Source organism: Schistocerca piceifrons, chromosome 9 (assembly GCF_021461385.2).
Source record: "Schistocerca piceifrons isolate TAMUIC-IGC-003096 chromosome 9, iqSchPice1.1, whole genome shotgun sequence".
Taxonomy (NCBI): Eukaryota; Metazoa; Arthropoda; class Insecta; order Orthoptera; family Acrididae; genus Schistocerca; species Schistocerca piceifrons.
Window position 1 is genome coordinate 218,882,608 of NC_060146.1, and position 144,179 is coordinate 219,026,786.

Sequence of the window (144,179 nt, forward strand, 5' to 3'; positions counted from 1 at the left end):
TGCATTCAGTGGTATATGTGGATACTGTCAGCAAACTGTTGTAATTATCAATGACAATGAAGTAAGCAATAATCTTATTTCCTATCATTATTTTCCATTGGTGTGTCAGTGAGAAAAGGTTTCGCAAAGCTTTGAAATTATGTTGTAAGTTACCAAGTGCTCCCATTCTCAAATACTCGATGAATATAATGCAGGTAATTTGTGAGCTGTCACTTAATGCTGCCTGAAAGCTATAGTTACAGTTTATAAATTTAATATGTAACTTACTGTGTTAAACCTTTAATGTAAGTTTGTAACTCTCAATGAGTAGAGTATGACAGTATTTTTAACTTTTAAATTTGGCCAATAATTATATGAAACACTGAAAATCAAATTTTTGTTTCTCCTTGAAGCTGTTAGATAGGCAATCTGCAACTGGCGGTTGCTGACTATTAACACAGGTAATTCCGCCTTATGAGTTACAAGGTTGCAGTTGCAGCTGTCAAATAAGAGGCTATATGCTACTGGTACTTCAGTAGCAGAGTTGGGATGAGTTATCAGTGTACATCCCCATTCCATGAAGATATGAATGAAAGGCCACTTGATTTTAATAGCAGATGGTATCTCATAAGAGTTATCTCACTGTTTATGTAATGTCATAAAGGACAGGTAACAGATAAGGTAATTATGTAGATAATGACTATAAGTAGTGAAGTACTGAGTTATGCTGTGCAGTCTGCAGGCATTACACTAGTATTACTGCTTACTAACCCAGGAACAGCAAGATGACTAACAGGATGGAATACTTAACTTTCTTCAATGGACAGAAGATGCCCATTCTAGGGCTTGGAACAGCACAGGTAACATTTTATTACATGTCTACAGCTGGATTCTTGTAATCTCCCAAGCACTTTGTGTCCTTTTCATTATTTACTGAAAAGTCAGAAACTTCTCGATCTGGAATTAGTGGGAATACAGATGGAGAATCTACCAAGAAATTTTTAAGAGAAAAGATATTTGTTTTTGTTTATTCAGCAGTCATTTGCTGTAATAGTATTGATATATATTGCATAATTAATATATATGGTATCTTTACTTGCAGGTCTCATTGTGACTATATAATTTGATTCATTGTTATCAAACACTGGAAAATATAGAATGGAATAATGATAATGTTATGAAACGAATAGATTGCTACTCACCATATAGCAGCAATGCTGAGTCACAGATAGGCACAACAGAAAGATTGTCAAAGGAGTAAGGTTTCGGCCAAAAAGGTCTCCTGTTTGTGTGTGTGTGTGTGTGTGTGAGAGAGAGAGAGAGAGAGAGAGAGAGAGAGAGAGAGAGAGAAGGCCAAAAGCTTACTTGTTTGACGGTCTTTTTTGTTGTGTCTATCTGCAACTCATTTATTGTTATCTGTTTCCAATAAGAGTCAGACATAACACTTCATAATTTATAAAACTGAGTAATACTTTTCAATTTGGAACATCCTAGGTCGGACACCAACAATATGAAAAGGGTAGAGTGCTACTTGCCACATACAAAAGGCAGACACACACATTGAAAAATGGCTGCTACATGTCATTAACTATCCCTGATTAACGTCGTCATGAGAATCTGCTGCTCACATTCACACAATTAACATCTCTGTAGTAACATATATTTAACTTCTTTGAACCAAACCGTGGAGAACTTCCATTCCAGTCACGTATTTTGGTCAATTTAAGGAATGTTTGTGTTATGTATCTGGAAACTAACAGTAGTAATGTAAAGTGGGAACTAAAACTACTGCGGGGATGGTATTTTTTCAGACACTTGAATAATCTGCCACAGTCATAATACTGATTAGTAGGGTATTGTAAGGGCCTGCCTGTGAATATGAATATGATTTGAGAACTGAATGTCATAGTCAGTGACAATAAACGTGAAAATCTATTTTGCAGTTGTGTTGTGTATAGTATTGGACAGTTTGCCATAAAAACGGTTGTCAGCAAACAGCTGAGCCTCCTTCGATGAATGAGACACCGAGAGCTAACCAGAAATTGTAAGAAGTTCAAGTTGGACAAATTCGTATGCTTACTAGCTCTGCAGTTGATGAAGTGGTTGAAAGAATGAATGGTGAGACAAAAGAAAATATTCAGAAGAGTAAGGGGGAGAAAAATTAAATTTAACAGCGGACTGGAGTTTGATAACAGGAAAAGGAAAAATAGTAGATGGACATGGACTGGTGGAAGGGAATGAAAGAGGAAACAGCCCAGTAGAATTTTGCACAGAGCAGGATTTAATTGTTACTAAGTCTTGATTTAAGTGTCATTAAAGAACAGTGGAAGAGATCTGGGGACATTGTAGGGTTTCATATCTTTATCTATATAAAAATGAATGTTCATCTGTCTGTTCGTCTTTTATGCACCCCTGTACCATTCACCCAAGTGTGGTGAAACTTCAATGAGTTGTTTGTGATTGGGGGGGGGGGGGGGGGGAGAGAAACTTACCCCACAAAGCCATAGTGGTGGAAGTGAAAAGGAGATGATATAGCAGCATGGCTCAGGAAAATCTGGAGCTATTCCAACAGAATTTTATATATACGTGACTCATTATTTGTGTAAAAATGCTATGGGTGTAGTATACACCTGCCACCCTTACGGGAGGGTGTGGGAGTGAAAAGCCATGATATGTAAAAATATTTGATAACAACGGATATTACGGATATTATTATTGAATACGCAGTTTTCAGAGTTGGGGTAGAGATGAGAGGGGGGGTGACATGTAAAGGTGTTCAAACTTAATGTGCTGATGTTCCTTTCCTGTTTTTAGTTGGCTTAGAATATGTTAAAAGTGTGAAAAGCAATGGACTTCTTACTCGAGCCGTTCAAAGTGTCAGCCAGGTCATGAGAATCGGTACTGAAGTGAGCCAATAATTTTTTGATTGTATATAGACAAGGGCTAAGCTACGAGCAAAATGATAATTATTTAATGGTAAAGCAGAGATTTAAAAACCAAATTTAAAACTGCAAAACATTTTCATGGGTGACTGTGGAATCTACCTGCAAGGCATAGTTTAATAACTGCAGATTAAAACTAAAAGTATTGCTAAAAGGTAGGAAATTAAGGAGATGGGGCCTGGAAAAATTGGTGAAACCAGAGATTGGAGAGAACTGAGAATTTCCAAGCAAGCATTAAACAATGTTTGACTGAAACAGGGGAAAGGAATAAAATAGAAAATGAATGGACAGTTTTGAGAGATGATACAGTAAAGACTTTAGATGATAAAATAGACAAAAGGAATGTTTGCTGATGATATTGTAGTGTACTAGAAAGCATTGTCATTGTGTGACTGTAGGGGGATACAGGATGACTTGGACAGAATTTCTATTTGGTGTGATGAATGGAAGCTTGTTTTAAATGTACAAAACGTAAGCTAATGCAGATGAGGAGGAAAAACAATTGTGTAACGTTGGAATATTCTACTGATTGTGTGCTGCTCGATACAGTCACAACCATGAAAAGTCTGGGCATAACACTGAAAAATGACATGAAATGGAATGAGCACATAAGTACAGCACTAGGGAAGATTTATGGTGGACTTTGGTTTATTAGGAGAATTTTAGGAAAGTGTAGCTTATTTTTAAATGAATTGTCATATAGAACAATAGTGTGATACATTTTTGAGTATTGCTTGCGTGTTTGAGCTTCTCATCAAGTCAGATTTAAGGAAGACTTCAAACCACTTTTGAGGCGTGCTACGGTTCACTACTAGCAAGTTCAATCAACATGTGAGTATTATGTATATGCTTTGTGAACTCAAATGGGATCCACTGAAAGGAAAATAGCATTTATTTCACAAAACACTATTGAGGAAATTTATAGAGAACTGGCATTTGCTGCAGACTGCAGAACGATTCTACTGCCACCAATGTGCATCTCGTGTAGGGACCTTGAATATATGATAAGAGAAATTAGAACTTGTACAGAGGCGTATAGGCAGTTGTTTCCCTTTTCTCTGTTTGCGAACGGAATAGGAAAGGAAGTCATTAGTGGTGGTACAAGGTACCCTCTGCCATGTGCTGTATGGTGGTTTTCTAAGTATGTATTTATGTACATGAAGGCCCAGCATAACATACAGCTGCTGTTCCTGGATGTGCTAGTCAAATGGAGACTGACTGGCACACTAGGATGTAACATTTACCATAAACTGATGAGTACAGATCTATATTTACATGGCCCCAGCTCTCATGCACCTGACTATGAGAAGGCTGCCTCACTACTCTAGTACTTGGGGCTCTTGAATTCTGTGACCAAGAGAGCTTAGCAGCTGAGTTGGAGCACCTACAGAGAGTTTTCCGGAAGAACGGTTACAACCACTTACAGAGAAAGCAGAGAAACTTGCTCCCGTGGCACTTATTGCTTGCTTATGCTAGTGACATATCAGTAAAATTGGAAGAATATTTTGAAAATATATAGCAGACCGTGTGTTTTGCCCACTGCCCATGACAAAAGCCTTGTTGGGGTATGTTAAAGCCATCTCAGGACTCTGGAAACCGGATGTATGTATGTAGTTCACACCATCTGGACTGTACAAGAAAGACTGTGAAATACAGGCATCACATAGATATGAAACAACTGACAGTCAGAATTGTATCTCCAAAGGATAAAGCGTGAATTATGACAGCACTAAGTTTGTAAAACAGGCCAAAATATTCTGAAATTGTATTTTGAAAGACCCTCTAGAGGCCCAGCTATGTAATGAGCTGATAAATAAAGACTGTGGTTTTCAACTCCACCTCCAATGACCTCACTGTTGATGTATGTTAAATATCAATAATATTTTATGTTTCTAACTATGTAAGAGTTAGTACCCAGCCTCTATTGTGCTCAAAACACAACAGTCTGTGGGGAGATTCATTTATGGCATGCCAACTGAAGGGCTGAGATCGCACCACATGGATGTGCCGCCTCTGTACTGGCAGTGTCCCAATCCCCTCGTTGGTAGCACAGAGACCGAGGACCGTGTTTTGTGTCCCAGTAGCACAGCCCCCCGTCCAACTCGCCATTGGAGCCATGACCAGCTGCAGTTTGACTGTGGGAGGGAGGGGTATACAAGATGGTTCCCAGTTGAAGATAACCAGTAATCGGGACCACCTGAGAACCGTAATAATCAGTTTACTGAAATATTACACCATTTGAATTGTGTCACCCAGTTAATACCCAAGTAAACCTCAAAAAAATCAGTTTAGGTTCCAAATGTGGGAACTCATGAGACACTACTAACCCTATGACATATATTACAAGATAGACTAAGTAAAGAGAAAAACTATTTTTACTGCATTTGTAGATGTAGATAAAGTTTTGATAATGTTGACTTGAATATGCTCTCTGAAATTCCAAAGGCAGTAGGGGCAAAATACTGTGAGCAAAGTGTTATTTACAACTTGCACAGAAACCAGTCAGCGGCCATAAGAGTCAAACATGCATGAAAGGGGAGCAGCGGTTAAGATGTAAGACACGGTTGTAGACTGTAACTGATATTATTCAACCTGCACATTGAGCATGTGGTAAAGGAAACAAAAGTAAAATTTGGTAAGGGAATTAAATTTCAAGGAAAGATTTGTCAGTTTTGACAGACTAAAAGCTATCATTGCAAATATATGGAAAAGTGGAGTCATAACAGCAGATTGGAAAACTGCTTTGATTCACCCTCTACACAAAAAGGCCAACTAGACCAGTCCCAACAACTATCGAGGCATTTCATTCCTACCAGTCGCTTCCAAAGTGCTCTCACATACTCTTCTCACCAGATTAGAACAACAGACAGAACATATGATCGGTGAATATCGGGCAAGCTTCTGCCCACATCGATCCTGCGCAGAACAGATCTGGAACCTGAAGCTGATACTGTGACACCGTCAGTCGAACCGCACACTAGTCAGCTTCGTAGATTTCAAGAAAGCATACGACTCAATTCATCACACCAGTGCACTTCGTGAATATGGTGTAGATAACAAAACTATTTCATTAATTGAGCAGACTTTAACAGACACAACCTCATAAGGAAAATTCATGGAAGAAATTTCTGAACCTTTTCAAATTAGGACAGGAGTGAGACAGGGTGATAGGTCGTCCCCACTCCTCTTTAACCTCATACTGGACAAGATTATCAAGACATGGGAGAAAGAAATACCTGGAATAAATATGGGAACAAAGGACAAATGAATCAACATAAAGTGCCTTGCTTTTGCTGATAACCTAACAATAATTACGCGGACTCGTGAGGAAGCCAAACATGCCATCGAGAAACTTCATGAGGTTGCATCAAAACCAGACTCCAAATTTCTTACAAGAAAACACAATTCATGGACTCCAAAAGTTCAAATCTGAAACCACTTTCAACAAAATATGGTGGCATCAAAAAAGTTAAGTACTTCAGTTATTTGGGTGAAATGATTAGCAACACTGGCAACAAAAAAGTAGCTCACAAAACACGAGCAGAAAAATTACATGAAGCTTATACAATGACCTGGAACACATACAATAAGAAATCACTATCCACCCAAGCCAAACTTCACCACTATCATACAGTCACTCTTCCAGAAGCACTTTATGCAACTGAAACATCATCATTAACCATCAGCATCAAGGATATTGAGAAAATGGAAAGGCAAATACTCAGGAAAATATTTGGACTCAAGATTCAAGATGGTATCTGGATGTGCAAAAGCTTTGAAGAACTGTACTCAAAGACTGAATGTTTCATGTCAGTTGCACAGAATAGACAACTGAAATTCTATGGACATTTAGCAAGAATGGATGCTTCTAGAATGACCAAGAAAATCTTTCTTATCATCAATGCAACTCGCCAAACCAGGGCACGCTGGCTAACAGAAACCCAAAATGACACAGAACTCAGTATTGACCCACTAAAAACCACACAGACTGTGTACAGACAGAAAATCAACTCTCATAAGTTCACAACTAAAAACCAGATGGAAAAGAATCTGAAATGGAAAAACACATGGACACAAGAAAGAAGACAGGCCCATAATGAAAGGAAGAGGTGGTTTTGGCAAGAAAAGAAGAACAAGAAAGCTAAGAAGACCAGTGCTAACTAATGGTTGTGCGTGCTCCTTAGAGGGCAAAATGAATAAATAATAATAATAATATTTCAAGGAAAAGGATCAAAAGCTTCAAGGTTTGAAGATGACACTGTAACTCTGTCGTAGACAGCAAAGTACTTAGAGAATCAGATGAATAGAATGGGGAATGCCTTGAATATCAACAAAAGTAAAACAGTGGTAGTGGAATGTAGTTCAATTAAATCAAGTGATGCTGAGGGACTTAGGTTAGGGAATGAGGGACTGGCAGTAGTAGAAATTGTTGTAATTTGGAAAGTAGACTAACCGTCCATGGCAGAAATAACAAGGATGTAAATTGCAGACTAAAAACAGAAAGAAAAGTGTGAATGCCCAATATTGGTTTTAGTGTTAGGAAGTCTTTCCTGAAGGTATTTGTCTGGAGTGTAGTCATGTATGGAAGTGAAACACGGGTGACGAGCAGTTCAGATAAGAAGAGAATAGAAGCCTTTGAAATGGGGTGCTACAGAAGAATACTGAACGTTGGATGGGTAAATCGTAACTAATGAGGAGGTACTGAATAGAATTGGGGAGGAAAGAAATTTGTGGTATAACTTGTCTAAAAGTTGGGATAGTTGATAGGACTCATTCAGAAACATCAAGGGAGTGCCAGTTTAGTACTAGAGGGAAGTATAGGGGGTAAAAATGTAGAAGGAAACCAATGCTGAAACACAGTAAGCATGTTGAAATGGATGTGTGTTACAGTAGGTATGGAGAGAGGAAAAAGCTTGCAAAGGATAGAGTAGCATGGGGTGCTGCGACAAACCAGTCTTGGGACTGAAAACCACACCAACAACATTAACCTCATGTACAAATTTTTGATCACCCTGAAAAAGTACTACATTTTTACTTCTTCCCTTGACAAAAGATGATGTGTTTCTAAACAATGAGCATTTATGTCCCCATAGAGCCGACTTATTCCAGATAAGTAATGGGTACATAAACTGTACATGGAGTGACCAAAACTTGTGCAACTGGGCAAAGATTAAATATTTAAGGACAATAAATGTCGGCCCAAGAGCAAATTTTTCTGCCCCTGTCAGTTGTCTACACAATTGTGTTTTCTTCTCGATGCCTTTGGCATGAACTTAAGAAAAAGAACTGGGGTTTGTGAATACTTAATTTTTTTAGCAAGGAAGACAGAGAGAGAGAGAGAGAGAGAGAGAGAGAGAGAGAGAGAGAGAGAGAGAGAGAGAGAGCGTTTAATGCCATCAATTTGTTTGAGAAATAAATTCATCCTCTCTGGTTTTTTAATGGAGTTTATTTTTGCCACATTACCTGCCTATTAATTTTAAGAAATGTGATTCAATATTGCACAACTGTAGCAGTAATCTCCCTACTCGACAGAGTTTGCAATATATTCCAGCAGTTGATTACTTATACTTCTAATAATGTTATCATGAAGATGCTGGAGTACCAAATAAGAGCTATCAGATTATCTAGACTAAAATACCAAAGATACCTATTGGCTGACTGTTAAGTAGCTGGGTTCATTGTAAACATGCCTCTATTCTTGCAGATGTAGATAATGGTCATTATCTGATAATGATGAGTGTGGTCTTGTACATATTAAGATAAGGATAGAAGATGAAAAGCAGCACTCTAGAATAACTAAAACAGCAGCCTTCCTGTTAGTTTCACTGTATTGCACATAGTACATGTAAGCAAAGATATTATGTAGCGGTATTATACTAGTTCACTGTGGATACTGTGTATGAAGTGTAAAATTTCTTGGGTTCAGCTAGATAACAAATTAAAAGGAGTCAACATATGGCTGAACTTATTGAGAAGCACAGTTCAGCCTGTTAGAAACACTCTCATTTTGTTGACCTAAAGGCAAGAATGTTGGCTTAGTTTGCATATTTTTAGTCCTTGTTGTCTTATGGAATTACCCTCTGAGGCACTGCACATAAAGTAAATAAAGTGCCTGTTCAACATTCTTGATATGCATATTGAAAAGTAATGCCTCCAAATTTTTGTGTAAAAAGTCTTTAAGATTTTTAAATAAAACAAACTTTATTAACACTTCTTTATTCTTCATGTATATTTATTTCTCAAAAAAGTCGCACTAGTGACTAACACATTTCACCCAACAAGAGATCAATTTGTTGACACGATCACTGTAGAATGTTTGATTTTGGAGCCACTATCTCTACTTGCACCATTTCATCACTATCAAAATGAAGTCCTCAAAACAGTTTCTTAAGTTTTGGAAACAGACAAAAATGTGATGGGCCCAAGTCAGGACTGTACGGAGGATGACTGATGATTGTGAACGTAAGGTGTTGGATTGGTGCATATGTCACAGTGCTTGCATGTGGTCCGGCATTGTCATGATAAAGGAGAGAGTGCTCCATGTCTCACAAACTCTTAAAATTAATGCTTTCAGTTTTCTGAAATTCTTGCAATTCATGGATATAGTTACACTTCATGCCACCATGTTACGTGCTACAATTTGGAGCCCCCTAGCAGCAAAGTGTTTCAGCTTGTGTCAGCAAAGCAGGAAAGTTAATTGAGTAATATGCCTGACACGTACTGCCTCAACCAATATTGAGAAAAGAATAAGAAATTCAGAGCCATTACTTTTCAGAAAGGTGTAATGAGTGAAAGTTCACAACATGTTAGATATTCGTGTGTGTGTGTGTGTGTGTGTGTGTGTGTGTGTGTGTGTGTGTGTGTTGGTTCGTTGCGAACATAATATGGCAATATTATGAAAATGATAGAGTGCTACTCACTATATAGCGGAGATGTTAAGTCACAGATAGGCACAACAAAAAGACTGTCAGACAACTAAGCTTTTGACCAAAAAGGCCTGCATTCTAGGATGCGCGCACCCCCCCCCCCCTCCCCCCCCCCCCCACACACACACAAACACACGATCTCTCTCTCTCTCTCTCTCTCTTTCTCTCTCTTTCTCTCTCTCGACCACTGTGTCTGGTGTGTTTTGTCTAGTTCGAAAAAGCTTACTTATTTGGCAGTCTTTCTGTTGTGGCTATCTGTGATGTAACATTCCCACTATATAGGGAGTAGGAATCTATCCTTTTCATAATATTGTCATTATTCCATCCTGAACATACTACAAAATAAAGAAAAATCCCCAAGTTTACAGTGAGATTGGAAAAAGGAAATAAAACTTCTTCCAGCCAAAACAACAAACAACAATTTGCCTTTTACATGCTGTCAGAAGTAAATAAATATGATAACAATCAGAAGCAAACAAAAAAATCAATAGAAAGCCAATGAAAGCATTATGGTCCTTAAAGCAAAAATGTATGAGATTCACTGGAAGTTTTGTCATTGATGTTCTCGTTATTGATGTTCTTATTGTTGATGTTCTCATTACTGATTTTGAAAAGTATTAAAGCATTTTAATTGGCTTCAGTTTAGCCACCCACATTAAACTGCTTATTTGTTGCGCAATAAAAATGTAGCTCTTGTGATGAAGTGATTCTCAGCTCAATAGGTAAAAATGTTTTCACAAAAGAGATGTGCCTGAAGGAATTAATATTGGATATGGGAACGGTAGAAAAATAAAGCAGTTAGAAAATAAGAAAAAAATTATATTAGAACATTTAAAGACTGATATATCACCTGTAATTAAAGAATGTTTTCCTATATGAAACTAATTACAAATAATTCACTAAAATAACTTTAGAAAATGTTAACTTGTAGTTTCAGATGTATGTCATATTTATGTTGATATTTTCAGATTACTCTGTCCATCTGTGTGTATTGGAATAAAATAAATGCCAATGCCTGCGACATGATACAATTGGTCTTTATTCAGTTGCACATAGATGGACATAATCCAAAACTAACAAACTTACTTTTATAAAATTAATTTACTTTTTCAGTAAACAGGATTGTTAGCTACAAACAAATTATCATTTTACTGTTTATGTTACAGGCACTGGGAGATGATGTAGAGAAGGCAATAGACAAAGCTCTAGAGATTGGGTACAGACACATAGATACAGCCCAGAGGTATAACAATGAAGCTCAAATTGGGAGGGCATTGAAGAAATGGCTTGATTCTGGAAAAATCAAGAGAGAAGATCTTTTTATTGTGACAAAGGTAACAAGTTTTCACTTTTGCTGTACTATAGACTTGGGAAACATTGTGTCAAGTTGCAAAAAGAAGCTTATTAAACTCAAAATAAGCAAGAAAAAAATAAAAGGCCATGAAAACAGTAAAAAGGTGATATGTTTCTTAGAAGCGCTGTAAGATCAAAGTGGAATGTTCTAGTTTGCTTTGTTTGATAGATTAATGAACCATAAAACAGCTAATATTAAGCTTAGTGGCAGTAAGTGGACATCAACATCACCGGATAATCAGTAAAAAGTATATGACTCAAGACATTTGTACTACAGATAAAGAATGTAAGCTTCTTAATCACATTACTTGAAATTAAAATTTTGAGCTATTGTCTCACTGACGAGTAAATATGAAAGCTGAGCTCAAGCATGCAATGTGGTTGATGTGTAAAGAAAATAGCTGGAATCAACTAGGTAAGGGGTATCAAGTGCCAGTATCAACAGCACACATTATGAAAAACTAGAAAACATTAGCTTATCAAAAGCTACAGCTGACTATTTTTTTCATTGTTATGAAAGAGAGTGATAGATGTCTGAATATACAAGATGGATATTGGTTCTTTGCATGCTCACATTAACTCCACAATTGAACATGAACCTAGCACAAACAAAGAAAATCCAGATGTTTCGAACTGTAGTCTTAGATCTACAAGTGAGAAAGCGAAGAACAGTGAGCGAGCACAAGTGAAGGATTCCTGTAGATTGAGATGTCTGGCATTTTTGAAATGCACCGGCATAAACGTAAAGTGAGAGAGGGAAACCATCACTGTGAACTAAGTCTTAAGACAAAGGAACTGAACACAAAATCATCAAATGATTGGGAAAAATTGAAAAGTGAATTTAAAGTAAATTAAATCAGAGAAAATGAACACGAAAAGTAAATGCGGGTCTACAAGAAAAATTATGCTGCATGAATCTTCTAATATTGAAGATGGTGAAGCTCTCTTACAAGACAAATCTAGCTGTGAAAGAAAAACATAAAAATTATGACTGTAAAAGAAGTGTAATTAAATTATTATATGCCTGTGGTGTTTATACGACAGAACATCAAAGTCCTATATCAGGGGCAAGTCGATGAGACAGAAGAAAAAAACAACAAAATTAAATTCATGTAACCAAGTCTGTTTTTTACACAGATCGAAAAAAAGTTTTGCATTACCCCGGTTCCCAGAACTTCTGAAGATAGACATTGATTGTGGATAATGTATCGCAGACACAGTACCTTTGACTGTTCAGAGATGTCATTAAACCCACCCAAAGATGTAAACAACCATGCATGAGCAGTGCCTCTTAAACGGAGAGGGTCCGACAGCCGATCAGTTCCAGTCATTCCACCAGGAAGGTGGTACACAGCTCATGTTGTCTGTAGTTCGACCATGCCTAGACGGTCAATACCGGGGTTCAACCGCTTCTGCATTGTTACTTTGTGCCAAAAGGGCTCTCAACAAGGGAAGTGTCCAGGTGTCTCGGAGTGAACCAAAGCAATGTTCTTCGGACATGGAGGAGATATAGAGACAGGAACTGTCAATGACATGCCTCACTCAGACCGCCCAAGGGCTACTACTGCAGTGGATGACTGCTACCTGTCGATTATGGCTCAGAGGAACCCTGACAGAAATGACACCATGTTGAATAATGCTTTTCGTGCAGACACAGGACATTGTGTTAAGATTCAAACTGAATGCATCAAGCTGCATGATGCGTAACTTCACTCTTTGCAACCACGACACCATGCAGCACGGTACACATGCCAAATGGACTGCTCAGGATTGGCATCACATTCTCTTCACTGATAAGTGTCGCATATGCCTTCAACCAGACAATCGTCAGAGATTTGTTTGGAGGCAGCCTGGTCAGCTGAACGCCTTAGACACACTGTCTAGCGATTGCAGCAAGGTGTAGGTTCCCTGCTGTTTTGGGGTGGCATTATGTGGGGCCGACATCCATTGCTGGTGATCATGGAAGGTGCTGTAATGGCTGCACTATACGTGAATGCCATTATCTGACCGATAGTGCAAACATATCGGCAGCATATTGGCAAGGCATTCATTTCCATGGATGACAATTTGCACCCCCATCATGCACATCATGTGAATGACTTTCTTCAAGGTAACAACATTGCTTGACTAGAGTGACCAGTATGTTCTCCAGACATGAACCCTATCGAACATGCCTGTGATAGATTGAAAAGGGCTGTTTATGGAAGACGTGACCCTCCAACCACTCTGAGGGATCTACGCCGAATCTCCATTGAGGAGTGGGACAATCTGGACCATCAGTGCCTTGATGAGCTTGTGGATAGTATGCCATGAAGAATACAGGCATGCATCAATGCAAGAGAGTGTGTTACTGGGTATTAGAGGTACCAGTGTGTACAGCAATCTGGACCACTACCTCTGAAGGTCTCACTGTATGGTGGTACAACATGCAATGTGTGATTTTCATGAGCAATAAAAAGGGCGGAAATGATGTTAATGTTGATAGCTATTCCAGTTTTCTGTACAGGTTCCGGAACTCTTGGAACTGAGGTGATGCAAAACCTTTTTTGATGTGTGTATTTTCTATGATTCTGTACAAGTAATTTTGCAACATTTGTATCCACAAATATATTAGAGGCCTATTCATCACAATTGCCTCATTACTGAGCATCATGACCCAATGAACAAAGTGTCTCCATCCTAGACAGTTAGCAGCTTCTCTTAGAGCCTGCTGAAAAGCTAGACCACAGATCTTCTTGATTTGATGAATCCACGTGTTTGCTGCTCTTCCTCTTAACCTCTTGCCCTCTATTGTCCACTCAAGGAGTATTTTCTCTAGGTTTCCTCCATCTCTTCTCACATTATGGCCAAAGAACTGGAATTTTTTTTGTTTGATGTGAGAAGAAAGGCATGTGGATATACTGAGTTGCTAAATAATGGACATATTTCTTCTTATTTCAGTCCATTTTATGCACATCATCCTGCGCCAGGACCAAAGCTCAAATGCATTGAGGTGGTGTTTGTCTCTGTCTTTAAAGGTCCATGTCTCATAACCATAAAAGAGGATGGAAAACAAAAGTGTTTCAACAAGCCACACATTTGTGGTGTCTGTTATTGCTCTGTTCTGCCAGATTTTGTTGAGTTACTTCATAGCCACAGTGAGATCCGTCTTCTTATCTCATCTTCACAGCATCCTGTGTCACAGATGGTTGACTCAAGATAGATGAAAAATGCACAACTTCCAGTTAAGGTCCAATCCATATGATAGATTAATGTCTTTTACTTTTGTTACTAGCTCAGCAGGTTCATCACCACTGCTGGCTAAAAGTACGGTGTCATCAGCAAACAGGGGGTTGTTAGTAGTTTTGCTGCCAATTGAGATCCCTTTAGTCCAACAATCAAGAGCATTCCCAATTACATGTTCTACATAGATATTGCACAGTTGGCAGAATGTAACACAACCCTGTCTGACACCTGATACATTGAAGAAATCAGATGTGCCATGAGGTGATTACTATATAGACTTCTGATCAGTGCTATCAAGTGTGTTGGGGCACCAAACTCTGCAATTACATGCCACAACTTTTCCCGTACAACACAGTCAAAGGTTTTCCTGTAGTGAAGGAAGCACATAAAGACAGGAACACAGAACTCTCACAATTTATTAATTATTTGTTGTGCATTGAGAAGCTGTTCACGAATTCCTTTTCCTTCCACAAAACCTGCTTGTTCTGTGGATATGCGAGGCTGCATGCAGGGCTTCAAATGCTGAGTCAAGACATAGAGAAAAATTTTGCTTGTGTGGGATGCAAGAGCAATGATTCAAGAATTGGAACAGTTCCTGATTGACCTTTTCTTGTGTCTGGGAAGAAGAGAGACTTCAGCCATTCTTGTGGGTGCTCCCCGGTTTTCCGTATCCTTGTACACATTGTATGCAGTGCTTCGATACCATCCTGTCCCATTTCCTTGGCCATCTTACCACATGCATCTACACCTACACATATTCTCTGCAAACCACTGTAAGGTACATGGCAGAGGTTACAGCTTGTTGTACCAGTTATTAGAGTTTGTTCCTGTTCCATTCACATATGGAGCATGGGAAAAATGATTCTTTGAAAGCCTCTGTGCATGCAGTATTATTCTAAGCTTATTCTCACAATTCCTATGTGAGTGATATGTTGTGTTGTTGTTGTGGTCTTCAGTCCTGAGACTGGTTTGATGCAGCTCTCCATGCTACTCTGTCCTGTGCAAGCTTCTTCATCTCCCAGTACTTACTGCAACCTACATCCTTCTGAATCTGCTTAGTGTATTCATCTCTTGCTCTCCCTCTACGATTCTACATATCACTGTAGAAAAAAATCGTGGAGTGATATGCAGAGGATTGTAATGTATACCTAGAATCTCCATTTAAAGCCAGTTCTTGAAACTTCGTTAATACACTTTCTCGGGATAGTTGACATCTGTCTTAAAGAGCCTTCCAGTTCAGCTCCTTCAGTATCTTTATGACATTCTCCCATGGAATAAACAAACCTGTTACCATTCCTGGTGACTTTCTCTGTGTACATTTGATATCCCTGTTAGTCCTATTTGGTATGGGTCACACAGACTTGAGCAGTATTCTAGAACTGGTCACAGGAGTGATTTGTAAGCACTCTCCATTGTAGACAGATTGCACTTCCCCAGTATTCTACCAATAAACCAAAGTCTACAACCTGCTTTACTCGTGACTGAACCCACATGGTCATTCCGTTTCATATTTCTACAGAGTATTATACCCAGGTGTATTTTGGTCAATTCCAATAGGGAATTACTGATATTATAGTCATAGGATACCATGTTTTTTCATTTTGTGAAATGCAAAATTTTACATTTCTGAATATTTGAAACAAGTTGCCAAGCTTTGCACAACTTTGAAATCTTATCAGGATCTGACTTAATATTTATGCATCTTCTTTTAGATAGTATTTCATTATTGGTAACTGCATCAGCTACATAAAGTTTCGGGTTACTATTAATACTGTCTGCAAGATCATTAATACACAACATTAACAGCAAGGGTCCCAACACAGTTCCGTGGTGTACACCCGAAGTTACTTCTACATCTGACAATGACTCTCCATCCGAGGTATCGTGTTCTGTTCTCCCTACCAAAAAGTCCTCAATCCAGTCACAAATTTCTCTTCATACCCCATATGATTGAACTTTTGACAATAAGCATGATGTGGTACTGAGTCAAATGGCTTTTGGAAATCAAGAGATACTGCATGTACCTGGCTGCCTTCGACAATAAGCATATGTGTGGTACTGAGTCAAATGTTTTTCAGAAATCAGTAAACACTTCATCCACACAGTTGCCTCGACCCAAAGGTTTCAATATGTCACGTGAGAAAAGTGCGAGTCGGGTTTCACACGATCGATGTTTTTGAAATTGATGCAGGATGGCATTGAGGAGGTCATTCTTTTCAAGATACTTCATTATGTTTGAGCTCAGAACATGTTCTAAGAGTCTGCAATAAATTGATGTCAGGGGTATTGGGCAATAGTTTTGTGGGTCACTTTTACCGTCCTTCTTGCAGACTGCTGCAGTCTGTGCCTTTTTCGAAGAATTGGACACGGTTTTTTGTTCGAGGGATCTATGACAGCTTATAGTGAGAAGAGGGACTAACTCAGCTGCAAATTCAGTGTAGAATCTGACAGGGACTCCTTCAGGGCCTGGAGCTGTGCTCAGTTTTAATGATTTTAGCTGTTTCTCAACACTAGTGACACTAATACTTATTTCATTAATCTTTTCACTGGTATGAGGATTAAATTGGGGCAATTATCCTTTTTAAAGGAACATTTTAAAATGGAGTCCAGCGTTTTAGCTTTTGCTTTACTACACTCAGTTTCAGTTCCTGTCTCATTCGCTACAGACTGGACACTAACTTTGGTGCCACTAACAGCCTTTACATATGACCAGATTTCTTTGGGCTCTGTGGGAGGTCATTTGACAATATTCTGCTGCAGCAGTCATTGAAGGCATCACACACTGCTCCCTTGATGGCCAAATGCATTTCATTCAGCATCTCTTTACCTGTAGCCTTATGCTCTGTTTTACACCTACTATGCACTAATCTCTGTTTCTCTAGAAGTTTCCTTGCAGTGACTGTATACCATGTAGTTTCCCTCCCATTGTGGACTGTTCTACTATGTACACATCAATCCAGTGCATGATCAACTATTCTCTTAAACTTGAGCTAGAGTTCTTCTATGTGCTCCTGACCTGTGCTGAAAGTTTCAAGGTCCTCATTCAGAAAAGATATTACTGATTTTTTTATCTACACACATCAAAAAAAAGTTTTGCATCACCCCAGTTCCCAGAACTGCTGGATATTGTATCACAGACACAGTCCCTTTGACTGTTCGCAGATGTCACTAAACCTGCCCAAAGCTGTAAACAACCATGCATGAGCAGCACCTAATAGACAAAGGTGGTCCGACAGCCGATCAGTTCCAGTCCTTCCACCAGGAAGGAGGTACATGGCTCATATTGTCTGTAGTTCAACCATGCCTAGACGGTCAATACTGTGGTTTGATCATGTCTGCATTGTTACTTTGTGCCAGGAAGGGCTCTCAACAAGGGAAGTGTTCAGGTGTCTCAGAGTGAACCGAAGTGATGTTGTTTGGACATGGAGGAGATACAGAGAGACAGGAGCTGTCGATGACATGCCTCGCTAAGGCCACCTGAGGGCTACTACTGCAGTTCCATTACCTATTGATTATGGCTCGGAGGAACCTTGACAGCAACGCCACCTTGTCGAATAATGCTTTTCGTGCAGTCACCGTACGTCATGTTATGGCTCAAACTGTGCGCAATAAGCTGCACGTTGCGCAACTTCACTCCCAGTGTCTGTGGCGAGGTCCGTCTTTGCAACCGTGACACCGTGCAGTGCGGTACAGATGGGCCCGACAACATGCCGAACAGACCGCTGAGGATTGGCATCGAGTACTCTTCATTGATGACTGTCGCATATGCCTTCAGCCAGACAATCATTGGAGACGTGTTTGGAGGCAACCTGGTCAGGCTGAACGCCTTAGACACACTGTCCAGTGACTGCAGCAAGGTAGAGGTTCCTGCTGTTTTCAGGTGGCATTATGTGGGGCCAACATACGTTGCTGGTGGTCATGGAAGGCACCGTAATGGCTGTACGATATGTGAATGCTGTCCTCCGACTGATAGTGCAACTGTATCAGCAGGATATTAGCAAGGCATTCGTCTTCGTGGATGACAATTCACACCCCCATTGTGCACACCTTGTGAATTACTTCCCTCAGGATAACAACATTGCTCAATTATAGTGGCCAGCATGTTCTCCAGACATGAGCCCTATCGAACATGCCTGGGATAGATTAAAAAGGGCTGTTTATGGATGACGTGAGCCACCAACCACTCTGAGGGATCTACGCCGAATCGCCATTGAGGAGTGGGACAATCTGGTCCAATAGTTCCTTGATGACCTTGGGAATAGTATGCCATGATGAATACAGGCAAGCATCAATGCAAGACAATATGCTGCTGGGTGTTAGAGGTACCAGTTTGTACAGCAATCTGGACCACCACCCTTGAAGGTCTCGCTGTATGGTGGTAAACATGCAATATGTGATTTTCATGAGCAATGAAAAGGGTGGAAATAATGTTTATGTTGAGCTCTATTCCAATTTGCTGTACAGGTTCTAGAACTCGTGGAACTGTGATGATTTAAATTTGTTATTGTATGTGTTCAGTTTACTGAAAATTTATATCTTTCTGCTTGTTTTAGTCACCTTTGTACTTTGGTATTCATTGTTGCCACAACTGCATCATGGCCACTGATACCAGTTTCGATGTGGACATCCTCAAAGAGGTCAGATCTATTTGTTGGAATTAGATCCAGTATGTTTCCTAGCTATCTGTTCTAGATATCTTTCAGAAAAGCCATTTAGTACTGTACCACATTATCTTGTATCATTTCCACCTCTAAAAAACTGTAATTTTCCCAATTAATTGTTGGAGGATTAAAGTCTCCACCAATGATTACAGTATGATTGGGAAACTTAACTTACATGTGAACTGAGGTTTTTTCTAAAGTTTCCAGTAACATCAGGAGACAAGTATGGTGGGTGATAAAAGGATCTAATTATCATTTTATGTCCTCACCTGATACGGAGTCTTGCCCAAACAACTTCACATGCAGCTTCAATTTCTATCTCAGTGGATTTGAGTTTCTTGTCTACTACAACAAATATACCACCTGCAGTTCCCATTTGTGTATCGTTTCAATATACACTTAAATTTTCCCCAAAAAGTTCACTGCTATCAATTTCAGGTTTCAACCAGCTTTCTGTACCTAGTATTATGTGAGCTTCACTGCTTTTCATGAGTAGTTCAAACTCTGGCACTTGCGAATGCTTCGGCAGTTTACCATTAGGATTTTAGTACTCTTACCTGTGGGAGGCACTTCTTTGAATCCCTCACTGATACTTCTGGATTTCCTGCAGATGTTGTTATCTGGATGGGATGGAAAGTTGCCTAATCTAAAAAGCTCTTGTGTGCTCCCCACACACAGTCAGCTACCTGAGTAGCAGCCTCTGATGTGTAGTGCACGCCTGATCCATTTAGGGGTACCATACAGTTCTCAAGTCCAGCAAGTCACAGCCCAACTTGTCACATAACCTTTGAAACCTCTGATCCAATCCTGATACTCGACTCAGAATCAAAGGAACATGATGAGTTCTGGGGACAGTGGTGCAGATTGTGAGCTTTGTTGAAACTCCATGTCTTCTTAACCTTCTCTGCCAAGTCCTGGAATGACCCAAGTATGACCCTGGGGCCCAGATGGCAGGCATCATTTGTTACAACATATGCTCCAATCTGCAGTTGGTTGCACCCAGTTTTTCCCTGTTGCTTGCTGCCATTTCCCTAAGAGGTACCATCATTCGCCATATTTTTGAACTGCCAATGATTAATAGACTCCCAGCCTTTTTCTGTTTGCCTTCTCTTCACATACTTTCCCCAAATCAGGTGAAGTGAGTACATTTTGTTGTGATACATTGTGAAGGGTAATAGAGGTGATCTACAAAGCTAGCATCCAGTATCCTTGAAATCAGTTTGTCATAGAATCTTAGTACATATTCTGACCTCAAACACAATGAGGCATCTCGAAGAGAATGACCTCCTCCATGGCAACCAGCATGGATTACAAAAACATTGATCATGTGAAACATAACTTGCACTTTTATCACATGATGCACTGAAAGCTTTGGCTGAAGGCAATCTGGCAGATGCAGTACCTTTTGTTTTCTGAAAAGCATTTGACTCAATATCACATCTACACATACTATGGAAAGTACAATCATATGGGGTATGAACTGAAGTTTGGGACTGGATTGAGGGCTTTTTGGTAGGGAGGGTGCAGCATGTTATCTTGCATTGTCATTGTCAAACGTAGAAGTAACCTCCAGCATGCCTCAGGGAAGTGTCTTGGGACGCTTGCTGTTCATATTGTATGTTAATGACCTTGCAACAATATTAATAGTAACATCAGGCTTTTTGCAGATGATGCAGTTGTCTATAATGAAGTACTATCTGAAAGAAGCTGAATAAATATTTGGTCAGATCTTGATACGATTTTAAAGTGGTTTAAAGTGTGACAACTTGCTTTAAATGTTCAGAAATGTAAAACTGCACACTTCACAAGATGAAAAAACACAGTGTCTTACAGGGACTGTATTATCAAAGAGTCACTGCTGGAATCAGCCAACTCAAACAAATACCAGGGGTAATACTTTGTAGGGACATGAAATGGAAAGATAACATAGGCTCAGTCATTCATAAAGCATGTGGTAGACTTTGGTTCAATGGTAGAATACCGGGGAAGTGTAATCAGTCTATAAAGAAGATTGCTTACAAATCACTCATGTGACTGGTTCTGGAATATTGCGTAAGTCTGTGGGACCTGTATCAAATATGACTAATGGGGAATACTGAACGTATACAGAGAAGGGCAGCATGAATGGTCACAGGCTTGTTTAATCTGTGGCAGAGTGTCACAGAGATACTTATTTAACTGAAATGACAGACTCTTGAAGACAGACGTAAATTGTCTCAAGAAAGTCTATTAACAAAGTTTCAAGAACTGGCTTTAAATGATTACTCTAGGGATATACTACAACCCCCTATCTATCACTCACACAGGGATTGTGGGGATAATATAGGAATAATTACTTCACATACAGAGGCACTCACACAACCATTCTTCCCGTGTTTCCTATGTGAATGGAATGGGTTGAAACCCTAATAACTGGTACAATGAGACATATGGTCTGCCATGCACCTCACCATGGTTTGCAGAGTATACTTGTAGATGTAGTAATACAGCAAGGATAATACTTTTACAGTTTCATGTGGTCATTGTATAGCCATTATACGTATAACAGAGAATGCAAAAAAATATGTATTTAAGGAGTGGGAGAGTAGCAAGTCGGCAGCTATTCCTACCTTGTTGCACTTCGGCTGCTGTCCAGAAAATACTTCCAGATGGTGTGATGGAGTACCTGTAAGCAAAACAAGATGTCTTTGTGAGCATTCCTACTTTAGCAACCATAGAAACTTCTTTCATTTTCCAGAACTACTTATAAAAGAACTTTCTTCTCTCTCAGCTGCCATCGACAGGAAACCGTGCAGAATGTGTGGAGAAGCACCTGAAGCAGTCACTGCATGACCTGCAGCTGGACTATGTCGACTTGTACCTTGTGCACCAACCAACTGGTTTCCAGGACGTGGACCCAAAGGATAACGGAGGCAAAATGTTGCTCGATGTGAACACAGACCATGTCAGCCTATGGAAGGTTAGTGTGTAAGCTGGTGTAAAAGGCGTCAAACGTTTTCACGGATATTCTGTAGACAGATGATTAACAGGAATGTTTGTTTTATTTTGGCTGTAACAATATGACTTCCTTAAAATACCTGACTATATAACTACAGACACCTAACAGTCTCATGGGTGGTAATTTAGCTCCTAAAACAGGTATCATATGTTGATTGAGAGTTGCTTAAAATGTCTATATGTAACAAGAGAATCATAACCAAATAGTCTGGTAATTTGATCTTTGATAACTCTCAGTTTACTTAGGAATCATGCAGAATAACACATATGTTGCCCTGTTTCTGTGACTGCTGTAATTTGTTGTGCTTCAGATGCTCCTTTTTTATAGACCATATTACAAATCTGTATAAACTTCACTATTTGCGTTCATCAGATATGATATTTAAGCATATGGTTTACTAGCCACCTCTCAAATTGCTAGTTCCAGCTATAGGCATTGTGAAATGATGATAATGATGATGACAACAATTCCAAAAAAAACTGTCTTGTAAAGCTATCCATTGTTTAATCCTCTTTCTGAGCTTATCATCTCTCATAATAGAGGGCTGGTGACTCAGTTTTTCAGGCTAGCGGATGGGAAATTGCAGTACAGAGAGTGGAAACCAACATTGTCGCTCGTTGCTATGGTCCTAGCTGATAGTTTGCATAGTGTTACCAACTCTGTGTGTATATAGTGTGTGTAGTGACTGGGAGTGAGATTTGAGTGAACAGTGTACTGCCAGACTTTTACGCAGCTAAATAACTTCTCTGCAAAACAGCATCATACACTAGGGAGAAACCAAACATGGTGCAACTATTTTCAGTGGGCGCTGATGACCACGCTGTTTAGCGCCCGAAAACCTCAAACCACACACACACACACACACACAACTATTTTCAGCAGACCATCCTTGTATTCGAGAGGGTGAAGGCCCAAATCTCATCCAGCTATCCTGATTTAGGTTTTCTACAGTTTACCTAGATAACGTCAGGCAAATGCCATGATGGTTCCTACTATAAGGCTGTGGCCAAATTCCTGTTCCACCTGTGTGAAACTAGGCACCTGTAACTATGTAAATGCCTGTATGTATGAATTTTGTTATTTTCATTGTTCTTAGGCAAATGTTAGTTCAATCAAGATCTTGTCCCATAGTTATGAACAAATGTGTTTGTGGAGTAATTATCAGAGTTAATACAGATGTGTACAACTGGTTGGTAAATGTACTCATATGGTTTGGTTAAAATCTCCAATGCTTTAAACTGATCTTTACAATGAGCTCAATTGCTGTTTTTGGTTATTGTTCTTATGGTCCTGTTCTGTAGTTTGAAAATTGTGTTCATACTTCATGTATTTGACCCTCATAAAAGAATTACATTGCTAATAATTGAGTGCATGCATATGAATAGTATGTAATTAAAAGACACTGTCTGTTACACACTAATGGCAGGACTCCAAGGGCATAACATGCTGATGACATTTGGCTGAAAGCATCATTAAGTGTCCACAACACTTGAACTGGTAACAACAATGTAAGGAAAAGATAGATTGGTACTTACCGTAAAGATGATACAGTAAGCTGCAAACAGGCACTCAACAAAGCACACCTCACGCAAACGTGACCGTCATCTCCAGGAGCTCAGACCAGACTGCAGTGTATGCAGATGCCATAAACATTTAATTTAGTCTCGTAATTTTCACTCTTGAAACTCAAATAATAGCATTTGTTTTCTTAATGTTCGTTTTAACTCTATTGCCGGTAGGCGATGGAGGCGCAGGTAGATGCAGGTCGGGCCCGATCTATCGGACTGTCCAACTTCAACGCGAGGCAGGTAAAGCGCGTGTGGCAGTCGGCACGCATCAGGCCAGCCAACCTGCAGGTGGAACTGCACGTCTACTTCCAGCAGGCCGAGCTGCGTGCGTTCTGCCGGGCCCTTGACGTCACCGTCTGTGCCTACATCCCACTGGGGGGGCCACACCGACAGCCTCCCAGCCACAATGCAAATGCTGCAGATGCTAACAAGTATGTACCTATTTCTTTTTTTTTTAACATATTTTATGACAATATCACATGATCCTTTTGTAACACCTTAACCAGTTTCAACAACTGTCTTCTTTAGGATGTGGAGACATTAAAAGAGCAGGCAAAGACCATTATATGCAGGGACAGTTTGAGAACATTTTTCTACACGAGTGACACGTCTGCAGTCCTTTGTGACCATTATCATTGAAGGTAAACTCTTCCAGGTTTTTAGGCTACATCACAATTCTTCTGTACTACCGATGTTTTGGCCTCTCTGCTGGGATCTTTTTCAGGATCTTGTCTTTGAGGTCAGCTGGCTGTGAACATCACAAGATTCCAGTAGAGAGCTAATCGTGTAATGCGGCCTAACAACCTGGAAGATTTAAACTTCAAGTGACATATTATTTGATGCCCCCTTTCCCCTCCCCCTTACATGAGACATAGGTTGCCTTCCCTTGGGCTTTTGGTAAGACTTTAAGCTAAATCTCGATAATGGAAATAGTTTGTTTTCCGCTTAAAGTATATTCTACATAGACAATCTTTTGTAACATAAATAAGTTTCTTAATCTTATTCCAGTGCTGAATATTAAAAGAAGAAACAATTTCCATTTGAGGCAACATATGAGATTTTTAAAAGTTTTTAGTGGAAGCAAAAGAAAGTAGATCTATTGCATTGTTTAACAAAATAAAAATGTGCTACATCTTAAACAGAGTGGAAACAATAAAAATATAAAATTTATGTTTTTGTCTGTTTAACAGTGGAACTTTACAAATTCTGTACTTTACAAATTGTTTCACTTTCTGTTGGAAAAAGTGGCAAAGAAGTACAAAAATTATCGCACAAAGGAATTATAGATATTGGCAACAGACACCATATTGATCCAGCAGCCGCTGTGAATTAAGACACAAAGGAATTGCAGACATAAGCTGTGAGTTCGCATTGACTGAAATCAATGGGAAAAGTTGAAAACTTGTGCCGGACCAGGATTCGATCTGGGTCTCCTGTTACTCTAGCTCGTCTCCTGTCAGACATGTCCAAAAGAGCAGACACACACTATATATACACACACTAAAGAGGCAAAGAAACTGGTACATCTGCCTAATATCATGTAAGACCCTCGCGAGCACACAGAAGTGCCACAACACGATGTGGCATGGACTCGACTAATGTCTGAAGTAGTACTGGAACTGACACCATGACTCCTGCAGGGCTGTCCATAAATCTGTAAGAGTATGAGCGGGTGGAGATCTCTTCTGAACAGCATGTGCCAAGGCATCCGAGATATGCTCAATAATGTTCATTTCTGGGGAGTGGCCAGTGTTTAAACATAGGAGGGTGTTCCTGGAGTCATTCTGTAGCAATTCTTGACATGTGGAGTGTCACATTGTCCTGCTGGAATTGCCCAAGTCTGTCAGAATGCACAATGGACATGAACAGATGCAGGTGATCAGACAGGATGCTGACTGTAACTCCAACTGACATGCCCAACTCTATCACAGAGACTCCACCAGCTTGAACAGTCCCCTGCTGACATGCAGAGACCACGGATTCATGACATTGTCTCTATACCCGTACACGTCCATCTGCTCGATGCAATTTGAAATGAGACTTGTTTGACCAGGCAATATGTTTCCAGTCATCAACAGTACAGTGTTGGTATCGAGGAGTCCAGGCGAGTCGTAAAGCTTTGTGTTGTGCAGTCATCAAGGGTATGCGAGTGGGCCTTCGGCTCCAAAAGTCCATATTGATACTGTTCGTTGAGTAGTTCACATGCTGACACTTGTTGATGGCCCAGCATTGAAATCTGCAGCAATCTGCAGAAGGGTTGCACTTCTGTCACGTCAGACAATTATTTTCAGTCATCGTTGGTCCCGTTCTCGCAGGATCTTTTTCTGGCAGCAGTGATGTGAGAGATTTGATGTTTTGCCAGATTCCTAATTTTCAATGTAGACTCGTGAAATGGTCATACATGAAAATCCCCACATAATCGCTGCCTCGGAGATGCTGTGTCCCATCGCTCGTGCGCTGACTGTAACACCACGTTCAAACTCACTTAAATCTTGATAATCTGCAGTCACAGCAGCAGTAACTGATCTAACAACAGCGCCAGACGTTCGTTGTCTTACATATGCTTTGCCGATCACAGTGCCATATTCTGCCTGTTTACGTATCTCTGTATTTGAATATGCGTGCCTGTACCAGTTTCTTTAGCGCTTCAGCGTATAAAAAAAGGTGGAACAGCCACTGATCTCTTCAGTGCAGAAGCACACCAGGTCAAACTCTTATGTGAATGGAAAATGGCGCAAGTAATGAGAACAATGGGCAAGGGGCACCTACAGTCGTTGTTGTTGTTGTTGTGGTCTTCAGTCCTGAGACTGGTTTGATGCAGCTCTCCATGCTACTCTATCCTGTGCAAGCTTTTTCATCTCCCAGTACCTACTGCAACCTACATCCTTCTGAATCTGCTTAGTGTATTCATCTCTTGGTCTCCCCCTAAGATTTTTACCCTCCACGCTGCCCTCCAATACTAAATTGGTGATCCCTTGATGCCTCAGAACATGTCCTACCAACCGATCCCTTCTTCTGGTCAAGTTGTGCCACAAACTTCTCTTCTCCCCAATCCTATGCAATACCTCCTCATTAGTTACGTGATGTACCCACCTAACCGTCAACATTCTTCTGTAGCACCACATTTCGAGAGCTTCTATTCTCTTCTTGTCCAAACTATTTATTGTCCATGTTTCACTTCCATACATGGCTACACTCCATACAAATACTTTCAGAAACGAGTTCCTGACACTTAAATCTGTACTCGATGTTAACAAATTTCTCTCCTTCAGAAACGCTTTCCTTGCCATTGCCAGTCTACATTTTATATCCTCTCTACTTCGACCATTATCAGTTATTTTGCTCCCCAAATAGCAAAACTCCTTTACTACTTTAAGTGCCTTATTTCCTAATCTAATTCCCTCAGCATCACCCGACTTAATTAGACTACATTCCATTATCCTTGTTTTGCTTTTGTTGATGTTCATCTTATATCCTCCTTTCAAGACACTGTCCATTCCGTTCAACTGCTCTTCCAAGTCCTTTGCTGTCTCTGACAGAATTACAATGTCATCGGCGAACCTCAAAGTTTTTATTTCTTCTCCATGAATTTTAATACCTACTCCGAATTTTTCTTTTGTTTCCTTTACTGCTCACTCAATATACAGATTGAATAACATCGGGGAGAGGCTACAACCCTGTCTTACTCCCTTCCCAACCACTACTTCCCTTTCATGTCCCTCGACTCTTATAACTGCCATCTGGTTTCTGTACAAATTGTAAATAGCCTTTCGCTCCCTGTATTTTACCCCTTCCACCTTTAGAATTTGAAAGAGAGTATTCCAGTCAACATTGTCAAAAGCTTTCTCTAAGTCTACAAATGCTAGAAACGTAGGTTTGCCTTTCCTTAATCTTTCTTCTAAGATAAGTCGTAAGGTCAGTACTGCCTCACGTGTTCCAGTGTTTCTACGGAATCCAAACTGATCTTCCCCGAGGTTGGCTTCTACTAGTTTTTCCATTCGTCTGTAAAGAATTCGTGTTAGTATTTTGCAGCTGTGACTTATTAAGCTGATAGTTCGGTAATTTTCACATCTGTCAACACCTGCTTTCTTTGGGATTGGAATTATTATATTCTTCTTGAAGTCTGAGGGTATTTCGCCTGTTTCATACATCTTGCTCACCAGATGGTAGAGTTTTGTCAGGACTGGCTCTCCCACAGTCGTAGTGCACTGATAAGTTGAGAATTTGGGTCTGACGGGAGGTGTGCTAGGGTAGTCTGTGCAGTTGCAATGGCCACTGTGTCTGGATGGCTCAGTGGTCAGAACATCTGCTAGTAAGCAGGAGACCCAGGTTAGAATTATGGTCCACCACAAATTTTCAACTTTCCCCATTGATTCCAACCAATGCCCACTCTCATCCGTCTGTAACTCCTTTGTGTGTTAATTCGTAGTGGCTGCTGGATCAGTGCGGTGTCTATTCTTGCAGATGTGTCCGAAAGACAGACACCACACATACACAAAAATTATCATCTAATTTTGTAATGACATGTTAAGCAGCAGACACTTTTTTACTGTGTAAGTTCTGTGTTACATGTGAAGAAACACACCAGTAAGATGTTAACTTGACAAAATCTGCAGTGAAAGTAGTTGAAAATTGTTAAATGTGACCAAAAGTGCTATGTGTGCAAGTGAAAAGGAAAACACGAATTTGCGTGTGACACAGAAGAGAAATAACCTCTTAATGAATTCTATGTGGACGACATATGGAATGTGTCCTTTAATATGTATTTGTGTACAGTAAATTGCATAACATGCTGAGGTAGTATAGCATTACTTGTTAAGGTACGCCACAGGTGAAATTTGAACCCAGTTACATGGGGACTTGATCAAAAAGTTTACATTTCATGTGCTTTTCTATCGACTACGTCACGATTTTGCACTGAAGTCATGAAAAATAAAATAACACACTTGATTGATCACATAGTCTCCAACAACAGTAGGCCTGTATATTTTTTCCTAACTCTGTACTAGGATTAGGTGACATAAAAAATAGAATTTAACATTATAGAGAGTTGCAACAACTCCTGAAACCCTCAGAAGAAAATCTGTATAACATATGGGGAAGGACTGGTGATATACAGTAGGTACATAAAGAAACCAATAGCAAATAATAAGAATGGAGGACCAAGGGAGAAGCTCTTCTAAGGAGTGTAGTCTTTCTCCTCTACAGTTCCATATACAATTGTATAACTGTTAGTTTACTCATCTTGAGTTGTAAGGATTAATCTGTAATAATTACTTGAGAGAAGGTGAACTTCTTAGCCAAAATTGAATGTAAATAACATTTATTGTCGAATGCTGGTTTCGGTAAGCGAGGTTACCATATACATGTCTGTGAAGACATTCATACATTGTGAAATTATACAGAGATAAAATTAAGTACACAAAGCAGATGCATTGTAATAGCAAAACCATATTACAACATATCTCAGTAAAAGGTTATTACAAGACTTAAATACCAGCTGTACAAGTACTCTTTCTGAAACGTTGCCAGGTATGTGAGGGATGAGATGAATGAGCATCGTCAAGTTGAGGTTAAAGTAACAGTGTACAGAGTAATACATCCCATACCACACCCTACTGTGTGCTTCACTGCAGACAGTGCACCACTAGACTGGTAGCTGGATTCCTGATACATGTCAATAACAGACTCCTGAACACCTTTTTTAAAATTATTGTAAAATAGTTTTTAAAACAGAAGCTAAAAATTACTCCTATTACATTTACTTGCATAAGTGCACCTATATAGAAGCTGCTTTACAACTAGGTGCAATTTCCACAAACTGATATACAATAAATTGCTATATGACAGTATTCTGTAATTTATAAAAATCTGCAGACATAATTGTAAAATTATTAAAGTTACAGGCAGGCTTCCACTGTGTTATTTTAATACCAGTCTATGCTGCAGATGAAAACCCAAGTAATTAACACATATGCAAATAGTAAAATAATTACAGTGATAGTGTATAACACAGTTAATTCACACAGTAACAACAGTTAGATGATGTTACCATGCATAGCAGAGTCACAGTCTGTGGCAACATTGTGTTCCAGAGATCTACTACTTAAAATGTATGGACTCATGACAATGATATTAATGGAAAGGCTAAAGTCAATGAGTTAATGTCACATTACACCAATATAAAAACATAAAAGACTTGAGGCAATGATAAGATTACATTCATGTGTGAGATGCATAATGCCCCACTAAATGGTTGTTTACTATATTATGTTAAGAGTATATTCCAATGCGCTGTATTTATCTTTATTGCCTGAAATTCCTATCATCATTCATTGTTCAGAGGAGAATGCAATGTCTGAATGATTTTGAGTGTGGAAGGATATGTGGCCTGATGTTTTCATATGTAAGGGTACCACTGTACCTTATTAGAGCAAGTTATCTTCGTAGGCCAACAAATGACCTGAAATCAGTAGCAGTGGAAACACGTCACTAAACTGCAAAGGTCACAGCCTGTAGAGATCAGCTGGACAGAAGCTACCACTGGGGGTTAAACAGCTCTCTGTGCAAAATTGACAATGAATGAAAGCATTCGCACATCTGAAGATGGTAACCATGTGTACTGAAACTGGTAATCAACAGTCAGGTTGTCTACAAGTGATCTTGGCTAAGAAGTTCACCTTTTCTCAAGTAATTACATTGTCACTTAGTACGGCTTGTACAGATTATCTTGTAATATCTATGCACAAATGGACAATAACTTACTAGTGTGTGTGTGTGTGTGTGTGTGTGTGTGTGTGTGTGTGTGTGTGTGTGTGTGAGAGTGAGTGAGTGAGTGATGTCTTTTTATATCTTTTTCACTTTCGAGATAGTTTTTTCCTTTGTGTATCAATTTGCCTAATTATAATTACTAAAGGAATCTATTCTGCATGTTGTGTTTAAAGTGCCTTCTTTTTCATTTGAATAATGAACTTTATTCACTGGAATTGTGATAACTTGATTACAATCTGCCTAAAAGGGTATAGGCCCAGTTAAAAGTGTTCATTAACTGGTGTAATTTTTTTTCTTTATATAGATTCAAGTCTCTGATGAGAGTTCAGTCAAAGTGGGCTTTTCACTTGACTAGTGGAATTGTAAAAGAATGTTCAAACAAAGTTTTTCAGTTTCCAGAAATTTGATCGAGGTACTCTTCAGTTTTCAAAACATCAAGTGGAGATTACCTTATACGCTGAGGCCTTGCTTGATGTTGTTTGCAGAAGTAGAGTAAAACCAGTTAAAGGTGTAGACACACAGAGCATGAGGGATGACCTTCATGCAAAAGCAATGCTTTCTATCTTGTCTGGTATGGAATTTGACAGCTGCAAACTATTGTGTCATGAGCTATAGCAAATAGTACTAGGCGCATTTGAAAAGTCCGTGCAAAGTCTGAGAGATGGCACCACCGGCATATATTGAGGTCATGTTTAGTTAGTAGCATCTTTGGAAAGAATGCACACCAAATTCCAGCCATATTGGTCTATCTCTTTGTGTTTGGCATTTGTGTGAGTCAAGGAAGTCAAGTGATTGTCAGAAAACGGACAAAAAAGAATTTCATGTGGTGATTAAACATTACTTTATGAAAGGCAAAATGCCTCAGGAGACTGAAGAGAAACTTGATAAACATTACAGCGACTCTGCACCTTCGATTAGAACACTTTATAAATGGTTTCAAAATTTTCGGAATGGCCAGATGGGCACAAGTGATGCTGAACGTTCTGAATGCCCTGTAGAGGTTATGACTCCAGAAATCATTGATAAAATCCATGATATGGTGATGGATGAGAGAAGAGTTAAGGTGTGTGAGATTGATAGTGCTGTGAGTGTATTGAATGAATGGGTACATAATATTTTGCATAAACATTTGGACTTGAGAAAGCTATCCGCAAGATGGGTTTTGCGATTGCTTATGCTTGACCAAAAACGGAATCGTGTGAAGTGTTGCAAGGATGGTTTGCAGCTGTTCAGGAAGAATACACAGGATTTGAAGTGTCGTTTCATCACTGTGGATGAAACATGGATACATTACTATACTCCTGAGACCAAACAACAATCTAAACAATGGGTTACCAAGGGATAATCTGCACCAAAAAAGGCGAAGACCATTCCTTCGGCCAGAAAGGTTATGGCGACTGTCTTTTGGGATTTGCAAGGGATAATCCTCATTGACTATCTGAAAAGGGTAAAACTATTACAGGTGAATAATATTCATCGTTATTGGACCATTTGAAAACCAAGCTGCAAGAAAAACGCCGGCGATTGGACCCCAAAAAAGTCCTTCTCCATCACGACAATGCACCAGCACACACCTCAGCAGTTGTGGTCGCAAAATTAATGGAAATAGGATTCCAACCCATTTCACATCCCCCCCTATTCTCCAGACTTGGCTCCCTTGGATTTCTATTTGTTCCCCAATTTGAAGAAATGGCTGGCGGGACAAAGGTTTTATTCAAACGAGAAGTTGATTGCAGCAACTTATAGCACTAATTTGCAGACTTGAACAATTCCTATTATTCGGAAGGGATCAACAGATTAGAACAGCATTGGATGAAGTATAGGAGTCTAAAAGGGGAGTATGTCAAAAAATAAAAAAGATTTACCCCAAACACGTAAGTAGTTTTTATTTTTGCACGGACTTTTCAAACTCCCCTCATATATGGAACTGTCTTAGGGTAATTCAAAGATAGCAATCTGAAATAAATAATGTTACATTGAAACAACAGTAATTCAATTATAAAACATTGTACTGTGATACTGTTGCACAATACATAAGTGGAGTTGAAGCATTAGCACAGTCTGTTGTAGCACAGTCTGTTGCAGACTAGACTGCCAGAGTCTTACGTGGAGTGCTAGCAAAATGTGGTTCATTTGTTACTGCTTGGGACTCCTGTGAGCAAAGTAAGCACACTTGAGATAATTTAACAGCAAGATTACAGAGAGAAGTGCGACATCTGTCACATGTTAAAGAAACAGCAAATGTTTTTGCTGCTGTTAAAGTTAATCACAAAAAGGATAAAAGTCAGTGTTTGCAAAGCAATTTAAGCAAAAACACTGTAAATGAGAAGACTGCTAAGTGCTTTTATTGTTATAAGAAAGATCATTTTAAGTCTGACTGCAAAAAAAGACTGTTTAAGTCAATAAACTAAACCTCAAGCTCTCAGTGCAGAAATTAGTAAGATTTTGGCAACCTCTACTAATTGTGATAATATTCGGTGTGCTAATAGTAAACTACACTCTGCCTGAACAGGCCATGAAGGCCCAATGGAGTGCTGCATCAAAATACATGACATTCCTAGAAGGAATGTGTTTCAACATTTAAAACAATAGGGAAGTTTGAAATTCACACCCAGACAGGAGATAATTCAGTGGCCTGTGCTGAAGGTATTGGATCAGTTAAGTTAAATGCAGTAGTAGTCTGTGTATGGGAACTCTGTACAATAGAGAATGCATTATATGTACCTAGTTTGAAGAAAAATCATTTTTCGGTGGAAACAGCAGATAGTAAAAGTTTAAAAATCATAGTTAACGACAAAATTGGGGTATGTAGTGAGAGATGCAGCAATTGGTATAAAGGCTGAAAATCAGCATTACAGAATCTTGTTTTCAATAGAAAGTGCTGAAAAGGCAAATTGTAAACTGTCTAAATTAGCTCTGTTACAGCATAAGAGGTTGGGACATGTAAACTTTCAATCATCTGAAGAAAATGGCTAACTATGGTTTGAGTCCAAATCTAAAATAATCGCCGGAAGTAAATTCTTTTGTGAAACCTGTCAGTATGGTAAACTGCATAGGAGGGGATTCAAATCAAATTTGCTAATGAATGCTTGTAGTCCAGAAGAATTTTTTTGTGCTGATATATGTGAAAAGATTCCAGATGTTGCTTCAGAGGTCTTAGTGTTTCTTTTGGAACTCATGTGGATCACCTCACACTTTTCATTATTTAGCGTCAATTGCCACCTGCCACACCATACAGCAATCTTTTCTAAATCGCTTTGCAACTGATACTGGTCTTCAGATGACCTTACTAGACGGTAAATTACAGCATCATCTGCAAACAACCTAAGAGAACTGCTCAGATTGTCACCCAGGTAATTTATATAGATCAGGAACAGCAGAGGTCCTAGGACGCTTCCCTGGGGAACACCTGATATAACTTCAGTTTTACTCGATGATTTGCCGTCTATTACTACGAACTGCGACCTTCCTGACAGGAAATCACGAATCCAGTCGCACAACTGAGACGATACCCCATAGGCCTGCAGCTTGATTAGAAGTCGCTTGTGAGGAACGGTGTCAAAAGCTTTCTGGAAATCTAGAAATATAGAATCAACTTGAGATCCCCTGTCGATAGTGGCCATTACTTCGTGCGAATAAAGAGCTAGCTGCGTTGCACAAGAATGATGTTTTCTGAAACCATGCTGATTACGTATCAATAGATTGTTCCCTTCAAGGTGATTAATAATGTTTGAATACAGTATATGCTCCAAAACCCTACTGCAAACCGACGTCAATGATATAGGTCTGTAGTTCGATGGTGGTACATGAAGGTACATGAGACAAAGGTATTAAATACAGTGGGAGTAGTCTTAAACCTAATGTACACTCAGATCCTGATATTAGTACTCGTCATTCAACAACAGGTTGTGTCAGTATATTAATCAGTAGACCAGTTACCTGGACATTGGCAGACAAAAATGTGTTGCCAGATTAACAATGGAATTGGAGGATGTTGCAGCATCTGATGGAGCTGTTGTAATAATTTGGCTTTGCACATTCTTGCAGCAGCTCAGTGTCAACATGAAACAACCAGCATAACTCTTTGTGGTCAACCAGGGTGCATTGCAATTGTTAAAAAATAATGAATGTCACAAAAGGACTAAACACATAGATAAAGTCTCATTATGCCTGTGAAGAGATAAATGATGATTCTATTCTTGTATCCTATGTCAAGTCAGAATATAAGGTGGAGCATTATTGTGATGCAATTTGCACAAGTGGTTTTGCCACAACTCTAGACATTTTCTTTGGAATGTTACACACAGGTGGCGCAAAACTTCCAGATAGTATTCCTTATTGACTGTACGGGCATATGACAGGAACTTATGATGCACTATCCTACTGTAATCGAAGGAAACAGCGAGGAGAACCTTCACATGTGATCAGACTTGTCAAATTTTTCTTTTGGTCTTGGCTTTTCAGGCAGTTTCCATTGGGACGATTGGGCCTCGGTTTCGATATCATACCCAAACACCCTCTTTCGTCACCTGTGAGCTCCTTCTTTAGAAGTTCTAGATTGTTGTCAGCTTCATTTATCAACTCTTGAACAATGTTTATATGATGTTGTTTTTGATCACAATTCAACAATTTTGGAACACACTTTGCTGTTACATATTTCTTGTCCCAAACATCTGAAAAAATTGTTTGAGCCAAAGGATACACTGACATCATCAACAACCTCTCTGATGATGATTCAGCAATTTTTCAGAACTATTTTCATTACTTCTTCCACATTGTCATCAGTAATTGATATGCTAAAGCATCCAGGGCAGTCATCATCCTCAATGTCTACTCAGTCCTCTTCGAAATGTTTATGCCACTCGTAAACTCTTACTTTACTCATAGTAGCAATACGAGAGAAGGAAAGTTGCTACTCACCATATAGCGGAGATGCTGAGCCGTGATAGGCACAATAAAAAGATTCACACAATCATAGCTTTCGGCCATTAAGGCCTTTGTCAGCAGTACACACATACACACACCCACTCACCCACTCACAACTTGCACGCACATCTGGAGTCCCAGAGAGCTGAAACTACACTGCGAGCAGCAGCACCAGTGCATGATGGGAGTGGCAACTGGGTGGGGGTAAGAAGGAGGCTGGGGAGGGGAGGGGGAGGGATAGTATGGTGGGAGTGGCAGACAGTGAAGTGTTGCAATTTAGACAGAGGGTAGGAGAGAAGGTGCGGAGGGGGGAGGGGGTAAGTAGCGGAAAGGAGAGGGGGGAAAAAAATTAAAAGACTAGGTGTGGCGGTGAAATGATGGCTGTGTAGTGCTGGAATGGGAACAGGGAGGGGGCTGGATGGGTGAGGACAGTGACTAACGAAGGTTGAGGCCAGGAGGGTTACGGGAACGGAGGCTGTATTTCAGGGAAAGTCCCCACCTGCGCAATTCAGAAAAGCTGGTGTTGGTGGGAAGGATCCATATGGCACAGGCTGTGAAGTAGTCATTGAAATGAGGGGTACCATGTTTGGCAGTGTGTTCAGCTACAGGGTGGTCCACTTGTTTTTTGGCCACAGTTTGTCGGTGGCCGTTCATGCGGACAGACAGCTTGTTGGTTGGCATGCCTACATAGAATGCAGCACAGTGGTTGCAGCTTAGCTTGTAGATCACACGACTGGTTTCACAGGGAGCCCTGTCTTTCATGTGATAGGTAATGTTAGTGATCGGACTGGAGTAGGTTGTGCCTATCCGCTATATGGTGAGTAGCAACTTTCCTTCTCTCGTATTGTTACATTCCATCCTGGATTTTCCATTGTTTGATTTACTCATAGTAGATTCACCAAAAGCCACAATCAACATTTTGAATGCAGTGTTGCACTTCATTTCTTTCTTCAAGCAAAATTTAATGCAAATTCTTTGCTGCTCAATCTTTTATGAAAGTAAAAATTCGCCAAGCACTCGAAAACACGTCTAATTTTTTTTTTTTTTTTTTTTTTTTTTTTTTTAATCGGTTGTATGAAACCTGTGAAAATAAAAAGTTCCCAGTTCCCATTATTTTTGATCACACCTTGTATAGTTCAGGAGATTTTATGTTTTATACACAGGAGTTTGATTCTTTAAAGAATTGATGGTGCGGGTTTATTGGTGCACCCTAATTGATCTTAGCTTATTCTTGTCCCCTGTTTGACATATACAATGTAACTACCACACCACCTCCACTGAATATCAGTTCTCCAAATTTACCTAGCAGAGTTTCGTGAGAACCACATCATCTTTCCTCCAGAGAGTTCCATTTAAGATACCTGAGCAGCTTTGTATAGGCTATATCCATCTGTTATGATTCTGGCTGCACATCTCTGATTTCTTCTGATGTCTGTTGCCATACCTATTTGATAAGGATACATAATACTGGAACAGCAGTCTAGAATTGGTCATACTAATTTCTTGTATGAATTTTTCCTGTGTAATTACTCCACACTCCCATAACCCTTCCACCAATACTGGTTCTCCCTTTTGCCATCCCCACTAAAACTTTTGTGTCAGTCCAATGTCATATAACTTTTTGTATTACTCCTGAATGTTTAAATGATGTTTCGTGCTCCAGACACGTATCACTCATCTTGTAATTCAGTGGTGTCGGGTTCATTCTTTTTGTCATGGTCACTTTCTGCTTTTCCTCCACATTTACAGAGAGCAACATTTCTTACTTACTCATTTACAGTTGGAGACAAAAGCTTGACTAGCATTAAGCAGTACAGTTATGATTTATTTTTAATGCAGCATACAGACAAAGTTTCTATGATGTCTTTGTCTCATGTTGACTAATTCCACATCACTGAAGGTTCACCTTTGTGATATGATCTACAGAACACAATGGATGGATGAATGAATGAATGAATGGGTCAATTAATCAAGCAACCAAATAAAATTTTGTCTAAGTTTATCAGTGTTTCCGTTGGTGTGTTCAGCTCACATCAGTCTAGAAATGTGTCCATTATTCAGGAACACACATTTTCAGTAACTTCCCAGAAAAATTGAAATTTTAGTTACCAACAAAGTACTAAGAGCTGCCTGAAGAATTTTTTGATGATAGTCTTGTTCTCCATTGATGAATTTGTTAGCAGAGCTGACTGGTTGCATTATTATTAACCACTGATAAGCGGAAACATTATTCCAAAAATAGAAAACAGTCACTGTTGCAAGTGTTTTATTAATAATGACACATTTTGTGTGGTTAGCTCATTCCCAGATTATCTGTAATTAGATCAACAATCCTGTTACAGAACAATTTATTCATGATCAGTGGAATAGCTTAGCTAAAAGTGAGATGTAAAGTGATTCACTAGCCTTGAACAGCAGGGACAGCATTAGTCATATTTAAAAGCCATTGGTATGATTGAGTTAAAGCAAAGGCCACAATCATCAAATATGAATCACTAGCAGTTTACTGAAATAGTTATTTTCTGTGTCACTAGTAGTTAATCTATTTGCAATTTTTAAGAATATTATATTCAGTTCCATCTTTTTGATTGGCTCTGAGCAGCATTTACTTTATTTCAGTCCCTTTTTCCTATCAGCGCTGCCACTCTGCACTTTCACTAAATTTTGTCCTCGAGCCAGCCTACTGCGCCTACTGTGCAGGCCACTCACTTCAGCATTCACTTTGTCTAGAGCAGTGTCGCTAACCAATTTGCTTACTGCATGTTACTGTGGTTTGGTGAGTTTCATTTTGATTCCTTATGCTGCATTCATGCATTTTACGCTTTTAGCCTGGAGGTTTTCACTTGCCATTTCAGGCTTTCCTTCATGTATATTTCATGACTGTGGCCTTCACTTTAATGCTACCACATCAGTGGCTTCTGAATACGACTAATTCGATCTCTGCTGTTTGAGGCAAAAGAAATACTTCACTTCTCACCTTTAATTTAGCTATCTCATTGATCGATTCTCGATAGGTTCGTGAGTAAAGTGTTATTAACAAGATTGGTATTACTAATGATAGATAATCTGAAGATGCACTAACTGGGCAAAATGCATCATTATTAATACTGCACTTGCAACAGGGACTGTTTTCTGTTTTTGGATAATTGAATCACTCTTGCTGCATCAGGCCAAAATGGAGTGGAGTAATGTGTTAAACATCATTAACACTGACCACTGCATGACTGAATGCTGTCAGGTGGTGTTGCAGGCAAGTGAGGTGGCACAGTGAGCAGAGACGATTGGGGAATCATTTTTGCCATGATACGGGCCGCAAATGGGGAGACCCGCTGACATAAGTGACTCTGACAGAGAGCAGGTTGTCATGGCCTGCAACTGTGAACAAGCTTCTCAGAAATGGTATAGCCAGTCTTCTATTTGTATGCTGCTTTCATGAGCATCTAAGAAAGTGCTTAAGGATGGCGAAACCGTGATGAGGTGATGAGGTGCTGGACATTGAAGCTTCATCGCAGAATGTGGAGGTCCGAGGCTTGCCTCTCTGTACAGCAGGACAGGTGGCAATCTGATGACGGAGTACAATGCTGGTGCTTCAGAGCACCAAGCACTGAGTGGGCATAATTGAGCTGGTTCTTCACAGAAGACGACACATACGTGATCCCGTGTTGACTTGACGATATTGTCAGTTAGAATTGAACTGTGCACGGTGTGATCGAGACTAGACTGTGTACTGATGCAAACTGCATCAGTCCTCAACTGTCAAACATTTCTGCATTTAGTAAAAGTTGCAAGACCCCCAACTGATATTCCTTAGTTATTCATTAATTTGCAACTCTCTGAATTGGTAGTCCAACAACTTGAAGATAAACGTACAATTTATTCTTCTCTTAATGTGCGGTGGCTCTGATCTGGACCATGTGTAACATTTTACTGATAAAATAAGGCCATTACAAACATCATCACTTTAGTTGACATTATTATTCATTAGACATTCAGGATGTAAATATGTTTGGAGCCATGTACGGTGCACAAGTCTCTTTGCTGTGCTTGAGATTTCAGCCACAATTATACCACTCCAGTCACTGCACAGAGCCCTAAAGGAACACCTCAGACAGACAAACAGAACAGCAACAAAATGTGATCAAAAGTAATATTGTTATCAAATAAAGATAACTTTAATTTTTGAGATGATGATTTTACCTAACTTCCGACCAAATCCCCACTAATGCTGAATTTATCGTGCTTGTTATTTATAGACAGTTACAGTATGGGGGTTGAGAGTTAACCGACTACCTTTAACCACAATTATTACAGGTAAAACCACTGAAAATCTAATACCCTCTCATCTGCTGCCTCTTATACAATAAGGTGACAAAAGTCATGGGATAGTGATTTGCATATACACGGATGGCAGTAGTATCGTGTACACAAGGTATAAAACAGCAGTGCATTGGTGGAGCTGTCATTTGTAATCAGGTGATTCATGTGAAAAGCTTTCTGACACTATAATGGCCACATGACAGAAATTGACGGATTTTGGATGCAGAATGGTAGTGGAGCTAGATGCATGGGACATTCCATTTCAGAAATCATTAAGGAATTCAATATTCAGCATGAAGAGAGTGCCAAGAATACCAAATTTCAGGCATTACACAGTGCTCGATGGTCTTCAATTAATGACCAAGGGCAATGGCATTTTGTAGGGTTGTCAGTGCATGAAATAACTGCAGAAATCAATATGAGATGTACGATGAACGCATCTGTCAAAACAGTGCAGTGAAATTTGGTGTTAATGGGCTATGGCAGCAGTGCCTTTGCTAACAGCACAACATCAGCTGCACCACCTCTCCTGGGCTCGTGACCATATTGGTTAGACTTTAGATCACTGGGAAATGATGGCCTGGTCAGATGAGTCCCAATTTTGGTTGGTAAGAGCTGATGATAGGGTTTGAGTGTGGTGCAAACCCCACGAAGCTGTGGATCCAGGTTGTCAACAAGCTGGTGGCAGCTCCATAATGGTGTGAGCTGCATTTACATGGAATGGACAGTGTCCTCTGGTCCAAATGAACTGATCATTGATGAGAAATGGTTATGTTCGGCCACTTGGAGATCATTTGCATCCATTCTTGGACTTCATGTTCCCAAATGATAATGGAATCTTTGTGGATGACAAAGTGTTACTGGTCCACAGTTGTTTTTTGGGTGACTGCACCACAGTTGTTCACAATTAATTTGTGGAACATTCTGGATAATTCAAGTGAATGATTTGGCCACCCAGATTGCCCACCATGAATCTCATCACACATTTATGGGACATAATCGAGAGGTCAGTTCGTGCACATAATCCTGCTCTTCGTGCACATAATCCTGCTCTGACAACACTTCCCCAATTATGGATGGCTGCAGAGGCAGCATTGCTCTATATTTCTGTAGGGGACTTATTATGACTTGTCAAGTCTATGACGTGTCGAGTTGCTGCACTACATCAGGCAAAAGGAGATCCGACACAATATTAGGAGGTTTCTCTTGACTTTCATTGCCTCATTGTAAACAGACATGGATCAGAATCACTTGCACAAGTATGATAAATAGTGTAAAACTAACTTTGATCCTCCACTTAACAACTATTAGACTACTATCAAATGGGTGTATACATGCTTCGTTTACATCATCAACTTTTTACATATATTTTCATTCTTTGCTTATATTAGATTATCGAGATACGCATGGTTACACAATATTAATTATGTAATAATTTGGTTCAGGTTAAGTTACATGTTACTCTGGTTCATGTAAAGCTAGATTCATATTAACAGCAAATAATTAAAGTAGACAGTAGGTCAAATTCTTTTCCAATGACCTCTCAGCACTAAAATTGTCCCTTTTTTCCCACCTTCAAACAGAATTACTATGAAAATTCTTGATTGTCTGGTAAGAGTTAGTTCAGGTATATCACACATCTGAATATCTCAGATAAACAGTCTACACTATAATAACCTATCAGTTCATATTTAATTTCTGTGGCTAATTCAATTTGTCAAACAATGGAAACTCCAGGTTGGAATGTCAACACTATTTGGAAAAGGATAGATTGTTACTCACCATGAAAGTGACACCTTGAGCTGCAGGTAGGCACAACAAAAAGACTCCGAGCTGCCGGAGATGGTGTCTGTGTATGTGTGAAATGTGCTTTCTTGTGTGAATGTGTTTTCTTTGCTGAAGAAGGCTTTGGCAAAAAGCTAAATGTGTAACAGTCTTTTTGCTGCGCCTGTCTGCAACTCAACATGTCATCTTTATATTGAGTGCAATCTATCCTTTACCTAATATGTCAATTACATTTTTTATATGCAGAAATTCATCTTAGCAAAAGTCAGTTAAAGTGATCATCTCCAGTGGTAGGAATCAGGAGACAAAGAATTCTAAATTTATTCAACAAATTGCATCAGATCTGCATGCTATTTGATAAGACAATTGTATGTCTTATCTGCAACAATGGTTAAAGCACCTCATGCTAATCCTATATAGGTAAGCAGGGGAAGATAGAAATCTCCCTGGATGTGTTTATCAAGTGAAACTTGCCATATAAAACTTAACATAATAACGTACAAACCCTAAAATAAAATTACACACAAATTTTGTTCTATTAGTATGTAATCCTAAAAATATTCTTTTGTTAGACCTTTACTAGTTTCAGAACAGTACTTAATGCCTAAACATTGTTTGGGCTGGATGTTGCTGCATTGTAACATAGCATTCAAAGTGGAGAGACTCAGGAATGGTTGGGGCTCCATTTATTGATATTGCTGACAACATTAATAATAATTCTGATAGACTATACTATCAGGGCCAATGACTACAAAACAGGTGTTCTTCACATTAAGGGATATCTTTGAGATTCCTTACCTCATCTTACAGTGCTAGCAACTACATACATTATTTCTCCATTGTGATTAAGAACATGTCACCATTTGTACCTGAATTCTGCATAATGCTCGTTAAGTACTATTTTTAATTTTTTTAAATTTTTTAAATTTAAATTTTTTAATTAGAATAGTGCGAAATGTGACCCACTCCCAAGTGCTCAATACTTTGGTAGAGCTTATATGGTATACATCTTATACCATAAATTTTGAAGAATGTGATTCTGGTTTTATGTTTCACTTTAATCTGTTAAGAATGATTGATGACTCTCCTACTTTGATGTCCTCTGTTGTTATTCCTATTCCTGTATCTAAGTCCTGATCTGTCATGTTCTTGACCTTTGCTTTCTCTGTTTCTTGTATTTGTATTGTCTTCTTTCGTTCCACATGGTCCACTATTGTGGTGACTATGTGAGACATTGTGTTGGTTACAGTTATTGCTGTCACTAATTGTGTGTGACCTTTCTTATTGTCTGTCAATGGTGTGTATCTGTTACAAATGTTGTAATAAGCTGTTAACTTCACCCCAGTCTTTTCCAAAGAGTTTGTCTGTTACCTTTCATGGTAAGTGGCTGATAATTACTTCTAACAAATGTTCCTTCCGTATGAGATCTTCTAAGTATTTTGCTTTATTAATATATCCTTCAAAGAAATCTCTGTAACCCTTCCGAGAATAATTCTGGTATGGTTTGGAATAGACATAGTCTCTTTTGCACATTATCATTGCAGTTTTTGGTCTAAAAGTGATTTCAGAATCTTGATAAGTTTTTAAAATCTTCTGATTGTAATATCTCCCACTGCACCATGTCTCCAATCATACGGCTTATTAAAAATCTTATTTTGTCATAATCTGTCCATGTTTCTGATGACATACCTTTAAAAGATGTCAGAAATGAAACTGGGTGCTTATCCCCTATTGGTATAAATTTTGGAAACTTTTTTTTTGTCGTTTACTTAGTACAGCAGTACAGTCACTGCACTTACTATCTTACTTTTTGCCCATAAATCTTCAATATCTCCCCTTATTTCTTGTTTTGTATCCTCTGGATTTTAGTTATGTGATACCTTGTTTGTAATATTTATGTAATTATCATTGTTATTAGTTATTGATCCTCTATCACCTTTGAGTGTGGTAACTGATGATGTGGATTTATTGTCAAAAGGGCCCTTAGGTTTTCATCTACTTTCTTATTTCATACTTCACATTATAACTTGGGCTTCTCCAGTCTAGATTCTATTTCATTAATAACTGGAGATAGCTCTTTGTCAGTCTTATTCATAAACTTTTGTAATATGTGTTAAGTTGCTAGTAATTCTCTCTCTAAAATTTCAATTCTTTGCATTAAATCATCTTGTTCAGACTTGATCTTATGTACTTAAATGTTTTATTTCACAGTCCAGCTTTTCTTCTATGATTCCTAGTCATTCATCTACTCCTGCAACGTGACTGAATCCTAGATTGACTTGTTTGTCTAAACTGTCCATTGTGCCAGTAAATTGTTAAGTGAAGTCATGTAGTTTGCTGTCCATGCCATATAATCTGTTCTCAACCTTTGTAAAATTATTGTTCATTTGCATGAATCTCTTATTCATTTGAGAAAATTGGCCTAATACCAATTGCATAAACCATTCTATGGTCATATTACCTTCTGTGCAAGCCATGTTACATAATCTATATGTAAATAAATCTGAAATCTAGAAGGGAGTACGGGTGTTACTGGGTACATATTGTTTGTGGGATCAAGTTTCACCTACATGGGGGATGCACATTGAAAAAGTCTGTAAGAAATTAAGCACTATGTGCTATTTAATGAGAATATTAGAGGGATGCTGCAACGAAGATTCTCTGAAAACTGTGCATTATGCCTATATATACTCACAACTGAAATATGGAATTATTTTCTGGGGAAACTCTTTTCTTAGCCAAAAGCTCTTTAGCCTACAAAAAAGAATTATAGGAATAATGGAAGGTGTAAAATGGAACAAAACCTGTAGACTACTCTTTAAAAAGATAGAAATCCTCCCACATCCATGTATGTATATGTATGAGATAACCGTGTTTGTGAAAAAATGTTCAATGGAAAATCCCACTCTCTCCCAGAAAAATGAAAATATCCACTCCTGTAACACCACGCAAAAAGGAGACACCACCATGAATAAAAAAGGAACCCTGTAGTATGAGAAAGTTATTTATTATAAACTTCCCCCACAAATTAAATCAATAAATGACCTGGTTCGAATCCTGCCTCGGGCATGGATGTGTGTGATGTTCTTATGTTAGTTAGGTTTAAGTAGTTCTAAGTTCTAGGGGACTGATGACCACAGATGTTAAGTCCCATAGTTCTCAGAGCCAATAAATGACCTGGCAAATTTCAAGTCAACTGCTAAGGCATATTTGACTCATCACTGCTTCTATAGCCTCCACGAGCTCCTTCAGAAAGTTCACTAACGATTTGTGTCTTTGCCTTAGTGACATATCATATAAATGTTACTAGAACTTTAATGATTTACCATGTAAATGTTGCTGTAATGCAAATGCTAATCTGCCAGTACAGTACGTGCTCTTTTTGCTTTAAAATATCTATTCTTTATTTTTGTACAATATTTTTTCTGTATATTGTAGCTGAGTGATCATTTAATGTAGAAATAACGAAATTAATGCAAATTTAACATATAGTTTGTTCCAAATTGAATTGTCCTACATCAGAATGTACTATTTGTGTATATATGATTACCAGGACCAATAAAACTGTACTCTACTCTACTCTACTCTTGCTTTCAAATTAATTGTGGCTGAAATTTCTGTACCGACTTTCTGTAATTCCTTGTATGTATCACAAATGCCATACTGGTCAGAAATCACTGTACTTCACACTGTAGACTCTAAATAAAAGTGCACCCACTGAATTTAAGTTGCAGCAGGTGTGTACGTGTCACATCATGTTGTTGACTGCCACTGCCATTATGTAGTGCAGCTGGGGCAGTCTGTTGCTAGAGCTGCCGTCTCGTAGTAATGTGCTGATTACCGAACCCCACTGAGGTGCTCGAGTTGCCGGATGTGATCATTGAGCTTGCTTTCTCATTGATTCATTAATTCTGAAATGTGATTATGCATACAGTTATTGCTGTGTCATCCAAGCAAGGTACACACAGGGCAAAACCACCACAAGCGCAAAGATGCGAGCTGGTGCCAGTGCCGTAGAGACTCGCCACTCGCGCGAGTTCCACCAGAGCCACGGGCGGCGCTGAGGACAAAGATAATGACTGTGCCTCATCCAATTGCCAGCCGAGTACAATCCGCAAATGACCGGACAACAATGGACAGAAACCTACTCGGAAGACAGGAGAGCAGCTCTCGTCCACTCGGTTACAGATCATCGTCCAGGGCTGACTTAGGCAGGGAACGTCATTAGTGGACTCTTATCAGTGAACAGACAGTCGTTGTAAATTGCATTTACTATGTACTGTGAAGTTTACCTACTGTTATTTGCATTTAGGCATTGAGGGCCTTTTTTGTGTTATATTATAAGCAGTGTTGTACACCTCAATATCCAACAAGTCACAAAAATAAGTAAACCCTTTTAACTCGTATGTGTGCTTTGTTACTAATTTGTTGGAGTGTTGTAGGACCTTCATTCTCCTATCCTTTTACCTGACCCTGGGGCATAGCTGTGTGACAGTGGCAGGGAGAAATTGTCATAGTGGTGTACTGCACCAGAAGCTGTTTCATGAACTTGTAAACTCGGCCTACCGTAACAACTGTGGCAACTCGGCCTCCACAGCAGGAACGACAAGACCTTTACAAAACTGGTGACGAGGGTTACAAAAGTTACGAGTGTAGCTCAGTACTTTCCAAATCTTGATTGATTGAATCAATTCCAATTTATTCTCATACCACACAAAATATCAACTATGTTGTTGATCAAACTGTAGAACCTCTTGTACTCCTCTAAAACCTATTGCCCAGTAAGACATATCACATTTTTCTGTACACAGGATTGATGGTTGTGTCCGATTATGCCATAACCTGGGCGAACAGCTGTTCGATATGTTGTATGCTCTGTGCCTTTTGTGGAGACCAGTGAGGGCAGTGTTACGTTACGGTGGACCTGTGGGGCCTGTGGTGGTAGTCCGAGGCACCAGGTCAGCTGTGGACTACGTGAACTTTGCTGAGGACCACCCCTTCATGCTCGACGTCTTCCTCGACAGTGATCAGATCTTCCGACAGGATAGCTGTTCCTATCAGAATGCAAATATCTTGTTACATTGGTTTGAGGAGCACAATAGTGAACTCTGATTAATATCTCGGCTATGAAATTTGCCTGTACTGAATCAAATGGAACACACACGCGACACTTTTGGGCATCGGCTCCATCTCTACAAAACACTGGCCCATAATTTAGAGGAATTGCATGACCTATGATAGACATTTTGTGCCACACACCACCACAAACCTACCAAAGATTTGTCAAATCCAAGAAATGCAAAATTGCTGGGGTATTGAATTCAAAAGCTGCACTAATTCACTAAGAAGCAGGCAGTCGTAATGATACGGCTCATTATTGTAGGCTGTGTTGCATAAAATGAGTGTTTTGTAATACCTGACTTTAGTGCACTGCTGTAAACATTTTTTTAAATTTTTGTTTTAATGAGGCTTGGCCATAATAGCCTAAGGATTATCCTATAGCCTTTAGTATGTATACATTCTGATATTTGTGGTAAGTTTTTTAAAGTGTAAATGATAAAACTGTAAAAAATTGTGTCTCTTTCCACATTTTTGAGGACTACCTCACATATGTTCTATGGAAGGAACCTTAGCATATTAATTTCTTTTGTGATTATGTGTAATAGAGGGAAACATTCCACATGGGAAAAATATATCTAAAAACAAAGATGATGTGACTTACCAAACGAAAGCGCTGGCAGGTCGATAGGCACACAAACAAAAACAAACATACACACAAAATTCTAGCTTTCACAACCAACGGTTGCTTCGTCAGGAAAGAGGGAAGGAGAGGGAAAGACGAAAGGATGTGGGTTTTAAGGGAGAGGGTAAGGAGTCATTCCAACCCCGGAAGCGGAAAGACTTACCTTAGGGGGAAATAAGGACGGGTATACACTCGCGCACACACACACACACACACACACATATCCATCCACACATATACAGACACAAGCAGACATATTCAAAGACAAAGAGTTTGGCCAGAGATTTCAGACAAGGCAGAAGTGCAGAGGCAAAGATGTTGTTGAATGACAGGTGAGGTATGAGTCCCGGGATTGGAATGACTCCTTACCCTCTCCCTTAAAACCCACATCCTTTCGTCTTTCCCTCTCCTTCCCTCTTTCCTGACAAAGCAACCGTTGGTTGTGAAAGCTAGAATTTTGTGTGTATGTTTGTGTTTGTTTGTGTGCCTATCGACCTGCCAGCACTTTCATTTGGTAAGTCACATCATCTTTGTTTTTAGATATGTATATATATTTTCTCTTACATGCTCCATGCCCTAGAGAATCTCTGCATTCCAGATCTCTGGAACTATCAGTATATATTGCCTGCTGTAATGTAAATCTAATCAAAGTGTGGTCCAATATCCACTGCAGAGAACCTTGATGAGCACACATCTATTTGTAGGATACTTAAATATGGATGGCCAGGCATATGGTGTTCTATGTACTGAGAGTGCAACTTCTTCACATACTGTAAAATATATATTTTTTTTTCAAATTTCAGATTGTTGAACCATATTCAACTAACTAACCCAGTAGTTTCACAAATCGCACAGAAGCACAGCAAGACAAATGCCCAAATACTGCTGCGGTACCTCATTCAACTCGGCGTGGCAGTAATACCAAAGAGCACCAACCCGGACCGTCTACAGCAGAACTTTGATGTAAGTGTGTGCAGGCTCTCCCTATTGGATACGAATTCAACAGTTTGTGCATAAACTAAACAACTGTCATTTTGTACGTCACCTAACTCTTACCAGTTTGGAGACCAGCCACCTGGAAGAATGTTGGGCCTAGAAAACTGATCTTTTCCCATTATTTAAAGCATTGCTGGCAGGTATCAAATTGGTGTATTTTCAAGATTGATACATTAAAAAAAGACCACCTTCATGATTTATTTTTTATGTCTACTTGAAGGTAAATTACAAATTTTAAAATAATTATAACAGAAAGTATAATTATCCTTCCAAGAAAAAGTGAGACGTGAGCTATTGAGCAATTTCTTCCACTTGAGCTCACAAAATTTCTTATTCATTCAACAGGCACGATGTATCTGTAGCAGATTTCCAGCAAACTGTAAAACCTAATGAGCACACACATGAATTTAGGTCAATACAATCATAAAGATGACCTCGGTTTGAGGAAGGCCGGCGTGTACCAGATTCCGTGTCAATGTGGCAAGTCGTATATTGGTCAGACGATGCGTACCATCGAGGATCGATGCCATGAACACCAGAGGCACACTCGACTGATGTATCCAAGCAAGTCAGCAGTCGCTGAACATTGCTTGTCGGAAAATCACGCCATGGAGTATGACCGCATGAGGATTCTGGTACAGACGTCGAGATACTGGGACAGCCGTTGTTAGAGAGGCCATCGAAATTCGCACCAATGACGACCTCATAAAACGTGACTGTGGCTATAATCTTAGCAAGGCTTGGGAACCAGCGATTGGGTTTATTAAGAGTAAATCGAGCAAACGTATAGTTGTGACGACCATGGCGGACAGAGCCATCACACCGACGTCATCTCAGACGTCGTCGCAATCTGTTCCACCGCGCGACTGTGGCGCAGGGCGCGGACGGCGGAGGGAGCGTGCCGCGGGCGGAGGGTATTTAAATCGGCCGTCGCCGCGACCGAACCCAGTTCCCTCTGAGCAGCCATAGCGTACGGATCTCCGTGCCGGCACGTTCACAGGAGCTCAGTCCGTCAGTTCACCTGATGATGGCGACATGTTTGATCGCCGAAATATTGTGCCCGTTGGACACTATAGACCGGCAGCACACCCGTGGATATTTTGACAATCATATTAGTTCAGCCATTCACGACAGCAGCTGTTGCATTTGCTGTTTTGTTTGTCCCCCCCCCCCCCCCCCCCCACTTAATAATTGTAGAAACTGACAATAGAAGGCAGCACCAGCCAGGAGACAGGTGGCAAGACATCTGTACATTGTTCTCATATACAATGAGTTTAGTTTCCGAGTGACAGATGGCTTTCATGGCGAGAAAATTGTGCCCTAACCTATACTCAGACCTGTCTTTCTAATGCCAAGTTGTGGCCTGGGCTATGCTTGGCCTTGGTATACAGTGTGTTAAGTGGGCATTGTGGAGACATTCGTCTATTGCCTACTTATAATTAGTGCTTTTGATGCATCGACATCTACATTCGTAGTCTGGAAACAATTGTCTAGTGCATTGTGGGGGGTTCTTCTGTTGTACCAGTTATTACAGTTTCTTCCTTTCCGCCATGTAATTAGCTGAAACTTGTCTTGAAGACCTCAATGTCAGGGATAGAGATAGGGCAGAAGAACATCTTCTGATGATCTATGAGGGTGGAGGGGGGGGGGGGGGAGGAGGAGATTAGATAGTGAAATTATGAATATCTCTTTTGCCTCGCGCCCCTCCCCACTGCTTTCCTGCCTGCTCCCAGTCTTCAGCACTTCTGAAGCTATTAAAGCCCTTGGCTCACGTTAGAACAGCAGAGGCCCAACATTAAATCTTCTTACAATTGTGATGGCTTATTAGGGTGATGGCCCTACAGTAATGTTTCGATTGTGTTGAGTTAAAGTTCTTTCCTGCACATGAACTCTAAAAGTTTTTTAATCACTCAGAAATACTAGTGTTTTGAAAGAATAAATAGCTTTCTCATCTTGTAATTATTTTCCCACATTCAGATAATATTGTTCAGCACATTAATCCTTAATTCAGTAATTACAGTACAATACTGTCACTGAAACATTGACAAACTACAAATCATAGCAAAAAATGACCATTACGCGTGTTGTATATTTACTTCAAGTAAATATTATTTGCAACAACCCTTACATTCCCTCATCGTCTTTGGAATGTTTTAATGCAAGTCAAATTCAGTGGTAAACAGAACAAAACCTTGGCCTGCTGCAATATAAATGGATCATGCTAACCAATAAAGAATATAAATGCAAGATTGACTGCACACAATTTAATTTCATATATCTGATTCAGCAGCAGTGGTGTCGCGATGCTCTACGGCTGCCATTGTATTGTTGCCCAGTCATATTTTCTCATGCAGTTTATGCTAGGTACTTTTTTCTCCCCCTGCACTTCTTGATCCTGTGTGGCATCATTACAAAATTTCTTTATAGAACATATTCTTACATACATTAGCACGTGACACAGCCCCTACTTGTAGATCACCAGGCGTCTCAGCAATATTCTTTAATTCATTCTCCTATCCTTAGTTATTTATACAAGGAGAAAATTATCTACAAACGTGCATCATAGGTGAACCTTTAAAGTCTCTTTAAAACTGACTCTAATGACTTGGTAAGCAGGCTCTGCACACTAGTGGGTGTCTAACCTCAACAGTCTATCAAGTCAGGTTTTTGGTTTTTCAGCATTTCTATCAGTCAAACAAACCCATAGGAATTGTACGGCTCTTCTTTATACATACTGAATATCCCCTTTTAGACAATTTGTTATGGATTCCACAAACTTAAGTAAGATTCTAAGACAGGAAGGGAGAGTGTTTTGTAAGCAGTCTCCTTTGTTGGTTTTTTCCAGTATCCTACCAATGAATTGATGAGTGCCACATGCTTTGCCCGTGACAGAGACTACGACATCACTCAATTTCATATCCCCACAAACTGTTAACTGTGGGTATGTGTGTGAGTTGGCACATTCCAATTGTGACTCACTGATGGTGTACTCAGAGGACGTAACTTGTCTGGCTTTTGTGAAGAGCATCGTTTTACATTTCTGTGCATTTAAAGCAAGTCACCAATATTTGCATTAGTTTGAGACCCTACCAAGGTCTGTGTGGATATTTGTGATGCTTTTTTCAGGCAGAGCTTTTTTACAGCTGACTGCAACAACTGTAGAAAGTCTGAGGTTACTTTTAATATTGCCCACCTGGCAACTGAACTCTAAGGGTCTCAACACACATTCCTGTTGCACAAGTCAAGTTACTTCTACTTCAGTGAAGGTGAACCTTCCAGGTTGCTGGGCTTCATCAGGTTCCTCTCCAATTTCTTCATACACAGTTGACATTTCAACCCAACACAGCTGGTTGTCAAACCGGAAATATCAGAAGATGCTAGAGAAGATCCCAGCAGAGGTGTCAAAATGTCAATCCCGCATGAACAAATTGAAGACAAGCAAGATGTGACCCAGCAACATAAATGATTTTACCTTTGATGGTGTAGAAATACACCAGACATGAATTATTTGAGGGAAACCATTTTGTTTATTCACATGGTACAAGAAACAAAGAAAAACTTACGCTTCCCACCCACCACCTCAAACTGTATGTCCAGGGACCAAAGTAGGTGGGAATGAAAATTTTGCAATAAATTAAAAGGAAACAAGCTAACGTAGATGAATTTAGGTCCCCTTAAAAGAAAACTGTATGAGGTACTGACACTGAAATGTTATTACTCAGTGGATGAATTGTGTAGGACGAACTGGAAATTTAAGCTGAATGCCATGTGTTATATATCCCAAAAAATATCATTATAGTGTCATTATTTATTTTAGTACTATTATTTAGTAGTGTAAAAATCATTGCAAGTGTATTATAAATTCTGTCTGCTATACTCAAACCAGATAGATTGCACATGTATGTCATGAGATGAATAAACCACAGTTCCACAATTAGACTTCACTTGTACAACAGGAAAGTATGTTGGGAGCCTTACTGCTTATGTTGTCTGTCAATAACTTGACAGACAATATGTACGATAGGAGAGAGAATTGTGCTTTGAAACGCTTTTCAGACTTAACCTGAAGCCAGCCCTGTAAGAGAAGTTTGCTGCTTCGGCAGCTGGAGGCAGTGGTCATGTTTGTATGTGTTGTTGTTGTGGTCTTCAGTCCTGAGACTGTTTCGATGCAGCTCTCCATGCTACTCTATCCTGTGCAAGCTTCTTCATCTCCCAGTACCTACTGCAACCTACATCCTTCTGAATATGGTTAGTGTATTCATCTCTTGGTCTCCCTCTACGATTTTTACCCTCCACACTGCCCTCCAATACTAAATTCGTGATCCCTTGATGCCTCAGAACATGTCCTACCAACTGATCCCTTCTTCTAGTCAAGTTGTGCCACAAACTTCTCTTCTCCCCAATCCTATTCAATACCTCCTCATTAGTTATATGATCTACCCATCTAATCTTCAGCATTCTACTGTAGCACCACATTTCGAAAGCTTCTATTCTCTTCTTGTCCAAACTAGTTATCGTCCATGCTTCACTTCCATACATGGCTACACTCCATACAAATACTTTCAGAAACGACTTCCTGACACTTAAATCTATACTCAATGTTAACAAATTTCTCTCCTTCAGAAACACTTTCCTTGCCATTGCCAGTCTACATTTTATATCCTCTCTACTTCGACCATCATCAGTTATTTTGCTCCCCAAATAGCAAAACTCCTTTACTACTTTAAGTGTCTCATTTCCTAATCTAATTCCCTCAGCATCACCCGACTTAATTTGACTACATTCCATTATCCTCGTTTTGCTTTTGTTGATGTTCATCTTATACCCTCCTTTCATGACACTGTCCATTCTGTTCAACTGCTCTTCCAAGTCCTTTGCTGTCTCTGACAGAATTACAATGTCATCGGCGAACCTCAAAGTTTTTATTTCTTCTCCATGGATTTTAATACGTACTCCAAATTTCTCTTTTGTTTCCTTCACTGCTTGCTCAATATACAGATTGAATAACATCAGGGATAGGCTACAACCCTGTCTCACTCCCTTCCCAACCACTGCTTCCCTTTCATGCCCCTCAACTCTTATAACTGCCATCTGCTTTCTGTACAAATTGTAAATAGCCTTTCGTTCCCTGTATTTTACCCCTGCCACCTTTAGAATTCGAAAGAGAGTATTCCAGTCAACATTGTCAAAAGCTTTCTCTAAGTCTACAAATGCTAGAAACGTAGGTTTGCCTTTCCTTAATGTAGCTTCTAAGATAAGTCGTAGGGTCGGTATTGCCTCCCGTGTTCCAATATTTCTGCGGAATCCAAACTGATCTTCCCCGAGATCGGCTTCTACCAGTTTTTCCATTCGTCTGTAAAAAATTCGCATTAGTATTTTGCATCTGTGACTTATTAAACTGATTGTTTGGTAATTTTCACATCTGTCAGCATCTGCTTTCTTTGGGATTGGATTTATTATATTCTTCTTGAAGTCTGAGGGTATTTCGCCTGTCTCATACATCTTGCTCACCAGATGGTAGAGTTTTGTCAGGACTGGCTCTCCCAAGGCCATCAGTAGTTCTAATGGAATGTTGTCTACTCCTGGGGCCTTGTTTCGACTCAGGTCTTTCAGTGCTCTGTCAAACTCTTCACGCAGTATCGTATCTCCCATTTAATCTTCATCTACATCCTCTTCCATTTCCATAATATTGTCCTCGAGTACATTGCTCTTGTATAGACCCTCTATATACTCCTTCCACTTTTCTGCTTTCCCTTCTTTGCTTAGTACTGGGTTTCCATCTGAGCTCTTGATATTCATACAAGTGGTTCTCTTTTCTCGAAGGGTCTCTTTAATTTTCCTGTAGGCAGTATCTATCTTACCCCTAGTGAGATAAGCCTCTACATCCTTGCATTTGTCCTCTAGCCATCCCTGCTTAGCCATTTTGCACTTCCTGTCGATCTCATTTTTGAGACGTTTGTATTCCTTTTTGCCTGCTTCATTTACGCATTTTTATATTTTCTCCTTTCATCAATTAAATTCAATATTTCTTGTGTTACCCAAGGATTTCTACTAGCCCTAGGCTTTTGTATGTGTATGTTGTCTAATTCAGAGGAGGCTTTTTTGCTGAAAGCTTACTTGTTTAACAGTCTTTTAGTGTTGATGCAATTTAATCCCCGTACCACTGAAAAGAGGAGCGAAATAAGAATTAGTGTCAGTGGTGTTGAGAAACAGCTGAAATTGATAAAAATGAACAAAGCTCTAGGGCCCAATGGAATTCCTATCAGATTCTATACTGAATCTGCAGCTGCGTTAGCCCCTCTTGTAACTATATTCTGTCATAGATCCCTCGAACAAAAAAGTGTGCCCAGTTCTTGGAAAAAAGCACAGGTTATATCCATCTAAAAGATTGGTAGTAGAAGTGATCCACAAAATTATGTTCCAATATCCTCACCATTGATTTGCTGTCGAATATTAGAACATATTTTGAGCCCAAAATAAAGAGATATCTTGAACAGAATGACCTCCTCCATGCCAGACAGCATGGAGTCAGAAAACATCAACCATGTGAAACCCGAGCCGCACTTTTCTCATGACGTACTGAAAGTTTTGGATCAAGGCAGTTAGGTAGATGCTGTATTTTTTGATTTCCGAAAAGCATTTGATGCAGTACCATGCTTATGTTTACTGTTAAAAGTACAATCATATGGGGTATCAACTGAAATTTGTGACTAGACTGAGGACTTTTTGGTATGAGGAGACAGCAAGTTATCTTGGATGGAGAATCATCATCAGATACAGAAGTAACTTTGGGTGTTCCCCAGGGAAATGTGTTGCGATCCTTGCTGTTTATGTTGCATGTTTATGACCTTGCAGACAATATTGATAGCAAAAGCAGGCTTTTCACATATGATGCAGTTATTTATAATGGAGCGCTGTCTGTAAGGAGCTGCATAAATATTCAGTCAGATCCTGATAAAATTTCAAAGTGGTGCACAGATTTGCAACTTGGTTTAAATGTTCAAAAATGTAAAATTGTGCACTTCACAAAATGAAAAAAAATGTAGTATCCTACGACCATAAAATATGTGAATTACTGTTGGATTTGGCCAATTTATATAAATACCTGGGTGTAACACTTTGTACGGATATGAAATAGAATGACCAAATAGGCTAAGTTGTTGGTAAAGCAAATGGTAGAGTTTGGTTTACTGATAGCATACTGGGAAGTGCAGTCAGTCTACAAATGAGATTGTTTACAATTTACTTGTGCAATTCATTCTAGAATAATTCTCAAATGTGTGGGGTCCATAACAGATAGGACGAACAGGAGATACTGAATGTATAAAGAGAAGGGCAGCACAAATCTTTATAGTTTGTTTGATCTGTGGGAGAGTGTCACAGAGATATTGAAGAATCTGAACTGGCAGATCCTTGAAGATATATGTAAACAATTGTGAGAAAATCTGCTTAGAAAGTTCCAATAGCCAGCTTTGAATGTTTACATTTGGAATACACTACAACCCCCTACATATTGCTCACATAGAGATAACGAGGGTAAGATTAGAATAATTACAGCATGCAAAGAGCTATTCAAACAGTGATTCTTCCCATGGTCCATAGGTGAATGGAACAGGAAGAAACCCTAATAACTGGTAGAGTGGGAAGTACCCTCTGGTGTGCGCTTCACAGTGGTTTGCAGAGTATCGATGTAGATGTACGTGTACATGTAGATGTCTGCAACTCAACGTCTCCATTATATGGTGAGCAGTAGTCTATCCTTTTCATAATGCTGTCATTCTGTCCTGGATTTTCCATTGTTAGAAGTTTAATATACTTTGTTATTCTATTTAGTAATGATAGTATTCACTATATGTGTGGTACAGTATTTTCTTAAACTGCAAAAAGTACTCTGTAAAACAAAGATTTTTCCAAAAGTGAAAAACAGTCCAAGGTACAACATGATTATGTACCTAGGAACAAATATTTTGTTGTAATTCAAAAGTGTTGCAATTGAGAAAGTCTTGTCTACAAGGTATTTAATAGTCTCTATGTTATGTTATTGCTCCAATACACACCAATAAGCAGTAAGTGAGGTCAAATTAAGAAGTAGTATTATCAAAAAGCAGTTACACATTGAAAATATTTTGAAATGGAAGCCATTGGCAGCTAATACAAATTTATATTTTCAAGACAGAGAAACTCAGTTCAGTTGCTAATTTTGTATGTCCCATGGTAGAAGATGTTCTTCTGTTTCAAGATGCAAGATGCGGCATGGCTTACGAAGTATAGCTTAACCGTCCACACATTATGTATCTATTATTAAAAATATACATAACTGTACTCATCTTGAAACTCTGTAACTGAGGAATTAACAGTACCCTTCAGATAGCTTTAATACATTAAGTGACACTTCAATATGTAGAACTCATCATATTTACAAATGCTGCATAGAACAGAACCTCATGTCTCACAACAAAAAAAAACAGTAGAAAATGCTGGAAGCTGCTAATGGCAGTCTGTAGTCCTTCATGTGATGCTAAGATAAGTCTCTACACTGAAACACCAACTGTAAAATATCATGTGTTCCAGGTTACAGTATCATCAAGACACCTACGGTATGGCTATCTGTATTGCTGGAGCACACAAGCCTCCCCCCGCCAACGGCAATGTCCATGGTTCATGGGTGGGAGGATGGGGGGAGGGGGGGGGTTAAATGGGGGGGGGGGGGATGTCACAACTTGATTAAAAGAAGTGAAGGATTGATATGATATCTCATTGGCCAACAAGAAAAAGTCAATTTGGTTATGGAACGAACTGTTGGAGGGGTAAAAAATGTAGAGGCAGACAAAGTTTGACTACATTAAGCAGTGTCAAACGGACTTAGGTTGTAATAGTTAAGCTGACATAGGCAAGCTTTCACAGGGTAGAGTAGCATGCAGGGTGCATCAAACCAGTTTTCAGACAGAACATAAAAACAACAGCAGCACCTTTATTCCATATTTCTTAGGCTAGTTTTTGTTCTTTCCCATCAACACTCACATGCTTTTTTATGGACCGACAAATAATACTAATATAATATATTATGTATAGATTATCTTTTTGTCAACTATGATTTGCAGACAGGCACAACAAAAAGACACTTACTCATTAGCTTTTGGCGAAAGCCTTCTTCAGTAAAGGAAATACACATACATTTATTAACACAGGCGAGCACACCTCATGCACACGTGACTGCCATCTCTGGCAACTTGGACCGGAATCCAATTGTCACATAAAAAGGAAGCAGTAATCTGGAGGGGGTGGGGAAAGGGGATGGGAATAGCAGAAGGGAGGAGTGGGGGTGAGGAATGCTGTCTGGCAGAGTGAGCAGGGACTTGACTGATAAGAGGTGCAGTGTGTTGGAAGGCTGTGGGGCAGAGAGGTGGGGAGGGCAGGAAAGATTGGTGGGTGCGATGGCAGAGGTTGGTATGTGAAAGAGGGTGAGGGGATGGGAATATGGAGGGGGGGGGGGAGGCTGTTGGGTGAAGGCTTTGGACACAGTAGGTTGCCGTAGGTTGAGGCCAGGATAATTTCGGGAGCGGAGAATGTGTTGTGAGGACAACTCCTGTTTGCACAGTTCAGAAAAGCTGGTGGTGGAATGGAAATCGAGCATGTTATGTTCCGCTACAGGTTGCGCCACTTTGGCAATGTCTGTGCATCCTGGTGGACAGTGGGTCGATAGTGGTACCGTCATAAAAGGCTGTACAGTGTCTGCAGCAGAGCTGGTATGTGACGAAGCTGCTTTCACGGGTGGCCTCACCTCTGATGGGATTGGATACACCTGTGACAGGACTGGAGTAGGAGGTGCTGTGTGGGTGGATTGGCAAGTCTCGCACCGGGGTCTTCCACAGGGATATGATCCTTGTGTTAAGCAGTTGGGAGTGGGAGTGCCATATGTATAGACTAGGATGCTGGTGAGGTTGGGTGGCCAATGGAATACCATTTAAGGAGTGGTGGGAAGGATCTCGGGTAGAACGTCCCTCATATTAGGGCACAATGGCAAGTAATGTCCTGGTGTACACCTTCACCAGCACACCGGTCCACACTAGGACTAGGCGTGCCTATGATGAGAGAAGACCAATAAGTAAATGCAACCGGGCTACATGCTGGTAACGCATGTGCTTATATTAAAGTGCATCAATCACAAATAACATTGGCTTGATCATTCTACTGTTGTTTTACAATTGCGAGCCCATACCTATTTCTTCATCATTGCTTCAGCTAATGTAGTGATAAGTTCTGTTGTCATAATTAGAAGTGAGCAGCATTAATGAAAGTGATCCAGATTCTGAAGTATCAGCATAATCCCACAATGAGGCAGTTATCTATGAGGTAGTTAGTAATCAAATAAGCAATTGGCAGGGACCTGATGAAACTACACTATTTAATGCTTTGAATGGGTCATTAGTATGGGATGACACTCGTATGTGGCAACAGAGTGAAGTGAAAGTGTATTTTATTATTGTTTGAATTAATAGAGGGAAACATTCCACATGGGAAAAATATATCTAAAAACAAAGATGATGTGACTTACCAAACGAAAGCGCTGGCACGTCGATAGACACACAAACATACACACAAAATTCAAGTTTTCGCAACAAACTGTTGCCTCATCAGGAAAGAGGGAAGGAGAGGGAAAGACGAAAGGATGTAGGTTTTAAGGGAGAGGGTAAAGAGTCATTCCAATCCCGGGAGTGGAAAGACTTACCTTAGGGGGAAAAAAGGACGGGTATACACTTTGTATAAAGCTACTGTACTTGAGACAAATACCTTTGCAAGAAACAGATGGACTGTTTTTTGTAACACAAGTGGGTGCATGATGTACTCTGTACACTTGTAAAGAATAGCTGTCTTTATGTGACCCAGGTAAACACGTATGAGCAAAATCCACAGTTTAATCTTATTTCAACTAAACAATAATAAAATATATCTAAAAACAAAGATGATGTGACTTACCAAACATCCTTTTTTCCCCCTAAGGTAAGTCTTTCCGCTCCCAGGATTGGAATGACTCCTTACCCTCTCCCTTAAAACCCACATCCTTTCGTCTTTCCCTCTCCTTCCCTCTTTCCTGATGAGGCAACAGTTTGTTGCGAAAGCTTGAATTTTGTGTGTATGTTTGTGTTTGTTTGTGTGTCTATCGACGTGCCAGCGCTTTTGTTTGGTAAATCACATCATCTTTGTTTTTAGATATATTTTATTATTGTTTAGTTGAAATAAGATTAAACTGTGGATTTTGCTCATACATGTTTACCTGGGTCACATAAAGACAGCTATTCTTTACAAGTGTACAGAGTACATCATGCACCCACTTGTGTTACAAAAAACAGTCCATCTGTTTCTTGCAAAGGTATTTGTCTCAAGTACAGTAGCTTTATACAAAGTGGAACATTGTGATAAGCAGTTAAGCAATAAGAAAACAAAAGCTTTTGAAATGGGGCAATACAGTAGAAGGCTGAAGATTAGATGGGTGCATCAAACATCTAATGAGGACATACTGAATGAAATTGGGCATAAAGATATTTGTGTCACAACTTGACTACAAGAAGGGATCAGTTGATAGGATGAATCCTGAGGAGTCAAGAAACTGTCAGTCTTAAGACGAAAGTGTGGTAAGTAAAAATTGTAGAGGGAGACCGAGGACTCACTATAGTAAACAGGCTCAAGTGGATATAGGCTGCAGTCATTGTGCAAAGATGGAGGGGCTAGACTAGCACGGACAGCTGCATCAGACCAGGGTGCAGTCTGAAGAGTACAGCAGTGACACCCAAGTGAGGTGCTCAGTTGTCACTGTGCACCGTAGAGCAAGCATCTCAAAAACGATGAAGCTTGTTGGCTGTTCATGTGCTACTGTTGTGAGCATCTGTGGAAAGCGGTTGAAGAATGCTGAAACCACACGTAGGCGACAAGAAGTTCCACGTCTGTACCTTGTCACAGAACGTAGGGATTGAGGGCCTGCCCGCTCTCTAAAGCAGGACAGGTGGCAATCTGCTGCAGACCTAATGACAGAGTACAGTGCTGGCAGAGGCACAAGTGTTTGTTTTGTGGTGGTGTTCGTAGCGACAAACACCTGGCTGTGGAAATGGCTTACGAAGTCACCGCCACACTTTTAATAGCGGGCCGACCGGTCCGCTGGAACAGTGAGCAGAAAGATGAAAGCCCAAACACTCATATTAAATAAAAGTCGGTACTTATCTTTTATTAGTGAAGATACAGTAACACGATACTGAACTCGGTGTCTACAGAAATCTGTCTAGTTCGAGTCGGAGCGGCTAGGTCAGCGTCGGCTGACGACAAACAACAACTCTGCCGCGATGAACACACAACTGACTAGCAAGTACACAATTCGGTGGCGAGTATACAACTGAGCGGCGAATACAGAACTGTCCTAGCGCTCGCGACTCCACCGCTTAAGAAGCCAGAAGCCAGCGGTGACGCGCGCAGACTTGCGGCGATTTGCTGTCTCGCTGGCGCTGCTTATGCGGACGGCGTCCGGACTTTGATGCTGCCAACCTTTTGGAAGCGGGCTTGGTTGGCATTACTGGCTAGGACATAACACTCCTCCCCCCCAAATCGCCGCACCGTCGTTGAATAATGACGTGGCGAGCGTCGACGGCGGGGGAGGGGTCTGGCCGCAGGCGTAGCAGAAGAGACCGGGGCGGAGACTGTTGTCGGTGGCAGTCCCCGGTCCGCACCCCAGCATTGGCTGCGAGGGGCCTCGGGAAACACTGACTGAAAACCGAGGTCAGGGCGCACGCCTGTGACCACGGGCGCAGCTTCTGGTACTGGACGCGACGGGGCGTCGGGGCCCACGAAGAGAGGCAGCGTCTCCTGACGCTGCGTCGACGGCTGCTGAGTGGGCGCCGGACAAGGCGCTGCGGTGTCAGACTCCTTGGGGGTGCCCAAGGAAAGCGGCTGCAGGACAGGCTGCACAGCCACCGCTTGGGAAGGCGGCCCGGCTGAGGGGTCGACGTCCATCAGCTCCGAAGGCGGTGGCGACTGAAGAGGGACCGCAGGCGCCGGAGGAAGCTGCGCGGGAGGCATCAACGGGACGGGCTGTCGGCGTGGTAGCGGCGACCGCTGCTGCTGCTGCCCCGGGAGCGGCAGCGAAGTCGGAAGGCGCGGCTGGAACCCGCCGCGGACCAAATCTGTGGACAAAGAACGAGCGGCAGAATCCGGGCGGCCAGCGCGGCGCAACTGGTTCTGATGCCTCCTGTGCACCCCAGTAGCACCTTGAACAGTATAAAAACCGCGACCCTGGACACTTATCACGGTACCACGTTCCCAACGACGGCGACCGTGATAACTCTGAAAAAAACGGCGTCGTTGCGCTGAAAACGCGTGCGATGCTCAGAAGCGGCGGGTCGATCCGGGGGGTGCAACAACCGTAGTAGGGTGCGATGACGATGGCCGTGGAGAAGCTCCGCAGGCGAAGGGCCGTCGCGTGGCGTGGTCCGGTACGACGACAGGAACGTGATGAGGGCCTGCTGACGAGAGTGTGTAGCATGAAGGCGGTCCATATGATCCTCGAATGTGCATACAAAACGTTCCGCTGCACCATTCGATTGAGGGTGGAACGGCGGAGTAAGAACATGGCGAATGCCATTGGCAGAACAAAAACTTTCAAATTCAGCAGAGGTAAATTGTGGACCATTGTCAGACACTAAAACTTCTGGAAGACCCTCAATACAAAAAATTGAAGTCAACGCCTGTATAGTTTGTGCAGACGTTGTAGACTGCATGGGCACAACAAACGGAAAATTACTAAATGCATCTATCACGATGAGCCAACGAGAATTCCAATATGGACCAGCGAAATCAATATGTACTCGCTGCCAGGGACCGGCAGGGCGTGCCCACTCAAAATAGCGTTGAGGCGGAGCAGCTTGGTGTTCGGCACACGTCGAACAATCTGTAGACATCTGCGTAATCTGCTTATCAATGCCGATCCATGTACAATGACGGCGGGCAAGCTGCTTGGTGCGGACCACTCCCCAATGACCTTGATGCAACAAGTCGAGGACCTTTGATTGGAGCACTTGGGGAACCACTACACGAAGCTGGTCATTCTCGGTGCGTAACAGCAAAACTCCGTGCGAAACAGAAAACAGATGACGTTGCGGATAATAGCGACGAACCACAGGATCCGATATGTCCTTTGCCTTGGACGGCCAACCACGTTGAACAAAACGTAATAGTAAACTCAGATGAGGATCCGTAGCTGTCTCACGTGCCACCTGACGATAATCAATCGGAAAATCCCGGAGGGATTGATGCTCATCTGCGTCAATCTGATGGCAAGATTCGTCAGAGGAATCGAAGACATCATCCGCAGCAATCGGCAATCGAGAAAGCGCGTCAGCGTTTGCATGCTGAGCCGTAGGGCGATACAGTATCTCATACTGGTATTGTGATAACAAAACAGACCAACGTTGTAGTCTCTGAGCTGTCCGCTGAGGAACTGGTTTAGACGGATGAAACAGCGACGTCAGGGGCTTGTGATCTGTTACTAAATAGAATGGTCTACCATAGAGGTAGTGATGGAATTTTGTGACACCGAACACAATAGCCAACGCTTCCTTGTCCAATTGGCTATAATTACACTGAGCTTTGTTTAGCAATTTAGATGCGAACGCAATAGGACGTTCGGTGTTACCGACTCGGTGAGACAACACAGCACCGAGGCCGAAAGAAGAGGCATGACAAGCTAACACCAGAGGCTTGTTAGGGTCGTAATGGACCAGACAACGATCATTCAATAAAGCCTCTTTAAGCTGCTGAAAGGCTGATTGGCAATCAGCTGACCACACAAACGGAACATTCTTACGGCGGAGACGATGCAACGGTGCAGCAATCTGTGATGCATTAGGTATAAACCTAATATAATACGTCAATTTGCCAAGAACTGCTTGCAATTCACGCAGATTGCGAGGGGCGGGCAAATCACGAATAGCTGCTAAATGTGACTGGGAGGGATGAATGCCTTGAGCATTAATAACATGTCCCAGATACTCCAGCTCCGTAAGGAAAAATGAACATTTAGCGATGTTGCAACGTAGGCCTGCCTGGGACAACACTTTAAACAAACACTCCAAATTACGGAAATGTTCAGCAGTTGTCCGACCGGACACAACAATATCGTCCAAATAGTTGCAACAAGATGGCACAGTAGCCAGAAGTTGTGACAAAAACCGCTGAAAAACAGCTGGAGCTGACGCACAACCAAAAGGCAAACGCAGAAAACGGAACAATCCCAACGACGTGTTTATGACAAAATACTGTTGTGATTGCTCGTCGAGGGGCAATTGCAAATATGCTTCACGGAGATCAATTTTGGAAAAGAAACGAGCTTCCCCTAACTTATCCATCAGCTCGTCCGGTCTAGGCAAGGGAAAAGAATCAATGACAGTCTGAGGATTAACTGTCGACTTAAAATCAGCACACAAACGTAACTTGCCAGACGGTTTCTTTATAATAACTAAGGGAGAAGCCCACTGGCTCGCTGAAACGGGTTGAATAACACCGTTGTTTTGCCAACGACGAAGTTCAGCTTCTACAGGTGCCCGGAGGGCGTGAGGCACTGGACGAGCACGACAAAATCGAGGCTGAGCATTATCTTTTAACGTAATATGAGCGGCAAAGTTCGCAGCACAACCTAGTTCGTCTTTAAATATGTCACTGTATCGTTTACACAAATCGGTTATGCTGTCTTGAGGAACAACAACAGAATTAATTTGCAACACATTGTCTTGGATAGACAGGCCAAACAAGTCAAAACAGTCCAATCCGAAAATGTTTACACTGTCTGTAGCGCGGAGCACTGTGAATGAAACTGTTTTTGTATTGCCACGGAATGTGGCTGGCACGCTACATACACCTAACACAGGAATCTGTTCTCCACTATAAGTAGCCAAAGAATGTTTTGCCGCTGAAAGTTTAGGGCGGCCGATAGCCGCATACGTAGCACTATTTATGAGAGTCACAGACGCACCAGTGTCTAATTGAAAATTGAAGGTCTTATCCTGGATGCGTAGCTTCACAAATAGTTTATTACACTGTCTCTGGATCGGTGCAGTGGAGGCGGAAGACACAAAATCAGCGCGTTTAGCGCGTGTTCGCTGTTTACGACAACTCGGGGGTTGGGCGGGTGGAACAACAACTCCCGCTTCACTTGCAGTCTGTACATTACTTTTTACAGCGTTTGAATTACGCTTGGGTCGCATAGCAGAGGGCTGGGTGGGTGGCTTATTGTGAACAAGTTTATGACCCACACGAACCGTGGAAGAGTCTTTAAACGCGACCTTCTGGGCGGGCTGGCTTTGAAGAACATGAATATCCATGGGCTGGGCAGCACTAGAATTGTTCTTGCGTTTACGCAAACAAACAGTCTGGATGTGTCCTTTCCGTTGACAAAAGTGACAAACCGCGTTTCGTAACGGGCAACGTTCACGAGGATGAGCAAGAACACACTTAGGGCAAGACTTAACTCTATCATTTTGCACACGCGGCTGACGAATGTGTTTAACATGACGCGGCCGGCTAGTGTTTACAGTCTGACTCTGCCGGTGGGGCCGCGGGCGTGACAGAACTTGCTTAGCACAGGCAATTTGAGAAATACATGGCTGATCTAACTCACACTCAGCATAGTCAAAAGTATCTTGGGCTTCAATGATGTTCATCACAGTCTCTAATGACGGGTCCGGCAACTTTAAGATAGCAGCACGAATACGAGAATCTGCAATGTTTTGAGTAATAGCGTCTCGTAACATGACATCACTGTAGGAAGCTCCACACACACAATTAAATCGGCACTGACGGGTGAGGCCCCGTAAATCTGTTAACCACTGTTTATTAGATTGATGTGGCAGTTTCTTTAATCTGAAGAACTTGAATCTGGCCGCTGCCACATGAACTCGCGACTCGAAATACTCAGCAAGCTTGTTAACAACAACGTCATAGTCTAAAGCTTCTGGCTGGGATTCCGGGAACAACTTACAAAGGAGTCGATAGATTTCCACGCCTGCAGTGGAAATTAAATAAAGCTGCCGCTCAGTACCTGTGATTTTGTAGACTGTCATGTGCGCCTGCAACTGCGCGAAATATTCCTGCCATTCTTCTCTGGATTCATCAAAAGCCCTGAACGGTGGTGCTGCCTGTGCTTGTTCCGTTTGCGTTGGAGGATTAGCCGCTTGTTTGGCGATTGCTTCCACCAGACTTTGTATTTGCTGACTCTGTAACAAGATCAACTGTTGTAATTCGGCAGACATAGTGAACACAAATTAAACCAGCCCCCAAAAGTTTATCGCTATAATTAGTATAACAAGAACAAGTTGAACCAGCCCTGCACACGAGTTCGGACGTCCTCGTCGCCAGTTTTGTGGCGGTGTTCGTAGCGACAAACACCTGGCTGTGGAAATGGCTTACGAAGTCACCGCCACACTTTTAATAGCGGGCCGACCGGTCCGCTGGAACAGTGAGCAGAAAGATGAAAGCCCAAACACTCATATTAAATAAAAGTCGGTACTTATCTTTTATTAGTGAAGATACAGTAACACGATACTGAACTCGGTGTCTACAGAAATCTGTCTAGTTCGAGTCGGAGCGGCTAGGTCAGCGTCGGCTGACGACAAACAACAACTCTGCCGCGATGAACACACAACTGACTAGCAAGTACACAATTCGGTGGCGAGTATACAACTGAGCGGCGAATACAGAACTGTCCTAGCGCTCGCGACTCCACCGCTTAAGAAGCCAGAAGCCAGCGGTGACGCGCGCAGACTTGCGGCGATTTGCTGTCTCGCTGGCGCTGCTTATGCGGACGGCGTCCGGACTTTGATGCTGCCAACCTTTTGGAAGCGGGCTTGGTTGGCATTACTGGCTAGGACATAACAGTTTGGGAGAACACTGTTCAGTGCACAGTGTTGAACACGGTATTTGGCAGCAGAGGGCCCATAAGTGTTCCCACGTTGACCCAACGACATCATCAGTTACGATTACAGAGAGCACGACATCATTGAGACTGGACTGCGCATCAGTGGAATTGAGTCGCTCGGTCAGTTGAATCCTGTTTTTTGTTAAAGCAGATTGATGGTCGTGTCCAGTCAAAGAGCTGCTTGAAACGTGCAGTGCACCATGGACACAGGCCAATGGGAGGACTATTGTGTTACGGGGGACATTCACCTGGGCTTCTGTGGGAACCCAGGACCTGCATTAGTAATCGAAATCACTGTGACAGCTGTAGACTACGTGAACGCTGTTAGGGACCAATTGAAACCCCTTATGCCTGATGTCTTGCTCAACAGCGATGGCATCTTCCAGCGGGATATCTGTCCGTGTCACACGGCCAGAATTGTGCTTCAATGGTTTTAGGAGCATGATAGTGAACTCGAGAAGATGTCTTGGCCATCAAATTTGGCTTTTCTGAATCCGATGGGGATGCTATTGGGTGCCAGCCCCACGCCCACAAACCAACTGCCCTTAAATTATGGAAAGTGTGTGACTTGTGCACAGACATCTGTTGTCGCAAACCTTTAGAAAGTACTTGTTGAATCTGCGATGTGCAGAATCGCTGCTGAATTTCATTCCAGAAGTGGACCAATGGGCTTCTAGATAGGTGATCATAATGTTTTAACTCATCAGTGTATGAGAATTGAGCTGTCATCCACGTAGGAGCTCTGGGTTCTGAGAGTACCTGAGCACAGTATTCCCTTAAAACTGCATAGCTGTTATGCTGAATAGTACTAAGTGAGTAGGATGAACATGTTCTGTAACTTGCAGGTGTTCAACTTTGAGCTGTCTCCAGAAGACATGGACATGCTGGAGCGCCTGGATAAGGGACCTGCAGGGCGACAAGTCCGGGGCCACATTCCGGAGTAAGTCCTAAGTTCAGTTTATTTCAAATCACACCATTTTCAGAAACTTAAAATTTTAATTTCTTAAACTTTACGAATGATTCATTGTCATCTTGTAGAACTGGGTGTATTGCTGGTGGCTTGCATCTTCCCAACATGATATTTTGATGTCATATCGTGGTGTCGTCATCAGGTGTTTCCTGAGACTGATCAATTTGGTGGCTGGGTCCCTTATTTATGCCCGGGCACTGCTTGATGTTTACTGTGCCGCCCACACTCACTGTGGCTGTTTTTTCAGTGGTATCCATCTCGAGGCATTCCATATTCTGACTGCACCTGTCGCGGTTGTCTTCCATAGTGGCAGCCATTCTGTGGCATCTGTATTAGGTCCGAACCCAGCAGGCACATTTCTAGTACTACCCTGGAGCTGTAGACATTTCTTGTGCTGTTGTGACCACAGCAGCTTTCTCTCATGGCCAAATCACCCTCCTGGTGTTCTGGATTCAGAACACACTTGCGAGATGTGCTTCCTGCATCATCAGGCTGCATATTATGTCTGCAAATACTGCAGTAATTTCATGTGGTGGTAGCCGCTGTCAAGTGTTCCATAATACATCTGATCCCAAGTTGTGCAATGTGTGAGGTTTCAGGTCATTTAAGTTGTTTCCTATCTTTTCAGTTACCTCTATGGCTGTCCCCCAAGGATGTAATTGCCACCTGGTGCTCTGTATGAGGTATGATACTGCTAATTATGCCACCAGTCATCTGAGGCTCATTACTGGACCAGGTAACTTTTCCCAGTGTTTCTGCAGTAGTTCCAAAGATGGATTCTGTGCTGTACTGCACTGGTATCTTGTTTCCCAGTTTGACCAGGTTCTCTACCATCTTTATTTCAATAGATTCACTGATAACACTATCCCATAATCTGAGGGTTTGAGCCAGGTTCTTGGTTTTGTCATACTTCATGGTGCATTAAAGTTCCAGGCATTGTTCTGCTATTGCTGATTTAGTGGCCTGTCTGGTACATCTACATCTACATGATTACTCTGTAATTCACATTTAAGTGCTTGGCAGAGGGTTCATCGAACCACAATCATACTATCTCCCTACCATTCCACTCCCAAACAGCGTGTGGGAAACGAACACCTAAACATTTCTGTTCGAGCTCTGATTTCTCTTATTTTATTTTGATGATCATTCCTACCTATGTAGGTTGGGCTCAACAAAATATTTTCGCATTTGGAAGAGAAAGTTGGCGACTGAAATTTCGTAAATAGATCTCGCCGCGACGAAAAATGTCTTTGCTTTAATGACTTCCATCCCAACTCGCGTATCATATCTGCTACACTCTCTCCCCTATTACGTGATAATACAAAACGAACTGCCCTTTTTTGCACCCTTTCGATGTCCTCCGTCAATCCCACCTGACAAGGATCCCACACCGCGCAGCAATATTCTAACAGAGGACGAACGAGTGTAGTGTAAGCTGTCTCTTTAGTGGACTTGTTGCGTCTTCTAAGTGTCCTGCCAATGAAACGCAACCATTGGCTCGCCTTCCCCACAATATTATCTATGTGGTCTTTCCAACTGAAGTTGTTTGTAATTTTTACACCCAGGTACTTAGTTGAATTGACAGCCTTGAGAATCGTACTATTTATCGAGTAATCGAATTCCAACGGATTTCTTTTGGAACTCATGTGGATCACCTCACACTTTTCGTTATGTAGTGTCAACTGCCACCTGCCACACCATACAGCAATCTTTTCTAAATCGCTTTGCAACTGATACTGGTCTTTGGATGACCTTACTAGACGGTAAGTTACAGCATCATTTGCGAACAACCTAAGAGAACTGCTCAGATTGTCACCCAGGTCATTTATATAGATCAGGAACAGCAGAGGTCCCAGGACGCTTCCCTGGGGAACACCCGATATCACTTCAGTTTTACTCGATGATTTGCCATCTATTACTATGAACTGCGACCTTCCTGACAGGAAATCACGAATCCAGCTGCACAACTGAGACGATACCCCATAGGCCCGCAGCTTGATTAGAAGTCGCATGTGAGGAATGGTGTCAAAAGCTTTCCGGAAATCTAGAAATACGGAATCAACTTGAGATCCCCTGTCGATAGCAGCCATTACTTCGTGCGAATAAAGAGCTAGCTGCGTTGCACAAGAACGATGTTTTCTGAAACCATGCTGATTACGTATCAATAGATCGTTTCCTTCGAGGTGATTAATAACGTTTGAATACAGTGTATGCTCCAAAACCCTACTGCAAACCAACGTCAATGATATAGGTCTGTAGTTCGATGTATTACTCCTACTACCCTTCTTAAACACTGGTGCGACCTGCGCAATTTTCCAATCTGTAGGTACAGATCTATCGGTGAGCGAGCAGTTGTATATGATTGCTAAGTAGGGAGCTATTGTATCAGTGTAATCTGAAAGGAACCTAATTGGTATACAATCTGGACCTGAAGACTTTCCCGTATCAAGCGATTTGAGTTGCTTCGCAACCCCTATGGTATCTACTTCTAAGAAACTCATGCTAGCAGCTGTTCATGTTTCAAATTATGGAATTTTCCATTCGTCTTCCCTGGTGAAGGAATTTCGGTAAACTGCGTTCAATAACTCCGCTTTAGCGGCACAGTCGTCGGTAACAGTACCATTGGCACTGCACAGTGAAGGTATTGACTGTGTCTTGCCACTTGTGTACTTTACATACGACCAGAATTTCTTCAGATTTTCTACCAAATTTCGAGACAATGTTTCATTGTGGAACCTATTAAAGGCATCTCGCATTGAAGTCTGTACCAAATTTTGCGCATCTGTAAATTTTAGCCAACCTTCAGGATTTCGCATTCTTCTGAACTTTGCATGCTTTTTCCGTTGCCTCTGCAACAGCGTTCGGACCTGTTTTGTGTACCATGGGGGATCAGTTCCATCTCTTACCAATTTATGAGGTATGAACCTCTCAAATGCTGTTGCTATTATTTCTTTGAATTTGAGCCACATCTCATCTACAGTTGCATAGTCAGTTCGGAAGGAATGGAGATTGTCTCTTAGGAAGGCTTCTAGTGACGCTTTATCTGCTTTTTTAAATAAAATTATTTTGTGTTTGTTTCTGGTGGATTTGGAAGAAACGGTATTGAGCCTAGCTACAATGACCTTGTGATCACTAATCCCTGTATCAGTAATGATGCTCTCTATTAGCTCTGGATTGTTTGTGGTTAAGAGGTCAAGTGTGTTTTTGCAACCATTTACAATTTGCGTGGGTTCGTGGACTAACTGCTCGAAATAATTTTCAGAGAAAGCATTTAGGACAATCTCGGAAGATGTTTTCTGCCTACCACCGGTTTTGAACAAGTATTTTTGCCAACATATCGAGGGAAGGTTGAAGTCCCCACCAACTATAACCGTATGAGTGGGGTATTTATTTGTTATGAAACTCAAATTTTCTCTGAACTGTTCAGCAACTATATCATCGGAGTATGGAGGTTGGTAGAAGGAGCCAATTATTAACTTAGTTCGGCTGTTAAGTATAACCTCCACCCATACCAATTCGCACGGAGTATCTACTTCGACTTCACTACAAGATACACCACTACTGACAGACACAAACACTCCACCACCAATTCTGCCTAATCTATCTTTCCTGAACACCGTCTGAGACTTCATAAAAATTTCTGCAGAACTTACCTCTGGTGTTCCTTACACCTTATGTCCATTATTGTGGTGCTTTCACCAATTTAAGACATATTGCATTCACATTCGCAACATCATCGCAGACAGAATGGGGAATGTCTCGCAATGGATACCATGACAAGAAGCAGTGACAGTGGGCTGGTCAACAAAGTGACCAGTCTCAGGAAACACATGATGAAGACACCGAGTTACAACATCAAAATTTTGGTTATTAGTTAAATCTTGAACAGGTTACTCTTTCTTCTTGAAGTATACAACCAGTTTGGCATATTGGCAATAGTATCACAGTACATATACACCACTGTGAAGTTTTTGTCAACAGGAAATCACAAGTAGAGCATAACAGAAACATTCTCAAATATGATACTAGATGGAGAAATGACTCACCTTATCTGATATTCCCTCTCTGGAGACATTATCTTGTAGAAGCATTGTCTGTGCATGCAGAGACACTTGCATGTTTGCAAGAGCTGAAGTTTAATACTTGTAGTACCACAGCTACTGCCAGTGTTTCCTGGATGATCCTCAGCAGATGAACTGGATGAGAGAGTCCCAAAACACCCCCCCCCCCTTTCTCCACAATCTCCCCCATGTCCACTCCCACGGCATTCCCCAATTCCCTTGATAGAAAACCCAAGGTGTGATTCAATGCATATTTAGAGTGTGTGGCATGTGGGAAGATGTATCATTAATGGAACCTCAGAGATGCTGGGTGACTTCCCTGTGTAATTAGGCTTGCAGCGTGTGGGATTCTGTGGTGTCAAACAAATAAATCCCCAATTCTCATAGGACCATAATGGATAACATGAAATAAAACACAATGAATGAAGAGGCCTCAAACGTACAGACACTGGAGCTGAAACCTATGATGGAAGCTGTTTCCACAAATGGATCAGGTGACAGACCAGTCGAAGAAGTGGAAGCGGTCACTGAGAATTTGGACCAGTTCTGGATCAGATCCTTGTCTGGGTCACAGAGGAGGAATTTCTCAAAGAACAATCAGAAAAGGAAGGTAAAGAATGGCTTCCTAAACGTAAATAGAGGGAATTAAAAGGTCTTGAAACTAGGAGCTCCAAAAAAAGACTTCCTCAGAGTGAAGGAGGTAATCAGACCCCTTCTGCCTCTATGACGGGGAACAAGTGAACAGGGGAGGAGTCTAATACTCCCATTTCTCAGAGAAATATGGAAACACTCCTATACTACTGCAGTCTCTGTTTTCAGAAGGGTGGTTATCCAACAGGGACATTCACTGGTCAGCATTACCTCACAGGAGATGGAGCTTTTTCAAGTGGATGTCTCCGGGACAGTTGGTGGGGACACAAGTCCAGGATCCAAATTCAGGTCAATCTGTCTGGACAAAGGTGCCTGTATCTCGGTTGGCGAGAGGATGGAAACAATGGATCTGCTTAAGGAGATGGTGCCTATGATATCTCCATGGCAGGAGGCACATGTTGCTGGTCAAGACAGCAGCTGAGCTCTTCAGGACTCTGCTTGACAAAAGTGGTGTAGAACCAAAAGGTCTCGACAAGGACCACAGGGTAATCGTGTGAAAGGTTATATCGGATGGTCAATGCTTGTTGTGAAAGTCAGCTAATAATCCCTGGTGACAATGTGAGAACAGGACCTGAAATTGTACCTAGGGTTCTCACAGGTTGCTGTCAGGATAATCAGAGACATCGGAAGCAACTGTGATGGCAAGTTTGACACTGCTGATGTTGCAGATAAACGTGCAACACAGTAAAGGGGCAGCTGCCACTTGGTGTTGTCATCTGGAAAGACAGGAGGTGGACATGGCTCTAATCAAGAAACCCTTTCTATATAAAGGTGACATTTCAGGCCTTGGGAAACTAGAGATAAGTTGATTTATGCTAGAAATCTTAAGAAACCCTAGAACATGCATTTATGTCAAAAATGGAATTTCATTCATATCAGTGGAAGGCTTTGCTCCAGGGATTTGGTGACCATCAGGATGAAACAATGTGAGGAAGAAAGTATGAGGGAAATCATATTGGCCTCAACTTTCCTTCCTTCCGAGGACAGAACTCCTTTCCAGGAAGTGAGGAGACTGGTAGACAGCTGCTCAAGCAGGATGAACGACTATTGTTTGGTTCTGATGTCAGTGGCCACAACCTGGTGTTGGTAAACAGTGATGCCAACAGCTGAGCACCTACTTGAGTTTCTACTAGAGAATAATTTGGAAATCTTCAGGAACAGAAGAAGGGAAGAAACAATGGACATAACTTTTAACTTTTGGGTCTACTCTAATGGGTAGTTATGTCAAACAATGATGTGTGGCAATGTGGACACCCTCATCTGGCCACAGTAGCCTGGCTACCCACCTAGTGTTGAGCAGCATTGCCCTGTAATTTAAAGTACTGTCCAGGATCCTACCTTGTACAGATTTTGTGAATCGTGCCAATGAAGAGAAAAAAATCCCTATAGATGATTCAAAATACACATTTGCATGTAAAATTAGGGATTATCGGGTAGTTAAATTGCCACCACATTTTCCATCCAGTTTGAACGTTTTAGGATTAGGAAGGATTGGTATTTGAAAAAGTGAAAAAGATATTTCGGCCTTTCTCTAATAATGAAGACAGTTCATCAACTTCATCTGTTCTGCAGCAGAAAGTTAAAAAACATATGGCTTTGAAGAAAGACTGGTTAGAAAACAAAGATTTTTCCATGTCGTTGATGAAAGCAAATGACTTCACAATAAAGTGTTTCATTTGCCCCTCCATGTTTTAGATAAAATTTGAAGGAAGATAAGATAGTCATCAGAAAACACAAAACTCATCCTGGCACAACAGAAGAATCATAAAAATACAACAGTCACAACTTTCTTTGGAAGAAACATATGTGTGAAGAAGATGGTGTAACACATTCTGAAGTTGCACCTGGTTACCACAGTGTAAAGTGTGACCTTAGGTACAAGTCTCATTGCTGTATGAAATGAAATTGTATCATTTCTTGTTTCCAGACAGTAATATTCCACCTGAAATTTTGTGTGGAAGAACTTAAGCAATGGCTATCTCAGAAAACGTACCTGTCCCACACATTCAAGATGTAGTCATAGGCGATCTTCATAAAGCCTATTTTTCTGTGTCTTCAAATACTTCAGACTGAGGAAATACTAAAGCTTTTCCATGCACAGTTCAGTAGTTTGATGTTAACAACAAGATACATCAGAGATTGCTAAATTTTTATGGAGATGCCAAAGAAATGTGCAGATATTTTCCATGCAATTCTGAACATTACAATATATAATGGCTTTCATCTGAGTAAGTAAGTGCATACAGTGCTGACATTGCATCAGAAAACTACGGCAAAACCAGTTCAGTTTTTGTCTTATTGAAAAATGGAAATCCATCGATTTTGATGGTTAATTGCAACTGCTAGGTCATAAATACTACTATAAAACATGATCTTAACACACATCATTATGATGTATAGGCTTTAGTTCTCAAAATCTACAATGAGTTGGCTCTTCTGCATCAAATGTTCAGTCACTGAGAGAATTTCCAGAGTTTGTGGAAGTGGAATTTAAGTAAATATTACAAAATGTCCATACAAGCTGGCTGTTGCTACTTCCTACAGTTGACAGACCTGTATACTTCTGCTATTCCATCAAAGTAATATGCAAGAAGGATTCTTGAAGATCGCTTTGGCAGTTTGTGACATCAAATGGGGAGCATGATGCTGAAGAAACTGAAAATCCAATTCCTGAATTACATTTTGCTTTCTGCAGCACACGTTGCCCTTGTTTGAAACTGGTGTTAGAAAACTGTAAAACAACTCAGTTACTTTCATTGTGTTGGACAGAATAAGGGAACTTTTTGCTTTCTGCAATATACTTGCAAGCTAGAGAGCAGGAAACAAAATAAATTCTTAGAAAAGAAAGTCCATGAAAGCCTGGAGAAAATACCTTTGAAAATGATGCATAATCTTTCTTGTCACATTTCATTGATCATTTGTGTTAAAACTATGACTTTTCTGAGAACACTGTGTTTAGTCTGCTTGCAAGTTTTTTGTTTAAAGAACAAGAAGTGTTTCATCTGCAATGGCAGCATGTTTTGAAGGTTACAACAAATTGAATCTCAACCTGGATGAAAATCAGATATACAACAAGTTCTGTGTTTTGCGGAATGCTTATGCTAGACGTGATAAAGGTAAACCAGAAGACCAGATTTTCGCAGGTTTCTGTAAGCAGCAGACCATAGTTGACTTAACCCATTTGCAATTGCTTAAGCTTACATCATTCATATTTTCAATTCCTACCAGTGACTCATTTGCTGAGAGAATCTTCAGTAAGACAAAGAACCAGTGATCAGAAAGAAATTGGATGCCCACGACCTTAGTGAAAAGGGAACTTAAAATAAAAGTGAACTTTTGTGAAAGATGTGGTGACTTCACAAATTTTCTGAAGGACAGAAGGGAAGCAGCAAAGAACAACATAAAATATGCATTCATAAATATAAAACAGTGACCATGTTATTGTTGGACATTTTCTTCAATATTCTTTCTCTCTGTTTCTTATCTGAACTTTGAATTGAAATTAATACATTGCTTGTAAACGTTCATTTAAAAATTCATTTCATGTTAAACGTCAAATCTATACATTACAAATAAGCTTTTCTTTCTTATTTTTGTTTTAACACAATATTACAACTAAATTTTATAACTTTAGAAATTATAGGTACAACAAATTGGCTCCATTACTAACAATATTTGTAGTAAACTATTAGCATTTACATCTCTCTGTATGTTCAAGATGTTGTCCAGTTCAATGTTTCTCGAAAGGTGAATCCTTAGATCACATGTAAATTAAGTTTGAAGTCGAAATGGGTGTTAAACAGACTATAGTCTACAGGAATCCTAGGAAAATGCACAAGGACCAATACAGGAAGGACTTTAATTCATGCTTATCTGAGGTCAAAACTCCAATAAGAAACCCAATAGACTGAGGAAATTCCTGACACAAATCCAAGAACGGCCAGGAAAGTGTTGTGCTGACCACCTGCCCCTCCATATCCACACCAACTGACACCTATCGATCAAGGCTGACGCGGTGGTCAGTCGGTGCCATTGTGCCTTTCGAGGCTTGTTTGGACAGAGGTTGAGGAAATGGCAGGTCCAGTGGCATCTGCCATTGCGACCTCACATTTAGAAAACTGCCCAATCACCAAGAAGTTCAGAAACAAAGATTTACCTTGGTGGAACAACAATAAAGAATTGTGAAGGAAGCAGGTAAGAAGACTGTTTAACTAAAAGGAAGAAAGGACAACAGATAAAATATCGGTCGGCCCTTGCTAAATAAAATCTTGCGATCGAGTGAGAGAAGCTTGTCTTCGTGGCAGGTGTTCTCTGGGGAAGTGAAAGGTACAGCTATTTGCGCTAGACTTCTTAAAATCCTCACTAGAATGCTGACTAATCCAGGAGCTACTCTAAGGAAGGAGGACGGTGAGAACACGAGGATGGCGAGGGAGATGCTGGACGTGCTCCTCGAGACACACTTCCTTTGTGCACTCTGGCAGATCTCTCAGAACAGGAGTTAGTCTCTGAGAAACAGTGGTGTACACAAAATCAAAGGGAAAACTGGGAATCTGCCAGAGAAAGTGTCATTTTCAAAAAAGTCCAGTGGGAATTGGGAACCTTTCAGTGATGCAAGTCACCACTCCCCGATGGAATCTTTCCAGCTGTACTGTAACAAGGAGAGGGTTTAATTAATTTCCTATGTTGACTATTTAGGGTCAACTTAGTGACATGAACCATTCCTAATGCTTGGAGGAGAGTGAGGGTTGTCCTAATTCCTGATTCAGAGAGCACTGATCAGACCAAGGCTAAGGATGTGAGACCAAACAGTACGTCCTCTTTTCTTCTAAAGACACTAGAAAAACAGGTTAGGGGAGAAGAGGTTAACTGAGGTTCCTCTGCATGTAAACCAAAATGCACATTGACTTGGCAAATCACGTGAAACAGCACTTCACCAGCTTCTTGTGAGTGTGAAAAAAGCTCCACACTTTCACCAAACAGCTCTCTACATCTTCCTAGATATCGAAGAGTCTTTTAGTGATACAGCCTCAGAATCTATGGTTAGAGCATTGAAGAACATGACAGATGGATTAAGACCATGCTGCATAGAAGAAAGGTAGAAGCCAGCATCATGAATGAAAAAATGTTTATCAGTACCATCAGGGGATGTCTGCAAAAAGCAGTTCTGTCCCCACTGCTGTGGAACCCAGTGGTGAATAAACTCATTAAAGAGTTGAGGCTACTTTTGCCAAGGATACACAGATGGCTTAGTCATGGTAACAGTTGAAAGATTTGCTGGTACTCTTAGAACAGTGGCACACTGTGCACACCTTGCGGAAAACTGGTGCATAAAACAGGATCTAAATGTCAGTCCCAAGAAAACTGTTGTAGTACCATTTATGTCAAAGCATAAACAACATACATACTGGAATCTCAGATCCTCGATGAAACCATAGCAGTAGACAGAGTAGTGGGATATCTGGGGATAACCCTGGATGCTAAACCGTCATTGACCCCTCACATCAGAAATATGTTGCAAGGTAAAAAGTACTCTTCTGAGCACTAGAAGGGCCTGTGGTAAACAATGTGGTGTAAACCTCAGGAGCGTGTGCTGGATATACACAACTGTAATAAGACCTGTGATAATTTATGGGCCTACAGTATGGTGAAATAAAGTAGAACAGAAGAGGGCTGATAAGGAGCTTGACAAAGTGCAGAGACTCCCCTGCTTAGCTATAACTGGCAATAACTGGAGCCTCTTACGATATCCAGAAATTTATTCTGGTATAGTGAGTGTGGTAAATATAGGAATGGTCAGGGAAATTCCAGGTGATCATACAGAAACTTCCAGCTGCCTTAATAAACCTTTCAATATAACAATTGGAGGGAGGGAGCAGAGGATGACGAAACCACTACACCTTACAGATGACAGTCTGGTTTACCGACTGGCTGAAAACAGACAAAGACACTGAGGCTAAAGTATACAGGTTACATCCTAGACCAGAGAGCATTCTTCCTAGCCACAGTATACCAGGCAGGAATATTCACTATCAGAGCATGTACGGAGGAGAATTTGTGTAGGTGCTATGAGAATCGTAGCGCCTGCATTATTCAGACAGCCAAGCAGCTCTGAAGTCATTTCAGCCCCTGAAAAAAGATCAAACTTTCATTGCAGAATGGTATGAAGATCTTTTGAGACAAGAGAAAAGTAACAGGGTAAACCTGCTGTGGGTGCCTGGTCACTCAGGAATCAATGGCAATAGACAAGCTGCTAGACTGTCCAGTGAGGCAAGATACTCCATTTATTGGACAGGAACCTATTCTAACTACCACTATAGCAATGGTAAAATAAAAACTACGTAGCTGGATCAGGATACAACATGTAGAATATTGGCCCACTCTCCAGAAACGAAAATGTGGCAAGCTAATGTTGCCAAAGCCATGCTTCTATAATCCTGAATTTGAACAGCGGACAGATTAAGCTCATGATAGGACCAATGACTGGCCATGAGCTCTAGAAGGAAAAACCTGCACATGATGGGCATAGAGGAAACTGCCCCTAAGTGTAGACTATGAGGTGTGTGAGAAGAGTAATGATACTGATTTTTTATCTACCAATGATTTCATTTTTTTTTTGAGCAACAATATTGTCGCCTTCAAGTTAGTTCCCTTTGGCGGCTATACACCAGTGCAGTCATTGCCAGGCTCGGTAGCAGTGCCGGAAGGCTTTAGCTCATATGGCGTTTAACATGTCGGTGACATTCTTTTGTATGTCCTTCAGAGTCCCACAGTGATAACATTTTAAGAGATTTTTCAGTTTTGGGAAAAGAAAAACGCCATAAGGACTCAGATAAGATGAATAGAGGGGCTGTGGAAAAACAGGAATGCCTTTTGAGGTAAAAAATTCTGTGATGGAAGTGGCCCTGTAACATGGGGCATTATCATAAAACAGCATCCACTTGTCTGCAGTGTCCAGTCTCATTTGAGTCACTCTTTTCCTGAGCCCTTTGAGGACATCTTTGTGAACCACTTGGTTGACTGTTTGTCCTGGAGGCACACTCTCACAAGAGCACATACACATTTGACATTTTTGTTGATTTTTTTAAGCTGAAGGTCTCCGTGAGTGAGGTTCATCATCAACATGAGCTAGCGTTCCAAAAATGGCTTGCACCAGTGAAAAACTTTTAATCTTGATAAAGAATGTTTCTCGTAGGCCTGTTTCAACTTTTCAAATGTCGCACATGTGGATTCCCTAAGTTTAACACAAAGTTGATGGCATAACTGTGCTCTAAATTCTATTGTTCTGTTTTTGTAAGACACCACAGAAACGCCAGTTCTCTGATGTTACACTCAAAAGTAATGTGGCGGCTGTATGTAGGTGAAACTCAGACTGTGCATCTGGAAGGGATGAACCCACCGGTCTACACCAGCAGAACTATACAGCCTTGCCGAGATTTATGTGATGACACTTCCCGTGTAGAGATGTACACTGATTACTCGGGATGCCCTACCTTCTCCCAGTCAATAAAACATTTCATCTAGTCTGTTGTGTTTTATGTTCTTTGATCTTGAATTACAGAATGGCAAACCATCCAGAATATCCTTACAATGAGCGCTACTAGTTCAGAGAGAAGAGCATGACAGACGAACGTGTACGGATGTCTCTCTTCTGAAGATTGTAGAGCCATCTGGGGAGAAGCATGCAGGAAGGAAAACGGCTCTGGAAAACTAATTGTAAAAAGAAATGAAGAAGAACTGCCACTGTTTTTGTATCAATAAAGAAAGAGTAGTGATTAGACCTAGTCCTATTCCTGAATTTCCTAAGTACCTAACCTTTTCAACTTCAGTTTCAAGCAGCATTTTAACCTAGGAACATGTCTATCAAAACACAAATACATGCCAAGACAAAATTGCTACTAGTTATCATCATAAAACAAGTGACAGACTGTAAATTATGACAAAGTATTAAAATGACAGCTGAGAACAACATATTACAGGGTGTTAAGCATCCTATTTTACTAGACTGTATTTTGTCCATGAATACAATGTTGAGGCAGATTTTTACTTCTTGATCATTTATAAAGTGATCAAGAAGGATATCCTTTTAATGTTTTTCATTTATTCATGTCAGGCAAACTGCACCTTGTTACATCCACTACTCACCACAACGACGTAAAAATTGCCCTATTACTACTGATATGACCACGGTCACAGTTATATACACATCTTGACAATGCACTCAATTTTAGGAATTGTTGCAATGTATGTTATAGATAAATTACAATGAAAGAAGATGTTGTCTGAGATGTGGATTTGAAGACTGATGGAAAACATAATATTCAATGGGAGATAAGGAGACAAAGTGTTAAGAAATAAGAACATTTTTGTGCTATCTCGAATGAATTTGACGGGCAACTTTATTAGCTTTACTAAATGCCAGCATTAATAGAAACAATGATTTAAGGAACACTTTTCTCTTCACATAGAGTGATACTGGAACAGACCGTGTTGTACTTTGTTCGACTCATCCCGTTCAGTGTGACTGTCGGTACACTTGTCAGCGGAGGGCTCAGGTCTTTCGTGGTGTTCCCGTATGCCCTCAGCAGTTCGCTACCAGCTGTACCGTTTGCGCACTCGGAAATGGTTGAGAACGGCAGGCCCAACTCGCCAGCACACTGCAAGAAGAAAAAAAAAGACGCACAAAAGTATGTCAGTAAAAATATTATAATCAGAAAGTGAAGTGGCTGTGCAAGCATGCAACTGCTCAGCAACCACTGCTAGACGACTGCGTGCTATTAGATTACTTCCTTCTTTTTTTTTTTTTTTTTAAAAAAAAGCATAAACTAAACTTCAGTACATACAACGCAGCAGTAAATACATTAGCAGAACTGAAAATTACTGTGGACTCTTCAGAGGGAACTGTAGCGGCTCACTGTATTTACGCACACGATCTTCTGGGAAACGCTTGGATCTGCATAGCTCCGTCAGCAGAAGGTAGATGAAGCTGTCGCACATAATGTAGTCTTGGTAAAGGAACTAGGCCTAAGCACAATGAGAAACTCAGACAGGAGAGTACTGCAAATGTTAGAATAAGGAAAGGTTCTCATAAAAGTATAATTACAAATAATGTAAGTATATTTCATCAAAATATTGGGAGTTTAAAGAATAAAGTAGATGAGCTTCTGGTTTGTTTAGAAGATTTAGAAGCTGAGAATGAAATAGATATACTATGCCTGTCTGAGCATCACATTGTTACTGATATGGATAAGGTAAATGTAAGTGGTTATAAGCTCTCTGCACATGTAATGAGAGAAAATATGGAGAAAGGAGGAGTTGCCATATATGTCAAAAGTTATCATTGTGCAAAAAGTATAGAAACAAAAAAGTTTTGTGTAGAGAAACATATAGAAGCATGTGCCTGTGAGCTTAAATTAAATAAAGGCACATATATAATTGTAACTGTATATAGGTCCCCATCAGGAAATTTTCATCTATTTCTGAAAAATTTGGACTCCTTGTTGTGCTATCTGTCAGACAGGGGGAAGCAAATTATTATTTGTAGGGACTTCAATGTAGATTCTCTGAAAGAGGGTAATAGGAAAAATGACCTTGAAGTATTACCCGGTTCTTTCAATTTGACACCCGTTATTGATTTTCCTACTCGGGTGGTAAAGGATAGCAGCTCACTGATAGATAACTTCTTTATAGACCAAGATAAGTTTAACCAGATAAATGCTCAGCCTGTTGAGAATGGTCTTTCTGATCATGGTGCACAGCTAGTTACAATATATGACATAGCTCCATTCAGCAATACTAAACAGTCCTCCAAAGTAGTACGTTCAGTCAACGATTTAACAATTGCAAATTTCAGGGAAAGCCTACAGCAGTTAGACTGGGATGAGGTGTACCGTGAACCTGATGCCAATTTAAAATATAATTTATTTCATGACATTTTTGTAAATGCATTTGAAAACTGCTTCCCCAAGAGAATAGTTAAATATACTCGTAAGAAACCTTGTAACAAACCATGGCTTACTAAGGGTATAAAAATATCTTGTAACCGGAAAAGGGAAATGTATCTGACAGCAAGAAAGAGTAGTGACCCAGAAACTATCGAAAATTATAAAAACTACTGTGTTATATTAAGAAAAGTTATTAAAAAATCCAGGAGTATGTGTATCATGTCTGAAATCAGCAACTCTGATAGTGAAATTAAAACAATTTGGAATATTATTAAAGGAGAAACAGGTCAACCAAGAGCAGAGGAAGACAGTATTACCATCAAATTGAATGAAAGCTTTACGAACAAAAAGTCAGAAGTTGAAAATATTTTTAATAATCATTTTCTAAATATTGTGGATATAGTAGGATCCAGATGTTCATTAGAAGATGCTAGGCTGTTAATGGAAGAGGCCATACCTATGCAATTTGATACAATTGAAATCTCACCCACTTCTCCCTCTGAAATTAGGAAAATAATAAACTTGCTTAAAAGCAAAAACTCACATGGAATTGATGGCATTTCCAGCAAAATACTAAAAGCTTGCTCTCAACAGATAAGTAAGATTCTCAGCCACCTGTGTAATAGCTCTCTGGACCAGGGCATTTTCCCTGATAGACTGAAATATGCTATTGTTATACCTTTGCATAAAAAGGGGGATAGATCTGATGTCAACAATTACCGTCCAATCTCCCTTCTAACAGCTTTATCCAAAATTTTTGAGAAAGTAATGTATTCAAGAGTAGCTTCACATATCTGTAAAAATGAAGTACTAACAAAATGTCAGTTTGGTTTCCAGAAAGGTTTTTCAACAGAAAATGCTATATATGCTTTCACCAGTCAAATTTTGAATGATCTGAATAACCGAACACCACCCATTGGGATTTTTTGTGATCTCTCAAAGGCTTTTGATTGTGTAAATCATGAAATTCTGCTAGACAAGCTCAAGTATTGTGGCATGAGTGGGACAGTGCACAAATGGTTTAATTCGTACCTAACTGGAAGAGTGCAGAAAGTTGAAATAAGTAGCTCTCGTAACATGCAAAAATCAGCACATTCCTCAAACTGGGGAACTATCAAGAATGGGGTTCCACAAGGGTCAGTCTTGGGTCCTTTGTTGTTCTTATTATATATTAATGACTTACCATTCTATAGTCATGAAGAGGCAAAGTTAGTTCTCTTTGCTGATGATACAAGTATAGTAATCACACCAGAGAAACAAGAATTAACTGATGAAATTGTCAATACTGTCTTTCAGAAAATTACTAAGTGGTTCCTTGTAAACGGACTCTCACTGAATTTTGATAAGACACAGTACATACAGTTCCGTACAGGGAATGGTATGACGCCATTAATAAATATAGACCTTAATCAGAAGCATATAGCTAAGGTAGAATATTCCAAATTTTTAGGTATGTCCATTGATGAGAGATTAAATTGGAAGAAACACATTGATGATCTGCTGAAACGTTTGAGTTCAGCTACTTATGCAATAAGGGTCATTGCAAATTTTGGTGATAAACATCTTAGTAAATTAGCTTACTACGCCTATTTTCACTCATTGCTTTCATATGGCATCATATTTTGGGGTAATTCATCACTGAGGAATAAAGTATTTATTGCACAAAAGCGTGTAATCAGAATAATAGCTGGAGTCCACCCAAGATCATCCTGCAGACATTTATTTAAGGATCTAGGGATATTCACAGTAGCTTCTCAGTACATATACTCTCTTATGAAATTTGTTATTAACAACCAAACCCAATTCAAAAGTAATAGCAGTGTGCATAACTACAATACTAGGAGAAAGGACAATCTTCACTATTCAAGATTAAATCTAACTTTGGCACAGAAAGGGGTGAATTACACTGGCACTAAAGTCTTTGGTCACTTACCAAATAGTATCAAAAGTCTGACAGATAACCAACAAGTATTTAAGAAGAAATTAAAAGAATTTCTGAATGACAACTCCTTCAACTCCATAGAGGAATTTTTAGATATAAATTAAGAAAAAAAAACAAAACAAAAATATAAAAAAAATTTAAAAAAATAAAAATAAAAATAAAAAATAAAGAAAAACAAAAAAACACAAAAAATAAAGTTGTTATATTAACTTAAGTATGTTGTTAAATTAACCTAATTATGTCATGTATTGGAAAATTCGACTCGTTCCACATCATTACGAAATATCGTATTCATGATCCATGGAACTAGTATTAATCTAATCTAATCTAATCTAGAAAGCTGAGCAGGTCGCAAGGCAGTAAGTCATTAACTGAACACAAAATGACTTCATTGATCCAAAATGAAGCGTTTTGGCGTGTGCCATGATCGGATAATCTGTCAAAAATAGAGCATTACATATAAAACTACACATGAATTAAAATAAGATAAAATCAGTTGCAAAACCAGTACGTGAAGTGACTCTAAACGTAAGGCATACACTCTGGCAACAAACGTAAGAGAGTGCGTCATGGTCTTTCTTTCTTTTTTTTCTTTGGAAATTTGTGGTAAGTTACTATGGGACCAAATTGCTGAGGTCATCGGTCCCTAGGCTTACACACAACTTAAACTAACTTACGCTAAGTACAACACCCACAACCATGCCCTAGGGAGGACTCGAACCGCGGACGGGGGGGAGGGGGGGGGGGGAGACGCGCGAACCGTGGCAAGGCGCCCTTAGAACCTGCCCGGCGTCATGGAATAGGGTATGGGGCGATCATCATTAAAACAAAGGCGTTTTTCGTTTTTTCGTTCCGGCGGGATCTTCCCACGAAACTTCAATCACCAACTTTCTCCTCCGAATGTGAAAATATTTTCTTGACGCTGACCTGCCTGGGAAGAAACGATTTTCCTAATGAAGTGAAGGAAATCAGAGCCCGCACGGGAAGATACAGGTGTTCGTGTCTTCCGCGCGCTGTTCGAGAGTCGAATAAGAGAGAACTGTTGTGAAGATGGTTCGATGAACCCTCTGCCGCACACTTAAGTGTGACGAGTTTCTTTGCGTGGCCATCCTCTGCAGCAAACACAGAAATATTTGTTTCGTAAACAAAAACGCCTTCTTCTCTTGCTGCACTGTGTTTTGTTTTCCCAGGCGCTTTTGGCCTTTTTTTCACTTTAAGGCATCATCAGTGGGACCTATAATGATACAGTTAAACAGTGAACTCAAAGCAGTTATGTCTACATTAGTGTCACGTCTATAACTGTGACGCAAGACTGATAATGCATCAAAAGAAAAAGTGCAAACAAAATGAAAGTGGGAAGGAATATGTTCGAAACACGAAAGACATGCTTATGTTTCGTAAGTAGTGCTGTAGTGCGACCTTCATGCGGCCAGATGAGAGGAAACACGGATTCCAACTGAAAATAGGAAGAACCGTACGTAATCAGATATTTACATAAAAAGCTAGCAGTGAAATGTTTTGTAATTTAGGAATAAATACATGTCAAAACAAAAGTGTATCATAACTGTATCATTACAGGTACCACTGATGATGCCTTAAAGTGAAAAAAGCCGAAACTCGTCTGAGAAAATAAAACTTAGTCCAGCAAGAGAAGGCGTTTTTATTTACAAAACAAATACTTGAGTGTGATTTGCGGAGTATCCATGTAGATGTAGATTTGACGGATTTTATACGGGGGAACCAAAAAGTAAGTTACACATAATTATGGCAGGCCAAATAACGTTTTTGACTGCTGCTTTGCATTTCGAAGTGTCACCGATATACGGCACCGTCACGAAGAGTGTGTAAGAAAAGGAGCGGAACGCCCTACCATTCGTACAGTTCCTCCACGACAGATACCCGATACTGTGGCGCACCAGGAACATGCACTCTCCTGTGACAGAGCGCCGCTATTACTGAGCAATGATCTTAGCGGGGAATCTCACGTGCAACTAATTTTCTGATGTCAATGCGTGATAAAGTTCTGTAAACATTTTTAAATCATGAGGAGATGGGAAATGTGAATCTGAAAGTTAATTTTGCACAAAGATGATGCAAGTTCATATTTATTAACAGTTAGAGTTCACGGACAAAGTTAATTAAGAGAACTTCTGTAAGACAGTTGAAGGTTTTGTTTGGAGTCCGGCATTCCTCACTTACACAGTGTACGGCGGAGATTTTGTGTGTAAGGGAAGTTCAATAGTTTTCAACCGGAGAACGGTCATAACTGTTAGGTAATGAATTTTTTGTTTAGAATATCGAGGAAATACGGAAGTGAAGACAAGTGATTAATGTTAGCAGAAGTTTACATTGGAGTAACGCTGCAAGCCAGACGAATTGAGCAGATATTGTTTGACATAAATGGTAAGTAATTTTACTTGGCTGTTATATTTCATGAGCAGACGCTATTTCATTTGATATCATATTTTTCATGCCGTCGTGTGTGCATCTGTAACCGGCTAGGATGCTCGGAATTATTTTAAATGATTTAAATAAATAGACGAGATTGGTAGGCGCCATTTTGTATTTCGTGTTGCTAAAATCGCAAATCAACTGCAAAGATATCACATCCCAGCTGCATGTCAATGAAAACATCTGTCTTCTATCATCCCTTGGTGTTCTGTGCTTGCTGCCAAATGTTAACGGCTATAGATGAGGCTGACCGACTGATCACGCTCCGTTTACCGACAGATGCTGTTTCGACAGAATATTTAATGCCTCGCAGAAAACAGTAAAAGTTGTTCGCTGTTTAAAGGTTCGACAATGTGAGTTTCGTGAGGGATACTTAACAAACTAAACTTCAATACTTCTCGCAGTAGGTTATGTATCCTGCAGTCGTTTGTTGACATTAAATTTTTAAAAATTGGAAAATGTGTTCCTCGTAAGCATTTACCGACAGCTCAATTCAACAAATGTAAATAAACAGTTCTCGAAATTTTAGCGATAAACTTTTAATTCAGTCATATATAATTGGTAATTTCCAAGAATGATTGCCTATCGAAGTCGCGTGTTTCAAACTATATATACCGAACGTGCGGTCCTGCATCGATCATACGTTATGATAAATTATTGGTGATCCTCATTTTTATCTATTTTCCGTCGTTCCCTTAGTTGCTCTAAGTTACATACGTTCGCGATTTAATGGCAGAAATGGAATCGTTCCCGTAGTGTACTCATCACATGGCCTTTCACATGACGACAACACCGACAACGAGTAAGGTAAGTCACCTCCCTTGTAATTATAAGTATTTTTGTAGCGGTCTTCTTTTGTCATTGCTGCGGTGATCACCGTAAACCTTCTCATAACGCCCGCCACCACGGTCGCGTGAACGATGTAGGATCACACGTTCGATGTGTATCGTTTGGAACACGCGACTTCCATAGGCAATCATTCTTTGAAATTACCTAAAAGTGATGTAAATAAATATGAAACAGACGATTCCTTGTAATTTCAACAGTAAACTTCTATAGCAGCGAACTTACATCGAATGGGTCAAATGGCTCTAAGCACTATGGGACTTAACATCTGAGGTCATCAATCCCCTAGACTTAGAACTACGTAAACCTAACTAAACTAAGGACATCACGCACATCCATGACCGAGGCAGGATTTGAACCTGCAACCGTAGCAGCCGCGTGGTTCCGGACTGAAGCGTCTAGAACCACTCGACCACAGCGGCCGGCGCTTACATCGGATTTAGAATTCAAATAAGTGCCCCAAATCGATTACAAATTTGAACTACTGTATAGAATAGTACCGAAAGTCTGCAATAACAATTTAAAGAGACTTTACGTAAATTCGGGCAAGTTTACTAATGCACACGAGTATTGCCTAAAATTTTTGTTGTTCTAATTTAACAGACAATTACAAACACATTTTAGTTGGCAAGCTCATTTTCGCCTATTCGGTGTGGGTCTGCGTTTGCTAACATGCCATTTGTTCGGTTTGACGCAAGTTGGCGGCGTTGGTTGCGCTGTCATAAGCTTTTAAAGTTCTACGTCAGTGCTCTGTCCACTTACTTTGAGTCATTGACTGTCAGTGGAGTCAGCATGAAGAAGTATATTATACCCTGTTGTGACCAAGCTCTTCTATCGTACATATTCATATAAAACGACCATTCATAATACAAGGCTGAGTCAAATGAAAACCTTAAATATTTTCTGCATATTTTTTTTGTGCAGAAGCGGTACAAAGCTGTATCACTTTTCAACATAATCTCCGCCATGCTCAATGCAAGTCCTCCAGCGCTTACAAAGTGTGTAAATTCCTTTAGAAAATAATTCTTTTGGTAGTCCGCGCAACCACTCATGCACTGCGTGGCGTACTTCATCAGAACGGAACTTCTGTCCTCCCATTGCGTCTTTGAGTGGTCCAAACATATGGAAATCACTTGGGGCTAGGTCTGGTGAGTATGGTGGATGAGGAAGACACTCGAACTGCAGGTCTGCCATTGTTGCAACTGTTGTACGGGCAGTGTGGGGCCTTACATTGTCATGTTGCAAAAGGACACCTGCTGACTTCAATCCACGTCGCTTTGATTTGATTGCAGGCCACAGATGATTTTTTTAGGAGATCTGTGTATGATGCACTGGTGACGGTAGTCCCTCTAGCCTGAAACTTCATTCGTCGATGAATTTCAAAAGGTTTCACACCTTCACTACGCAAAAACCGAATAACAGAACGCTGTTCTTCCCTGGTGCAAATCGCAAGTGGGGCGGCCATCTTTATACTGATACTGCGACGGTATGTGTGCATCTGCACTATGCTGCCACCTACAGGCCATTCTGCACGCTGTTTGTAGCACGCTTACCAACTTACAGGATAACGGCGCGAAATTTCGATTTGTTGTTACAAATTTAAGGTTTTCATTTGATTCACCCTCGTAGTTAAGTAGTAGTGTGAAGCAACTTGCTCAGCAGAGAGTAATGAACATTGGAACTGTACCGTTACACATGGTTCTCTTTTCGGCACATCCACAACTGTTGGTATTTATCATCAGTGATAAGATCCGCTACAGTCGTAAAATTGTTTATTTCTTGAAAGGAAAGCACAACCCGGTTTCAGTACCTGTGCGTGTGTATAAAATGTGAGTCCATAAAGGTGAAAATTAGGCTAAAATATTGCATCCCTGGTACACGGCACAAACAATTTCTAGGCCTGCCGGAAGGCCTGTCACAGAACAGGACAAAGCTCTGGGCTTAAGGGTGCGCCAAACATGGATCCGTATAAAGTTAGAGAGGCGGCGTTCCAAACACAGTGGAGCACGCACCCATCAGGTTCGTGCCAGGCACACATCAAAGTTAAAATGAATTTGAGAGGCTCTCCTGTTTTATTTCATGTACCAGGAATGCACTATTTTAGCCTAATTTAACCGCTGCTATGCGACTTTTATGGAGTTGCACATTATATGCACCTGAAGATGGAAACCAGCTTGTGCTTTCCTTTAAGGAACTAAAAAATTTTACATCTGTAGGGGAAGTCATCGTAGATGATGTACTGTTATAAACGCTCCTTGCCATACTTATTCTTTGCCTTTAGTATATGGTTAACTCTCGATATATGGGTATCAGGTTGGTCACGTTCTTGACGGAGTTGAGTTTGAGTTGTGTTCTGGCTGAAGAGATATTGATTCCTGTACATTAAAGTGTGGAGAAGTATTCTAAGAAGGCGACTGAAGAAATAAGCCAGTGTCATCTGTGGAGTTATTTGGGTGCAAGAACTGAAAGGCTAATAAATGTTTTTGTTGCTCCATTCCTGACGAGTCTAAATTTCCGTTCTACGGCTATTCATTTCGCTAATTAGTCATAAAGGTTCCAAATCGACGGCACAGACACGCCATTTCAGCGGACGAGCCTGAAGTAAACGGTCAATTGTATTTCTCTACGCCGTTACGACAACGACGACCTCCGTATCAGGACACACTTTGCACCGGTTGAAGTCCACCGGCAGTAACTAAATTTTTTAAATTCAGGAACGTCATGAAAAGGATCACGCATTTATTTAGAGATTTGTAATTGGCTTCATGATAATGAGAGTGGTGTGGGTAGAATATTTTAGCAGAAAAGGAAAAGAAATTGACGAGATATAGAAATAGGTGCCAAATACATCAGGAGCCATAACCTTTTGAAAGAGGACATAGAAAGTTGCCCCAAATACCTATCATTCATATATAATAGCTCTATTTGAAACCCACCAGGTTAGCCGAGAGTGCTAATGCACTGCTTCCTGGACTCGGGTATGTGTGCCGGCCCTAGATCGAATCCGCCCGGCGGAACGACGAGTGCTGGTGTGCCAGCCAGCTTGGATGTGGTTTTTAGGCGGTTTTCCACATCCCTCTAGGTGAATAGTGGGCTGGTCCCCACGTTCAGCCTCAGTTGCACGACTTACAGACATTTGAAAATGTTCGCACTATTTCATGGCTTACACTAGATGCAGAGAGCTGGAGTACACTATTTCCGTCCCGGGGGGCATGGGGTGGTAACAGGAAGGGCATGTGGCCACCCTCTGACACTAACAATGTCAAGTAACAAGACCGACCCCGCGTTGTAGTGGGACAAAGACCCAAAGGAAATGATGATTACAGCTCTGTTTGAACTTTCCTCCTGCGACACATGGTACCATGGTATCTCCATCCTTATATATTTTTTATAGAACGTGTGAACACAAAGGAGTAGAACTCTGGACATTGCTGTTCGCAGTTACGAAGCGAAGTTACTCACAAGTGTACTTATTCCTGCAGGTTCTGTATGTGTGTAAACAATGACTTCAGTATCACAGACACACACACTGTAGCGCTGTAAGGAGACATCAGATTAACTAGTCATGTACCTTTGAAATCTATCGAAGCGTGTTTGGTAAAATTAAAAATATTTACAGCATCCAGAAACGTCGTAATCAGGGTAGTGTTTGTAACACCGAATGGGGACGTAAAGCCACGAAAAGAATCGCATATTTTTGCTATAATGGGATGTCTCTAAAAACTACGATTTTGACGTGACGAAGGAAATGGCTGCAGAAGCGCGATCAGAGGCGCACGATCGGAAGCACGTGTTCAGATTCCGCCGTTCAAAACTTCCGATACTACGACTGACAGTCGCCGCTGTAGACGCAGTGATGGATGAAGCGTAGTTGCTGTCGAGCTTCATTGAGGGAGAGGAGCAAGAAAAGTTACTAACTTTCTAACACAAAGTTAAATTGCACACATTAAAAAGTTTTACATCGCCCCGGTTCCCGGAACTCCTGAAGATAGACGTCGAGTGTGGATATTGTATCACAGACACAGTCCCTTTGACTGTTCAGAGATGTCACTAAACCCGCCCAAAGATGTAAATAACCGTGCATGAGGAGCGCTTATTAGACGGAGGGCGTCCGACAGCCGATCAGTTCCAGTCATTCCACCAGGAAGGAGGTACACGGGTCGTGTTGTCTGTAGCTCAACCGTGCCTAGAGGTCAATACCGCGGCTCGATCGCGTCCGCATTATTACTTTATGCCTGGAAGGGCTCTCAACAAGGGAAGTGTCCAGGCATCTCGGAGTGAACCAAAGCGATGTTGTTCGGACATGGAGGAGATACAGAGAGACAGGAACTGTCGATGACATGCCTCTCTCAGGCCACCCAAGGCCTGCAGTGGATGGCCGCTACCTACGGATTATGGCTCAGAGGAACCCTGACACCAACGCCACCGTGATGAATGCAGCCACAGGACGTCGTGTTATGACTCAAACTGTGTGCAACAGGCTGCATGATGCGCAACTTCTTCCCGGCGTCCATGGCGAGGTCAATCTATGCAACCACGACACCATACAGTGCGCTACAGATGGGCCCAACTACATGCTGAATGGACTGCTCAGGAATGGCCTCACGATCTCTTCACAGATGAGTGTCGCAGACAATCGTCGGAGACATGTTTGGAGGCAACCCGGTCAGGCTAACGCCTTAGATACACTTTCCAGCGAGTGCAGCAAGGTGGAGGTTCCCTGGTGTTTTGGGGTGGCGTTATGTGGGGCCGCCGTACGCCGCTGATGGTCATGGAACGGCTGTACGATACGTGAATGCCATTTTCCGACCGACAATGCAAACATATCGACAGGATACTGGCGAGTCTTTCGTCTTCATGGACGACAGTTCGCGCCCCCATTGTGCACATCTTGTGAATGACTTCCTTGAGGATAACGACATCGCTCGACTAGAGTGGTCAGCATGTTCTCCAGACATGAACCCTATCGAACGTGCCTCGGGTAGATTGAAAATGGCCGTTTGTGGACGACGTGACCCACCAACCACCTTTCTACGCTGAATCGCCATTGAGGAATGGGACAATCTGGACCAGTAGTGCCTTGATGAACTTGTGGATAATACGCCACGGCGAATATAGGCATGCATCAATGCAAGAGGAGATGCTACTGGGCATTAGAGTTACCAGTGTGTACAGAAATGTGGAACACCACCTCTGAAGGTCTCGGTGTATGGTGGTAAACATGCAATATGTTATTTTCATGAGCAATAAAAAGGACTGAAATGATGTTTATGTTGATCTCTATTCCAATTTTCTGTATAGGTTCCGGAACTCTCGGAACTGAGGTGATGTAAAACTTTTTTTGATGTGTGTATTTGATGCTCACTCCATATAATTGTGAGGTACTTGAAATGATTTCAAAAGATCCCTATAAAGGGACATATTCTAAGGGTAATTGAGTTTAAGTTCAGAAAAGTGATTTTCAGTTCCATTATTAAAAATTAATTTTCCTCTGTGGTCGTACTTGTTTTTGTAAATGCAAAGTGTAAATATATGATGTCAGATACTGCTTCGTTTGTAGAAGAAGAACGACAGTGTACCATCAAAGTACACTATGTGGTCTACATTGGATTTGGGGGGAGGGGACCAAACAGCGAGGTCATCAGTCTCATTAGGTTAGGAAAGGATGGGGAAGGAAGTCGGCCGTGTCCTTTCAAAGGAACAAACGTCTGATTCAGGTGTTTTGTCATTTCCATATCGCTTCAGGCAAATTCTGGGATGGTTCCTTTGAAAGGGCACGGCCGACTTCCTTCCCCATCCTTCCCTAATACCATGGAACTGATGACCTCACTGGTTGGTCCCTTCCCCAAATCAACCAACCAACCAACACCTATTAGTGGGGTGTGTCCACGATTCACCTTTATCACGGCTGCTGCCGACACTTTCAATGAGGTGTCTGAATGTCTGTGGAGGAGTAGCAGTCTATCCTTCCTCAAGAGCTGAAAGCTGATAAGGTAGTGGCGCTGGGTCTGCAGTGAAGTCGACCTTTTGACTCATCCAAAAGGTGTCCCATTAGGACCAGGTCGGTACTCTAGGTAGGCCAGTCCATTTCAGGAATGTTACTGGCCACAACCATTACCGGCACAGATGCTGCTCATGACAGGTTGCATTACCGTATCTATACAGTCATCATCTCCGATCCGTTCCTCTGCTGTCCACAGTACACAATGTGTTCCTGTCCTTCCCCATTTAGTGCTTTCTTAAGCGCAATAAGAGGACCTCACCCTAACCACGAATGAGAACCCTGTATCAGAACAACATTACCTCCTCTGTACTTACTGTTGGCATTACACATAATGGCAGGTAACATTCTCGAGGCATTCATCAAACCTAGAACTCTACGTCTGATTGCCACAGGATATGTCGTGAATCATCAGGCCAGATCACACGTTTCCAATCATCCATCATCCAGCATCATCGCTGTATGCACCACCCGGGCGTCGCTTAGCACCGACAACAGAGTTCTTCTTAACTCCCTGCCCACAGTCACTGAGCAAGTTGGACTGCTGGTAGCACTTTACAACTCACGAGCGATTCCTCGTGTTGATACCGTGCGATTTTTTACACCCACCCTTGGCAATACTGGACGGCCTCAGATTGTCAGTACGTGAGGTCTGCCAAATCTTGGTTCAGCTCTTGTCGTTACTTCACGTTTCTACTTCACAATCACATCACCCACAGTCGACTGGGGGAGTTTTAGAAGGGTTGAAATTTCAGGTGACGTTCGATGAGCAGATCATGTTCGAAGTCACTGAAATTCTCCTGACTGACCCATTCTTCTGTTACCGCTTCTCTGCTCACAACACAATACTCCCCACGTCCTTCTACACTGCCGCGTCTGTCTTTTGTGATACCCAGTGGTCAATTCTGCAGTACATAGCGGTGTTCAGATACTTTTGATCAGATGGTGTGTGATGATAGTGATATACATGTAGAACGACTTCCATTCATCTAACTTAAAGGAGTACTATTTGAAACCAGATGGGTAGAGTTGCACAACGAGTCTCTCTTCAACTGTGGTGCTGATGGTACCCTTTTTACTTACTGGTACAGAGAGTCACACTCGTTGAGATAATTCAAGCTGGTAGTTGATTTAGAAAGTACATCTGTGTGTGTGTGTGTGTGTGTGTGTGTGTGTGTGTGTGTGTGTGCGCGCGCGCGTGTGTGTGTGTGAATTCCTGAGGGACCAAACTGCTGAGGATGAGAGATTGCAGGGCACTCTCAGTTCTGATTTGGTGTTAAGACGCTTCATGTTCTTACGGAAAATGATCTTTACTGCAGTCTGACTTCATACATTATGATCAATTGGTGGGCAGTAGTTAATGGTCTTGTTTGTGTGCTCTAGGGAAGGAATGACAGTAAGCTTTACCTGCGTTCAAAGGAATAGGGTGCCGATTTAAACGACTGCAGTATAAGCTGCGGCGATGGTGCACCCAGCAAAGCGCGTTATTTCTGCGGGACAAGTGGAGACATTTCCGGACGTCCGAGTTCCGCCATCTCATTGTGAAGACAGATTTAGTTGGCGCCGGACGGGAGGCAGGCGCGTCCAGGTATACAGACGAGTGCCCGGATGTCGCCACTGCACTGGCCAGCGCATTGTAGACCGGCAGTAAAGCAGAGGATGGGCTCTTGTTAGGGAGGAAGCCGACAAAAGAACTGTGAATGTTCTGCGAATTTCCGTGGGACAGGGCGAATGGCGCCCAGACGTCCAGACTCAGTTTCAAAACATATTTGTGAAAGCACGAGGCTTTTAGCGAGCTTATGGCCGCTCTTTGAAAACTTTGAAATGGATGCAACAGGGGAGATAACAAGCTGTTTATGGAGCGCTGTGCTTCCATCCTGAGCATTTTGTTAGCAAAAGACATGGAAAATGTGCGGGAAAGAGGCTGCGAAGCTGAACCTTTTTTCCTTTTTCTTGCAATTAACTTTAAAGTCCCCGATTGGTCAAATCGGTGTTTGCAGAGCAAAGGCCGCTCTCCCAACTAAGAATGTTGGGCTCCAGCTCATGATTGGCTTAAGCAAAAGTGAGGGGAGTCTAAAATGTTAATGTGCTTTTGGTACCGAGCCGAGAGTCACACTCTTGTACTGGCGCTTCGCTAGTAAAGAACTGTAGGTCTCTACCTAAATGGTGTGACTTGTGTCCTTTGCTAGTGTGTCACTTGGAACCTGTGCCAGTCACTTTCTGAACCATGAGAGGCACTGCTTATATCATCACACTCACAACGAGTGAAGTGTGGGTGTACTTATTTGTCTTGAATCAGCCGTGTAAACATTTGACATATTCCATCACGCACAGTCGTGACACGGAGGCAAATTGGTTTGGCAGACCAGCAAACGGGTCCACCTGCACACTGGACTCCACTGGGGTTTCAGAGGCTCATAGGAAAGTACCTGCGTTCCGAATTAACCGAACGCGAGGCCGCCTACTTACATTTTTTGGGAACGTGCCATTTATAACAGATTGCCACCGTCCACGACTTCAGTCGCTGAACGCAGCGTGGTGTGCCGCCTTGACCAGCAGGAGGGTAAAGTATTCGCTGTTGTGACGTAGGGCTATAATATACGTTTCTCAGCACCCTATTCTTTCAAACCATATTTTTCCTTTTTTTGAACAGAGAGTATAGATGCTTGCTGGTGGGGTAGTTTTGTGCCATAGCCCGAATTAACGTGTATGAAGTCAGATAAAGCGGTTAGTGTTCTGTTTAGTGTCGTGTGTCGATCCCCAGGTGATCACTTTGCACACCATAGACCCCATGTTAGTGAAAGCGTTTGTTAAATAAAAAAATATTTGTGTAATGTTTCTTTCGTCATTTTTGTTGTCTTGAAATGTTAAGAATGAATAAATCGTGTCTCTGCCTCGTGATGACTGGGTGTTGTGTGATGTCCTTAGGTTAGTTAGGTTTAAGTAGTTCTAAGTTCTAGGGGACTGATGACCATAGATGTTAAGTCCCATAGTGCTCAGAGCCATTTGAGCCAATAAATCGTGTCATTTAGATCATAACTTCTCCCTGACTTGTGATTAACAGTTCCTTCCCATTTCATTATTACAGTCTAGATTAGAAACATAAGTAGAAGCTTTTCATTTGGCATCCCCTGCCAGGATCTCTTACTTTATCAACCATAATTTTTCATTTGGCGTACCGCTGCCAGGATCTTGGTCCTTGGCACTTCTGTGACGCTGTCAATTTGCGTTCTTGCCGAACAGGTGCGCATTATTAAGAAAAATATGGTTCATTAGTATTCTGTAGATATTTAATGTTCTGATTGTGTCATTTGTGTGTTTATTTGTTTTATTTATAGTGTATTTGTGTCAGCGACTTCTGTGTCATTTGTCGACCGGTTTCCCGTCGTTACTAACGGCATTGTCGTATTATTTTTGCGGTGTTTACTATTGTATTTGCTTTGTATATGGTTGTTTTTGATTTTGAATCTCGTGTACTACGGTCATTGCATTATACTGCGTGTATCTTGTGAGTTAGGTAATAGGTTGCCCACGTGTTGCACCCATAATTAAAGTTGTTGTCGACAGAGAATTTGAATGATAACGAGAAGTACGGCTAGACAAGTAGACTGGGAGCGGGAAAGTAAAGCGTACGCCATGGAGGAAGAGCGCAATGAAACAATGAAACGGTTGAGGCACCGTTTGGACGTAGGGAAGCGTTGCTATTGAACAGTGTTAGCAACAACGAGGTCGCACAACAAGGGAATCAGGGAGACGAAAGCGAGATGGCTTTTCTTGAGGGGACAGGCAGTGTCATATCGCGTGTGATAGAGGATGTGAGCGTACCACAACAATCGAGGCAGATGTGCTTATTAGAAATCCGGACAGAGAAGACAGGGCGATATCAGAACGCAATGATGCGGAAACTACAACGCAGAATTCATGTATGAGTTCGGTCGATCACGATACTGGAGAAAACGAAGAGGATTTCAATTTACTGGCATTTTTAATGGGAAGGGACAAGAAACTTGATGGACTAAGAGGTATGGAGGAAAAGATCAATAGTCTAAAAGGTCTGGAGGAAAAGGTTAATAGACTGAAAGGATTGGAGGAAAAAATTAATGAGCCAGTACGAGATAAAAACGAGACGACTACGGACATCAAAAATATCGGAGCTCATGTAAATCAGATGCGAGAGGAACACAAGTCATGGGCAAATAAATTCCAGGAAAACCTACGGATAGTAAACACCAAAGTAATGAAAGGTTTAAAGATTGCACATAATGCTAAGAAGACGGCAGAGAGCGCCAAGATGGTAGCAAGTGTCGCCAGACGAATAGCAGCTGAAGCATCGAAAATGAGTAAACGCATAGGTTTGAAAGGACGAGAGGCGGTGATCAATTTGAGCAAGAAGGTCGAATGCATGGAAAAGTGGCAAAATGACGACTCAGCGGCCATGGACAAACTAGGAGCGAGACTGAAGAGATACGGACTCTCCTTTCGTTCAAAACGCAACAGGAAGCGATCAACACGCGCATGGAGAACAAATTGGAGGCGCTAAGGAAACAAATTCAAATCCGGACAAGCGCGAGCGCAACAGAACCAGAAACAAATTCAGTTGGGACGGATAACTGTATACCGTTAGCGGCAAGCAGAGGATATGGTGAGATGAACGTCGCATTTTCTCGAAGCCGAGGAGGGAGCACAAATGAGGGGACGTCCAACGAGGACCTCCAAAGGTCAGATATTTTCCGAAGGACGGAAGTTGTCGATGAAACGCCATTTGATTTTCAACACATCTTACAAGTCCAAAAATTCGAAATTTTCCGAGATGAGGGTAATTTTACTCACCCACGCACTTGAATATCACAATTTGACCATTCTTTACTTCCAAATTGGCCTTTAAAATACAAGCTGGACTTTATTTGCAGACACTTGCAAGCGTCAGTTGCGGAGAAAATGCGCGGAATATCAAATGGTTCAAATGGCTCTGAGCACTATGGGACTCAACTGCTGTGGTCATTAGTCCCCTAGAACTTAGAACTACTTAAACCTAACTAACCTAAGGACATCACACACACCCATGCCCGAGGCAGGATTCGAACCTGCGACCGTAGCAGCAGCGCAGCTCCGGACTGGAGCGCCTAGAACCGCACGGCCACCGCGGCCGGCACGCGGAATATCAGCAACGTGTAGAAGTTACCAGGAGTTCAAGGACGGCTTCCTAAATATCTACTGGTCCGAGGAGACGAAAGAGCGTATTAAATACGAGATGATTGTTGGAGCAGTGGCCGACCAAGACAGACGCAGCAACAGGGAAGTAACCGGTTTTGCGACATTTACGAGTTCCTAACCAGAAACTTTAATAGTTTAGTTTTTTGAGTTTCTGCGTTTAAATTTAATATCTAATAGCCACAATTGTCGCGTTTTCATTTGCGTCGGAAAGTAAACCGATTCTACATCTACATCCATACTCCGCAAGCCACCTGACGGTGTGTGGCGGAGGGTACTTTAAGTACCTCTATCGGTTCTCCCTTCTATTCCAGTCTCGTATTGTTCGTGGAAAGAAAGATTGTCGGTGTGCCTCTGTGTGGGCTCTAATCTCTCTGATTTTATCCTCATGGTCTCTTCGCTAGATATACATAGGAGGGAGCAATATACTGCTTGACTCCTCGGTGAAGGTATGTTCTCGAAACTTCACCAAAAGCTCTTACCGAGCTACTGAGCGTCTCTCCTGCAGAGTCTTCCACTGCAGTTTATCTATCATCTCCGTAACGCTTTCGCGATTAGTAAATGATCCTGTAACGAAGCGCGCTGCTCTCCGTTAGATCTTCTCTATCTCTTCTATCAGCCCTATCTGGTACGGATCCCACATTGGTGAGCAATATTCAAGCAGTGGGCGAACAAGTGTACTGTAACCTAATTCCTTTGTTTTTGCACTGCGTTTCCTTAGGATTCTTCCAATGAATACCAGTCTGGCATCTGCTTTACCGACGATCAACTTTATATGATCATTCCATTTTAAATCATTCCTAATGCCTACTCCCATATAATTTATGGAATTAAGTGCTTCCAGTTGCTGACCTGCTATATTGTAGCTAAATGATAAAGGATCTTTCTTTCTATGTATTTGCAGCACATACTCTTGCCTACATTGAGATTCAATTGCCATTCCCTGCACCATGCTTCAATTCGTTGCAGATCCTCCTGGATTTCAGAACAATTTTCCATCGTTGCAACCTCTCGATATACCACAGCATCATCCGCAAAAAGCCTCAGTGAACTTCCAATGTTATCCACAAGGTCATTTACGTATATTGTGAACAGCAATGGTCCCACGACACTCCCCTGCGGCACGCCTGAAATCACTCTTACTTCGGAAGACCTCTCTCAATTGAGAATGACATGCTGCGTTCTGTTATCTAGGAACTCCTCAATCCAATCTCACAATTGGTCTGATAGTCCATATGCTCTTACGTTGTTCGTTAAACGACTATGGGGAACTGTATCGAACGCCTTGCGGAAGTCAAGAAACACAGCATCTACCTGGGAACCCGTGTCTATGGCACTCTGAGTCTCGTGGTGGCCAACCCAGTAACTGCTCGCACTGGGCTGACCCCTGTGGTCGAGTGGGAGGTCGCCCCGGGGCGAAGCAGGCAGCAAAAGACTTCCAAGGCGGCCGCACGTAAGGCCTCCCCGGTTTGTCTGACAAACAGGTTCCAGGTGCTGTCTGTGGCTGACACTGTCGCTGAGCCAGCTGTCATCTGTCCTGTATTCAGAGGAAACCACTCAGCCTGCAAGATCCAGGCAATCACACAGGGGGGGATTATTGGTAGTTGGGAGCTCCAACGTTAGGCGCGTTTGGAGCCCCTTAGGGACTTGGCTGACAAGAAGGGTAAGAAAACCAATGTGCACTCCGTGTGCATATCGGGTGGAGTCATTGTAGATATGGAAAGGGTGCTCCCGGATGCCATGAAGAGTACAGGACGCAGTCAACTACAGATGGGTGCATACGTCGGTACCAATTATGTGTGTCACTTTGGATCAGAAGAGATTCTCTCTGGTTTCGAGCGTCTAACAGAAGTGGTAAAGGCTGCCAGTCTTGCTTGCAAGATGAAAGCAGAGCTGACCGTTTGCAGCATAGTCGACAGGGCCGATTGCGGACCTCTGGTACAGAGCCGAGTGGAGGGTCTGAATCAGAGGCTCAGACGGTTCTGCGACCGTGTAGGCTGCAGATTCCTCGACTTGCGGCAAAGGGTGGTTGGGTTCCGGGCTCCACTGGTCAGGTGTCCACTACACACAGGAGGCGGCTACACGGGTAGCAGGGGCTGTGTGGCGTGGACTGGGCGGTTTTTTAGATTAGAGGGTCTCGGGAAAACACAAGAAGGGCTTCAGTCACAAAGGGCGCAGGCTGAACACAGGAAGAACGTAGATACAGGAACCATCGGTATAACTGTTGTAAATTGTCGTAGCTGTGTTGGGAAAGTACCAGAGCTCCAACCGCTAATAGAAAGCACTGATCCTCAAATCGTTATACGCACTGAAAGCTGGCTAAAGCCGGATATAAGCTCAGCCAAAATTTTTGCGAAGAACCTAACGGTGTTCCGAAAGGATAGGCTAAACACGGTTGGCGGTGGCGTGTTTGTTGCGGTCAGAAGTAGTTTAACTTGTCGCGAAATTGAAGTACATACTTCCTGTGGGTTAGAATGGGCAGAGATCATTGTTATCAACCGGAATAAAATAATGATTGGATCCTTTTACCGACCTCCCAGTTCAGATGATGCAGATGCCGAAAGGTTCAAAGAGACTTTACTTTGAGTTCAAACACGTACCCGACTCATACGATAATACTTGGTGTTGACCTTAATTTACCATCGATATGTTGACAAAAATACATGTTCAATTACGGAGGTACGCATAATCATCCGAAATTGTGCTAAAAGCTTTCTCTGAAAATTATTTCGAGCAGTTAGTTCATGAGCCCACGCGAATTGTGGTTCAAATGGCTCTGGGCACTATGGGACTCAACTGCTGAGGTCATAAGTCCCCTAGAACTTAGAACTACTTAAACCTAACTAACCTAAGGACATCACACACATCCATGCCCGAGGCAGGATTCGAACCTGCGACCGTAGCGGTCGCGCAGTTCCAGACTGTAGCGCCTAGAACGGCTCGTCCACTCAGGCCGGCCACGCGAATTGTAAATGGTTGTGAAAACACACTTGACCTCTTAGCAACAAATAATCCCGAATTAATAACGAGCATCAAAACCGATTCAGGGATTAGTGAACACAGGGTTGTCGTAGCGAGAATGAATAATGTAATCCCCAAATCCTCGAAAAATAAGCGAAAAATATACCTATTCAAAAGAGCAGAATAAAAATTCACTTGACGCCATCCTGAGAGACAATCTCCACTAATTCCAAATTAATAATATAAGAGTAGACCAGATGTGGCTTAAATTCAAAGAAATAGTATCGGCAGCAATTGAGAGATTTATACCAAATAAAGTAACGAACGACGGAGCTGATCCTCCTTGGTACACAAAACGGGTTAGAACACTGTTGCAGAAACAATGAAAGAAACATGCCAAATTTAAACAGACACAAAATCCCCGAGATTGGCGATCTTTTACAATAGATAGAAATTTATCGCGGACTTCAATGCGAGATGCCTATAACAGTTTCCACAACGAAACTTTGTCTCGAAACCTGGCACAAAATCCAAAGAGATTCTAATCGCATGTGAAGTATGTTAGCGGCAAGAAACAATCAATGCATTCTCTGCGCAATAGTAATGGAGATACTATCGAAGACAGTGCTGCCAAAGCAGAGTTACTAAACACAGGCTTTCGAAATGCCTTCACAAAAGAAGACGAAGTAAATGTTCCAGAATTCGAATCGAGAACAGCTGCCAACATGAGTAACGTAGAAGTAAATATCGTCGGAGCAGTGAAGCAACTTAAATCACTTAATAAAAGCGAGTCTTCTGGTCCAGACTGTGTATCAGTTAGGTTCCTTTTGGAGTATGCTGATGCATTAGCTCCATACTTAACAACCATACACATCCGTTCACTCGACGAAAGATCCGTACCCAAAAATTTTTTAGAACATATATTGTGTTTGAACATTATGAATTACCTTGAAGAAAACGGTCTATTGACACACAGTCAACATGGGTTTAGAAAACATCGTTCCTGTGAAACACAATAGCTCTTTATTCACATGAAGTGCTGAGTACTATTGTAAAGGGATTTAAGATCGAGACCGCATTTCTGGGTTTCCGGAAAGCTTTTGACACTGTACCACACAAGCGGCTTGTACTGAAATTGCGTGCTTATGGAATATCGTCTCAGTATGTGACTGGATTTGTGATTTCCTGTCAGAGAGGTCACAGATCGTAGTAATTGACGGAAAGTCATCGAGTAAAAGAGAAGTGATTTCTGGCGTTCCCCAAGTTAGTGTTATAGGCCCTTTGCTGTTCCTTATCTATATAAACGATTTGGGAGATAATCTGAACAGCCGTCTTCGGTCGTTTGCAGATGACGCTGTCGTTTATCGACTAATAAAGTCATCAGAAGAGAAAAAAACCCTGCAAAACGATTTAGGAGAAATATGTGAATGGTGCGAAAAGTGGCAGTTGACCTTAAATAACAAAAAGTGAGGTCGTCCACATGAGTGCTAAAGGAACTCGTTCAGCTTCGGTTACACGGAAATCACTCTAATCTGAAAGCCGTAAATTCAATTAAATACCTAGGTATTACAATTACGAACAACATAAATTGGAAGGAACACGTAGAAAATTTTGTGGGGAAGGCTAACCAAAGACTGCGTTTTATTGGCAGGACACTTAGAAAATGTAACAGACCTACTAAGGAGGCTGCCTACACTACGCTTGTCCGTCCTCTTTTAGAATACTGCTGCGCGGTGTGGGATCCTTACCAGATAGGACTGAGGTTGGCGAGATGTTTGGTGTTTTAAGGATTGGGGTTAGGATTTGGGGATTTTTGGGATTTTCTCTTCGACTTAGTCGTCGAAAATGGTCATGGGGCGTTTGTGCTTGTCGCGGGACTTGTCATACAGACCTAGGGATTGGATAAGGTTATTTCCAGATCTGAAAGAGCTCTCATAGAAAGCCCTTCCCAGATCCTGGAATCTTTAGTTGAGGAGTGGGATTTCGGCAGCGGCGTGCAGATCGTCCGTGGGGAATCCCATGGGTAGGTGCAGTGCCCTTCTGAGGGCGCGGTTCTGCAGCCTCTGGAGTTTGTCCAGGTGCTGCTTTGCCGCGTATCCCCAGACAGGGCATGCATACTCCATTACTGGCCGTATGAGGGCCTGATAGACGTTTAGTCCTACAGGGCAGGGAAGGGGGCTGGTTGTGTTGAGGATTGGGTATAGGATGGACATTCTGACGCAGACCTTCCTGTGGATCTCGTCTATATGGGGTTTCCATGTTAGTCTTGAGTTCAAGGTTACGCCAAGATACTTAGCGGATCTGCCCCAGGGGAGTTGGGATCCATGTAGGTGCAGGTGAAGGGGAGGGCCTTGAGGGGGTCCGCGTCTCCCGACTCTCCGCGTGATCAAGATAGCCTGTGTTTTTTCAGGATTGATGGTGATGCGCCAGGGATGGGTCCAGGTTTCTGTGTTATCTAATACGCTTTGTAGTCTACATATGACCAGGTCCGTATTCGCATTATGAGTGTAAAAGGCGGTATCATCAGCGTACTGTGCAGTGTGTACCAGGGTGGCCGTTGGAGTGTCCGCAGTGTAGAGACTGTACAAAACGGCCCCCAGGACCGATCCCTGTGGCACCCCAGCACGAATACGCCTTTTGGTGGAGGTGGCTGTTTCTACCTTGACAGAGAAGGTTCTATTCGTGAGATAGTTTCAAATTAACCTGACTATGCTCCCAGGGAACCCTTGTGTATATAACTTGTATAGTAGCCCTTTATGCCATACTGAGTCGAAGGCTTTGGCTACATCAAGTAGCACTATCCTGCAGTAGCCTCTGTGGTTGAAGTCTTCTGTGGCTGCTTCCACTAGTCTCATGAACTGTTGTGGGGCGGGATGCTTCTGTCGGAATCCGAATTGGAAATCCAGCAAAAGTCGCACGTTGGTGATGTGGTCTCATATGGGAATAAGCAGGAGGCGCTCATATATGTGTGTTCTTCAAAGTGCTCCATGTACAAGTTGGCAATACCTGGGGCCAGGCAACACCATCTGTTTGTTCATAGACTTTCCTAAGGAATCATCCAGTGGCACCCGGGTGACAAGAGAAGTGACATCAAAGCTCACTACTAGATCCTTCTCGTTCAGGCGTAACCCTTGGAGTACCTTGTTGTTGTTGTTGTTGTCTTCAGTCCTGAGACTGGTTTGATGCAGCTCTCCATGCTACTCTATCCTGTGCAAGCTTCTTCATCTCCCCGTACTTACTGCAACCTACATCCTTCTGAATCTGCTTAGTGTATCCATCTCTTGGTCTTCCTCTACGATTTTTACCCTCCACGCTGCCCTCCAATGCTAAATTTATGATCCCTTGATGCCTCAGAACATGTCCTACCAACCGGTCCCTTCTTCTTGTCAAGTTGTGCCACAAACTCCTCTTCTCCCCAATTCTATTCAATACCTCCTCATTAGTTATGTGATCTACCCATCTAATCTTCAGCATTCTTCTGTAGCACCACATTTCGAAAGCTTCTATTCTCTTCTTGTCCAAACTATTTATCGTCCATGTTTCACTTCCATACATGGCTACACTCCATACAAATATTTTCAGAAACGACTTCCTGACACCTAAATCTATACTCGATGTTAGCAAATTTCTCTTCTTCAGAAACGCTTTTCTTGCCATTGCCACTCTACATTTTATGTCCTCTCTACTTCGACCATCATCAGTTATTTTGCTCCCCAAATAGCAAAACTCATTCACTACTTTAAGTGTCCCATTTCCTAATCTAATTCCCTCAGCATCGCCCGACTTAATTCAACTACATTCCATTATCCTCGTTTTGTTTTTGTTGATGTACATCTTATACCCTCCTTTCAAGGTACTGTACTTCCGTTCAACTGCTCTTCCAAGTCCTTTGCTGTCTCTGGCAGAATTACAATGTCATCGGCGAACCTCAAAGTTTTTATTTCTTCTCCATGGATTTTAATACGTACTCCGAATTTTTCTTTAGTTTCCTTTACTGCTTGCTCAATATACAGATTGAATAGCATCGGGGAGAGGCTACAACCCTGTCTCACTCCCTTCCCAACCACTGCTTCCCTTTCATGTCCCTCGACTCTTATAACTGCCATCTGGTTTCTGTACAAATTATAAATAGCCTTTCGCTCCCTGTATTTTACCCCTGCCACCTTTAGAATTTGAAAGAGAGTATTCCAGTCAACATTGTCAAAAGCTTTCTCTAAGTCCACAAATGCTAGAAATGTAGGTTTGCCTTTCCTTAATCTATTTTCTAAGATAAGTCGTAGGGTCAATATTGCCTCACGTGTTCCAACATTTCTGGGGAACCCAAACTGATCTTCGCCAAAGTCGGCTTCTACCAGTTTTTCCAATCGTCTGTAAAGAATTCGCGTGAGTATTTTGCAGCTGTGACGTATTAAACTGATAGTTCTGTAATTTTCACATCTGTCAACACCTGCTTTCTTTGGGATTATTATATTCTTCTTGAAGCCTGAGGGTATTTCGCCTGTCTCATACATCTTGCTCATTAGATGGTAGAGTTTTGTCAGGACTGGCTCTCCCATCAGTAGTTCCAATGGAATGTTGTGTACTCTGAGGGCCTTGTTTCGACTCAGGTCGTTCAGTGCTCTGTCAAACCCTTCACGCAGTATCGTATCTCCCATTTCATCTTCATCTACATCCTCTTCCATTTCCATAATATTGTCCTCAATTACATCGCCCTTGTATAGACCCTCTATATACTCCTTCCACCTTTCTGCTTCCCCTTCTTTGCTTAGAACTGGATTTCCATCTGAGCTCTTGATATTCATACAAGTGGTTCTCTTCTCTCCAAAGGTCTCTTTAATTTTCCTGTAGGCAGTATCTATCTTACCCCTAGTGAGACAAGCCTCTACATCCTTACATTTGTCCTCTAGCCATCCCTGCTTAGCCATTTTGCACTTCCTGTCGATCTCATTTTTGAGACGCTTGTATTCCTTTTTGCCTGCTTCATTTACTGCATTTTTATATTTTCTCCTTTCATCAATTAAATTCAATATTTCTTCTGTTACCCAAGGATTTCTATTAGCCCTCGTCTTTTTACCTACTTGATCGTCTGCTGCCTTCACTACTTCATCCCTCAGATCTACCCATTCTTCTTCTACTGTATTTCTTTCCCCCATTCCTGTCAATTGTTCCCTTATGCTCTCCCTGAAACTCTCTACAACCTCTGGTTCTTTCAGTTTATCCAGGTCCCATCTCCTTAAATTCCCACCTTTTTGCAGTTTCTTCAGTTTTAATCTACAGTTCATAACCAATAGATTGTGGTCGGAGTCCACATATGCCCCTGGAAATGTCTTACAATTTAAAACCTGGTTCCTAAATCTCTGTCTTACCATTATATAATCTATCTGATACGTTCTAGTATCTCCAGGATTCTTCCATGTATACAACCTTCTTTTATGATTCTTGAACCAAGTGTTAGCTATGATTAAGTTATGCTCTGTGCAAAATTCTTCCAGACGGCTTCCTCTTTCATTTCTCTCCCCCAATCCATATTCACCCACTAAGTTTCCTTCTCTCTCTTTTCCGACTCTCGAATTCTAGTCACCCATGACTATTAAATTTTCGTCTCCTTTCACTACCTGAATAATTTATTTTATCTCATCATACATTTCTTCAATTTCTTCATCATCTGCAGAGCTAGTTGGCATATAAACTTGTACTACTGTAGTAGGCATGAGCTTCGTGTCTGTCTTGGCCACAATAATGCGTTCACTATGCTGTTGGTAGTAGCTTACCTGCACTCCTATTTTTTTATTCATTATTAAACCTACTCCTGCATTACCCCTATTTGATTTTGTATTTGTAACCCTGTATTCACCTGAAAAAACTCTTGTTCCTCCTGCCACCGAACTTCACTAATTCCCACTATATCTAACTTCAACCTATCCATTTCCCTTTTTAAATTTTCTAACCTACCTGCCCGATTAAGGGATCCGACATTCCACGCTCCGATCCGTAGAACGCCAGTTTTATTTCTCCTGATAACAACGTCCTCTTGAGTAGTCCCCGCGGGAGATCCGAATGGGGGACTATTTTACCTCCGGAATATTTTACCCAAGAGGACGCCATCATCATTTAATCATACAGTAAAGCTGCATGTCCTCGGGAAAAATTATGGCTGTAGTGTCCCCTTGCTTTCAGCCGTTCGCAGTACCAGCATAGCAAGGCCGTTTTGGTTAATGTTACAAGGCCAGACCAGTCAATCATCCAGACTGTTGCCCCTACAACTACTGAAAAGTCTGCTACCCCTCTTCAGGAACCACACGTTTGTCTGGCCTCTCAACAGATACCCCTCCATTGTGGTTGCACCTATGGTACGGCCATCTGTATCGCTGAGGCACGCAAGCCTCCCCACCAACGGCAAGGTCCGTGGTTCATGGGGGTAGGTGGAGTACCTTAACAAAAAAAATTGTTCAAATGGCTCTGAGCACTATGGGACTTAACGTCTGATGTCACCAGTCCCCTAGAACTTAGAACTACTTAAACCTAACTAACCTAAGGACATCACACACATCCATGCCCGAGGCAGGATTCGAACCTGCGACCTTAGCGATCTCGCGGTTCCAGACTGTAGCGTCTAGAACCGCTCGGCCACACCGGCCGGCTTAACTTAACAAATTCGGCCGAGTTCCTGACATGGTGAGGGCAAAACTTTCATTGCCGCTGCCACTACCAGGTCCCGAGGGACCTGCCCTTGAATGGAAGTCCGAGGCCCGCGCCAGCGGGGCGCACTTGGGGTTCGCTGAATCGAGGTATTACTTGTTTAGAGACACGGTCGACAGCGATGGGGGGAGGTGAATCACCTCAAACCTGTGTCAACATGCTGCACGGTTCTTCCCATGAACGCCTTCGACAGCGGCAACACATTGGCGACCACCACGTCGTCCAAGAGGGTCAGTAAACGAGACGCCGATGATTGCTGCCAGAGACAAGGTCCTGCCACACCGCGGGGCTGCCTGTATTCTACATGCCAAGAAAAAGTTGTAATCCACCTAGGCAAACTCATCCCACATGGCTGCCACATCCAACCAGTTACCTGACATGTGTAGTGCGGTGTTTTCGTGTGGCAATTGTAAATTTAAAAAGAGAATTGGGCTCCCTAAACACGTTTTAGAGGGGAGCTGTAGGAAGCTTTGTTCTGATTATTGCTTATGTATGTTATTCTTTTTTTTTACATGTCTGATATGTGCCTTGCTGTGTTCATCTTACACAATTACTTGTACTCTCTATGTTTTATTATCAAGTTTTATTTTTCTTAGTGGTCTCATGTGTTATTTTGGTGTTTAGTGTAAAGATTCACTTGTTTTAAGACAATCATATGTTGTTTTGATGTGTTGACACTTATATCTTTTCATTTAAGGGACAGACTTACAAATTTTTAGAGATATTAGTTACACAGAAGAATTGCAAAATTTAACCTAGTAATAGTTTCTTTTTGGATGAAAGTGAGAGCGTGTGTAATCAATGATCTGTCAAGGAATGAATGCTGCCTTGTATATAATTGAGCAGGGTTAGTGATTTTCCATGGGGCAGAGAATCCTCAAGACCACAATATTACATTCAGGATAGGGAATAACCTTCTCTTACCCCAATTTCACGATGAATGAGTAGATAAATGTCTGCATGGCCCTGTAACCGTTTAGTAATTGTTATTTAAATCTTGATCTTCAAGTATATGACCCGATGTTACGCCCATCAAATTTTTTTCTCATTTAATCTTGTAGTCATGCAGTAGATGGTTCAAATGGCTCTGAGCACTGTGAGACCTAACTTCTGAGTTCATCAGTCCCCCAGAACTTAGAACTACATAAACCTAACTAACCTAAGGACATCACACACATCCATGCCCGAGGCAGGATTCGAACCTGCGACCGTAGCGGTCGCGCGGTTCCAGACTGTAGCGCCTAGAACCGCTCGGCCACTTCGACCGGCGCATGCAGTAGAGAGGGTATGGATGACCACTGGTTGAATGTATCGTTTTTCATTCGGGCACAGGAGGTCGGCTATGTGCAGATTCAATCCATCCCCTACAGATGCGAATTTTGCAAACTTTCGAATGGCGCGTGCAAAGGCGAGGAGAATAATTCGGGAGAGTAAGCAGAGTTCTTGGAAAGAGTTCCTGAACTCCATCAATAAGTCCACATCCGCAAGTAAAGTATGGGAATCCATCAGGAGGAGCTCAACGCACAACTATCGACCGCCAATAGCAGCTGTACAAACACAGGGGTCTCTTGTAACATCGATGAGGGACATAGCTCAGACAATAGCTGACTCATATAAATCTATTATGACTCATTCCAGCCAGGATCACACCTTCCGTCGATATCGGGAGGCCCAGGGAAAGGTTGATCTCGGTTTTCTTTCCACCAACATGGAAAAATACAACCAGCCTTTCTCTCTGTGGGAGCTGGATTCTGCATTGTCAGTTACTTGTGATATGACCCCTGGAAACTACCGGATATCCTACAGCATGTAGCAACAGTTGGACCGACGGTCGAAGGAAGTCCTCCTTCAGCTCTTCAATAAAATTTGGATAACTGGCGACTTTCCCAACTCGTGGAAAGAACTATATTAATCCCAATTTTAAAATCAGGAAAGGATCGGACGGACCCCGTATTTATCGTAGTATTACCCTGATAAGCTGCGTAGGTAAGACACTGGAGCATATGGTCAATCGCCGCCTAGTGTGGGTTCTGGAAACAAGGTCCCTACTCAGTCCATCCCAGTGTGGGCTCATGAGGTATCGTTCCACTCTCAATAACCTGACCCTACTCGAAGTTGCAATTCAACAAGCTTTCCTTCGTAAGCAACGCCTTATCGGTGATCTCTTCGATTTGGAAAATACCTACGATACTACCTGGAGGCATAATATTTCGTAGCAGCTCCATCAGTGGGGATTCCGTGGATATCGACTGACCTTCATATGGTCCTTTCTCTCGGACAGATATTTTAGATACAGGGTTGGGAATGCCCTGTCTGATCGTTTTAAGCAGAAGGGAGTGTTTCAGTGTCACGGCTTTCGCCATAGCAATCAATAGTATTGCAACCACAGTGCAACGTCGACTACTATGTTCCTTGTTTGTGGACGACTTCGCCATCTTCTGTGCATCTTACAGCCTCGCCACTGCCACATGGCAATTGCAGCTGACGATCAGGTGGTTGGAGGAATGGTCTTGAACCACAGATTATAAATTCTCATTAGAGAAAACAATGTGTTGATTTTAATTGTTCCCACTGTCTGTTTAATTTGCCCATTTTAAAACTGGGGGACACCATTCTCACTTTTAAGGAAAAGGTGAGGTACCTGGGTCTTATCTTTGATGAGAAGTTAACATGGTTGCTACACCTTAAAGAACTGAAACTCAGATGTCTCAAATCCTTAAACATCCGGAAATGTGTCAGTCATAGCTCTTGAGGAGCTGACAGGGCACCTCTGCTCCAACGTTATAAAGACTTTGTACAACCCTGGCTTGAATATAGATAACATATTTTTGGGTCAGCAAGGCCTTCATAACTTAAAGTGCTGGATGCAGTTCACCACGAGGGTATTAGGCTGCCTACAGGGTCCTATCGCACGAGCCCGGTTGATAGTTTGTGTGCAGAGGCTGGTGAGCCTCTGCTGTCTATTCGACCTCTTCTCCTCGTGGTACGCCAAGCATATAGAGCACTGTCCGTTCCCACGTCGCCAGCACCCAGTTACGTTGTTCAGCCGCCACTGGAACGGCTGTTCGATCATCGGCCACAAGCAACACGGTCATTTGGGATCCGTGCAAGGGAGAGCCTTGAATTATTACAGGTTGGTGGCATTGGGGTCCAAAGCCAGGGTTGGAGTAGGGCCTCCACCTGGCTACTGCCTAAGCCCAGATTGCTTTTAGAACTGACTGCTTACAAGAAGCATTGTACCCCAGACCATGTTTTTAAAATTAAACTTAATGAAATTTTATGTAGCCATCCAGATTTTATTACCATCTACATGGATGGTTCTAAGCAAGGAGATGTTTTCAGTTGTTCTGGCGTGTTCCTCGACATTGTCCTCAGGATAGAGCTCCCAGAGTAGTTTTCAGTTTATTACGCGGAACTGTTTGCTATCCTGAGGGCAATGGAGCAGATGAGAAGGCGGCGTGACAAAAAACTTATCTGCTCTGATCCTCAAAGTGCCCTTCTCGCTGTTGGGTAGATGTACCCAGCAGATCAGATGGCGCGACAGGTACAGGACGCTCTTTCTCTTGCACAGGCAAAACAAGGAAATAATTTTTTGTTGGGTTCCAGGGCACGTAGGCATCCAGGGAAATGAACTCGCTGATGCTGCAGCTAAGGAGGCTTGCTCCCTTCCTCATCCTGCCCGCTGTTCAGTCCCTCTGCGGGCTGTCACTTTACTTGTGACCAGGAACGCCATATGTTGGTGGGAGTCCCAGTGGCAGGAAGTGAGGAACAATAAACTACGTTCCATCAAGACTTCAGTGCGACCACGGATCACCTCCTTCCGCTCGCGACAGTTTGTAGAACTAGCCCTTACTCGGCTTAGTGGGACGTTGTCCGTTGACACGTGGCTTCCTCTTACGTCGGGAGGAGCCCCCAGCATGTCAGAGATGAGGGACACAGCTGTCAGTTCGACATCTTTTAACTGAGTGTGTTTTATATGTCGACCTGAAGGTTGAACTGGGTTTTACACAGGATCTTCCCTCCATTTTAACTGATACCGAGGAGAGTGTTGTTCGTGTCTTAAAATTTTGTGTGGTGTCCGGAATTCTTCCCAAAATACTGGGTGAGATATTAATGTGTCACAAAGTTGCTGAGTAACGTATCATTTCTAAGTCGTCATCCAGCCACGGTTATTTGTCCCCTTTTTAACAGCATCCTTACAGGTATTTTATCCGTGATTTTATTTAACTACCCGCTGTGTCCCGCTGGGGTTATATTATGAGCTTTTATGAACGTCACCTTCTTGGGGTTGCTTTATGTTTCCTGTGGTGGTATCAAACGTAGTTTTCCGATTAATTGATCTTGTTCCATAGATTGTGAAAATCTTCGGTATAACATTAATGCAAGGGCGCTGATGACCTAGCTGTTTAGCGCCCTCCACCATAAATAATCACCATCAGCAAGGGATGCGTCCCAGTATGACGTGGTTCGGGCCGATCATGTATATCGTTCCGAGCAACCTATCGCTTTAGAGTCTAAAACGCTCGATCCACATCACCAGCACTATTTGCAGGTCGAAAGAAGCTCTGGCGATCGTTTATGCCGTCAGAAAATTTCATGTATTATTATATGGTTCGAAATTTCACTCGCAGATCACAAACCTTTAGTTTCCATGTTTCACCCTACGGCTACCTTTCCTGACGCAGCTGCTCATCGCCTTTAGTGTTGAACGCTATTTTTCCTCGAGATATAATTCATAGATCCATTTCAGTCGTACATCGCAGCACCCAAATGCAGAGACACTGTCTCCGCTGCTCGTACAGTCCAATCCGTTGTTTGATCAGGAAGAAGTCTTCTCTTGTCAACTTGACACGAAAGCTAGTTGTTTCCCCATTACCATCTCCAGCATTGCACCAGCAGTAGCTGCATACCTGGCTATACACGCAGCATGACACAACTGGACTGACCGTGTGCCAGGATCTGGATCAGGATCTGACGAGTTTTGGAACTTCCACACTTTATCTTCCGCTGTTGCTGTCACTTTGTCTTCTGCATGTGTTGAGAGTCCAGAACTGCTGCCCAACTGGGACCTCACCCTGTTACATCAAAGTCGTTGGGAGCCTCCCACACAAATATTGACATTCCAGTGCACGTTCTGGCCTGGTACTGACAGCGATGTGCAGCGCCTGGTTGCAGCCTGTCGTCAGTGTTCCGATCAACAGGCAGCATAGTGTACTGTTCTCTTTTTTTTTTTTTTTTTTTTTTTTCTCTCTCTTGCCCAGCGCCCATACTACCTTAGGAACGAGTCCATACAAATTTTGCTGGATCTTTTTTGGAAGTATTTGGCTGTTGGTTCTTGCCTTTCCTGAGTTTCTTATACTGTTCGCTGTCCATCTTCCATGGGAGGTGTCACGGTGGAGGCACTGTCAGCGATTTTTTCGTACGGAAGCCCTACCTTGTACGGTGGTTCTGGACAATGGTCCCAATTAGTGGCTCAATCCTGTAAAGGTATCTGCTCCCGCAATGGCGTCTGCCACCATCGCAGTGCCTGCTCTGCGTCTGTAATTCAATGGTGAGGCAGAACACCTCTCGCAGCCCTCCAAAATGCAATGCACAAATGTCACGGAATTGCTGGGGGAAGAGGCTCGTACATTCTTTCTGAGTTCTTCCAGAATAAGTCCAGTCGGGCAGAAGAGCCTGGCCAAACACTTACACAGCCTGCAGCTTCAGATGTTGCTCCACGACCAGCTCCCGCACAGGCGTCCTGCAACAGCGCCGACATCATCGCGACTTGCGACGGTAAATCGGGTCTGCGACTGAGCGTTTGGCTGACACATCATCTGCAGCCACTGTGGGAGCCTCGTGTTCGTAGTGTGCGTCAGCGAGTGCCTTGTGGTGCAGCACAACAATGAGATGCGCCCTCAGGTGGGCCCTCACCACTCGAGGTGGCCCGCCACGACTCCCACTGGCGTCGCTTTTCGTCGAGGGCACCGTGCTGCCGAGGCTGTACCCTCCCAACCTCCCAGCATCGCCTCCGGCTGTTCCACTGGTGAGCTGGCACCTCTACGCCTCTGCGATGCCTTCTTCTACGGAGGGCGACGCCGGCGCTTCGTCGGCTCCCCCACGGGGGCCTCACTTGGGCACCTCCCAGGCTAGGCACCGCCTGCACTGACACCTGCAGGTGCCGTTGCCCTCTGCCCCCCCCCCCCCCCCCCCTCCCCATGCTGGCGCCACCTAATCCCCTGACACTGCAGCTTCTCAGCTTACAGCACCTCACACCGCGTTCAACGCCGGCACGAGCCCTGCCTACAGGCTGCCAGGGTCATGAGCTGGTTTTACTGCATGGGGGAGGAAGATGCGTGTGTCCACATTTGAACTACTGCCATCCCTGCTCATAAGTTTGAATGGACCTGGAACTGTTTGCTTACTGGACACCTGCTTCCGACACTACGGATGTGTCGACCGTAAGAGCACAGTGGACGAGCCATCATGTAAGCGCTCCTCCCCCCCCCCTCCCCCCTTCCTGCCCGCGCAAACTCCTCCCAAAGGAAGAAACAGTATAGTGATCTGCATGTTTCTACACGTCCACCATCACTGTCGTGGATGTTTCCCATGAATGGTGCTCCGTTAAGGGGGGTAGGACGTCAAACGGGCCGATTTGGAGCAAGAGAGGCACCACAGGACATTTTAATTTCCCTGTCTATACTTTTACAAGTAAATTCATAAAACTTTGTCAGCATGACCAGGAAGAATTCAGGATTCACACTCGTAGCAGCGGAAGCTCAAAAACATAACAAAATAATTTTTTTACATGTGAAATTCCCATCATTTTTTTCGCTTACTATTGGCTGCATTTGTTGCTATAGGTACACTTTTCTTCGTAAGTAAGAGAGACTGTTCGATGAATTTTGCACATCATACAAACCATACTTACAGGTGTATGAAACTCTAGAATCTATTTAATTTATGAAAAAATGAATGAGCTGTTACGTTTTAAACTTTATGTTTAGAAAAAAATCAAATTTTGTAGTTAATTATCTCAATTTTTACCACAGTTTTTAATAGATTTGGAAAATTCTAGAATTTCACACACCTGTAAGTATGGTTTGTATGCTGTGCAAAATTCATCAAAGAATCTCTCTTACTTGTGAAGAAAAATGTACCTATAGCAACAAATGCAGCAAACAGTAAGTGAAAAAAAAATTAAATTTCATATCTAAAAAACATTATTTTGTTATGTTTTTGCACTTCCACTGCCATGAGTGTGAATCCTGAATTATTCCTGGTCATGCTGACAAAGTTTTATGAATTTATTTGTAAAAGTATGGACAGTAGAAAATAAAATGTCCTGTGGTGCCTCTCCTGCTCCAAGTCGGCCCGTTTGAAGTCCTACCCCCCTTAAGTAGCTCCAGGCATCCCACCAGAGCTACTGACTATGGACAGCGCCTCAACTCGCCTGCAGCAGAAAGCTAGTGGACCTTAGTGCGCAAACGCCCTTTGTTGTGCGCTGGCTCCAGCTGGTTCCTTGTTTTCTGTCCTTAAACTTGAAGGAACTGTGTACACAACCAAATAAATAATTATTTGTTACTCATAACCATGAATCTTATTGTGTTTGGAGGTATAATCCTTCGTGTTATCCTGTTTGAAAGCGATGTCAGGCAGCAACTCTTAGGGACTCATGAAAATGGTTGAGAAATATTAAATGCATCGACGCAGAGATGTCTACCAAAGCAGAGGTAATCTCTTATATAGTCCAGGGGTATTTCTCAATGAGGAAACACAGACGTTCAAATACCACAGATGTTCGCCTGATGTGGAACACTTCTGTAATTGTTTAGTGTGATATATAAGTCGTGAAATATTTACTTTATGTGCCAGTCTTCTGCAGATGGTCGCAGGACTAACAGATGCGAGGAAGTATTGCCTTCTTGAAAAGTGCGTACTGACAAACACAGTCACAAACATCAGTTGTTATGGTCTGCAGTTTAAGTTATAAATAAGAAAATAAAGTTAAACAAGATTTTCAAAATCATTTGAAGATAATCGTAATATTGTTTGATGTATTTTTTGAAGATGGATATGCACAGGATTTAATTGAAACGGTACAAGAAATAGATCTGATCCTAGCTATGGCATCGAAGAGAAAGATGGTCCAAATGGCTCTGAACACTATGGGACTTAACATATGAGGTCATGAGTCCCCTAGAACTTAGAACTACTTAAACCTAACTAACCTATCGACATCACACACATCCATGCCCGAGGCAGTATTCGAAGCTGCGACCGTAGCGGTCGCGCGGTTCCAGACTGAAGCGCCTAGAACCGGCGAAAATAAAGAGCGAATTCGTTTCCACTTCAGTCGGTGGTGGTACTGACATAACTATATTTATTGTATGTTACATCTTCAACAGTTATCAGAATCTTTCTACAGTTGATAACTGGATTGGAATAGTGTTTTCAAAAATACATGAACATGTTTGGAGTCCTTCTGAATGGGTTAATTGTGCAATCATAACATTCTTCTACCGCAATCTGAGTGTATATTTCCAGGTAAGTGTCATTTCCCTTACTCATTTTTTATAGTTTTGCATGACAAATTGACTGCAATAAAATACTCAAAAAAGGCTACTTTTTCCATGTTGGCATGTTGCTGAATATGTGATTATATTACTATGTAAGAAAGTTTATAGGAAAAGAACAAATTTGCTTTGTGTTTACTTTTTAAGCCTTGGGACTGATAAACTGCTCTTAATGAGACCTTAATTCTGTTACAGTGTCTGGTGTGATGGTTTGGTGTACAGTATCAAGTACTAACTAATAATAGCTATCATAATGTCTGGTTGTAGATTCTTCTGCCTGTTGGTGTTCAGCTCGGGTAGTTTCCGTCACATTGGTTGTGAAATTTCATAAACGCTTTCCACTTGGCTGTCAGCTGCTGATTTGGTCCATAGTTCTATGGATGGCATAACTGGAGTACATCAATACTGTATTTCCCCTACATATTTCAGCTTTCATCGTCATAAAATTTTGGAGAATGAAAAAAGTTCCCTAAACACACGATAAAATATTTTAATTTCATAGTAGGAATTTTGACTACACACAGGTGATGTTTGCATTTAATTTTCACAAAGCTGGCTCCACTGATGGCTTGTTAAAGTAGCTACGCTTATTGTAGGTTCTCAAATACAACCACTGAAGGAAAACTGTGGTCAGAACACATTCCTGTAATAAGGGGTTTAAAATAACCATTAGTGGAACCGTATATGGGTGCAAATGGTAGTGCTGTGGCTAGCGGTGGAACAGAAACTTCACCAGTGGGTGTTTAAGGAAAGTACAAAGTATGAGTTGCTACTGCACATGAATATAAATCATTGGTTGAGAGTATATAACTGCAGTACTTGCAGGTTGCTGATCACATATAGCACAAATCTGACACGTATATTCAAACTGATTGCTCAGCACATCCTCTCGTACTGATAAAGTCTTTTTCTGTTTTTAGTTAACAATTATCTACCATACTACAATGTATTCTACCTATGTGAGAGTTATGTAGAGATATTGCTACTTCCTATACTCAGTTTGCATTTGGAGCCTACCTGTTTGGCATAACTGAAGCTTATTTAATGACAGTGCAGTCTCAAGTGCAAGGATAACTTCCACACATCCCACTTGTAATAGCGTGCGATTAGTGGGAATAGCGGTAGTTGGAGTAGTTGCGGCTATCTGTGGGGGTGGCGGTGATGGGGTGGCTGCCTGAGGTCGATGTAGTGGTGGTCAGGGCAGGGCAGGGGTGTTGGGACAAGTGGGGGTTGCACTTAGTGTAATTGCTGCCAATACCTGAATACACTATTTGCAATAATGTTACTGTGAAATTACACTAAATCCCATTAACCTTAAGGAAATGGGGCATCACAGGATGTGATGACCAGAATCTTGAAGCTGTGCAAAACTGGATGATCTTGTGATGATGAAGGATATGGCCTTGGATTGCACTAGGAAATATGATTGTTATTGCATATTGCAGGGGTATTCGGTAATACTTAGGTATCACCTTGGACTGTGTTATGACAATTGCCTGAAAGTGAATGTGCATCAAGATAATTAGTGACGTTGGACTGGACTCATTCGCTCCTTTTCCAGTACATACAAGTAAGTCAGAAAATAATACTCCCGAGACGGATACAGTGTTAGGTAATAATGATAACAAAGAATGGCAAGCTGTAACTCGCTGCTCCATGTTGTCATCAAATAATTCTAGGCGCTTCAGTCTGGAACCGCGTGACAGCTACGGTCGCAGGTTCGAATCCTGCCTCGGGCATGGATGTGTGTGATGTCCTTAGGTTAGTTAGGTTTAAGTAGTTCTAAGTTCTGGGCGACTGATGACCACAGATGTTAAGTCCCATAGTGCTCAGAGCCATTTGAACCATTTTGAACTAACATTGTTCAAAGTGGTCCATTTTTAAAATTTTCAAATCTCTCTTAATACGGTCATGTTACCGACTGCAGTGCCTCACGTTAAGACCCACTGCCTTTGCAATTGGTTTTCACTGTAAAGCCGCCGGCGCACGGACCGTGCTGTCGAATGTCAACGTTGAGTGTGCCGAGTTCAACGTGTTGCTGAACGATCAGCAAAGATGCGACTTCTGCACACGGTACGTGGTGCCCGACGTGGTATACAGCGGCAGTTGACGGTTATATCTGGCTCGTAAATCACACTGTTTACGAAATGGAATTCCTATGTCAGCTCTATTAAAACGTGTATTGTCTCCCCTGTCCAGATGTTTGTCATGTTGTTCTCTGTAGTGTGTATAAATAATAATTCCAGTACCCATGAACATGATTTAAGGGAGAATGGAAAGTAACATGTCCAGTCAATAAGAACAACGGCTTATGAAAGTTCTATTACAGATAGTGCGATACAAATTTACAATAGTTCTCCACATCGGATAAAAATTATTTCCTCATTCTCACTTTTTAGATTATTCTTACTTGATCACTGTCTCTACTTATTGGCAGAATCTCTACAAAATTTGAATTACAAAACTTGAAAGAAAGAAAGAAAGAAAGGGCAGATAGTGCAAGATGTCCTCAGATAAAGCTGATAAAAAAACTCACTCCTGAAAAGGAGTGCACTTATACTTACATAATATCGAATATTATAGTGTAGACTTATATTAAACTAATAAAAAAGTATGAGAACCCATTAAAAACGCTAAGGTTAGAAAAAACTTTCGGACGTAGAGGTACGCGACCTACAAACACACAACGTCTGTTCATTACCAATCCGCTACGGTATTCATTGCGCTGAAGTGATCAGTCACTAACCTGTTAGCATCACTTGCTAAAGCGTTAGCATACCTACGTTATTACTTTGTCCTATAAGCTTCAATCGTAGCTATATTACTAATTGATTTTTAACTATAACAAACTGCACCAAGAACAGTGCGTTTTTAATGGATCCTCAACATGCTGTTGTCCTCAAATGGATACTCTCGTAATACGCAAGTTGCAATAATTCTTTTACTACGAATATGACGTTTCTCGTCATTTCAATACTGCGAATCATGCAATTAACGGCTATTTTCGAGAGCTCCTCAATTTGCTGATGGTCAGGAACGGCGTATATACACTGCTGGCCATTAAAATTGCTACACCACGAAGATGACGTGCTACAGACGCGAAATTTATCCGACAGGAAGATGATGCTGTGTTATGCAAATGATTAGCTTTTCAGAGCATTCACACAAGGTTGGCACCGGTGGCAACACGTACAACATGAGGAAAGTTGCCAACCGATTTCTCATACACAAACAGCAGTTGACCGGCGTTGCATGGTGAAACGTTGTTGTGATGCCTCGTGTAAGGAAGAGAAATGCGTTTCCGACTTTAATAAACGTCGAATTGTAGCCTATCGCGATTGCTGCTCGCGTTGGTTGAGATCCAATGACTGTTAGCAGAATATAGAATCGGTGGGTTCAGGAGGGTAATACGGAACGCCGTGCTGGATCCCAACGGCCTCTTATCACTAGCAATCGAGATGACAGGCATCTTATCCGCATGGCTGTAAAGGATCGTGCAGCCACGTCTCGATCCCTGAGTCAACAGATGGGGACGTTTGCAAGACAACAACCATCTGTACGAACAGTTCAACGGCGTTTGCAGCAGCACGGACTATCAGCTCGGAGACCATGGCTGCGGTTACCCTTGACGCTGCATCACAGACAGGAGCGCCTGCGATGGTGTACTCCACGACGAACCTGGGTGCACGAATGGCAAAACGTCATTTTTTTCGGATGAATCCAGGTTCTGTTTACAGCATCATGATAGTCGCATCCGTGTTTGGCGATATCGCAGTGAACGCACATTGGAAGCATGTATTCGTCATCGCCATACTGGCGTATCACCCGGCGTGATGGTATGGGGTGCCATTGGTTACACACCTCGGTCACCTCTAGTTCGCATTGACGGCACTTTGAACAGCGGACGTTACATTTCAGATGTGTTACGACCCGTGGCTCTACCCTTCATTCGATCCCTGCGAAACCCTACATTTCAGCAGGATAACGCACGACCGCATGTTGCAGGTCCTGTACGGGCCTTTCTGGATACAGAAAATGTTAGACTGCTACCTTGACCAGCACATTCTGCAGATCTTTCAGCAACTGAAAACGTCTGGCCAATGGTGGTCGAGCAACTGGCTCGTCACAATACGCCAGTCACGACTCTTGATGAACTATGGTATCGTGTTTAAGCTGCATGGGTAGCTGTACCTGTACACACCATCCAAGCTCTGTTTGACTCAGTGCCCAGGCGTATCAAGCCGTTATTACGGGCAGAGGTGGTTGTTCTGGGTACTGATTTCTCAGGATCTATGCACCGAAATTGCGTGAAAATGTAATCACATGTCAGTTCTAGTATAATGTATTTGTCCAATGAATACCCGTTTATCATCTGCATTTCTTCTTGGTGTAGCAATTTTAATGGCCAGTAGTGTAGATAAGAGCTCCAACTGAGAACCAATACGCCGCCTCTGCACCGAACGGAGCTGGCGTGCTTGTGACGTAGTGGCGTTCTGCCGTCTCATTGGACAACGTTCAAACGCACGTTCAGAATATCGGACGTGCTAGATAGTGCTCTGCACGTTTGGAAAGACTCCCCAACGTGCTATTGCACGCTCCGACGTCAGAAACACGGCACGCTCGACTTCCGGACGCAAGGTCCGCGTGCCGATGGCTTAGGACTGCACAGGCGACTGAGTGGCGACATCACACACTTCCTCTGGCGTTTCCTCACGACCACTGAGACATCACACACTTCCTCTGGCGTTTCCTCACGACCTCTGAGACATCACACACTTCCTCTGGCGTTTCCTCACGACCACTGTGTGACCTGTCCGTCACCAGCCACAGCAAGTCAGACTGCTCTGCCTCGTACGGCTCTGCCAAAGTCAGCTGGAAAGTCATTGTCCCTGTTACTGCCTGCCCCACCTGTGGACGTCTGTACACCCACAAAGAAGCGTGCACAAATCAGTTCTCCACTTTGTAACTATGTCTACTTACGTCTGCCGTGGCCTCGTTATCGAAATAACAAAGACTTAAGCAGAGCACAGCTGGCATCAAAGCTTTCCCCCAGCTTGAAAGCAGAGATATCCACAGAACAAGGATGTTTTCCCCCATTTTTACAAAGTTATGTGAGATGTGGGATCATTTTGGGCACCCCGTAAGAGACGTAGAGATTTGCACGGAATAAGCAATCGTGGAAACTAATCTTGAGACTGAAAAGCGAAACAGCCTAGTTTTAATGTTTGATAGCTTGGAATTCACTTACATAACTTAAATAGACATACTTAAAATATGTATCGAAACTTGGCGTGAGTAGTAAATTTACTTACGTTTACAGAAATCTCCACATCGTCGGCCAGGATGGACAACTTACCGAACGAGATACTGGTGTCCATCTTTTCCTACCTGCCAGTCCCAGACCTGGCTCAGAGCGCTGCAGTGTGCAGGCAGTGGCACGGGGTTGTGACCGGGTTCACACACCTGTGGAAGGGCAAGAGGTACGTCAGCAGCAGGACGCCGGCCGAATGCGCTGCGACACGCGCCGTCCTGCGCACCCTGCCACCGTTGCAGGTGATGACAGTAGAGTTGGCTGCGAGGTGTGAAGTGGACATCTCCTACCCACACCTGATGCTGTCTGTGCCCGACGTAGGAGCCATGCGGCTGTATCCGAGACTGACGTGCGAGTACCTGTTGACTGGAGTAGACATCATGGGGTTCATCCTGTACTTTCGGTCGACTGTAGACTTCACAGCACTCCGGAGGCTGCGCATGCTCAGGGCACCGAGACTCAATATCTGGACCGATCCGTTCCACACTGCGGACGTTGTTAGGTCCACCCTGTGGCTGTGCGCAAATCTCAGACAGCTGTGCATCCACACAGAGTTTCTGTCAGCGGAAACCCTTGACGCAATGAAGGAAATTGGGCAGCTGACGACGCTTGAAATTGTGTGTCCCAGACTGCAGAAACTGGGATTCTTGCGTCACTTCGCAGATTCGCTGGAGGTACTGCGTCTATGTAAGTAGAGTACGTACGTGTGTGTGTGTGTGTGTGTGTGTGTGTGTGTGGGCGCAAGGAAAAGAATGTGCCTGCATGTGTAAAGTATCGTGTGTGTTACAGGAATAAATAATTACATGAGTAACAGATTACTTTTTATATGTCAAGTTTCTGCTTATAGCACCCAGCCGTATCTCTCTTGTATAATTTCAAAATGCAGACAAAAGTTAACTAGCTGAAAGATTTAGTAATGCTGAATTCCTATAGGATATTTAATCGTAGCAATTTACTGAGATAGTGCAACCACATGCATCGTACCAGCGTCCAGCAGAAAATAATACATAGCTTTACTTCCTTTCTGAAAGCCAACAGGCGTGCATAGAGCTTGTACTGTTTTATAATTCTGACCGCCTACTCTGAAGTTGTGTGTCTGTGAGTAGCATGAAAAGATAATGGCTCACTGGATTGGCACATATAAAAGAAGCAAGTACAGGGTAATATGCTGCTGGAAAATGAGCTGGTAACATTTGGTTTCAGTGATAGATATATTGACATTTAAAGACAATTGATACTTGTAGCGATAATTTAACGTACACTTGAGCAAGACAGCCTCGTTGGATACGTAATCAAGAACGACCAGAACAAAAGTAATCTCACATCCCATGAACATTAAACGTTGAAGAATTTAAGATAATACAGAATGAAATGAAATTCAATGGATGCAATAACCAGCTTCCAAGCATTTACGTATCGGTAACCTTCTCGAACCTATTTCTCTGCACAGAGGCATCTGACCCAAATACTTATGTGCGGAGTGACACTAGTAAACGAAGCCAGCTTACCGCAAACGGAAAACTTTTCTTTAACACTGAATATAAATTGTATCAGACTTACCAGATTCCTTATACTAGTAATGTCTGATAATCAACATGGCTCTCCAACAGAGAATAGAGACTACATCAGAACGGTATGATCTTGAAAGTACCTCTTCAACTTATAACCTTCTTTTGTGTTTCATATTTCTCGTTCAGTTAGATTACGTACATCATTTAAATACGCGAGTAAAATTAATCAGGTATATGCTAACTGGCACATCATTGTTTTACGAAAAATGTACGTCTTTTTTTTAATATCATGATGTATTCCGTGCATAAATTCTTAATTACAAATACTTTACAAAATATGGATTAAATTAAGAAAAATAAAACTTTAAGAATCTTTATTAACATTTTTTCTATGAAATATGGACGGTTGAAAATTGATTTGCAATGAATCAACACATAATTAGATAGGACAGGACATGCATATTGATATAAAGATTAGGTGTGTTAGCACATAATTGAAGTAGTGCATATATAAGTGAACTAAGCAAATAAAAGGAAAAGAAAAAGATAAGTTGACCAGTGATCTACTGATCACCCAATTACCATTCTCCAATGCTACTCAGTCACGCAGCCTGCTATAAAAATCGCCTTACTTTTAATGAATTAAGTTCCTTTAGAATTTAAGATTTGCAGAGAGCTACTTGGGTGGGTTGATAAACTACAAAAATCCGGTTGCCACGTGGTCTCCCTGCCAGCAAAGATTTTGCAAAGAACCTAGTATCGGTATAAGGAAATGGCTAGTGCAATATCTGGACGTTACTGGTGAAATGAGTATTACAATACAAGAAAGGTAATCCTCATACAGGACTCTCAGCTCTTTTGAGAGTATGTGCTTGGCACACATGGGACCGCTGCCCTTGTAGTACTCCTTCCTTACTCTTCCCTGCTGCATGTCTGTCCTCCTATTCTTTCTCTCAGGTGTGGATAAAATCTGGTAACTGAACGTTTTGGAAGTATGTTCTTCCCCCCCCCCCCCCTCTCTCCCTTCTTGTTCTGACTCTCCTGCCCTTCCTCCAATTCGGTGTTTGTCTCCCTTTTTGTATTTCTTCCTTCCTTGGGCATGCTCGAATGCCAGCTTACGTGCTTGATGTGTAAAGGGTGACTGGCTACTGCTAATGAGTAACTCCCATGACTCGGGTCGACTGGTAGGGCTTTGATGTACCCACAGTAATGGTCACATCCAGGGAGGGTGACTACCTGAGCTGTTACCTTAGCAGTTGCTGCTAGGTCCCTCTTTCTGGTTTATGGGAGGGGTGATCTGAGGCGTGAACAATCATCTAAGGCGAGTGAGATCCCCTCTGAAGGGGCCCCCCAGAAGGAAGGAGAATGCCATCAGAGACACTGGAAATGGGGGGGGGGGATAAATTTGCAATGAGTGCATCGACTCGATCGACGCAACCTACGTCTAATAAACGGAAAAGGAATGACGCCACACACACGTCCCCTTGCAGGCCTGGGGGGTTAGAAAAGGCCCCAGGCATTCCTGACTGTTGTAAGAGACGACTAATAGAAGTCTCGCACCTTTCGGCCTACATGTGATGGGCTCCTGTACGGTTTGATCCCCATTTTTCAAAATTTTCCCGAAGAGCGAGCCAAATGAGGAAGGGCGCCTTAGATGGTGCACAGTGTCCATCGTACATTGAGATATTTAGCCCAATTTCTCGTCGTGGCATTGCAGTCCCGCTTATCCTCCATCTCTTGAGCGAGGGCACCTTCCTGGGTGCATTTTCCTCCTCCCACTATGCAGTGTCATTTCTGTGCCGACGAGGACAATGTAATTCTTTGCACCTCATATCCACCACGGTAGCCAGTCTGTTGTGGTGGGGCCGCCATGTACCCTGTTGGTTGTAGCCCCCTGACAACACAGGGATCGCTCTGCTGATGCCTGCGCCGTTAACTCCCCGTGTATGCCATGGAGAAGAAGCCCATCTCTCTGGGGCATTGGGACTCCCAGCAATGGCCATCCTGCCAGGTGGCCCTTGCTGAGGCTGGGTGGCGCTCGTTGGGAGGGCCCCTGGTGAGAGTGGGTGGCATCAGGGCGGGTGACACGCCATGAAGCGCAGTACGTCATCTCTTGCTGGTGGTCCACCGCCAGCAGTCTCTAAGCGGGCAAAGTCTAACTTCAATGCTACGAAATATGACCCCAAATCGTTACCCTCCCTGGCCACACCATGGGAGGAATGCCAGGCTGGCAGTGAAGCTTACTTGATCCGGTACCTCCTATGTACGAGAGTTGATGGGGAATCTTTCATGTCCATGAAGCCTCAGTTTTTTGTGGAGCGTTTATAGGACAAGTTATGAGAGGTGGAGGGCTTCTCCAAAATGCGCTCCGGATCTTCTTGATAAAAACAGCATCCTCTGCCCAGTCACAGGCATTACTCGCTTGTGACAAGTTTGAGGATGTTTCTGTTACCATCACTCCCCATAAGAGTTTAAATAGGGTCCAGGGTATTATACTCCACAGGGACCTTCTCTTTCAATCTGACGACGAACTGCACACCAATTTAGAGCTGCGAGGTGTTCATTTCGTCTGGCGCGTCCATCGGGGTCCGAGGGAAAACCAGGTTGTCACCAGTGCCTTCATCTTGGCCTTTGAGGGTGACACATAGCCCGAGAAGGTCAAGGTGATGGTCTACACCGCTGTGATGTCAACCATATATCCCTCCCGCTATGTGGTGCTTTAAGCGCTGGAAGTTCAGCCATATGTCTTCCACTGTACCTCCAGCATCACATTTCGAGATTGTGGACGTCCATCACATCCCAATACTCCATGTTCCCGCCACCCATCTGTGCCAACTGCAGAAAGCATCATTCACCTTGCTCGCCAGACTGCAGGAGTTCACAGAAAGAGAGGAAAATCATGGAATATAAGACCCTGGACCGACTTACCTGCAGTGAGGCTAAGAGGAAATTTGAGCACCTACATTCCGTTTCTATGACCTCTTATGGTGCTGCTACGAGAACAGTTGTCGCCCCATCATTCCTTGCATTCCTGTCGCCTCTCAGAACTGGAAGACTTAACCTTCCCCCTTGATGGTGGGGGCACTTCCCTCCCTGTTACTCCCACTCCACGTACATTTGGAGCAACACCCCACCAACCATCAGAGATATCAGTCCCCACTTCTGAGCCAGAGAAGTGTAAGTCTTCTTCGGCTCCTCTCGCTAGGAAGGGGTCCCTTGGGTCACTCCCTTCCCAGGTTTCTGCTAGTGGGAAAGATGACACCTGCCAGTGGCTGAAGAGCCCAAAAGCAGCCGGTCACAGGGCTTCACGCTCATCCTCAGTCCTGGACACTGAATCAGAGAAGTCTACCCATCCAGGGAAACCCAAGGAGCAGCGAGAGAAATCCAAAAAGAAGGTCCTCAAGACCAAGGGAATTGCGGTGGCACACACATCACTGCTACCTACAAGCTCTGCGTCTGCAGATGAGGTGGAGATTCTGGCATCTGCTGAGGACCTAGATCCCGCCGGACTCTCAGACACAATGGATATAGACTGCTCAGGCAAGAAGTCGGTGGCAGCAGGTGACCCTGATTCGTAAACTGCCTCGTTGAATGTTCCATGGCTTCCCAGTCTCACGATGACATCATATTCCAGTGAAATTGCGGCGCTTTTCTACCGCCTGGCTGATCTACGGCAACTGTTATGCTTTACACCTGGTTTCTGCATTGCCCTGCAGGAAATCAGGTTCCCAGCAATGCAGACCCCTGCCCTCCATTGCTATAAGGGATACTATATGAACCGTAGCGACTATAATCGACTGTCAGGAGGTGGAGTTTGCTTTTATATACTAAGCTCAATCTGTAGTGAAACTGTGCCCCTTCAAACCCCTCGTGAAGCTGAAGGACGACGCAAGAAATAACTGTCAGCAATGTATATATTCATCCAGATGGTGCAGTACTCCTGAATGTACACTACTGGCCATTAAAATTGCTACACCACGAAGATGACGTGCTACAGACGCGGAATTTAACCGACAGTAAGAAGATGCTGTGATATGCAAATGATTAGCTTTTCAGAGCATTCACACAAGGTTGGCGCCGGTGGCGACACCTACAATGTGCTGACATGAGGAAAGTTTCCAACCGATTTCTCATACACAAACAGCAGTTGACCGGCGTTGCCTGGTGAAACGTTGTTGTGATGCCTCGTGTAAGGAGGAGAAATGCGTACCATCACGTTTCCGACTTTGATAAAGGTCGGATTGTAGCCTATCGCGATTGCGGTTTATCGTATCGCGACATTGCTGCTCGCGTTGGTCGAGATCCAATGACTGTTAGCAGAATATGGAATCGGTGGGTTCAGGAGGGTAATATGGAACACCGTGCTGGATCCCAACGGCCTCGTATCACTAGCAGTCGAGATGATAGGCATCTTATCCGCATGACTGTAACGGTTCGTGCAGCCATGTCTCGATCCCCGAGTCAACAGATGGGGACGTTTGCAAGAGAACAACCATCTGCACGAACAGTTCGACGGCGTTTGCAGCAGCATGGACTATCAGCTCGGAGACCATGGCTGCGGTTACCCTTGCCGCTGCATCACAGACAGGAGCGCCTGCGATGGTGTACTCCACGACGAACCTGGGTGTACGAATGGCAAAACGTCATTTTTTCGTATGAATCCAGGTTCTGTTTACAGCATCATGATGGTCGCATCCGTATTTGGCAACATTGCTGTGAACGCACATTGGAAGCGTTTATTCGTCATTGCCATACTGGTGTATCACCCGGCGTGATGGTATGGGGCGCCATTGGTTACACGTCTCGGTCACCTCTCGTTCACATTGACGGCACTTTGAACAGTGGACGTTACATTTCAGATGTGTTACGATCCGTGACTCTACCGTTCATTCTATCCCTGCGAGACCCTTCATTTCAGCAGGATATTGCACGACCGCATGTTGGAGGTCCTGTACGGGCCTTTCTGGATTCAGAAAATGATCGACTGCTGCCCTGGCCAGCACATTCTCCAGACCTCTCACCAATTGAAAACGTCTGGTCAATGGTGGCCAAGCAACTGGCTCGTCACAATACGCCAGTCACTACTCTTGATGAACTCTGGTATCGTGTTGAAGCTGCATGGGCAGCTGTACCTGTACATGCCATCCAAGCTCTGTCCGACACAATGCCCAGGCGTATCAAGGCCGTTATTACGGCTAGAGGTGGTTGTTCTGGGTACTGATTTCTCAGGATCTATGCACCGAAATTGCGTGAAAATGTAATGACATGTCAGTTCTAGTATAATGTATTTGTCCAATGAATACCCGTTTATCATCTGCATTTCTTCTTGGTGTAGCAATTTTAATGGCCAGTAGTGTATTAACTGCACTGATTTATCAACTCTTTATGACTCCCCTACTTTTGGGAGATTTTAACGCCCATAAGCCCCTGTGGGATGGCACCGTGCTTACTGGCCGAGGCAGAGATGTCGAAACTTTACTCTCTCAGTTCGATCTCTGCCTCCTAAATACTTGGGCCGCTACACATTTCGGCGTGGCTTATGGTAGCTACGCGGCGATTGATTTATCAATTTGAAGCCCAGGACTTCTCCCGTCTATCCACCGGAGAGCACATGACGACCTGTATGGTAGTCACCACTTCCACATATTCCTGTCTCTGCCCGGCATCAGGCACAGGGCCGCCTGTCCAGATGGGCTTTAAACAAGGCGGGCTGGGAAACTTTCACCTCTGCTGTCACCGTCTCCCCGACACGGTAACATTGATGTGATTGTTGAGCAGGTGACTACAACAATCGTTTCTGTGGCAGAAAACTGGATCCCTCTCTCTTTAGGATACCCCCGGCCAAATGCAGTCCCTTGGTGATCGCCGGAAGTCGCTGAAGCAATGAAGGTACGTCGGCGAGCTCTACAGCGGTATAAGCGGCACCCTTCCCTCTGCACCTCATAGAATTTAAACGGCTCCGTGTCCCCGCTCGCCAACTTATCAAACGGCAGAAGCAGGAGCGTTGGGAGAGAAATGTCTCGATCATTGGGTGTCATATGCAAAGATCAAATGTGTTTTCAGGTACCGGACCCCAACAGATGTTCCCGGTCTTAACATAAATGGTGTATTATTTACTGACGCAAACGCGGTTGCCGAGCACTTTGCTGAACACAATGCTCGAGCCTCTGCGTCGGAGAATTACCCCACCCCCAGCCTTTCGCACTCTCAAACGTCGGCTGGAAAGGTAAGTCCTCTCGTTTATTACACGCCACAGTGAATCCTATAACGCCCCATTTACAGAGTGGGAGCTCATAAGTGCCTTGAACATTGCCCTGACGCAGCTCCTGGGCCAAATTGCATCCACAGTCAGATGATTAAACATCTCTCACATGACTCCAAGCGACATCTCCTCGTCATCTTCAACCAGATCTGGTGCGATGGCGTCTTTCCATCGCTGTGTCGGGAGAGCACCATCATTCCTGTGCTCAAACCGGCAAAAACACGCTTGATGTGGATAGCTATCGGCCCATCGGCCTCACCAGCGTTCTTTGTAAACTGCTGGAACGTATGGTGTGTCGGCGGTTGTGTTGGGTTCTGGAGTCACGTGGCCCACTGGCTCCATGTCAGGGCAGCTTCCACCAGGGTCGCTCTACCACTGATGATCTTGTGTCTCTCGAGTCTGCCATCCAAACAGCCTTTTCCAGACGCCAACATCTGGTTGCCATCTGTTTTGATTCACGAAAAGCATATGACACCATCAGGCGACATCATATCCTCGCCACATTATATGAGTGGGGTCTCCGAGGCCCACTCTCGATTTTTATCCACAATTTCCTGTCGCTTCGTACTTTCGGTTTCAAAGTTGGTGCCTCCCGTAGTCCCCATCCCCCCCCCCCCCCCTCCCATATCCAGGCCAATGGGGTCCCACAGGGCTCCATATTGAGTGTATCTCCTATTTCTAATGGCCATCAATGGTCTAACAGCAGCTGTAGGGCCGTCCTCACCTTCTCTGCATGCAGACTACTTCTTCATTTCGTACTGCTCCACCAGTACTGGTGTTGCTGAGCGGCACCTACAGGGAGCCATCAACAAGGCGCAGTCATGGGCTCTAGCCCACGGTTTACAGTTTTCGGCCGCAAAGTCGTCCGTCATACACTTCTGTCGGCGTCGTACCATTCATCCGGAATCAGAAGTTTACCTTAATGATGATCCACTCACTGTAGTGGAGACATATCGGTTCTTAGGACTGGTTTTCGACGCCCGATTGACTTGCCTTCCTCATCTTCGTCAGCTTAAGCGGAAGTGCTGGCAGCACCTCAGTGCCCTCCGCTGCTTGAGCAACACCAGCTGGGGTGCAGATCGCTCTACGCTCCTACAGCTCTGCAGAGCCCTTGCTCAATCTCGCCTTTGAGAGTCTGGTTTATGGTTCGGCGGTGCCCTCGGCGTTGCATTTACTCGACCCAGAGCACCACTGTGGCGTTCACCTAGCGAGAGGAGCTTTTAGGACGGGTCCGGTGACCAGCGTCCTTGTGGAGGCCGGAGTCCCACCATTGCAGGTTAGGCGTGCACAACTGCTGGCCAGTTGTGTTGCACACGTTTGTAGTTCTCGTGCGCATCCAAATCACCATCTCCTTTTCCCACCCACGGTGGTTCATCTCCCACATTGGCGGCCCAGGTCAGGGCTTCCAATTGCTGTTCGTGTCCGATCCCTTCTTTCCGAACTGGAGTCCTTCCCTTTACCATCTATACTTGAGGTCCATTCACGTACACCTCTATGATGTAAACCTCGGCCGCGGCCTCGCCTGGACCTTTCACAAGGCCTTAAGGGCTTAGTTAACCCCGCAGCTTTCCACTGCCACTTCCTCTCGATTCTTGACATGTACCGAGGCTACGAAGTGGTTTATACCGAACGGCCCGATGGATGATGCATACGTCCATGGAAGACATATCGAACAGCATTTCTTGCCCCATTGTTGCAGTGTTTTCACGGCCGATCTGGTGGCTATATCTTGTGCTCTTGAGCAAATCCGTTCTTGCCCTGGGGAGTCGTTTCTTCTGTGTAATGACTACTTGAGCAGTCTGTGTTCAGTAATACATCGCAAGGTTTTCCGACTTTGGGAGACGAAATGGCATAACTTCAATATGCACAACAAACTGCGTGCCATTAAGGAGACTACGAATGTGTGGCAGTCCTCCGTGCGGGCCTCTCCCAGGGACTCTGTGGCTCTCTGCCGGCTCCACATTGGCCACGCTTGGGTGACACACGGCTGCCTCCTGCGCCACGCTGACTCACCCCAGTGTGGGCGCGGCGCCCGGCTGACAGTGGCCCATATCTTGCTGAGCTGTCCTTCTTTGGCTGCCCTGTGACGGACTCTTCAGTTATCGGACTCATTGCCAGTAATTTTTGGCTGACAACACCTCATCGGCTAATTTACGTTTTATATGTGATGGTGGGTTTTATCGTTCTATATAAGTTTTAGGGCATGTCCTTTGTCCCTTTGTGTTTCCACTCTAATTCTTTTAGGGTGGATGTTTTAATGTGTCGCAGAGTGGCTGGCTTTTCCTTTTTATTCTCGTGGTCGGCTAGCCATGGTCATCTGCTCTCTTGTTTTTACCCCTTCTACCTGCTTCTTGCTTTTCTCTGTGGTTTTCTTGTCCTGTTTAGTCCATAGAAGTGTTGGTTGTCCTTCTGTTACTCTTTTGGTTCTTCCTTTCTCCTGTTATTGTGCTGTATGTCTCCTTTCTTTCCTTCTTTTCTTTGTGTAATTATTTTACCGGGAACACTGGACCGATGATCTCGCAGTTTGGTCCCTCCCCTCTCTTTTAACCAACTAACCGACCACGCACACGACAAATCTTCCAGTCGCATTCCGCTGCGTCGTTGTATCATGCACAGGAGGTGGTCAGAACTTTACATTGAACCCAATCATCATTCAGCAAGGTGTGACACATCTGCAGGCACACTGAAGTCCTGCACTCGCTTAAGCAGTGGAGCTTTGCCTCGTGAGACTTAGCGCCTTGAAGCCCAAAAACGGCTTAAAGCTATGCTCCTCCACATATACCCCGTTCTTGTAGAATTCTTCATATAGTGTTATATGTATTGGGCTGCTTGATGGAATGACTGAGGGAGATGTACATTATTCTGTCTTTGATCAAGGTGCAACCACAGTCCATCAGGTTATGAGGAGGGTTGATGCAGGATTGGTGCCTACCCACACCCTCTTAACGTTTGATCGAATGGAGCTCGCATTGTAGATCAAGGTGGGCTATGAAGTCACCAACGGGAGATCCTACACATTGAACCCAATGTGTTGCTACCAAAGTCAGCGTTATAACGATACCTGCATACCCTGTAACTGCCAAATGTGTAACTTGCGACTCGGATGTTAATCAGGGGGTTACCCATTTTCTCTTCCTCACTGCATTAATTTCATTGGCAACCGTGCCACTTCATCCCACAAATGCCTAGTGTACCTCGATGAGCAAGCCATTCAGGAGACCAGGTGAAGCGAAAGGTATCACTCCATGTCACTTGCAAAATGTTACCTAACCAAAAGCCTTGCATACAGCTGTTCAGCAGCTACAGTACCATTGTTTGTAAATCCAGGCCCACAAAATATATAGCCACGCAGATCTGCGACTTCCAGTTCAGTGATACGGTTTTGAAATCGTCTAGTTCTAAGGTGACTTTCTCACCTTTGTCCACTACAGTTATTCAACACACCAAAAAACCTTCGCACACACTGGTGAAGTCATTGTGCTGCAACCAGAAGAACGGAAATTTAAAAAGGAATACTCCCAGAATGACTTTTTGCGTTCATCAAGCCAGCGAACGTCTAGGTTCACGTCTGACAGATCCAAAGGTATTAAGGAGTCGAACAAAAACATTATTCCTCTACAACAATGACACCGTGCAGCACCTCTGTTGGTTTGACATCCATTTCACCAGTGGGGATTACCAACTGTTTCTCCACCCTGGAGTCAGCTGACCGATCCAGGTAGGTTATTGGTACCCCTGTAGACAAAATGGAACAAGGTCCTCCAGCCTCACAACACTGTAATAGTATGCAACCGAAATATGGCGTTCCACAGCCACTGACTAATTCTACTTCCAGCAGAAATATCTCCTCTCATATAATATGGCTGATCTCCAGTGGAAAATTCGTGACATCAGATCACTAGCACAGACTTACAGCTGCCACTGCGATCACAATTCCCAGTTGTTTTATGTCCTCAAGAAACGAAATTACGCCCTAAAGACCGCTTCAACCTGTTACACTTCACTGCAGCAGGTTTAGACCTCCCGTCTGAGAAAGGAACTCCATGTGAGAGGGGCGTCACGACGCTCGATTGGGACGACATCCGTAGTCAAACTATTTCATTGAACACCCAGCTACAGGTTGTTGCTGTCCGTCTTTCTCTCTCCAGTTATACCTTTTCCCTTTGTAATATCTACATACCACCATCCTCTGACCTCACCAAGGCAGACATATTGCAGCTTACCTCTCAGCTCCCTCAACCCTTTCTGCTAGGTGGCGAACACCCACCATCCCGTTTGGGGCTCTCTGGGAACCTGCCCAAGAGGCTCTCTCCTGGCAGATATTATCAATAAGTTTGCTCTCAACACAGATGAATCCACCTTTTTTCAGATTCCAACCACACTTTTTCGCACCTGCACCTCTTGTACTGTACGGCACAGCTTGCCCACAGTCCAGAGTGGTCCGTCCCCTCAGACACATACTCGAGTGACCATTTCCAGTGCGCAATTCGTCTGCTCACTCACGTCTGATCTGTGTGCACGACCAACTGGAAACTTATTAAAGCTGACTGGAAGCTCCACTCTCCGCTGAAACCCTTCGACGATCAGTGTTTCCACAGCAGTGATGGTCAAGTAGAGCACGTTGCGAATACTATTCTTACCGCCGCAGAGTGTTGAATTCCCCGAGCCTCTTCCGTACCACGCGTGACGTGGGCTGAGGAATGCTGCGAGGCGTGAAGGCGTGCCCTCAGTGACTTCGAACGCCGTCCCAAAGACGAGAACTGCATTCGTTATAAACAGTTGCGGGTAAAGTGTTGTAGCATTATCAGAGATTGCAAGAGAGGTAGATGGATGTTTTCTACTAATTCTTCTACTGTTCTACTCCCTCTTCTGTTGTTTGAGGTAATGTATATCAGATTTTTGGAGACACGGTACATCTCCCAGTTGCTGGTCAGACTGGTGACGATGTCATTGTGGACACTATCGATATTTCAAACACCTTGGATTGATAGTTGAAGAGATCTCGAGCTCTGCCCGTCATTATCCTGCCTTCCTTCCTTGGAAACGAACGGAGGCAGCTCGGGAGATATCTTTCCCTCTCAGAATCGCGAATGCTAAAATACCGTTGTAACTATGAGGGAACACGATCCTCTGCTCCAGGACCAGGCGATATTCACGTTGCAGCACCCATCTCTTGGTGGCATCGGCCGGAGTGGCCGTGCGGTTCTAGGCGCTACAGTCTGGAACCGAGCGACCGCTACGGCGCAGGTTCGAATCCTGCCTCGGGCATGGATGTGTGTGATGTCCTTAGGTTAGTTAGGTTTAATTAGTTCTAAGTTATAGGCGACTGATGACCTCAGAAGTTAAGTCGCATAGTGCTCTGAGCCTCTTGACGGCAAACACTTTCCCCTTCGTACGTATGATCGCATTTGGACGCACGTTTCCCAGTCACACGTGTAAAGCCATTGTAGTCCTCACACCCAAGCCTGGTAAGGACATATACATCTACATCAAACTCCGCAAGTCGCCTAATGGTGTATGGCGGAGGGTACTTTCGGTACCACTATCTGATCCCCCCAACCCTGTTCCACTCGCAAATAGTGCGTGGGAACAATGACTGTCGGTGTGTGAAATCTTATGGGACTTAACTGCTGCAGTCGTCGACTGTGCGGCTGGTCCCGGCGGAGGTTCGAGTCCTCCCTCGGGCATGGGTGTGTGTGTTTGTCCTTAGGATAATCTAGGTTAAGTAGTGTGTAAGGTTAGGGACTGATGACCTTAGCAGTTAAGTCCCTTAAGATTTCACACACACACACTTAACTGCTAAGGTCATCAGCCCCTAAGCTTACACACTACTTAACCTAGATTATCCTAAGGACAAACACACACATCCATGCCCGAGGGAGGAATCGAACCTCCGCCGGGACCAGCCGCACAGTCCATGACTGCAGCGCCTTAGACTGCTCGGCTAATCCCACGCGGCATGACCGTCGGTACGCCTCTGTGTTGGCTCTAATTTCTCGATTTTTCTCCTCGTGGTCAATACGCGAGATGTATGTGTGGGGGAGGAATATGTGTCTGACTCCTCCTGAAAAGTGCTGTCCCGAAATTTCAATAGTAAATCTCTCAGTGATGCACAACGCCTCTCTTGTAACGTATGTCAGTGAGTTTGTTTAGCATCTCCGTAACGCTCTCTCGCCAGCTAAACGACCCCGTGACGAAACGTGCCACTCTTCGTTGGAGCTTCTCTATCTCCTCTATCAGTCCTGCCTGATAGGGATCCCAGACAGATGAACAAGAATCGGACGAACAAGCGTCTTATAAGCCACTTCTTTCGCGGTTGAGTTACATTTCCTTAAGATTCTTCCGATGAATCTGAGTCTGGTGTCTGCTTTTCCCACTATCTGTTTTATACGGTCATTCCACTTAAGGTCGCGCTGGATAGATACGCCTTGATATTTTACGGCGGATTCTGTCTCCAGGTGTTTGTCATTAATAGTGTAGCTGTACAGTAGTGGATTCCTTTTCCTATGTATGCGCAGTGTGTTACATTTATTTACGTTCAGGGTAAACTGCCAGTCGGCGCCATTCATCAATTCTCTGCAGGTCGTTCTGCAAATTCCTACTATCTGCTGGCGTTGCTACTTGGCATAGACCACTCCATCATCTGCGAATAGCCTTAAAGAGCATCCGACACTTTGTAGCAGATCATTTATATATATCGTAAACAGCAACGATCCTTTACGCCTGTCTATTTAGTTCCGTTAAGAGCGACGTGTTGATTTCTATCTGCAAGAAAGCCTTGAAACCAACCGCAAGTCTGCTCTGATACTCCGTAAGTTCGTAGTTTACTCATTAAACGGCAGTGCAGGTGGTGTCAGATGTCTTACTGAAAGCGAGGGACGCGGCATCAACCTGAGCGTCGTTGTCCACTGCGCTGTGGATCTCATGGAGGAACAGAGCGAGCTGAGTTTCGCGGGATCTCTGTTTGCGGAATCCATGTTGACTTTTATAGAGGAGACGTTCATTTTACAAAAATGTCACAATTCTTGAGCATAAAACATGTTCCATAATTCTACAACAGATTGAAGTCAACGATATAGGTCTATAACTGTGTGGATCTGTCTCACGGCCTTACTTAAAAACGAGAATGAGCTGCGCTTTTTTCCAGTCGTTATGTACCTTTCGTTGCTCAAGCGATCTACGATAAATTACTGCTGGAAGGGGAGCAAGCTGTCTCGCATAATCTTTATAGCATTTTATAGGTATCTCATTTGATCCTGACGTGCTTCCACTACTGAGCGACTGCAGCTGCTTTTCAGTTCCGCTATCTCAATATCTGCCATTTCGACGTTCGCGCGACGATTGCAAGGAGAGACAGTGTTACGATCTTCCGCGCTGAAACAACTTTGGCAGACCGAATTCAGTATTTCGACCTTGTGTTATCTTCCGTTTCGGTGGCGGTGTGGTCGCTGAGAAAATGAATAGATGATTTTGACCCACTTCTTGATTTTTACCTACGACCAAAATCTCTTAGGTGTTTTACTCAGGCCGGTTGACAACGTCTTACTTTCAAAGTCATTGAACACTTCTGTCATTGCTCTCCTTACGCTCATTTTCACTTCGTTCAGCTTTTGTTTGTCAGCTAGGTCTTTTCTTCTCTTTAATCTGAGATGAAGTGGTCTTTGTTTACGTAATGCTTTTGTAACACGGCTATTAAACCAGGGTGAATCTTTCCCATCTCTCAAAATCTTGCTCGGAGCATACTTGTCTAGGGCTTATTGAACGATGCCTTTGAACTTTTTCCATTTGTTCTCCACGTCTTGGTACTCATCACCAAATATTCGATGCTGACTGCTGAGATATTCTGAAATTTGTATCCTGTCACCCATGCTGAGCAAATATATCTTCCTACCTTTCTTAATATTCCTTGTAGGGTCCGTCGTCATAGATGCTGTCACAGTCTTATGATCACTGATACCTTCCTCTACGTCAACTGATTCGACAAGTTCAGGTCTGTTGCCAGGAGGTCTGAGACGTTACCATCACGAGTTCGTTCTCTGCTCAATGTAATTTTCGGACAAGACATCCAGAACAATGCCACATAGTTCCCCGCCTCTGGCATCAATTTTGATGGCGTGACACTCCCAGTCTATACCTGGCAAGTTACAGTCACCCCCTATTACAACGGCATGACCAGGAAAATTACTAATCATATTCTGCAAGTTCGGTCTGAAGCACTCTTCAACTGCATATGCTGATTCAGGTGGTCTATAAAAGCATCGTATCACCATTTTTGACCCTTCTTTGATACTCAATTTCACCCGTATTAATTCACATTCGGAATACGTGATAACCTCGCTAGATTTTATCGAATTTTTTACTGCAATAAACACGCCGCCACCATTGGCGATTAACCTATCCTTACTACAAATATTCCAATCTGAAATTAGGATTTCATTGTCATTGACGTCTGTTTTCAACTAGCTTTCTGTTCCCAATACTGTTTGTGCATTATAACCTTCAGTAAGCGATACTAATTCTGGGACCTTTCTTGGATGCTCCTGCAGTTTACTAAAATCATATTAATCTCTTCTATCTCTGATCTGCGAAGACCAAGATTCTCTGAGGTCGCTGTGGCTAAGTTAACGGGCAAATCGTGTTTGCTCCCAAGGGAGAGGTTCTCTAACCTAAAAAACCCATGTGCACGCCACACGTACTCCGCTACCCTAGTAGCCGCTTCCTGTGTGTAGTGCACGCCTGACCTATTAAGAGGAACCCTACATATCTGCACCCGGTAGTGGAGGTCGAGAAGTTCGCGTCAGATACCGTAGCAGAACCGTCTGAGCCTCTGATTTAGCACTTCCGCCCTGCTCCAAACCAGAGGACCGCGATCAACCCTGGGTATGATTCTACAAATTGACAGCTTAGACTGCACCCCGCGTGCGTTGCTAGTTGGCTTCCCCAAACCAGCCAGCCACTGAAAGGAGCCGAGGATGAGCTCAGAACCCAAGCGGCAGGCGTCATTCGTGTCGACATGTGCCACTACACGCAGCCGGTTGCACCCAGTGCGCTCGATAGCCGCCGGCCGGGTCTCCTCCACATCACGACCATACCTGCTGCAAAACATACCGAATGGATGTTATCAATGAGCGCTCTTGCCACCCACCGCGATACAAATGGGCATATTTTACTTCGATGGTATACAGGCTACTAAGATTGCCACTAAGCCAACAGGAAGTAGAAAAAGAGTTAAATATTTTAAAACAAGTGGCCGTAGCGAACGGATATACGTGTAAGCAGGTGATGAATATTTATAAGAAGATAAAGAAGAGGCAAATGAAACAAATAGAAGGAAGTCAAGTCGCAGTTAAGAGGAACAACAAGAAAAAATATGTGGATCTCACTTTACAGTGGAAGAATTACAGATAAGATTGAAAGATGCTTTCGTAAATCCGACGTTAAAATAGGTTAGATTAGGTTAGTGTTTAACGTCCCGTCGACAACGAGGTCATTAGAGACGGAGCGCGAGCTCGGGTTAGGGAAGGATTGGGAAGGAAATCGGCCGTGCCCTTTCAAAGGAACCATCCCGGCATTTGCCTGAAACGATTTAGGGAAATCACGGAAAACCTAAATCAGGATGGCTGGAGACGGGATTGAACCGTCGTTCTCCCGAATGCGAGTCCAGTGTCGTTAAAATAGGGTTCCGAACAAATAACACGTTAAAATTGAAACTCGGGCACAGAATATGTAATAGTAGGAATAAATTTCAGGATTCAGGTGTATATAAGATCAAATGCAATGACTGCTGTAAACAATATACAGGGCAGACTGGTAGGAACTTTGGGACCAGATTCAGGCAGCACACCTACTCTCAAAACAAAACAGCTTTTGGGGCGCATATGGCTGCCTCAAAGCACTCAGTCACGAACATTGAACACAATTTAGACATCCTGCATAGAGCTCATAAGGTACGGTTTCTTAACATTTTGGAAGAAGTTGAAATATACACCCACAAAAATAAAGATCCGGATTTAATACTCAACGAGTAAAGCGAATTCAATCATAACGCCTATTCTAGCATTTATGACGACTTACTAAAATGACAACTGTTGCGTGTGGAGGTCCAGGCCGAGGGATGAGAGATGGTGCGTGATGGAGAAGCCGGAAGACGCGTGCAGCGCCTGGCGTCGTTGACGGGGCCCTCCTGCACGGCCCTCTTGCCCGCGGCGATGGACAGCAGACGACTGAGCGGATCGCTGCACAACACCGAAGTGACGGGAACCACGGAAGCAGACCGTAGAGGAATACAAGTCCACACCAGCGCCATAGATATATAAATCGCCCTATGTTTTTTAGATCGTATAAAAATAATTTTACTGTTTTTTAATTTTGATAAGTACAGATTTTAACCTTGACATCTACATATTTTAATTAAGTATTTTTGGAGATAAAACTTAATAAAAAAATCTACTGAATACAGTATGTGCAAATGGAATGTAACAAATGTACCAGACGCCACATGTCGGTAATAGTGTTATAATTCATATAAATGAAGTGCATTCTGCCAACCAATTTTATGTGACGCAGCATGTGAAAGTTGCTGGATTTGGACGGGTTACTCCTGTAACTGAAATATCAGGCACGTTCTGGTACATTTGATGTTGATTAGATAGGATGAAAAAGATTTGCTTCCGTGAAATAGTAAATTAGTATCATTATCGTTACAGATCTGAAGATGGGTCTAAGTGAACCGAAACCGGTCATATGAATAAAAAATTTTGCAATCAAGACGGATTATAAGTAACATTTTACAATCACTGATTGCTGCTATCTCATCAGACATTATGTCTGTTTTTGCAATACCGAATGGACACTGGAATTACAGTATTTCCCACCTTGCCCGCTATCTTCCTGAGGGGCTCCATCGCCCGCCTAACATTGGAGCTCCCAATGACTAGCATACCCCACCCTCTGTACTTGCACGGACTGGGTGGGAGAAGCGACCGCTGACCCAACTGAAGAGGCATCCCGTGCTATGACGTAGGGAGCCAGCCGCACGGCCTGCTCCCTTTTTCGCCTTCCGCCCAGTGCCCAGTGCCACCCACTCTGGAGTCAGGACGCACCGGCCAGATGTTGCTTATCGAAAGTGCAGTGACGTCCTGGTCACCAGGGGATTCCAGTGGCATCAAAGGTGTCGCAGGTCTCGTCACTGGCGCCACGACGTCACCGCAACTTCGAGCACCAGCTGGAAGCTTGTCGACGGTAACCGACGCAGCTTCCAACTGTTTACGGACAGCAGACAACTCTCCTTGTGTCCGCTTACAACGAACACAGTCCCTAGCCAGATCGTACTGTGTATAAAATAGATGTGAGGTGTCAAATGGCGCTACCGAGTTTGAAAAAATACCAAAGGAGAATAAGGTAACGCTATAAGTTGCTGTGCAGATTTCTCACTGTACTGTGAGACCGCAAGCTATTAAAGAGAAATAAATTTCTTTACTGAAGTTATTGTATTTACAGATACCGGTTATTAGAAACTCTTTTGCCGAAAAGTTACTGAACGAGATAAATATTCAAACTAGGATGCACTGATCTAAACTGTGTGCTGACTACTAGCACAAAATTAAAACTTAGTGGCGTGACGGAGTTTCTGGCGAGGGGAAAATTTACACTAGCAAGCCGCCCTACACAAGGATATTCACAAGACTTGCACTTACAGTTTAGCAGACAAGTGCTGCTGCTGCTCTGCTGCGCGTTCTCTCGGCTCGGCGGAGGACAAACGTCTTCCATCCAGCTTGCACACAGTTTCCCTCACCAGCAGTGTTCGGTTGGTATGTTGGCGGACGATTCTCGGAATTTGCTAACAAATGCTCAGTGTGGATTTTCCGAGCACCACCCTGCGTTCGACCACCTCGTCACCCTGCAAACCCACACTACGCACGGTTGTCTGCGGAAATGCCAGACTGGAGCTGAAACTTCCTGGCAGATTAAAACTGTGTGCCGGACCGAGACTCGAACTCGGGACCTTTGCCTTTCGCGGGCAAGTGCTCTACCAACTGAGCTACCCAAGCACGACTCACGCCCCATCCTCACAGCTTTACTTCTGCCAGTACCTCGTCTCCTACCTTCCAAACTTTACAGAAGCTCTCCTGCGAATCCTGCAGAACTAGCACTCCTGAAAGAAAGGATATTGCGGAGACGTGGCGTAGCCACAGCCTGGAGGATATTTCTCATTCTGGAAACATCCCCCAGGCTGTGGCTAAGCCATGTCTCCGCAATATCCTTTCTTTCAGGAGTGCTAGTTCTGCAAGATTCGCAGGAGAGCTTCTGTTAAGTTTAGAAGGTAGGAGGCGAGATCCTGGCAAAAGGAAAGCTGTGAGTACCGGGCGTGAGTCGTGCTTGTGTAGCTCAGTTGGTAGAGCACTTGCCCGCGAAAGGCAAAGGTCCCGAGTTCGAGTCTCGGTCCGGCACACAGTTTTAATCTGCCAGGAAGTTTCATACCAGCGCACATTCCGCTGCAGAATGAAAATCTCATTCCAGACTAGAGCTGTCTTTTTTTATTTGGAGAATGCTTTAGATAAGTGCTGGTTGACGGGCATTCTCTGTGCGATGCACATAGGGCTTCCGAGGCCACGTGCCTCATTTTATTCAGGAGTTTTTTAAACATGGGGTTTTCTAGGCATGTGTGGGTTTGGCATTGTTGCACACTTTTACTCAGGAGAACGGGGTGCCTTATGGCTCGGTGCTGAGTCATAGCAATTACCCCATCGTGCGGTGTCTCCCTCCACGCACCTCGTGTTCTGTTTTCGTTGATGACTTTGCGACCTGTTTACTTGAGCGACGACTTCAACGATGTCAGTCGTCTTTATTCCACAGCTTTGTTTTCTACCGAAGCAACCGAACTTCTAGCGGCATAAGGAGTTTCTTCCACCGTACTTATATCTCGGTCCTTCAGTTTGTCGAAACCACCAAATTCTTGGGCCTCAAGCTCGATAGGAAACTGTTTGCCCTCCTACATACAATGTACCCCGTCTCTAAACATCCTACGTTTTTTAAAGGTACTTTATGCGGAGCTGATCGGAAAATCCTTCTCCGCTTACATCATGGCCTAAAAGTGGAACGACATCTCATGCAATACTGCTCACAGTAATAAACTCCACACAATGATGGAGTCTACTGCAGTTTGCTTGGTAGGAGTCCACTGTTTTATGCCGTCTACACGTTGGTCATACCAGGCTCGCCCACTGTTTCATCCTACGTAACGACCCACCCCCCCAGTGTCGTTGTGGGGCCAGACTGACACCATCTCACATATTGTTGGAATGTCCTCTTCTTTCGGCCCTCCGTGCTAAGTATAGTATTAGTATATTAGCAGACTATTCCCTGATGGTTGAACTAATCCTCAGTTTCCTCTGTGGAAGTGGTTTTCATTTCCAGATATAAGTTTTTGCTTTACTCCTGGAGCAGGGACAGGATGGTTGTGGTTGTTACTTCTATCCATGTCTTCTCGGTCTGGAACCCCATGACCACTCCCCCGTGGAAAGACCGCCCCTTTTTTCCAGTTTTTGGATTTGGTCTCACCTTTTATGACTTTTACTCTGTGTGTTTTAATTTCATTATTTTATAGTTTGACTCCCGTGACTGGATCCGTCCACTTTCATCTGACCCCCTTTCTTCTGTGAGTAACTTCGGAATTGCGGGACTGATGACTTCACCGTTTGGTCCCAAAAACCAAGTCAATCAATCAGTCCTCCGCTTATATGAATCCATTGTCCGATCAATAATGTACTGTGTGTGTCTCGTTTACTCATCTACACGACCGTCTATTTAAGGCTGTATGAATACAGTCCACCATCAAGGCATGTTTGCCCACTGGAGCTTTCTACACTGTCCCATCTATGCAGACGCTGACTAACTACTGCTGTCACACAGGTGCGACGTTCTCCTCGGCAGATACGTGTGACATGTCCTCATGCCCAACCATCCCTCCTAGTCATCCTTTTTTCATGCCTCCCTTGAATGCCAACAAGGGATAAGCGGAACTTGTTTGTTGCCTTCTGGAGTTCTCCGATAGACTGTTTTGGAATCCAAACCTCATGTTACCTGCCACGTTCTCGATGGATGAGAGTCCTTCACTGCCTTGGCTTCGTCCGGAGGGTCAGTGTTCATCTTGGATTTAATTCCTTTTTCAAGGACACTACGCTAGATCGACCTGTCGCTGTGTTTCTCCAACTTTGCACGCAACCAGCGGATGGAACCCTCGTCTACACTGATGGCCTCAAGACCCACCGTGGTGTAGGATGTGTCTTTGACAATGGCAACAAACATTTAAGTACCTGCTTGTGGACCAGTGCTCGATTCTTAGGCAGACCTTTCTGTCTTCAGTCGGGCCACCCAATACATCCAAAGACATAGGCTTCTAAATTGTGTATGATGTTCCGATTCACTAAGTACCCTGCAGAGCCTCTGTGTACTATACGAGTACACAGACTTCCCCTTCGTACAACGAATCCAAGAATGACTGCACTCGCTGACTGCTGGACCCAACATAATGTTCTTGTGGGTCCGTGGTCAGATCGGAGTGTCGGGGAATGAAACTGCCAATGCTGATGCCGAGGCTGCTGTATGGCTAACTAGGCACGCCAGCTTTCTGTTCCTTCAGATGAACTCCGTGTTGCTGC

At 42.7% G+C, this 144,179-nt stretch overlaps 1 protein-coding gene across 1 annotated transcript; it reads left to right on the top strand.

Annotated features, from left to right (window-relative positions):
* Positions 1–717: 717 nt before the first annotated feature.
* LOC124717303 (1,5-anhydro-D-fructose reductase-like) lies at positions 718–79,521 on the top strand. The gene is made up of 7 exons (XM_047244129.1): positions 718–839; positions 11,014–11,181; positions 21,857–22,045; positions 23,824–24,083; positions 47,998–48,157; positions 66,989–67,083; positions 79,384–79,521. The coding sequence occupies exons 1-7, from the start codon at positions 765–767 to the stop codon at positions 79,424–79,426; spliced, it is 990 nt and encodes a 329-aa protein (XP_047100085.1). The 5' UTR covers positions 718–764; the 3' UTR covers positions 79,427–79,521.
* Positions 79,522–144,179: the final 64,658 nt, after the last annotated feature.

Coding starts and splice junctions, on each gene's coding strand:
- LOC124717303 (XM_047244129.1), top strand. CDS start 765: ATGACTAACAGGATGGAATACTTAACTTTCTTCAATGGACAGAAGATG. Junction 11,182..21,856: donor ATCTTTTTATTGTGACAAAG/GTAACAAGTTTT, acceptor CTTCTCTCTCAG/CTGCCATCGACAGGAAACCG. Junction 67,084..79,383: donor GTCCGGGGCCACATTCCGGA/GTAAGTCCTAAG, acceptor CTTGAATTACAG/AATGGCAAACCATCCAGAAT.